The sequence below is a fragment of the Periplaneta americana genome, chromosome 5 (assembly GCF_040183065.1).
Source record: "Periplaneta americana isolate PAMFEO1 chromosome 5, P.americana_PAMFEO1_priV1, whole genome shotgun sequence".
NCBI classification, from domain to species: Eukaryota; Metazoa; Arthropoda; class Insecta; order Blattodea; family Blattidae; genus Periplaneta; species Periplaneta americana.
Genome location: NC_091121.1, coordinates 191,597,900 through 191,742,078, shown reverse-complemented (window position 1 = coordinate 191,742,078; position 144,179 = coordinate 191,597,900). Strand labels below are relative to the sequence as shown.

The 144,179-nt window shown below is 35.8% G+C and overlaps 3 protein-coding genes and 1 long non-coding RNA gene across 9 annotated transcripts; 1 reads left to right on the top strand and 3 right to left on the bottom strand.

Moving 5' to 3' along the window:
• Positions 1–4,279: 4,279 nt before the first annotated feature.
• On the bottom strand, positions 4,280–15,943 carry LOC138700370 (uncharacterized). Its single transcript, XM_069826957.1, has 3 exons — positions 15,800–15,943; positions 13,226–13,306; positions 4,280–7,017 (listed from the first exon to the last, which is right to left on the bottom strand). The coding sequence occupies exons 2-3, from the start codon at positions 13,235–13,237 to the stop codon at positions 5,716–5,718; spliced, it is 1,314 nt and encodes a 437-aa protein (XP_069683058.1). The 5' UTR covers positions 13,238–13,306; positions 15,800–15,943; the 3' UTR covers positions 4,280–5,715.
• A 3,851-nt stretch (positions 15,944–19,794) lies between these two features.
• LOC138700369 (uncharacterized) lies at positions 19,795–26,942 on the bottom strand. Its single transcript, XR_011332339.1, has 2 exons — positions 26,845–26,942; positions 19,795–22,514 (listed from the first exon to the last, which is right to left on the bottom strand). It is a non-coding gene; the product is annotated as an uncharacterized lncRNA (long non-coding RNA).
• A 9,078-nt stretch (positions 26,943–36,020) lies between these two features.
• On the bottom strand, positions 36,021–127,653 carry LOC138700368 (transient receptor potential channel pyrexia-like). Of its 6 annotated transcripts, none has more exons than XR_011332336.1 (2): positions 85,868–85,962; positions 36,021–40,967 (listed from the first exon to the last, which is right to left on the bottom strand). XR_011332336.1 is itself a non-coding variant. In XM_069826955.1 (2 exons), the coding sequence occupies exon 2, from the start codon at positions 80,215–80,217 to the stop codon at positions 78,244–78,246; it is 1,974 nt and encodes a 657-aa protein (XP_069683056.1). In that variant the 5' UTR covers positions 80,218–80,295; positions 127,473–127,653; the 3' UTR covers positions 77,461–78,243. The 6 variants fall into 6 exon arrangements, 3 of the variants coding, with proteins under 3 accessions (XP_069683056.1, XP_069683054.1, XP_069683057.1); XR_011332337.1 differs by lacking the exon at positions 85,868–85,962 and adding an exon at positions 50,117–50,176; XR_011332338.1 differs by lacking the exon at positions 85,868–85,962 and adding an exon at positions 49,795–49,894.
• Positions 94,061–111,806, top strand: LOC138700458 (gustatory and odorant receptor 24-like). The gene is made up of 6 exons (XM_069827070.1): positions 94,061–94,267; positions 96,279–96,536; positions 99,299–99,586; positions 101,336–101,407; positions 106,697–106,786; positions 111,299–111,806. Exons 1-6 carry the CDS (start codon positions 94,061–94,063, stop codon positions 111,416–111,418), a joined length of 1,035 nt encoding a protein of 344 aa, XP_069683171.1. The 3' UTR covers positions 111,419–111,806.
• Positions 127,654–144,179: the final 16,526 nt, after the last annotated feature.

Below are 144,179 nucleotides of genomic sequence, written 5' to 3'. Positions count from 1 at the left end.
TTGGAAGGTCAGGGGATATGGATATGCTAAGCCGAATTACCTAGAAAAATTGGTGTACGGAACGAAACATTGAACGTAACAAATATCATTTCACCTGAGAAGATAAGAAAGAAGACTGTGAAGGAGCTGGATGGATACGAAATCATGGAAGATGACTGTGTTTAATGAGGAAGGGCAACAGGATGAGGAAAATGTAACATATAGAAACAGCTAGGATGGTTAGTTAAGTTACATATGAAAATTAAAAAAAAAAAACATATTTCTTGTAGCAGTGTCCACTGCTGTGGAGTAACGGTCAGAATACAAATCTACAAATCAGGTATCGCTCCCTGTAAAGCTGACTTGATAATTTCAAGAGAAAAATTGTTCCAGGGCCTGATATTGAACCTGGGACCTTTCGGTGAGCGTGCCAACCCTCTACCGACTGAACTACCCAGGAATTGAGGCAGTGTGTGGTATATTTCCTGGGTAGCTCAGTCGGTAGAGCGTTGGCGCGCTCAGGCAAAGGTCCCAGGTTCCATACTCGGCCCTGTAACAATTTTTCTCTTGAAATTATACATAACTGTTAGCATCTTTGACTGTGAAACGTGCGGGGTCTGGTTCAAATCCTGGTTTGGACAAGTTACCTGGTTGAAGTTTTTCCCGAGCTTTTTTCCTCAACCAATTGCTGGGTAACTTTCAGACCTGAATCTCGGATTCATTTCGCCATCATAATTACTCTTCCCTCCATTTCAACATAATCTCCGTTTCTCTTCCCATATTTTGGGCTTACTCCGATATAGAGTCCACTGCGATCCGCGGGACAGCGGTGAGGCCTACGCGGAAAGGCAAAGGAATTCTGTGGGCTGTAGCGGAGTTCGAGGCTGCGCGGAGGCCTTAGATCAGTGATGTCAAAGCAAGCGCATTTTTCTGACCTTGACGTCGTGCGCGGGCAGCAAGCGCTAAGTATGGAAAGAGGAAGGGTTGTGTATATGAATAAGCAGCCTGTTGGATTAAGAAAACAGTGGTGCACAAACTTCAAACGGAACGTGAAATTTTATGTCGTTATTTTTATATGGCTTCTTTCTGTTTGATATTATCTATATTGTTTGTAAAACAAAAGTATTACCTAACACTGATTTCTTAATATTGCAGTTGTGTTTTAAATCTTAATAACATAATAGAGAGTTAAGAAGGAATATTCACTTAAATTCCATAGTAGTATAATATTATACTGTATTAAGTGGATGAAACACATCATTCATAAAGAAAGTGATATTCCAAAGAAAGAGATTGAGTATGACATGATAAGTTGGAATTTATATTGATGGTATCTTTAGCCTTACAAAAGTAATCAATAAACTAATCAAAACAATATTACAGTACAAAGCAAAGTTACCTAGGTACTGTATCGGTTTTAAGTGTAACTAATATTACATAACGAAACTCTTATCGCATTATGCTTTTAAGGTGATATTTGTGAGCAACTTCCTATCATCAGAATATTAAATTATTTTCTCGAAATCTGCTGAAGCTATAGAGCTGACATTTTTACAACACATGGGCACGTATCTTTTGCTTATGATGTAACAGTAGTTGCTTTGTTAATTCATTTCCTTACAAACAATTTCCATGCAAATATTTTCAAAATGTTCAATACATTATCTTCGGTAATACGTAAGCTTATATACGGTATATTAGATTTACGAAAACATTCTGTAAGGCTACTAAATAAATAGGCCTATACCTGAAAATTTCTATACGAAAATAAGTTCTCTTCCCTTTATCTATTGAATCAGTGCTGGCCATCCCTGAATATAGCTCGTCTGTCTCTTTCCTTTCCGCTGTAAAGCGCTCAGGCTCTCCTGGGCTCTAAAGCGCGCGCTTGCTCCTGTGGGCATCAATTGACATGCCTGCCTTAGGACATGCATATCATTCTACTCCAGGTAGTGAAGACCCAGAACCAAAATTTGGGCCATCTGAATTTTCCAAGTTCCAGTTTGTTTCTGTGTCTGTATAATGGGCCCTCCCACACGGCCTGCGTGCGAGGTCAGTCCCCCGACAGTTCCCTGCCTCAAGGGGGACTAACAGCTATAAGGTCGCAGTGCTGATTCGTAGTGCTTTCCTCCTGAAATTCAATATGGTACAATATGAATACTTATCTCCCACTTCAATGAGCTGATCCGCAGTGTGTGATTCACGCGTCATTCTCCTTATCTCATCTATTGTTTGGCGTCACTCAGACGCAGATGAGCTACCAGCATGTTTCACTATATACGTATTTGATAGATTAAACAATGGCATAAAGTTTCGGAATCGAAACCATGTTCATAAAAAAATTAATTGCATAGTTTCCCAATGAGAATAGTACATTATGCAACGAGCCTATAATGGTAATAATTAAGACGCGAGTATGTTTGTTTATGAAACAAGAGCAAGCGAGTTTCATAATTTTCATACGAGCGTCTTAATTACCATTATAGGCAAGTTTCGTACGACTTTTTATGCTCGATCATATTTCTAACTTGAAATTATTCATAAGTATTCATGTTATGGTTATCTAAGTGAAGAGCAGAACTGATCTTCTAAATTGTGAGATATGCGCAGACGCGAAAGTATTGATTTTTTCCGAAACACGAATGTCATTGACCTTGATATAATCTAGAGAATAACATGAACATTAGGCTTGATATAACCTGGAAATTGATTTAGAATTGAAAAACGAGATGACAAATTGAATTTATTTGAATATTATTTACAATTAACGCTAATTATTATAGTAACAGAACATAACCTTCTGCGACAGTATTGGATTTCCAGCCTCCGTGACTTTTCGCGAATTGTCTTTCGATTGCATATCCGAGAATAATCGATACTTGCGGTTTTATAATGGTACAATCAGTACAAAGGTGATTTGTCATTGGCTGAACAACTGAATTATAATGAATAGGTGTACTTTAATTTGGTGCATTAAAGGGCTACTACCAGGTGTATAATTACTACATTTCGGCATGGTCGAGCATAAATTCCATTATTATACGGATTTCTTAATAAAAATACTGATATTTCTTACGAGGAAATTACAGGAAATATAAAATGGAATTCATAGCAATCAACAAGTTGTTATTGGTGATTCTTATGGAATAAAGTGATGCATTATTTGAGTCGCCTAGAATCAAACTGCACGTTATCCAGAAAAGACGAAAAACCACTGCAGTTAGACTTCAAACGGTGATTTTACTACTGGCAGATAAATTCCAATTTCACTCGAAACGAGCAATTTATCAAAGTTCTGCACTGAAACATATCTTAATCCCATATTTCATAATTTGGAGAAAGTGCAGTTTGATTGTAAGCGACTCATTTGTAATAAAATTGTTTGAAATCGAAGCTTATTTTAATAAATTTTTCGTTTTAGATAGTCGTTTCATAATGACGACTTTTTGGTTCTCATTTAGTATCGAAATGTCACTAATTTCAACATCCATAAATTAGCGCGCTTAAAAATAAATTTACATGCCTAAAAAAAACTTTTAAGCACGCTAATTATAAATACTGAAAACATAAATTCCAACTATTCATTTATTATAAATATTCACAACACAATTATTTAAATTGGAAATTACAACGTTTGGAGATTTGATACATACATTATTTTCTTCTCGCAGGACACAGGTATGTTCATAGCAGAAAACTGACCTCATTATTGTCCTCAAATATATTTATCACTTTCGTTGTAATAATTGAGGGGTTTGCCGGAAAAAGGGCATATACGTCAATATGGTGAATTGAGATACATGCAATGTAAGATTTTAAAACGCACCTGAATAAAATGTTATACACGCACACAGCTCTGTCCTGCAGGTATGTACAGTACAATCAAAACAAAATTTCGCTACTATAATTATTCACTACAATTTAAACCGTTTTCCCGAAGAAGGGCGTATAGGTCTATCCGCCTTTCTTCCGGCAAAGCCCTCAATTGTATTCCAAAATTACATGACAAGTAGAATTCCATCTAAACAACTTCCTAACAACCAGCAAAACAAACACCATAACACAGTCTAGTATATATAGTCACGAAGCTCAATACGTAGGAAATATGCATCCATAGATAGTTGCTAACCACTAGGATCGCTACTATCGCCTCATTCACATACAATGTGGATTAATAACCGTTCATTCGATTCAGAATCGTAGACCACGAAACCCAAAAGACTTTTCTTCCTACTGTAATGACCCTGCCGTCCCTTGAATGAGTTGATATGTTTGACCACAATGTCTGCGACAACTTTTGTTGTTGTTTTTTTTTTGCAATGTTTGTGGTCATATTTTCCATGTTGTGAACAACATGGTAAACAGATGGCTTCATGCGAGTACTCTCAAATACTTCTATCAAATGTTCTGGTAATTCTGCTAGATATTTATGGTTTATGGTTTCCCCTGGAAAAATGTTTTCCCCCCAAATTTGGAGGGAAAACCCCCCAAGCTGGCAACACTGACTGTTAGTGATTCGTGACAAAAATCGCAATGACTATTTCGTTTATTTGACGTCATTCCATTTTCGACCAATGAAGTGTAATGACATTTTGAATTCCAATCAATCACAGTCATACATCGCGATAATTTCTGCAGCTCGATTTATTACTATCAATTTATCGCATGGTCGTTCTTTTGTTTAGTCAGTGTCGCCAACTGTTTCCACGTAAATCGATGTGTTAAATAAAGTTCGAAATCCTACTTCCACATCTACATCTTCATCTTCTAATTCCATGTCCATTGTATCTAAAGAAAATGACACTCCTTCATAACAACTGTTCATTTAATTAACGAATTAATCAGGTTATTTACAATTATACTATAAATTAAATTATGATTTCAGCAGATAATGAAAAATTTCTGTTATAATAACAAGAGAAAGTGCAGTACATGTAATTAAGATTTTTAAACCTGTATTTCACTTTTCTTAATTGGCATTACTTAATAACATTCAATTATTTCTTTATTACAGTAATCGTTATTCATCTATTTCGCCTTCACAATGTCTGAATAGGTTAAGAAGTATGCATAAATGTACAATTATTAACATTTTGTGAGCGAATTTTAGGGATATATTATTTACATTTTTATTTTATTGGCGAAATAGTCCTATGTCACTCGAGGTCTGAGATTTTCCAAATAAATCCACTCCCTTCGCTCGTGGATTTATCGGCAAATCTCAGACCTCTCGTAACATTACTACAGATAAATAGTATATTTTGTGTTTTCTCAAATTTTCTTGCATTCTTGCACAGATTTCTAGCATTGTTGTTATAAAAAGAATCTTGGAGAGTTTATTGCATTTTTTTTAATTTTATTGGGTTATTTTACGACGCTGTATCAACATCTAGGTTATTTAGCGTCTGAATGAAATGAAGGTGATAATGCCAGTGAAATGAGTCCGGGGTCCAGCACCGAAAGTTACCCAGTATTTGCTCATATTGGGTTGAGGGAAAACCAAGGAAAAAACCTCAACCAGGTAACTTGCCCCGACCGGGATTCGAACCCAGGCCACCTGGTTTCGCGGCCAGACGCGCTGACCGTTACTCCACAGGTGTGGACGAGTTTCTTGCATCCTGTGCCAAACATAAATAATAAAATATCCTTGTGTTAACAAATGGTGAACAATTTATAATTTCTTGATACCTCTAGCCCGGACACGGTGTACTTTTTGAAGAATCATTGTGAGGAGAGGTTTCATAATATAGTACATTTCCAGAAATGCTCTTCAAATGGCGGCCATACCATTTCAGGTTCTTCAATTTGATCGTCACCACCATCTGTCCAAGTCTTGCCGGCGGCCAGAACCTCTGCACGGAGAGCATCCTTTGATTGCACCACTCTCAGTACATGTGCCATTTTTATGTCCAATTTAACAGCCTTCAGATGTCTCAAAGCACCGAAGGCTGACTGCGTAGACACCACAGATCCAGTGAAGAAGAATATAGAGGACACCAACTGGAAAGCATCTAACGCGGTCACTTCCTCCTCATCCTCCAATTTCTTTCCTATTTCTGCAAAATGCTCCACAATCGTCAACCCTTTCACAGTTGAGGCACCAACTGACAAGGAAGCGGCACCAACGTTCAACCCCACCAATCTCCCCCCGTGTATAAGTCTTGCAGCTGCGACATGCACACCACTGAGCGCCATACCGACAGTATTACCAACCACACCAAGCCAATTGTTCCTAGCTTCTTCACTGTTGAGTCCAAGTGTCTGGCCATGTTTGTGTCTGTCTATCAAAGTCTTTGCACTTCGACTCAAACCAAAGACCCCTGAAGCAACTCCTCCTACAGCTGCTGCTATAGCTACAGGCATAGATACGGGCAATGCGAGGGCTGTGATAGCAAGGGCGGTAGCCACCAGAGAGGTAGTGATGTCAAGAGCGTTGAAAACTTGCAGAGGAAGGCTGTAAGCAGGAGATTCACCGAAGTCTACATCGACTTTCTTGTCAGTTGCTGTGTATTTCCCTTTTCTAGGATAACACATGAAACATCTGGGAAGTTTGTTATTCTTGAGGTAGTCATGCCAACCGCGGTAAATTCGTCGATTGTTGTCGACGTATATGTCAAGATCAGGAGCGTCAGAATTTTCTGTGGGGATGTTGAACACTGAAGTTACCAAGTGTTGTTCATGAACATTGATGCAGATAAAGAGGAATGATACAGAAGTGTTTGAATTTTTGCCGATTTTGAGTATTTTGCTGCAGAGTTTGCGCACTATTTTGAGTTGTTTCTTCATGTAGCCGGTTCCTGAGTTTAGTTTGGGATTGGGGAGTTCAGGAGGTGGTCCGTACATGGCGTATGCGATTTTCCTCTCCAGATCTGCCCGGTTATGGTTCCCGTATGTTCCAGGAGTCATCTGGTCGCCTCCCAACATTTCGTAGAAATTCTGCTGTTCTTCTCTGGCTTCCGTTTTCCATTTCTCTACTGTGGGTGAATTCCAATGAAGTTCCACTTTTTCTTCAACGCTTTTATGGGATATAGAAGCGTAATCCTGTAATGAAAAATGCATTTATCTAAACTGCAGAAGTGATTAAACCATTTCTTTGATGATAATAATAATAATAATAATAATAACAATAATAATAATAATAATAATAATAATAATAATAATAATAAGGAATGGTGAGCGAGAGAAAAGTTCGGGGCAGAAGAAGATATCAGATGATAGATATAGGCCTAAATGGTACATATGAGGAGACAAATAGGAAGAGAGAAAATAGGAAAGATTGGAGGAAACTGGGTTTGCAGTGAAAGACCTGCCCTTGGGCAGAACACTGAATGAATGAATGAAACTGCCGCTCGCAACTGCCGCTAAATCTAGTGACATGAGCCTGTCGCATTTAAGCACACTTAAATGCCATCGACATAAGCCGGGATCGAACCCGCAACCTCGGGCACAGAAGGCCAGCGCTTTACTAACCGTGCCACTCAGGGCGACTGAATGAATGAATGATGGTGATGATGATAATAATGATAATAATAATAATAATAATAATAATAATAATAATAATAATAATAATAATAATAATAATAATAATAATGTAGGTACAAATCTATAGTTCAGTTTCTGATAGAGAAATGTAGATGTATTCTCCCTCCACAAACCATAACCTACTTGCTATTTGATCTGTTTGTCTAAAACGGTATCTTCGGGCCGCGCAAATTACGTTTATTCTTAATTCTCATGAAAGTGAAGATAAAGCAAATCAAAGGGATCAGTACATTCTGATGATGATGATGATGATGATGATGTTGTTGATGATGATGGTAATAATAATAATAATAATAATAATAATAATAATAATAATAATAATAGACCACCTCTGTGGTGTAGGGGTCAGCATGCTGGTCTCTTACGCAGAGGGTCCGGGTTAGATTCCGGGTTGAATTTCCTGGTTCAGTTTTTCAGGGTTTTTCCTCAACCGTAAGACAAATGCCAGGAAATTCGGGCCACAACATCCCTGAATATCACCGGCCTCATTCATCACCGAAATCATATTCATAACAAATCAGTCATACATATACAGTCTCCATCTAGTTCACAACAATAGAACCAGTTTCAACAATAGTACACAGGCCTTCGGATTTCAACCAAAGATTAACTCACGATATGACCAGAGATGTTAAAACGAGTATAAATAACAGCGAGGAAAATAATAATAATAATAATAATAATAATAATAATAATAATCATCATCATCATCATCATCATCATGTCCTTCACGTGTCAGACCCTAGTGTATCTGTTACGGTCTCATACCAGCGTTTATATGGTCTTCTCAAATTTCTCCTTCCCCTTGGTACATAGGCAAAAATTTGTCTAGGCTATTTAGTGTGATCCATCCTTTTGACATGTTTCTTCCACTTAAGTCTATATTATTGAACAAAATGAACTATAACCTCCTGAGTCCTTAGAGTATAGTATACTATACTATACTTCATGCATGATTATGATGTAAGATGTATGTGCAGAGACCCGAAGTATAGTATAATATACCTGCATTTGTGCCCTAACTGTAACCTGCAGAATTTTTTCAGCATTTTTCCTCATGTCAGTGACTTTTTTGAAGTATAGAATTAAATTGAGCTTTAAAAATAAACCAACAAATGTTTCAGGACTCAGAAGGGTATGATATATTTTTAATTCTTTAACAATAATAATAATAATAATAATAATAATAATAATAATAATAATAATAATAATAATAATAATAATAAGTTTAATAATAATACTAATAATAATAATAACAATAAACATATATGTGTATGTGTATGTGTATGTGTATGTATTTATTAACACTACAATTGGGTATACACCCGGTGGCAGTATATATAATATACAATAATTACAATTACATAAAATAAAATAGAAGAAAATAAACGTAAATGAAATAAAATAAAATAAACGTAAATCTATAAATAGTAGATGCAATAAACCTAGGACTGTAATTAAAAACTATTCTATAATAACGCCTACGATAAGCAAAAGTAAATCTAAATTATAAGTACTTCTATTTCACCCAACTATTACCAATTTAAATAATTACATATCACCTTAATTAATTACATATTAACTTAATTACATATCATCTTAATTAATAACATATCACCTTAATTAATTACATATTAACTTAATTACATATCATCTTAATTAATAACATATCACCTTAATTTATTTACATATCAAATAAATTACATATCATCTTAATTAATTACATATCAACTTAATTATTTTACATATCAACTTAATAATTACATACAAACTTAATTAATTATATATCAATTTAGTTAAGTACATGACACAACTTAGATAATTACACTGCACCTCCAATTACATTTTCAGTCTAATCTTCTCAACCTTTCCTTAAATGTATTGATTTTAAGAGGACCACCCTGAAAGATTGCCGCAGGTAAGCTGTTCCAGTCTACTATTGTGCGGTTAACAAAAGAAAATTTTGCCACGTCCGTTCTTTGTTTTCTACATTTAAACTTCCTAACATGATCAGCCCTTCCTAAGTATGATGGAGTTGCTAATCTAGCATTGATGTCGGTCCATGCTTTGTGTCCCATTTGTGTCTTAAACAATGCGGTGAGTCTGGTTTTTCGTCGCCTTGATTTGAGAAGTTCCCAACCTAAGCCTTTTACTATCTCCTCACCATGTCCCTTCCCCATTTTGACATATTTTGCTGCCTTGCGTTGGACCTTTTCTATTGGATCGATTTGGTTTTGTCTGTACAGATCCCAACCTACTGCTCCATATTCCATAATTGGGCGAACAAGGATTTTGTACTCTAATAATAGGCATATTCATATTTAAGCACAATATTATTCTTTCTGAGCTTAGCCATAATTTGTAGGCCTTCATTTGTTTTTATATTCTTCTCAAAATTACACATGTTCTATCTTGTACAGAGGTATGAACCTGTATTGTTTTGTGGAAAGGCAGATTGATAGGCAGATTACCTCCTTTATACATTAAACTATATCTAAATAATTATCATACTAATATCCTGTTAATTTTTAAAAGTCGCGTAATTTAATGAACATTGTACTGTTTATCGCCGTGTTAGTGGATAAGTTATCAGAGCGATAATTCAACACCACGATTGCCTATTATTACTATGATTTCAAGTTACATGTCTGTTTCCTTAAAATGACATGCGGATATATTCATTGCCAAATCTACGAATATCTTGAATATTTAAAGTCGAAGTTATATGAACAATTTCCATTTTATATCAACCACTCTCTTTCAATTATATTTCCAAAATCCATATAAAAGTATCACTTTATGCATAACTGAAGACATAAATAAGGCTATAAGTGCCAAGAGACAAACCGTAGAAATCAGAGCTTTCTTGTGCAGCTAGTAATGTAATATTCATTTTGTGCGAGATCGTGCGTATTTGCTTGTTTTCCGCACAGAACCAATACGCGGTAAGTGTGAAATACCACATTCAGTATTCCCAACGTAACACACATAACAATTTCCCTCTTCTTACCGCTTAAGCGCGACATTCATTTTACTGCTTTAGGCTTTTAACATATTATTTTTAGAGACGTTTAACATAGTAACAATTATAAATTGGAAACTTACCACTGCAATTTCACCTAAATTGCAATGTTAATTATTGTTTTTAAATATTTGGAAAAATTAAGTAAAGTCTACTACTCCACGAAACTTATTGCATTCCTGATACAAGTAACATTAAGGAAGCCGTGAAAAAATCAACGAGATTCCAGATGCCGATGTTATTACTGCAATATGTTATATAAATAATATTGTTAAAATATTAAAATGAAAAATAAATCATTACATAACATTACCGTTTGTTTTAAGATCGCATTTATAGACTGGGGGGACGTATATCACGGCCTGCTGGAGTATAGTAAACACAGAAAACATTTTACAGCAACAATGTTGAAGAAAAATATTTTGGTGTTCCGAAGTTGGCGTCATTAAACAGAAACCAACATGGAGATTTCATTGCAACTAATTAGAAATTCGTCTTTCAGGTATGTAATAAACGATCTTCGCACAAAATAATGTACGATACACGAGCGGTATGTTTGTTTTCATGTTCTCGGAAATTAAAAAAGCTCAACTACGTTTCGCTTTTTCAATCTTTTCCTCGACCATGAAAACGTCAACATACCGCTCTTGTAACGTATATTACTATTGCACATACGAGTATATAGAGAGAAACTAGGGCCGAAATAAAATTACAATGGGACTTATCATTTTTCTTAGTGACTCTTTTTTTGAACTAATTTTCAACGATATTGGCACTTACAGCTTTTTATGTCCAATCTTCAAATTACTATCAATGTGCACAGAAAATATTCTCCTCACTACAAAATAAATGAAGGATTTTTTTGGAAAAGCAACCATAGTCCAAAAACATAAATTTTCAGAAGAAGCAAAAAACTGACATGGGTGTTGTTGACACTTCAAATATAAAATTCATCATGCCATTTCTGAAGGTATTGTAGAAACTTGGGAAAACTGAATCTACATTTATAACTTAAATTGCCTCATAGAAATACATGTGTAAGTGTAGGTTTGGACAAAGGTTGTTTTAAGAAAAAATACTCTGTTTTGGCTGAAGTGTTCCTGTCCTTTAACTTATTTTTCTTTATTATATCCTGTTTCTTCTCCTTTCGTTGCTTACGTTTCTTCCATGGGGTTAGTTCTGCACCTAAAGATGACTCCATAACTAATACAACAATTCACGTGCTAAAGTATTTTTCCCTGAGGTGGCTTTTTCCGCGTACATAAGAAGTAGTACTGCCAATCTACTACAGTTTGAAATTGTATGAATAAATGTTTAAAGGTGATATGAATGGAATTTTTGTAAGTGCTACCATAGTCCTGGACAATGACTGTTTTCACAAGAAACGTCTTTGGACTATGGTTGTTTTATGAAAATCACTGAAAATTTCCTCTCCTATAACAGAGGACTACGGTGTTTTTCCACTAACAACTAATTCAGTAGATGCCGGGTACGCTCACCACATGTTTAATATCTCAAATTTGCATTTTTTGGACTGTGGTTCTTTTTTTTAACTTCAATTATTAATCATAACGGCATAACCTACAATTCGAGTATATTTACTTTCTACCAAGTCTCCTAGAAGTGAATCATACAACATTTTCTATCAAGTTTTATCCTAATAATCTACTCGCACATACCTACATAATTAATATATTTTTTCAACCAAACATCATACTACTACTTCATACAAAATCTTGCACAAAGTCTTGTACGATTAATAGGCCTATAATATGTGTTTGTAAACAAATTTCCTATTGTCGTACAAAATCTGCTAACGAAGCCAACCAAGTATATGCTTCTTACGAAGTCTCCTACCACTAAATGATTATACAATCTTACCTATCTCTATGTATTATTCCCCATTTAGGGGAGAGCACGGACTGGGACTGTCCTCGCACGCAGGCCGTTCGGGTGGGCCCATTGCACTACCCAGGATGGAATGGTGTGCATGCCTATGGCCCCCTGTGCTACAGATCCCCCTGCTCGCCGCCTCCGAACTATTCTACAGCCTACAAGACCCTTTACCTTTTCGCGTAGGCCTCACCGCGGTCCTTCAACCCTCGTCTCACGAGTTACCATGAGCCCAGTTGAGAGCCCACGGTGCATAGCGCTACCACCAACAACGAATGACCACATATCCACGGGGTCGAAGTTTGGCGGCGTCCAACAGCCGACTCTACATCGGAGCAAAGAGGGAAGGTGTAATTACGATGGCGAAGTGAATCCGAGGTTCAAACCTCAGAAAAAATCTCAACAAGGCAACTTGTACAAACCAAGATTTGAAACCGGGCTCGTTCGTTTCACGATCAGACGTATTAATCGTTACTCCACACCGTTGTTTAAATGCTTAAACAGTTAGAAATGCTTTTGAATGCAAGGTGAACATGTAGTCTTCTTTCCAAATGAAATTATTGACTGCACAAAGTGTAAATAATGTAATGCAATGTAATGGAATGGAATTTACGGGAAGGGGCACTATGGCCAGCATTGTGATCTGTTAAATGCATACTGCCCTTACAAATAGTTCCATATTTATTGTATAAACTATGTAAACTATTTCTAGGCTATCACTGACAGTGTCAAATTCAAATATAATGCGATGGTTTACCACATATTTGAAACACTATTCTTGACAATACTTACATATGACAGCATCTTCAGTTTTCAAGGAAACAACGAAATGTAGATGACGATCTCGGTATTCTTACGAGTAAAGTCCTTAATCTGAAAAAAAAATAGATAAATAGCATTGACTTTATTATTATAATTTATTATTATTATTATTATTATTATTATTATTATTATTATTGTTCCAAAAAAACTTGAGTATTCACATTTTAAACATTTCATTGAAAAGTATAGGGCTACGTCTAGAAAATTGCCGACTCCAACAACCATGGGTACACAATACTTACCTTCGTGTTATTAAATAATTTTAAATTCTACAGGATGTTGTTAACAATAAAGGGGTTAAACTAAAACTGAAAAGTGTTCTTGAAAAAAATCTTGCTTATTCGAAACACTGTGAAGTATAATAGGGATTAAATAGTGAACAGACACAAGATAATACACGACAACATTATAATAAATATAAACTATTTCAAATTCACACCAATAATACCGTGTGATATCGAAGGAACATTTTCTTATTTGAGTGACAATCAAAACAGGTTTATATCTGGCAATTTACGACTGTATATAGTTGTACATTGCAACACTTTTAGTACACCATTCATTTTTATTTAAAATGTATCATCATTCCCCACAAAAGAAGAGAATGAGATAAGTCACTTTCCTAAATATGTGTTATACCCTATTAGTTGTAGTCACCTAACTGTACAGAACAATGTTTTGATTCAAGCATAGCCGTGCTCTATACAAGTTACTGTACACTGGACTACAAAAGAAATGCCGATACGAAATTACAGCGTTTTCCGAGAACTTTAGCAAACATGGCGAGATGGAAAGCTATTTTCCCAAGATTAGTTTTTAAAAACATGTAAATACGACTTATATAACACATTCACGTTATTATTTAATATGAATTGATTTTAAATTATTCACACACTTTTATTTTACAACATTAATAAGAATACTACACGAAAATGAAAATAGTGAAATTGCAGTTTACATGGTATTCCACAGCCTTCCTTATTATCCATGATTGCTGTCTTTGTTACAATCGATATATACGGCTAGTTACGTTTCATATTGTATTAACAAAAAATGTATCAATTTTATTTTAGATATAAATATAAAATTTTACTATAAATACAGATGCAGAACTGAAAATTGACTCTAATTGAAACATTTAATTACACATTTCTCCTTAGCATGAAATAAAACCCTTTAGAAAATTCACGCCAGTTCAGATGTTTTTGTATAATTATTTTATTGCAAAGCCTTCTGTGTATCTCTATTTTTATTGTTTCCTAAGCAAAGTCCTCGTAACACGATAACATTTCAAATCGATAGCGACTTCGACTCGGCATTTCTTTTGCAGTCCAGTGTGCCACCCTGAGTTGATGTAAACAACACGATTTGTACAAAATAACATGCGACGTAGTTAACTTCATGGCTTCGTATCCGAACTTCCATCCCTAGTCATAACACTCATAATATATTTTTAACAAAATGGTACCATTCATAAAACCTGAGTCACACGGGGATAGTTTACCAGGAGTCAAGTGCTTGAAGTCTCTGAACTTGATCCTATATTTGTGATCACACGGAGATATTAAACTTGAAACCATGCTTGAAAAAAAGCGCGCGCTGAATGTTGTAATCGTAGTGGTGTTCGAATTCTTGTATTCTGTTATAGTTAATAAAAATCAATAGTGAACTGGCATTTTTAGTTTGGTGAAACTGAAGATGCCGCCAGCACATATTAAAGCATGTGTGCAGCTAATTGGCGCCTTGTTATTGTATGAATTACAAAATATTCTTGAAGAAAAGGAAAAGAGAACATGGGTTAAGAAATGGATTCGTAGAAGAATTATGCACGGTGCATCTAATACCTTGTTGAAAGAATTAGCTGAAGAAGGTCCTGCAGAATACAGGAAGCATCTCAGAATGAGTCCTGTTTTAAGGGTTTTTAACTTTTTCGAACAACTTCTACGTCTATGTTTTCAAAACCTTGTTCCATGAGTTCACTGACTAGTTTCTGGAATAATAATTCCCGCTTGTTTTTATTGAGGTATTCTTTGTCACGTATATTCCATACAAGTTCATACTTCTCATACACTTCCAAAAACTTTATGATATCGTTGGAATTCCACTTAGGGGCGCTCATTATTAATAATTATTAATTTACTTGGACAATAGACCTAAAACTACAAACTGTCTACTTGCCAAGTTACTACAAGTTCGCATTCACACGCGGGAAGTGGTGAAGTCAAGTTGGTCACGTGACGGGAAAGTGGACACAAAAGTTGACGGATCGTCAACTCAAATTCTGCTTGACCGCCAAGTCACGACTTGACTGTCTCGACCATATCACACGGGGAAAGTTGAAGGAAAGTCGACTTGCTTCAAGCACTTGACTCCTGTAAACTATCCCCGTGTGAATTAGCCTTAACAGTACCTTAAAGTTCATTATAATATATTTTTATTATAAAAAAAAACACTACACATCACAAGCGCTTTACTTTTCAGTCTATTCTATGTAAGATCCGTTCATCTAGCTCGACTGTGTTGAATGTAAAATAATTAACTTACCTTTTATTCCAATAGCTCACCAGTGAGTGGCACACTTTATCGGTTGTCTGCAGCACAATATTCCAATTCGTGCACAGACACGCTACTGTTTATAATAACTGCGAGTGATTCACAGGAACTAATCCATTATTAGTTCAGTATCCTTTGTCAGAGCTGATTGAAGATAAGTCTTTATCAGTTGTGCTAACTCCAAACAATAACGTAGAGAGAAAGGCATATGCTCACAATGATATCTATAAAATTTTAATCGACCCATTTAAAAAAATGAAAGACGAAATAAAAATATTGTAAACAAATTGCGACATAGAGGGTCATTAACAAAGCTTACTATTCTTTGAAATTTCGACGCAAAATCTTGAAGCAAAGAAGTTGAATCACTTATTAAATTGTATTCTACGTGATATTTTAGTAATCGATTGTACAAAGTAGCCCTATAGGGTAATAAGAAAGTGGAACAAAGCCATTCTTAACAGTTTGACTATCAGACCTAAATTTTAAAAATATCTCCCTCACGCCAAAATCATTATTATGTTGTAAACTGGTTGTAAATGATTACGATAACTTATATAGTTTTTTTCAAAATAAAAATACGCATGCTAGTACTGACTGGTGAACGGAGATCCAACTTGAAACCACCATAATGCACCCTATCGGTCCCCAACATTACAAGTGGAGTAACGGTTAGCGCGTCTAGCCGCGAAACCAGGTGGCCCGGGTTCGATTCCCGGTCGGGGCAAGTTACCTGGTTGAGGTTTTTCCGGGGTTTTCCCTCAATCCAATATGAGCAAATGCCGGACTCATTTCACCGGCATTATCACCTTCATCTCATTCAGATGCTAAATAACCTAAGATGTTGATAAAGCGTCATAAAATAACCTACTAAAAACATTACAAGCCTAGTGATCAGGAACTGATTTGATTTGCATTTCTGTAACCGGGCCTTAGTCACTGCTAGTGATGGTAATTTATACAGGGTGATTCACGAAAATTTAGCATCACTTACGGATCTTATGTCCGAAGACATTTTGAGCAAAAAATGTCATATAAACATGTGTCCTAATCTCAATATTTCCAAAGTTACACTAATTTGAAGTTGCTTGTAAAATATCATTTTCTTTAGTTTTAATGACCTCAATAGAATAAACGATTGGGCAATAGCCAACAAAATGAAAATAAATTCTCTAAAGAGCAAAGCCATCAGCTTTACAAGGAAAAGAAATAAAATAGTCGCATTGTATACGTTAGGGGGTGAAACCATTCCGGAAGTTAACAAATGTAAATACCTCGGAATAACATTTAGCAGCGGTCTCGGCTGGGGGGAACACGTTACTGACACAACGGGAAAGGCATTGAGAGCGTTACACTTTGTGATGAGGGTACTAAGAAAAGGTTCTGACAAATCCAAAGAGATTGCATATAAATCACTAGTACGTCCAGTAATGGAATATGGTGCTGCATGTTGGGATCCTTACAGATTAGAACATATTAAGACACTGGAAAAGATTCAAAAACGGGCTCTTAAGTGTTGTAGGAAATGGGACACACTCACGGACAGGAGAACGCGAATTCGATTATGCGCACTGTTCAAAACATACAGAGGTGAGCCTGCCTGGAGAGAAATAAAAAATAGGTTGCAGCCGCCAAATTACTCTTCAAGGAACGACCACTCATATAAATTGAGGGAAAGAAGGCAGAGGACGGACGCTGGAAAGTTTTCTTTTCTCAATCGTACTATCAGGGACTGGAATGCTTTACCTGCAGACTTACTAAAGGCTTTACCAACAACCAAAAATGCATTTAAAAATAGGCTTAAGGACCTTACTAATAGACGGTAATTATACACAGTATGTAAAGGGTGTAAATGATATGTTGTTATTGAAGTGTTGTTTCAGTGAAGAATTATGTCGTGTCAGTGAAGTGTGTTGTATCAGTGAAGAAGTATGTCGTGTCAGTGAAGTGTGCTGTGTAAGTGAAACGTGTTCCTGTCAGTGAAGCTTTATAGTTTATAGTGGCAGTGCAAAGAATTTGAACAGTGAAATGTTTTTGAAGTGTTAGTGAAATCAGGATAGAATCAGTGAAATGTGTCGTAGTTCCAGTGCAGTGAATGAGTTGACAGCGAAATGAGTGTAATGTTGAAAGGTACTTGTGCAGATATATGAACATATACTCGTGGGTTTTAGTTCGATCTTAGTTTTAAGATACAAATTAGAATATTTCAAATGTTATTTTAAGTGATCTTTTCATTTAATTTAGTATATTCCCTGTTCTTGTTGTTGTTGTTACTATTATTAGTATTAATTGTTAGTATTATTATTAATTGTATTTTTAATTAATAAGTTTATTATTGTCATTATTGAGTGTAATTAGTTACCACTGCCACCGGGTATATACCCATTGCAGTGTGAATACATACATACATACATACATACATACATACATACATACATACATACATACATACATACATACATCGATCTTAGTTTTAAGATACAAATTAGAATATTTCAAATGTTATTTTAAGTGATCTTTTCATTTAATTTAGTATATTCCCTGTTGTTGTTGTTGTTGTTATTATTATTAGTATTAATTGTTAGTATTATTATTGATTTTATTTTTAATTAATAAGTTTATTATTGTCATTATTGAGTGTAATTAGTTACCACTGCCACCGGGTATATACCCATTGCAGTGTGAATACATACATACATACATACATACATACATACATACATACATACATACGTACAAAGATAAAAGAATATTACAGATAAAGAATGAACTATTCAGGAGTATCATTTCTTTAATTAGCTACTATTCTGAAGCTAAAAATGTGTTGTGAATTCTATAGTTGCTTCGTAAATATTTTTTTCTTTCGATTTTTAATAACAAAATTACATTTTCTTACGCATATATTATCACAACAATTGTTACAAATCACGGCACTCTTGTAAATTTTTCAAGACTGTACATTAGGATGCATAATTTAAACTGTAAAGAATCAAGTTCCTAAAGTCCTATGATTTGTAACAATTTTTGTGATAAGTGCGTAAGAATAATGTAAGTTTTGGTTAAAAATTGAAAACCAAAATGTGCACAAAGCAATTAACAATACATTTTTAGCTTCAGAACACTAGCCAATGAAAGAAATTATACTTCTGAATACAGTAGTTCATTCTCTAAAAATATTGAGATTGGGACAAATGTTTATATGACTTTTTTACTCGGAATGTCTTCGGAAATAAGCTCCGTAAGTGGCGGTAAATCCTCGTGAATCACCCTGTATACTATATTACATGCGTCAGGACAAATATTGTAGCTACGGAGAAGATGAGACGGTATGAACTATGTTGCGTGAAAAGCATTATAGTCAGTATATCTATCATACATTAAAGGAAATATTATTTTACTAAAAGAATTAGTATAAGTTGGTGTTCTAATAAAAGGTATACATAATAGCAGCTAAGATGTTTGGATATGATGATTCTAACATGTCCGTTTACCCTATATCAGAAGGGTGACACATTCTATCTTTCTGATTACAAATTTTCTGCATTTAGAAGAAATTTCCTCATGTTATCAGTGGCATTACACTCTATGCTACTTAACCATTCTCACATTATACTTCACAGTTGATCTTCGATATCTCACTCGATAGGCGCACGCACACACACACACACACACTGACATGAACGTAAGCTCAGACACACAAATTCACATGAAACAACCCTAGTGTATATTTATGTATTTCTTCTTCATTTTTTAATTACTTCTTCCTTCTTTCTATAAATAGTTGTTTCATACCAATTTTCTTTTTGGCTAACTTCCATTGTGCGTACTAGCCTAAAATAAAAAAATAAAGTAGCAATTAATCTACTTCAAAAAAGTAAAAGGAAAATATTCTTAATCTACCAAAAGTACAATAAGTTATTATTATTATTATTATTATTATTATTATTAATGTGATAACAACAAAAAAAATAAATTAAACTGTCCTATACTGCAACAATGTATAAAATATATTTTTAAGAAGTGCCCTTGTACATATAGTTATTTTGTCCAAAATTTAAACATAGGCTATACATTTAAGAAACATAATACATTTATGTCTTATTTTCCAATGCCTACATATTTTCTACTTTTAATCCTATTAAATTTAATTTAAAACATTCTTATTTTTTATATTTTCTCCCAATTTCCAAATTTCCTTTATAAATTTCCCACAAAATGGGAAAATTTCCACGAATTGGCAACACTGGTTGGAACCCTGAATTATCGGCAATTGGTTCAGCTATTATAGCCTACACTATTACTGTACATATGGGTAACCTAGTTACAAAGACAGCCATGTCCATTTGTCAACATTTTTCAGTAGAAGCCAAAAACTGTTTTAGTTTGTTTAAGCCAACTCAGGTAGTTCAATTTTTTTCTACAGTATGTTGGCAGCTTAGAATAAATAATTTACTTAATTTAAATATTTCATCTTCCATATATAATAAGATAATTGAAAAATAAAAATAGACTTGGCCAGCTTTTGTAACAAAGGATAAAAGATGGCTGTTTTTGTAACGTAAATGACAGCACACCCCTAGTGTTTTGAATAGGGAAACAGGGTGATTTAAAATTTTAAATATCTTCTATTTCTGGAAGAATAAACTGGAACATATTTATTTCAAGAAAAGTACATTATATTAGTGCACTCAGTTGGACAATGGAAGTTGGCCCCATGTTTCGGTGGCTACTATGCAGGTGGCATGTAGACAATAATGTTCACCGATTGGACTGGCCTGCACAGAGTCCTGATCTCAATCCCATTGGGCACCTTTGGGTCGAATTGGACCGGCGATTGAGGTCTCGGGAGATGCGGCCAACTTCCATTATCCAAGTGAGTGCCATGTTTCAGTGGATATCCTACACAAACTAGTGGAGAGCATGCCTGATATGGTGGCTGCTGTTATAGCAACAAGAGGTGGCACCACGAGGTTCTAAAGCGGCAAAAACAGTGTCCAATTACTTTTCGGTAGATAGTGTATAATGAGGAAGCAAAATATTATGTACTTGTAGATATTCATATCTGTCTGAAAATGAAGACTATTATTTCCGAACATCTGAAAGCACTGTGTAAAGATTTTAAGTACTAGTAAGGAAGGTAATGTTATCACGATGAGTATTCAGAACCAGTGTCTCGTTTCGTTAAAGCCAGACGTCTTAGTTCACTTCGTAGCGATGACGGCATATTTCTATCAATTTCATAGTCTCTATCACCTATGGCTTCATAACCGAAGTCTTGACCTTCAAAATACAGCAACACTTCTTCCCATTCATACATTAGCTGCACTTGGCACCGTAAATGATATACATCTCCGTAATTTCTCAGTTCTTCAGCACCTTTTATCGCCAGAGCTATCAACATATTGACCAAAGCGATAATCACAATAAGAACAAACAATAATGAAACTAAAACACTCGCAAACCGCATAGAAAATAAAGCTTCAGTCACATAATTCAAATGATCGACTACATCGCTGGTTGAGTTGGTAGTACTGTTCAAGCCAAATATGGGAAAGTCGCCAAAATTGTCTCCTTGTAGAAGGACAAGAGTTGTGTAAAGAAAAGCGTGCCAAAATGAGTCAAATTCACGACTGTCTTTGTCGTAGTATAACACAAAAAATGCCAGAGAAAATCCCACCAAGACAAATATTAAAACTAATGAATGCTTACATAGTTCCTTCGTTACATAAATAAACATCCCAGCTTGATTGCCGATTACATGTATGGCATTAGTGTAGAAAGGCAATGATAACCAGGAAAACAGAAACGAAATGCCGCACCATTCAGCATTGTATGGAAAGCTTATTGCTACTATTGAAAGAAGAGGTGGAAATAATGTGAATAAAGTCTTTATCAGTTTGAAAAGAGGTGAATACTGAACAGGGAAGGCGTAGAGTAATGAAAATAGCATGACATGCACTGAGAGAAGTCCTACCATGATTCTAGTGATCGTAGACAAAACACAAAGAGGATGTGTGGAAATATAGATTGTTAAAACAGTAAGATAAATCAAATATGTAGTGAATCGATACCATATGATATGCTTGCACTTTTCCCACTCCAAATAAATCAAAACCTTTAAGAGAGGATGTAGAAGCAAATTGTGCATTTCACTATGTCTGCTATACAACTGGTTTAAAACCGCCATGTTGTTCCCTTGATTGTTGGGGCATAGGATTTTCATATTAACTTTCAACGCTTCTCTTCCGGTTATAAGTCTCGTCATTTCAACACATTCGTCAAACAAGTCTTTGAGGAAAATCTCAGCATCTGGAACGGTTTCAAGAATGAGTCCTAGTGCTAAGAAATTGTCCTTATTTTTAGCCAGGAGATTTGCTCCTCTGTGTATAAGGTATTTTATACTGTCTCTCGATCCTGATAGGGCTGCGAGATGAAGAGGTGTGTCTTTGTTATTGTTGGTGATGTCTGTTACGGCATCTCTCTCAATAAGAAGCTGAATGCAACTGAGAGAGCCTGCTTGTGACGCCAGATGGAGTAAGGTGTTTCCATCGTCGTCGGTGAGGTTTATGTCTTCAGTGAAGTCCAACAGATGTCTCTCCAGTTCCACAGAATCGCCTCTGGTGCATGCCAGACGAAGAGGATTTATGTCGAATGAGCCACTTGACGAAGACGTCGAAATGTCCATTTTTACAACTACTCGATCTTTCTGAAATATGGACGTTTATTACAGTTAGGTAATTCTGTTACAGAACAATCAGGATGTACAAATGAAAAATTACATTGACCATGATGTACGAAACAATTAAATGCGCAACTTCAATGTTTCTTGAAAGCCACGTTTTTGAGTTCGAATTATGTAGCCCTTATTGAAGATCAGTGTTATCTTAGAGACTTGAAGTCGTGAGTGACTTTATACTTCCATCTAAAATGTGACAGATAAGCTTACAGACGTAAAATAATATTATATACCAGCGAACCCCAAACGCTTCCCTTAAGAGCTAATGACGTCACATTGTACCTTTGCCTCCCTCCGTTGTTTTAATGTCATGGCAGTGCATGAGCCTCTTTCTCTGCTATAACTCTGTGATGGTTGGTTACAGTGGAATGTGCCAAGAGATGCAAACATTAGGAAGAATATTTTTGTGTTGAAAAGGAAAACAAGATACTGTCTTATTTGCAACATATATATATATATATACATATATATATATATATATATATATATATATATATATATATATATATATATATATATATATACTAGTGGCTTGTGCAGCAAATGCTGCAAACTAAGTTCATTAGACGTTCAAATAAACATTTTTCAGATTTATTTTCAATGAAGAATACCAGACATTCTGAAAGCTATTTGCTTCCATAACAATGAAAGATACTCTCCCTCGAGCCAATACTGAAGAGAACCACGCATATAAATATATACACCACACCGCCATTAAATATATGAAAAAGACCCAACCACACTTGATTAATAACTATAAAAATATTTGATTTTTAATAATATTATTATCTTACGTAAGTTTTATAGCTTTCAGTAACATATACTACATATACTATATAGCCGCCACTCAGAAAAATATAGAAATCAAAATCTAATTTAAGTTATTCTGTACATCTACTTATATAACCCCAAAACTTTTCACTTTCATATCGTCAATATGGCATTAATATGTATAATTAATGAAAAATAGTCACATCATGGCATTAACTACAATAATATTTTATTTCTAATGGTAATAATGCCATCAAACCACCTCAAGTTTTGTAGATTTTAATATCCAATACACATCTGTACACAGAAAATTACACACCACAGATTCGTTAAGTTTATAATAACCAATTTAATTTGAGTTCTAAATATGTCAGCATTCTTGCAGATCATGGCCTTCGTGTAATATTGTTTATTGTAGTGTGTGTTTTGTTTTATTCTGAAATGCAATTAGCTAGTTCTCAAAACTGACGACAGATGGATTTTGGAGAACAGGAAAATTATGCTGAAAAATTGACATTTCACTGAAAACTACTATTTTTATGAAAAACTTTGAGTTGCAAGCTTCAAAATGAGAGGTCATTTGTTAAAATCCGTTCAGCCGTTTTCCCGTAATTTCCATTACCAGTTCAAATTATATATATATATATATATATATATATATATATATATATATATATATATATAAATTATCGTGGGTTTGCCGATATAATATTAAACGACACTTTGAACATCACTTGCTATTAGAATTTGAATAAGATATTAACTTAATTTTGAATTTATTATGCAAGTAAGCGATGCTGATTTAACCTCGGCAGTTGCGAGCGTTGTTAAATAAACCATAATTTAAATTATGCAAATCATAAACTTCATTTGCAGGTGAAGCTAGATTACAGAAACTGTAAAATATGAAAACACCAACTTCTTAAGGCTTTCGTACTAACAATGTTATTGAAGTTTCATATCGAATTGCCGAACAATTTATTATTTTTATTTTAGTAGGTTATTTTACGACGCTTTATCAACAGCTTAGGTCATTTAGCGTCTGAATGAGATGAAGGTGATAATGCCGGTGAAATGAGTCCGGGGTCCAGCATCGATAGTTACCCAGCATTTGCTCGTATTGGGTTGAGGGAAAACCCCGGAAAAAACCTCAACCAGGTAACTTGCCCCTACCGACCACTGTCACACATCTGCGACACAGTGCATGAGGGTTGGCCACAAAAGGGAAATTAACAGGTGGAACTTAAACTGAGAGGATTCAATCCGACATCGAAACAGGAGTCCGGTGTGACTTAGTGGATAAAGCGACAGCACGTAGAGCTGAAGACCCGGGTTCGAGTCCCGGTGCCGGAGAGAATTTTTCTCCGCTCCACCCATCCTTCATCATATGATAACACAGAATTCCTGCACGGAAATATCATATGTACTTCGTTACATCACTATACTAAATTATTTTAGTTTAGGAATTAGCCTACGAAGTTTATAATTACAAATTATTGTGGCTGGGACATAAGTAACCTTTACCGTTTTTTTTTATTATTCGTTTATTATTTTCTTGTTCTAAGGCTGTGGACGATTGAAGCACACGTTTGGTTACCATCCGGCTGTACATGTTTGTCGTTCTGGTTCACTGACATTGAGAGATGCTCTATTATTTTTCATTCGGTAGAGATATAGTCCAAGCTCACACAACTTAACAGTTTTGGTAACAATTTCCTAGCTCTGCTAATAATACTACTCCACAACGTATGTAATAATAATAATAATAATAATAATAATAATAATAATAATGTTTTATTTTCGCTGGCAGAGTTAAGGCCATAAGGCCTTCTCTTCCACTCAACCAGCCTTAATCAATACAATACATAAATTTAAATTACAACTATTTACACTACACTTAAAAGGTTCTCCAGCAATATTCTTCACTACACATTTATTTAAATTTAGATAAATTTATACGGTAAAGTAGTAACTTAATTTATGAGCTAATTTAATTCAATGAATTATAATTAATTTAATATTTGAGATAGCTAGTAAAATGATGAAATTAATTTAATATAAGCTTACTAGGACTATGTTACAGGGAGAATATATATATTTCTATTTCTATAATGAGAATATTAATGTAATTGCCATTAGAGGTTTTGTAAATCTATTTAGAAAAATTAATGGTAATAATAATAAGAATGGACAGATGTTAGTTTCATTATAAGTAACAAATATTAATCAGCAATTCATCTGTTAAGTAAGAATTTATGTAATTTTGACCTAAATGAAGTTATTGTCCAACAACCCCTTATATCACTCGGAAGCGAGTTCCAATTTCTAGCAACTGAAACGGTATAGGATGAAGAATATAAAGATGACTTGTGGTAGGGTATAATGAGTAAATTGTTATGATGAGATCTTGTACTTAGCTGATGATATGCGGATACATTTTGAAAACGAGAAGCCAAATAGTTTGGGGTAGCGGTGCGCAGAATTTGAAATAAGAGAACAAGAGAATGCAGGGCTCGTCGATCGCTTAGCCTTAGCCAAGACAGAGTTTGGAAAGACGGGGAAACATGATCATACTTACGAATATTACAAATATAATGGACGCACGCATTATGCACACGTTGTAGCCTGTTGCCATGTATGTATGTATGTATGTATGTATGTATGTATGTATGTATGTATGTATGTATGTATGTATGTATGTATGTATGTATGTATGTGTGTATGTGTGTATGTATGTATGCATGTATGTATGTATGTATGTATGTATGTATGTACAGTGTTCTGCCCAAGAGCAGATATTTAACTGCAAACCCAGCATTTCCCATTCTTCCCAGTTTCTTGCTTTCCTCTTAATCTCCCCATATAATACCTTAACGTTGTCTATCAGCTGATATCTTTTACCCCGAACTCTTCTCCCGTTCACCATTCCTTAAATATCACAAATCAACAAATTAGGCCTACACAAAATAAAAGGAATCAATCACTGCACTCACAGACCTACTGGCACTTATGCCAGAAATAGTGTCATATATGTAAATATATTTATATGGTTATTTATGTACAATGGCTGGATAGGGCGTCCTGAGCGTATAAGACCCTAAAACGGCCTCTGGCTCAAAGCCAGAAATGTCAATAAACAACAACAACAACGCCTACAGATCTTGAACACTTTTGTCCCAAATTCACATATGGACTTCTTTCTCGACAAAAATTTATATTAAAACATGGTGGAACTCATATGACGTAGGAAAAACGCCTTGTCTTCACTTGAGAAAGCACTGACGTCACATTGACAACGACAATCCACATCCTACACGGGATTAGAAATCACAACAAGGGCACCCACGCAGCGCTACAATTGCGCGTCATACTTGTTACGTACATCATAGCTTACATACTTAGCTAATTACACAGATAAACTGTCTTATAGTTATTATATTACTTTGGAGAAACATTTGATACCATATTAAATAGTACTCATTCTAAAATCAGCACTTCCGTTAAGTTTGTATAGTGAAATTGTACATACCTGTTTCAAATAAAATAATTTTAATACACAGAAAAGACTACAAATTGAACACTTCCATCTGCAGCAGTATTGTAAGTTCTCTGGCAGTTCGAATTTTATCAATACTTCTGCTGATAAAATTTCAGATACTGAATTTCCATTGCCTTTATCTTATCTCCGTGGAATTCTTCACAAATACATAAATCATAAAAAAATTCAGTGTCCTATATAAAAAAAACATCTAATAACAAATTTATTTTAACAATAAATAAGTTAAAAATAGCATATAACTTAACTGAATATATATGTCCTGGGTTGGAGTGGGGCAAGAACTTTGATATATGTTATACGGCGTTCAAATGTTATAAAAATTTAAGATATATACATCTTGATTACACAAATTTTAACACTGTATCACTTCGGAATATGTATGATAACACTTTCTTGTATTAAATTTTAACGTAACTTGTTTACATGTTTCGACCTATTTATGGGTCATCTTCAGAACTGGTCGTTGTTGGTCTTGGCGCCTCTTGTTGTTTCCTGTGAGGGTGCGTTCGTAGTGTTGAGTCAAAAAGTGTACGTGTTTTTAAATTGAGTTGTGTGTTGAGAATATCGTTGGGGTGTGTTTTCGTGTGTCTGTATATTTCATATTGTTCTAGTGTGTTGAGTTTCTGGCTTTTTGGTTGGATGTGTAGTATTTCCATGTCTGTGTTGATGTCTCTGTAGGTGTGGTTGGCATTTGTGATGTGTTCTGCATATGTGGAGGTGTTTTGTAATTTTGTTATGGCTGTGATGTGTTCTTTGTAACGTGTTTGAAATGATCTGCTTGTCTGTCCTATGTAGAAGTTGTTTCAGGTGTTACATTTGAGTTTGTATACGCCTGTGTGGTTCTATTTGTTTGTTTGTGTTGTTTGTGTGTTGAGATGTTTTTGGAGAGTGTTATTTGTTCTGTATGTGATGTTGTAATTTAATTTCTTGAATGAGGTTGCAATTTTATGTGTTTTTTGTTTTCGTATGTTAGTGTGATGTATTTTTTGTGTTCTTGTGTTTGTGTTGTATTATTCTGTTTTTTGTGGTTTTGTTTTGTCTTACGTATTATGTTGTCTATTATGTTAGGGTTGTATCCGTTTTCTTGTGCTAAGTATTTGATTGTGTTTAGTTCTTCGTTATAATCCTGTTGGTTCATTGGTATGTTGAGTAGTCTGTGTACCATTGTTCGGAATGCAGCTTGTTTGAGTTGTGTGGGGTGGTTGGATGTGTTGTGTATGTGTGTTGTTGTTGTTGTGGGTTTTCTGTATACTTTGAATGTGTGTTTGTTGTCTAATTTTGTTATTGTGATGTCTAGAAAATTTATGGATTTGTTGTTTTCAATTTCTAATGTGTAGTGTAGCTTTGGGTGTATTTTGTTTATGTGTTGATGTAGGTTCTGAATCTGTCTTTTGTTTCCTTTGTATAGTATTACTATGTCATATACCATCTGTGCCAATATATGATGTTGTCTGCGTGTTTGTTGTTGTCTTTGTTTAGTATGCATGTCTGTTCTATGTGGTGTAAGAATATTTCTGCCAATAAGAGCTTCTTTTGCAAGCTCGGGGTATTCAAAACTGGTCTATACTCTTCGAGAGAGCCTAGCTTCAACTTTCCGTCAGTAGGTACATACATATTTAAATTGGATCTAGTGTGCGTGGCGAAAATCTCTAGTAAGTATGGGCGGTAGGTGGTGGAAGCCAGTTTGAAGATGATTGGCGAATGGTCTGTGTTCAACTGGCTGTCTTAACGACAGAATTCAAATAACGAAAATTGAAAATTATTCAAGTGAACCTTTAATTATTAAGATAGGTGTTCCCCAAGGCACAGTTCTAGGCCCTATTCTATTTTTAATATATATTAATGACTTATTAAAAATTGACTTACAACAATGCAATGGTGTTCACTATTCTTATGCAGATGACACAGTTTTACTTTTTGGTGGAAAAACCTGGTATGATGCATATAATAATTCAAATAATGGACTTAAATTAATAAAAAAATGGTTTGACATAAATTATCTTTCTATCAACGAAAATAAAACCATAATTATTCCATTCTCATTATCTAAAAAATGTAACAAACCTCCTACATTTATATTAAGTATTAAATTACATAATTCTGATTGTTGTCTTATACAGTGTAAATGTCCGATTATTAAAGAGTCCTCTGAAGTTAAGTATTTAGGCATAATTTTCGATAATCATTTAAAATGGAACCAACACATTAATCACCTTTGTAATAAATTACGTAAAATAGTATATTATTTTATTTTATTGAGGAATTACTTGCCAATAAGTTTATTACGTACAATATATTTAACTTTATTTCCATCGGTAATTATGTATGGAATTATAGGATGGGGTAGCTCATTTAAATCCAATTTTAATCCACTTTATTTATTACAGAAGAAAATAATTAATATATGTCTTCATAAACCTACTGATTTTCCATCTCAAAATCTGTTTCTAGACTTTAATGTACTTAGCGTAAGACAAATTTATTATATTGTATTAATAAAATTCATACATAAAAATCGAAATAATTTTGAATTGTATTCTCATAGTTATGAAACAAACGGTATGAATTCTTTAAGATTGTTTGAACCAAAATGCAACACTGTTACAGTATTTAATCATAGTAGTAATTTGGCCCAAGAATATATAACAAATTTATATTTAAATATCATAATCTTGTCAATTCGAATAGTTCTATCTATTAAATTTAAAAAGTTATGTATGGATTTTATAAAAATTGTAAATTTAAATTTATATACTGTAATTGTAAATTGTATTGTATAATTATTAATTATAATTGTATTGTATAATTATTAATTTCAATTCAGGAATCCGCCCTTGAGCACGAGTTCTACTCTTTAAGGGGCGAGCTAAAGTTTCTCTGTATATTTCATATTTTATGTTACAATTATTAGCAAAATAACAAATAAATAAATAAATAAATAAATAAATAAATAAATAAATAAATAGATAGATAGATAGATAGATAGATAGATAGATAGATAGATAGATAGATAGATAGATAGATAGATAGATAGATAGAATATAGATAGATAGATAGAATATAGATAGATAGATAGATAGATAGATAGATAGATAGATAGATAGATAGATAGATAGATAGATAGATAGATAGATAGATAGATAGATAGATAGATAGATAGATAGGTAGGTAGGTAGGTAGGTAGGTAGGTAGGTAGGTAGGTAGGTAGGTAGGTAGGTAGATAGATAGATAGATAGATAGATAGATAGATAGATAGATAGATAGATAGATAGATAGATAGATAGATAGATAGATAGATAGATAGATAGATAGATAGATAGATAGATAGATAGATAGATAGATAGAATATAGATAGATAGATAGATAGATAGAATATAGATAGATAGATAGAATATAGATAGATAGATAGATAGATAGATAGATAGATAGATAGATAGATAGATAGATAGATAGATAGATAGATAGATAGATAGATAGGTAGGTAGGTAGGTAGGTAGGTAGGTAGGTAGGTAGGTAGGTAGGTAGGTAGATAGATAGATAGATAGATAGATAGATAGATAGATAGATAGATAGATAGATAGATAGATAGATAGATAGATAGATAGATAGATAGATAGATAGATAGATAGATAGATAGATAGATAGATAGATAGATAGATAGATAGATAGATAGATAGATAGATAGATAGATAGAATATAGATAGATAGATAGAATATAGATAGATAGATAGATAGATAGATAGATAGATAGATAGATAGATAGATAGATAGATAGATAGATAGATAGACAGACAGACAGACAGACAGACAGATAGACAGACAGACAGACAGACAGACAGACAGACAGACAGACAGACAGACAGATAGATAGATAGATAGATAGATAGATAGATAGATAGATAGATAGATAGATAGATAGATAGATAGATAGATAGATAGATAATTAAATAAATAAATAAACAATACAACTGTCTAAAAAATGGATTTAGTATCCACTTGCAACTCTCGTATTGTTTTGTGTGTCTTCCGGAAAATACTCAAAAAGCTGTTGTTTCGAATTGTGCGAACTTCATTGCATGTTCATAAAAACAAACCCAGTTTTGTCTTGTCATACGTTGCTAAATTTCCCAAGAGTCTTTAATGCACTGGAATGCATTACAACATTCCATTTTATCAAGTGCTATCAACTAGAAATCAAGTATATTTATGAATCATTTGATTTTATCCCTGTCCGTTATTGTGTTAACATCTTCACTTTGCAACTACTATCAAAGTGATTAAATGTTCGAAAATATCAGCAAAATAGGCTACTGGAAATCTGTGGCCAGGAGGAAAAAGATCTTAAGTAAAAATTTTATGCTTTTCAGGTAAGCAATAGAAAGATTGAAATTAGTGTCAATTATAGATATATTATTTTAATGTACCGAAGTACATATTATGATATTTCCATGCAGATATTCTGCGTCATCATACGATGAAAGAGTAATGGAACGGAGAAAAATTCTCTCCGTTCCATTACTCTTTCATTGTATGATGACGCAGAATATCTGCATGGAAATATCATATATACTTCGGTAAATTAAAATAATATATATGATATGCGTAAACCACTTCGGATCCCGGCCAAATAGTCACTCATAACGAGTGCACCTCAGCACATGTGTGGACTTCAGTCCTACGTTCATAGACATCTATGACGTAGTGCAGAGGGCGGCCACTAGAGGGAACCCAAGAGTTGGAACTTAAACTGAGACTATTCTGTCCGACGCCGGGGTGGGTATCCGGTGTGGCTTAGTGGATAAAGCATCAGCACGTAGAGCTGAAAACCCGGGTTCAAATCCCGGCGCCGGAGAGAATTTTTCTCCGTTCCATTACTCTTTCATCGTCAATTATAGAGTTTTTTAATTAAGAGGTTTTTCCTGGATATTATTTCTTTATATTTCTTCTAAAACAGGTAATGTTGGTCATTTAACAATTTTCTTGATTATTTCCAAAAATAGCCGCACTTAAGCCGTATTAAGGCTAGAAGCCAAACTGAGTAGAAGGGAGTATTAAACATAAGACTTTTTCATGTCAAAATAAATGAGAAATGTAAATTATTATGATTGCAAAATGGGTCTTAAACAATTATAGGACTGTTTACCTTGGTGCTTAAAGTTTTCAAAGGAAAGGGCATCAGTATGTGATAAAATGGCTAAAATACATTTTAGACCTTTTTAATAGGGAAGCATGGAAAGTAAACATGTGATGGTTTAAAGGAATAAAGTATTAAATATTCTTAAGCCCTTTATTCTGTGTGTGCTCGATTCAAAAAGTACTTAGGACATTTGGTAAAGCTGTATAAATCCAGTCAGGAGTCTTATTTGACTTTAACCGTTTTACCAGATTGTAGAGAATTGTTTCCGGTTTCAGAATATATAAAAATCTCATTTTCACAAACAATTGATTTAAGACCTTTTCCTTCCCGGCCACAGAAATGATGTTGAAGTAATATTTCGTGTTACTCTTGCACTATATTCTTCTATTTTGACCATTTTTGGTGATATCCACTATTTTTTAATAAAAACATATTTTTCAGTTTCATAGGGATTTATACCCTACCATTTCAGTAGTGGTGGTCGCATATAGAAATCTCGCCCAAAAGTGGGTCGTGCCTTAAAAAATTTTGAGTACCACTGCTCTATAGTATACTGTCCATTCGTGCATCCTTTATTTTTATTTTAGGGTTTTCCACAGACTATTACACTTTTACTACGTCACACTACTTTTGACCAATAAAACGGTACGAAAGGACGTCTTTCAACCAATCATGACTGCTTATCGCACAATTTTATTGCGTCCCTAGTATTTGTTTAATTTTATCGCGTCCCTAGCATTTGTTTATTTTTATCACTACCCTAGCATTTGTTTCTTTGTTTGCCAACATTTCAAATGCACTGGTCTGGACGTCAAAAAACAGAAAATTACAAACCACTCCAGTCGATGCACAGCACTTTCAAATATGACTCACATTGGCATTCAAGAACAAGAATTAATAAAGATCACTGGTCATAGCTATGCATCTTCCCTGAAACCCTATTTACAAATAAATGAAGACCACCATTCGGAAATCCTGAATAAGTTGAGGGATACACCATGTACATCACCGAGTTCACTTCTTTTACGCACACGTCCAATATAACATCAACTGAACCACCAACCACTAAAACATTCAAATTTGAAAATTGTACCTACTTTCAATAATAGTTTCTTTTAAAATTATTCATGTTTATTTTTTATTTCATCATCGTTAATTAAAATGTTTCTTGTTTATTTCATCATCCCTAATTAAAACTTTTCTAATACTCGTTTATATTATTTAGGTTATGTTATAGCTTCTGTTATTATGATATTATGAATAGTCACGTATCAGAGATTGTTTAATACTAAAATTTATTGAAAATCATCTGTCAAGTGATGTTGATTGCTGGGATCGGGATAATTGAAGTGGAATGCAACTGTTTTAATAAAAATGAAACTGAATCAACAAAGCTTTCTTGACCAGTAACCTTCCACAGAGTTCAATGAAGATTCCATAGTTGGCACAACTGATAAGAAAACAGCTATTCATAACACAGTACTGCCATCTACTAGCGTAATATTTATAATGTTGAGATGGTACAAATTTGAAGACAGTTTTGTATTTTCGTAAGTCAATTAATATTTTACTGTAATGGAGTACTTCGTTACTTCCAATTTTTATATACTTTCTTCTAATCTTGTAATAGTCAATTAAACCCCACTCGAGTTTTGATTTTCTCTAGATAAATCAAAACCTCTAGTGAGATTACTGTTGATAACAACCACACAGGTAAGGTCTTGTTTTAGTTAAAGTAATTGCAAGAAGAATGACAGAATCATATTTTTAGAACATTGTAAACAGAAAGGGGCACGCATTGAAATTCTCGCACCACAACAGACATAAGTAAAATTCTCAACAAAGATCTGCTACAGCAACATTCTACGGAATTCTTTGAATTCAATAAGAAATGTTTTCGATGACAGAATCATTACTAGAGAGTTAATGGCCAACATCATTTGCAACTATCACTTGTGGAGAATCCTAAGAAATAAAATTAATTCTTCAGGATTAACATGTATAACAGAGGGACTTAACCACTTCCCTGATTAACCCGAGTTAACTCGGGTTGCTAACTTCCGTCAAAATTTATTAACACGAGTTAACACGTGTGAGTCCCATTTTCGCTGCTAAGGATTATTATCCCGAATATATAGGGGAGAGTCGGGTAGTATCGGACATCGGGTAGTATCGGACAGTGCGTTTCTTTCATCTACCACCATATGGCAGTACCTGAATGACATGGTTAAGTTTCTCTATGCGACATCACAGAAACGTAACCATGTAAATCAGGTACTATCATCGTGTGGTAGATGAAAGAAACTCACTGTCCGATATTACCCGATGTCCGATACTACCCGACTCTCCCCTACGTTTCCATCATTTCATTAACCTTTTCCTGACTAGGTGGCTACAGAAGTTAGTGATATTGCTACATCTGGTGGTGGGATTCCTACGTTTGGTATACGATATCTGAAGGCAGGAAGACACCCTTTGACTATCGAATGGTGGTAATTCGTAAGATTTTCGAAAAATACACCCCGAATGTCCTATCACTCAAGGCAGGATGGCCAGGAAAATCGCCCAACCTACTTCGGCTTACAGGTAGACATTCTCCAGAAGTTATTCCGCGAACTCTGAAGAAGAACAACCAACCAGACAGGATTTCAGGTATAGTATTGCGAGAGACTCAAAATACAATCAAATTCGACACAAGAGCAGATACTACTGTCCGGAATGCAATGTGCCACTGTGCGTAATACCCTGCTTTCGAGTCTATCACACGACAAGCAACATTTAACGCCTTGATAACAGCACTGGTATTGTACCTCATAAATTAATACATAAAAAAACATGAGTTGGTAAATAGTTCAGGAGAAAATCAAAGTGGGAAAACTACCAGAGCTGGAATCAAGGTGCACGAGATAACTCGGGATAATAATTCAGGTATGAACGTATGTCTATTTTATAGTGATTTTTTAGGTATGTAAGAAAATTAGTGATGTACAGTCATTGTGTAATGTGAAATGACCTCTATACAAAAATAAAAAAATATGATTCTTTTTTTCACAAAATTGGTAAAATATACTGTATAGTAAGGGAAGAGGTTAAAGGAAATATCAGAACCGAAATTAGAATAATTGAGGACCGTTTTTGCAAACTTGCTAACTGCAAAATTTGCAAAATTGAGATTTTGATGGATTCGTTAACATAAGGCAGGCCTCTACATGATGTTCAAAGCGTCTTAGTAAAATCGGGTTATTTCTCTTCATTGTAGTGTGTCAAAACTTGCTTTCTGCTATAAGTGAGAGTTACAGCAAAACTTGCTTACTATAGTGTTTTGTCTCTCCTGTATAATTTAGTTTTTTCAGTTAGCAAGTTTTGCAAAAACGGTCCTCAATTATGGACGGAGACTTTTTACAAGCGAATGCAAATTTCATTGAAAGATATCAAGTATGTAATCATTATGAGAGAAAATAAAATAATGCGCATATTGCCACGGGTCCAAAAAAGGGAATTCCCCTTTTCCGTGTGTTCTTTGATGCTGGAGCCACTATGCTTGTCCGAAATGTTGGAGTCTCTTCATCTATGACCACTGAAAATAAGATACACAGCAAACCGCGGGAAAATATCCCTTTTAAATATGTCTCACAATGTTACATTCCACACATACATTTGCCATATGAGGGGTCCGGGTGTAATGAATGGATGAATGAATGACTGAAGTGTATTTATTGATACACAATTATACAAACTCATGTACACAAGATCCTTCGCACGAGCCTGTACGGCCATTCGTGCTGTAACTACGTATGCACAGTTTGAAACTTCAAAGAAAACAAAAATAATACTACTAATAATAAAATAGTGAAAACAATAATTGCTATTATTACTACTGTTATCATTAATTATCACAATTACAACTTATCTAACTTCATACCAAATTTCACAAAAATAGAATGAATGTAAGATATGAAAGAAAAAGAAACACATAGTGAAACATATATATATATATAATTATATATAGTCGACTAGCGCCTCTCTCGTTTCCCCGTTCCTTTGCTATACCAAGTCTTTCATCCAACCTCATAGACAGTAAATACTCTTCGATATGGTACCCTTCTGTTCGGAAAGCGTCGTTCATATTCAGCGACGGCACGCAAGGAACTTCCATCGCACAAACCATAAACATACACAATATCGGCGTATTCTGTAGTCGAAAATTTATAAGGCATCTTGGAAAACACAACTTAACACATTTCTGATAACTGTACCTGTATAACTACTGTACTGTAGGTAGCTGACTGAACTGCTATAAAATGATGAGTGATAGCGTATTTGTTGTGACATTTGTAATGATCCACCACCGGTTTGTTTCTCTTCTCTTATCTACATCGTTCAAAATGCAGATTCCAATGTTACGTCATTCATTGCGATCGGTGACCTTGTCTCACATCAGCAGCATATGGTAACGTCTGATTCACATTGGGGCGAGGCGTTTTACCAAAAAAATGCATCTACCTCCGCCTTCGTTCGAAAACGGACCTATGTTCATATGAACTTTTTCACTCAAAATGGTCTAAGATATCGTATCCTAAATGTTTTACCTTTCCTAGTGAATCACTCCGTATAGTCCAGATCAGCTTATTTCATACCCTAAAGGTGAAATATAACATATTTTCCCCTCATTACTATATAGAAAGAATCCAGTATTTCCTTAGAAAGAATCCAGTATAGGGCAGCGAAATTTGTTAAAGGTAAAAGAGAAGATGGAAACGATACGATAAAAGAACTTAAATAGGAAACTTTGGAAAACAGACGTAGGAAAACTAGAATAACATCATTGTATAGAGCACATCTAGGTCAGAAAGCATGGGTAGACATAACGGCTCGGTTAGAAAAGCCAACGTACTATGGTAGGAACGATCATGATTTTAAAATCAAATGTAGGAATGACCTACCTGCAGCGGTCTTTGAGGGCTGTCCTTCCTTAAGGAGATTCAAGAATAATTTAAAAAGTTGTATATAAAGTGAAAATTAAAATTAAGGTGACATTCAACATTTAATTTTTTTAAGGTGACATGTATTTATCTAGGCTGACGAGTTTACTTCCTTGGTTTGAATTGTAAATTATTTAAAACTAGCGTGTAAGAGGGCCTTAGACTAGAAATGTTTAGTTTAAATGTAGTTCTGTTTATAAGTATGCATAAGGATGTAATTATTTGACTTATTTGAACTGTTGTATCAGTGAAGCGAGGTGAGTCAGTGAAGTTATGGTTTTACAGTGCAGTGAACAGTTCCGATCAGTGATAATTTATAGCGGCAATGAAATGTGTTCTATAGTGTCAGTGAAATGAGTTACAGAGTGTCAGTGAAATGAGTGCTAAAGTGTCAGTGAAATGCGTCATAGTGCCACTACAGGGAATGAGATGAGAGTAAAGTGAAAGACTATTGAAACTTATGTAGGACCTATAGATAATTATGTAGGTTGTATTGTAAAATTAGGTATTTTATTTTATGTTTTATTATTATTGTGTTAAATTGTATTGTGTATTATTATTGTATTGTGTGTAAAATTGTATAGGTATGTGTTATAAAATTGTATTGTGTATTGTAAATTTTATTGTGTATTGTAAATTTTATTGTGTATTGGTTATCATTTTATTATCTATTGTTAATATTGTACCACTGCCACCGGGTGCTTGCCCACTTGCAGTGTAAATAAATACATACACACATATGCTAGTGGATTGTGGTGATTTTGTAGTTTCGAATTTCGACACTGACAAATACTACAAATGGTAGTGATTTTGTAACTGTTATGTTGGCAGCTGAGACAGACGTTGTCAGTACTGGAGTGCCATGAAATTAAAATTGTATTAGATTTCTGAGTCCGTTACTGGAAGCTAATGAAATTTGAACATACTAATAATTAATTAATACCAGTATTAATATTAATACATAATAGTTATTTCATGTGTTGCGTTGTGGTTACAATTCAAGATTATAGTCAGGTAAGTGTAAATAAATGTAACATAATTGAGTGTGATAATGCAGGTGTATAATCGATAGAAATACCATTTCACATTTTAATGAATTTCTTTCGAGTTTAGATTTTTATTACAATAATGTCAAAAAGAGGAAAAAGCATGGCAGCGACTCCACCAAGTCAGAGTAAAGCGTGCTGCGAGAGTGGGGATAACTTCCCCTACTGGCGTTCTGTTCTTCCAGATTTAACCGAAAGAAGATAATGAAGAAGGAATTATGCTCATGGAGACAGCAATTATAACTGGAATAGCAAAATTATTAGGAATAAGTATTCTTAAGCATACATTTCATGATGATATTCGGTTTTCGGAGTTAGTACTATTAATTTCATGTGGTCAAACAAAATACATATTTAGGTTAGGTCTCGTGAATCTATTGTTTAGTCAAACCAATGAATTTCATATTGCTACAAAAATACCTTTATAGTATAGTTTGCCTACGAAAATATGTTACAAATTATTGAACCATTTAGAATAACTTTCCAACATAAAAGTAAAGTACGGTAAGTAAATAAGTCATTCAGTGCATAGGATCATGATTCTACTTCATATGGTGATATCTGGTAACAGTTGGCAACAATGACAAGACGGCAAAATTTGCTGTTTAGGAACTATTCTTACGTAACCCTCACTATGAATTCTGGGTCTGATTTTGTTGTTGTTGATGTTGATGATGATGATGGTGATGACGATGTTGATCATCACAATAGTTATGATGACGGCGAGGAGAACTCTAACGAGAGAGATCTGATTTCGATCCTTGAAGTAACCTATATACGCTAAAAGATTTATGTCAACGTGACTGCAGGGCAAGTATTCGCTGAGTACATGGATTTCCTCTGTCATTTCTAATCATCCAACTGTCTCTGACTAACCTCTACATTTTTCAGAACTTCAAATAGTAGTGTCATTTCTTAAAGCAGTCTTTAAGCTTTCTTTTAAGGCTCTTATCTCATACAAAAGTGACATCTTATCTTCTCTCAGCACCTCTATCGCACTAATTTCAAGCTCATTTTCTCTCTTCTGATCTTTGTACTTCGCTACAACGCGAAGTTCATTCAATAATTTCGTAGGAATATCTTTATCACCGATGGTAATGTCCTTATAGTCAACCTGGTTGGAATGGATTCCTAACATTCTAATTTCACAAGGAATAAATCTCTTCACTTCATTCCACTCGTATAACAACTGCGCTTTACTCCATAGATGGTACACTTTTCCATAATCGAGGAGTTCATCTCCACCTCTAACAGCCAGAGCCACCAACATGTTTAATAAAGCTATTATCACCACCATCACAAACAAAACAGACGCAACTATGCTCGCAAACCTCATAGAAGAGAGAGCTTCCGTTACATAATTCAAATACCCATCGTCTGTGGAATTGGTAGTACTGTTTCCGCCAACAATTGGGAAAACTCCCAAATCGGAACCTTGGAGGAGAACCAAAATTGTGTATAAAAATGTATGCCAAAATTTGTTAAAACTTTCATTATCTTTGTCATAGTACAAAACGAAAAATGTTAAAGAAAATCCAACCAGAACAAACAGGAGAGTTAAAGAATGCGTAAAAATCTCTCTTGTGATGTATACAAACATTCCAGCTTGACGACTGATAAAAGAGATAGTGCTGGAATAGAAAGGCAGGGATAACCATGACAATAAGAAAGATATTCCACACCATTCTGGGTTATAAGGAATAGAGACGGCGACAAATGCTAGAAGAGGAGGAACAATAGTCCGTGTGATCTCAGTGATTCGCCGGAACTGGGAATACTGGCCAGGGATCAGATATGGGAAACAGAAGAGCATCACGTGTGCAGAGAAGATCCTTACAAACACACTTGTGACTGTTGAAAAGATGGTATCTGTTGGTGAAGATATGTACATGGTCAGCAACAACAGGTAGAGAAGGTACACGGTAAACCTGTAAAATATCATGTAACTACTTTTTTTCCATTCCAAATGGACAAGTGTCTTCAAGAGAGGATGTAAAAGCAATTTTCTCTTGTAACTGTGGCTTGAGTACAGTCTATTTGCAACAGCAATTGTGTTTCTCGATTTAGGACACAAGACTGACAAATTTATTTTCAATTTTCCTTTCTCGTTTGATAAACAAATACCTTCATTAAGGATATTTATTAAGAGATCTTCTCCATTTGGCATACTATCAACTATATAAGACAGTGCTGTGTATTTTGCCTTGTTAGCAGCTGCCAAATTTGCACCATTATCGATTAAGAATTTAACACAATCAGCTGAACCTGACATTGCTGCATAATGTAGGGCAGTATTGCCAACCTCGTCATCTAAAATTAAATTAGATTTATTTTCAAAGAGTAATTTCACACACTTCAAAGACCCAAATTGTGCTGCCAAGTGTAATGGTGATCTCTTATTATTATTTAGAGCATTAATCTCGTTTTCAAAGTTGCAGGAAGGATTGTCTCTTATGAAATCTATAAGTATCTGAAGAGCGTCTGTAGAACATTCTTCTGCAGCGTAATGAAGCGGAGTATTTCCTGTGGAGTTACACTCACAAGCTTTTGCACCGGCGTCTAGTAACAATTTCACACATTCTGAAGACGCTAACTGCGCTGCGAGATGAAGAGGAGTGTCGCCATTCCTATTCTTCAAGTCAGGATTGGCGTTTCGCTTCAGAAGTAACCTTACGCATTCTGAGGACCTTGATTTCACTGCTAAATGAAGTAGTGTATTGTCAAAATTATCTTTATCTTTGAGATTTATATCACCATGGAAATGTAACAATCGATCCTCAAAAGCAAGAGCATCTCGATCGTTACAAGCTGAACGTAGAAAGCGGTCGTCATCCGACGGAATGGAAGTCATCCTAGGGAAGTATGTTCTTAATGGCGTTCCGCAATGTTTTTCTTGCAGTGCAGCGAATGAATGTTGTCATGAGAGTACTGAAACCCATAAAAGATTATATTGGTATATTTTAAAATGGAATCACATTTTGTTTTATGTAAGCTTACAGAAGTTTTTGTTGCATAAATTCGTATCCTTTTTGGGGGTATTTAATTTGTAACTATTTTCTTAACTCCTAAGTCACATAGTAACTTTTTTATTATTATCACTATACTTAATGATGAATTATGTAGACAGGTTTTTATATTTATGTTATACATCGTGTTTTAAAATAATATTAGCACTTTTCATATCAATATTATTAAATAAGTATTAATGATACAAAAACTTGGTGTATATAATTTCTTTAAGAAACTCTCATAGTTTTTAATGGTACATTAAATGTAAACACTCAACGTGAAAATTCACTTTTACACGGCATAAGTCAACACGATGGTCAAATTCTCGTCACACACTCTCAAATTTACTCTTTCTGTTTATGGAGCAATGATGAGACGGGATGTCCATGCGCCCAGAATTGGATTTCTAGTCCAGGTTCTGGAAGTTATAGGCGATCGTCCATGTGCGGCCAGGGAAGTTTTTGGTAATCGTCCAGGTGCAGCCTGGGAGTACCTGGGTTATGATATGAATATAAATAATATTTACATTTCTGTTTTGCAGACTTAACACTGCCTATAATAATGTGTAAACAAATAATTATTAAATATGAGTATAGCTGTCGATACTATAGTGGGATACTGTACAATTATCTGTGTAAGATTTGTTACTGGTATGGTTAGAAACATTGTTTGTAAAGCTATAGACTTCGTCTTTTTTATTGAGCTTTTCATTGGACATAGTAAAAGACATGTTCTTGACCGGTAGGAACTTAAATGAAACTATGTTTACGAACTGTATTTTAGTATGAAGTTCTACTTCAGTGCCATCATTTGCATCCTTTAGAACTTTTCTTTTTCTTTCATTATTTTCTTTCATTTGCTTATTGGCTTCTACTACTTATGAAAAAATAGCGAAACGCATAAAATTAAATATATATATATATATATATATATATATATATATATATTATTTACATTTTATACCATAACCAGAATTAATTGTTAAAATCTATGTTTGGCCGCACATGGACTATGAAATAAAATATCCCGGGCCGCACTTGGACATGTCTGTCTCTCCAACTTTTCGTCTAGGCCGCACCTGGACGGTCCCCGTGACGCGATGTCTTACTTCTTCAAGGTCTTGGTGTACAGGTAGTACATAAACTATATCCTTTATATACCCTCAAAGAAAGAAGTCGCATGGTGTCAAGTCTGGTGACCTGGCAGGCCAAGGCAATAGGCAAGATCAGCGGTAATAGCACGTTCAGTTCAACGATGTGGTAGTTGCTCAATTCGGATATGTCTACGAAACAACTGAATTAATTTTTGCAAGATGCAGAACACAAACGATTTATTTCTGGAGTACAAGTAACCATTTTCCAACGTCTTCCATGGAAACAGAAATAATATATTCTCTGAAATATGTAACTTGAAACTTTAAGAATTTGGATATCACATAACGTGCACAATGATCATGTATCATTAATACTTAGTTAATAATAATTATATGGAAATGTTACTATGGTTTAGAAACACGATGTATTCTAGGGGTATTATACGAGGCGCATCCAGAAAGTAAGTTTCCCTATTTAAAAAAAAATAACACACACTTTCAGGAAAACATTTATTGGCAACAGGTACAGCTATGTTTCAGCTATTTTTCAACATAGCCAACATCGGAATTGAGACACTTGTATCATGGGATCAACTTTTGTATCCCTCTGTCATAGAACTCTGCCGCCTGTGAATGGAACCAGCGTGTGACAGACGTCTTCAGCTCTTCGTCGTTGCCAAAACGCTCACCGGAGGACAGGAATTTCTTGAGGTGCAAGAAAACGTGAAAATCGCTGGGAGCAAGATCAGGACTGTAGGGTGGATGATCGATCAACTCCCAGCCAAATTCCGTCAAAACAGCTGCTGCTCTGCGCCGAGCCGTATGTGGACGAGCATTGTCATGGAGGAGCACAACACCTGCAGTAAGCATTCCACGCCTCTTGTTTTGAATGGCAATTTTCGCAGTGTTTCACAATAACGGTCAGCGTTCACTCTTTCACCTCTTGGAAGGAAGTCAATGAGCAGAATGCCCTTCCTGTCCCAAAACATCGTGCACATCACTTTCCGTACCGACAGCGTTTGTTTGAATTTCGTCCTGACCGGAGATCCACTATGCCGCCAATGCATTGACTGCTGCTTGGTTTCCGGGGTGAAGTGCGAAATCCAAGTCTCATCGCCCGTGACGATCCTGTCGAGGAACTCGTCGCCGTCATCGTGATACCGTTGCAGAAATGTCAGTGCTGCTCCTAAACGTTGCATTTTGTGTTCGGGTGTCAGGTTTTTCGGCACCCACCTGGCACACACTTTTTTGAAAAGCAGGTGCTTAGTGACAATCTCATGCAACAAGGATCGCGATATCAGCGGAAAATGGCTGCTCAGCTCCGTAATAGTGAAGCGACGGTTCTCCATGATGCACTGCCGCACCAGCTCAACACGATCATCACTGATGAGGGACGGTCGCCCACTGCGCTCTTCATCATGGACACTTTGACGACCTTCGGAAAACTGCCTACACCAGCGACGCACCATCTGCTTACTCATGATGTTCGGCCCATAGACCTGACAGAGCAGCCGATGAATTTCAATTAGCGCAATGCTTTGTGCATTAAAGAACTTTGTCACCGACCGAACCTCGGAGGCGGCGGGAGAAGGAATAAGAGCTTCCATTTCGGGCCACTGCTGCCACGCTACTGGCACCAGGCGGGACCTGTCCGGCTGGCATATAATTGATACGTCATAGATCTGTTACGCATGCGCAATTGACACGGCTAATTACGTTTACTTTCAAGGGGAAAAAATCGGGAAACTTACTTTCTGGATGCGCCTCGTATTTTAACAATATTTTCTTAAATTCCGTCATAAACTTATCTTATATAATAATGTAATTCACAATTATGCAATAATTATTTGTACATGCCGTTTCATGATAGTTATTATGTAAAACGTCGTAAGAAAATAATTGTTTCATAGCTGAAAGGACTGTATATGCTGCAAAACAACCTTCATTTTAGAATAATTTATTTCAATATGTTTGTATTTTTAAATATGTATATTCATTAACGTTATCTCATATTTTATATTTTAATACAATATGGTTAATGTAACCCATTGCACATCAGTATAATAGTTCAATGGAGGTAACAGTGATCTGAAGATGGTTTACAAAACCGAAAACGTTCATCAAGTAGAATGAAATAAAAATATCACATTATTATATAAGATAAGTTTATGACGGACTTAAAGAAAATATTGTTAAATTAACAAAACTTATCGGAACAAAAAATAGGTATAAAATTCTAGGGGTATTATATTACACTATAAAGTCCGCCGAGTTAGTTCTGTGGTAATGTGTCTACCTCCAGACTAGCCGGCCCGAATTCGATTCCCGGCGAGGTCAGAAATTTTCATGTATAATTTCTACCTTGGAACTAGGAGAGATGGCGGTGCACAACTTCTAATCACTAGATTGTGCACCAATATGCCTGGGTTAAATCCCAAATCTGTCCGCAGTGCATATGAAGGGAAGGCATATGCCACTGTTGATAGTGATTCGTCCGTCGGATGGAAACGTTAAGCCTGGCGGCCCCCTTGGTGCTATTCGACAGGGAGTAGGCTACGTGCCGGCACGGGTTTTGCCTTCTCCCTTCCTCATCTTCATCATTATCATTCATTCCAGACACTACACTTACACTAACACTTACACATACACTCACCTTAGTAATAATAATAATAATAATAATAATAATAATAATAATAATAATCCGTGGCGCTACAGGGACTAGACCGACCAGCCGGCTGCTGGCCTCACGCCCACATTCCGAAGCAGAGGTGGACGATCATCCAACCAGAATGGAGGTATCGTGTGGTTAGCACGATGATCACCCCAGCCGTTATAGCTGGCATTCGCAACCGGATTTCGCTACCTATCGCAGCTCCCCAAGTGCATCACGATGCTGGGCGGGCACCGGTCCCAAATTTCATGGGAAAAAATTTCTTCTCTCATGAGGACTCGAACCAGCGCGCATTCCGTAACGCGAGTCCTAGGCAGGATGCCTTAGACCGCGACGCCACGGCGCGGGACACTCACCCTAGTACACGACATAAATCTCCACAGATATACATCATGTATATTGTGGCCAGCCGAAGTGGTGTACAACTAGAAAAATGGGTCACAGTCCTGCCACCTATCCGCAATATGCTGAACCCGAATCACGTAAAGTAAAGTGGGTAGGCATTGGATTTTTTTTTTCCAATGACTCTTTCTTCATAAATACCAGGTCGAATTTGACCCTTTCCTTTTGAAAGAATTGTAGGAGATCATATGATAAGTTATAACCTAAAATATTTCAAGGCAACGTTATCTACCAATGGTAGAGTGAGCAAATTGATAGGGTCATGTATGAGAAACCGGTATATTTTTACTTATTAGTGGATTTGGATGGTTGTGGAGGGATGCTAGAAATTTTGTACGAAGAGTTTTGATATAATCTGAAAAGTATAGTATCCCAAGATCATCATACAGTTGGCTATTTCGGATGAGATAGTCCGCTCCAGTGATGGTTCTACAGATGGCTCGTTGAAGTCCGTCTAGTCGTTTAAGATGTCGTGTATGTGCTTGAGCCCATATTTCACAGCAGTATGTCATGTAGGATCGAATTAATACTTTGTACAGCATTGTTTTGATATTTAAAGACGTATAACTCTTGAAAAATGAGTAGGCATTGGATACATACATATATTTTTTTTTCGTTGTTGGTAACTCTATAGCATCTATTAGATGCTTTATGGTTGTGCTAACAGATGGAGTTACTTGTCAACAATGTGACGCTGAAACGTGTGTTCAGGTTACTGCCCAGCGACAGTCCTGATGTATTTTATATTTTGATGATTGGTTAATTAATATTAACCCGGCACACTCACAATCACACTCACATCATACAAATTTCCAGACTCTAGACACCCAGGTTATCCTTCTTCTTCAAGAAGAGCCCGGGAATCGAACCCGGGACCTCCTGCTCTAGAAGCCAGCATGCTGACCAACAGACCACGGAGGCGGTCTATACGTACATATTACACACAGAATACTATGCTACAGTTATATAGTACGCTATATTATATTAAACAAACAAAAGAGGTATATACGTTTTTATCCCAATATTGCTCAAAATATAAAAAAAAATGAAAATTTAATATTTTGTACTTCCACTCACTTCCAAAAGAATTAATGTGCGCGTCTGGTGTAACCTAAAAGATTTAATCGCATTAAAGTTGTAATACAATGTAACTTCTTAATTTTGAACGATTTTAGAATGCTGTGCACTCTTGATTGTAGCGTGTTTAATCGTTGAGCAACTTCTTTCACTGCTCTTCGTGTTACTGAGAAAAAGAAAATCTTATCGTATTTCACCCACCTAAATCTTAAAGACAAGACATCCAGTGGACTTGTCTGCATCACGTTAGAAGACGCCTGAAGCATGGGAAAAAGAGGGAGGGTCAAAATGTTGTTGGCATTTCAGACACAGAAGAAAACTGGTACCGTATAAATGCTGCATACTTTCTTAATAAATATTATACGCAGTGGTAATAAAATTTTATATTTAAAGCAACATTTTATCAACAGTAATCTCACTAGACGTTTTGATTTATCTAGAGAAAATCAAAACTCGAGTGGGATTTAATTGACTATTACACGATTAGAAGAAAGTATATAAAGATTAGAAGTAACTAAGTACTCCAATACAATAAAATATTAATTGACTTACGAAAATACAACTGTCTTCAAATGTATTATTGTACCATCTCAACATTACAAATATTACGCTAGATGCATGCTAGATGGCAGTAGTGTCTTTATACAGACACTGTAATGATTACTATTCAATAAATCTTAATATTAAACAATCTCTGATACGTGACTATCCATAATATCATATAGCAGAAGTTCTTTTTATCCTCTCAGAGCAGAAGCTATAACATAACCTAACTAATATACACAAGTGTTAGAAAAGTTTTAATTAACGACGATGACATAAAAAATAAACATGAATAATTTTAAAAGGAATAATTATTGAATGTACAATTTTCAAATTTGAATGTGGTTGGTAGTTCAGTTGATGTTATTTTGGACGTGTGCATAATAGAAGTGGAACTCGTTGATTTAGACCTACATGGTGTATTCAACTTATTTAGGATTTCCGAATGGTGCTCTTCATTTATTTGTAAATCGGATTTCAGAAGATGCATAGGTATGATCAGTGATTTTTATTAATTCTTGTTCTTGAATGCCAATGCGAGTCATATTTGAAACTGCTGTGCATCGACTGGAGTGGTTTGTAATTTTATATATATTTTTGACGTCTAGACCAGCGCAGTTTCAAATGTTGGCAAACAAAGAAACAAATGCAAGGGACGCGATAAAATTAAACAAATGCTAGGGACGCAATAAAATTATGCGATAAGCAGCCATGATTGGTTGAAATACGTCCTTTCGTACCGTTATATTGGTCAAAAGTGGTATGACGTAGTAAGAGTGTAATAGTCAAAGGAATTTGTTAGAAACCAAAGTGTAACAGATTTATTTCTCTTCGTGAATTCACCCTTCTCTCGTCTTTTCAGCACAGTTACGTCAAAAATACAATTTCAGTTAAAATAAGTAAAAATACTTAAAACACTTTTCCTCTATAGCCTAATATTTATCTTTGGGGTGAAAAGCAATAACCCGAAACTGAATCCTGTTATATGTTGTGATAACTAAACTTATACATTATTTCGACGATTACAGAAGAACTTTCCCACTGCTGCTTAACCCAGACAAAAGATACAATACATTTTATGTAAACGGGCGCACCATTCGCCGAAAGACTATAGCGTCGGTTTCTATGCTGGTAAACCGAGTTCGAATCCCGGATGGTGCAACAAAAATTGTGGTGTACAAAGATGGGGTTTGGAGCTAGGTTTCCTCAAGGTATTCCCATACTCTTCTTGAAAACAACTAATGCTTGCTACATTCTGATATTCACTTTCTGTGAAAAAAATTTAATATATCTTCAGCTTACAAGCAAAACACATTAAGAAAAAATATTACATCTGATGTACTGTACCTTTTGTTTGTATTTCTAAATTGTTCCCATAACGAAGCTGTCACGACCAAAAGTGTATATGACAAAATATGTTTGTTTTGGTGTATAGAATACTCTGCAATACTTTATAGTACATAATTACCTTTCATCCTGTATAACATATCACAAAGTTCTTATATTTTGACTCCAATTCTTGTTTTTGAGCAATACTGAATTCAAATCGTATACACCTGTACACGCTATGTATTATTATAAGAAAACGTGATCAAACGAAATCTCCTCGTTTGTTAACTACGCTTGACAAAACTATTTGAATAGGGGAAGGTTGCCTATATTGGACCAGTTTTTTGTTTATTAATCCCATGTCTTTAATAATGATTAAATTAAATCAAAATATGTTCTAGTACATTCTACTTTCTATGTACTTTCATCCTATAGTGTTATATTTTAAATTACACAATTCCTAATAAATATAAAAAGGTAAAACCAAAATCATGGAAACGGTCCAAATTGGGAAACCGGTTGCCTAATTTGGACTCATAGTGTCCCAATTTGGACCTCGCAAAAATACATTACTAATAGTAAACAAATACGTAGAAGAAGGGTATTTATTATAAATATCTTTAATTCACCAAATTTTACGTTAAAAATGTATCAGATATTAACATTTGGTGAAAGAAGTTACACAATTTTCTGAACTTTGATGAAAAAATTAAAGAAAAACAAGATAAATTAATTACAGAAACACTATTGCATTCAAGCTGATTGTTACACTCAGAATATTTCTCTTTGAACTGAATTAGTTTTATATTAGTTGCTTGTCTCGGTTACATAGCCTAATTCAAAATTAGAGGAAGACTCATAGAAAAAAAAAATGCAAAAATGTTACATAGAATTGGAAAGTCCCTGTTTGGCTAGGAAACTCCTGTGAATAAGGAAACGTAGACATAAAAAATAAAAAGCTGACATGATTTCCTCTTGCGTTTGAAAGTTACCAGTGGCAGTATAAAGAACCCCGCCGCATTGACAACACAGACTACTGTGGTGTTTACACCTCTTTCACCACTTACGGCTCCAACTTGGTGTTTCTCTTTCTGAGCTATAACTTTCTGTTGCCTCTTTTGCACCGTTGTATATCCAGATTCGTCAACGTTGAACACAGTATTTGCTGTGATACCATTCTCATCGACAGTTTTTTTTTCAGCAGGTCGGAAAACTGGATAACACTGTCCCTATGGCACTCCATGTACACGAGCACGCTCGTTGAGTCCATAGTCACCATTTCTTCATGCTGCTACCGCCATCTTCAAAGTATCATTTCATTTCTGGAAGATTCCCCTTTTTGATATCTTGGAAACATAAAGACACAGAATCCCCCAATGTACTACTTTTTCTTAACGTTGACCATAATATAATGCTTTATATTCATGTTGAAAAAAAAATACTAACAGTTTTCTAAATTGGACCAGTCCAATCCAGGCAACGCGCAGAGGTCCAACCTAGGCAACTTGTTCACTTATGCAAACAGACGACACTAAACAAACACATGAAATTAAAAACTAGTTTTAAAACACGCAAATAGTAGCTAATATAAAATACTTGTAACGTATAGCATAGAAATTGTTATCACTTACTCCTACTGTATACAGAAGCTTAAGATCCGTAGCGTAAAAATTGTAAGCGAAAACGCCAAAACACATTAACGGCAATCCTATTCGCTAAGACGGCTGCAGCTCACTGAACTTCAAGATGAGAACCTTAGGCAGCGTCAGCAAGCAGTGGTGCCAACTGAAATGTTTGAAATACTTCTATATATGGAAATAGAACTAGGGTCCAATTTAGCCAACGGTCCAAATTCGGCAACTCTCCCCTGTAATTATATATTTCAAGCTATCACCTGAATAGCACCTGAAGTGAACATGTCTCTTTTGTAAGTTTAATAATAATTAAACATACCTTTAAGTGACATGTAGCACGCTGAAAAAAAACCTCTGTGCAAATTTCTCTGCAGGTAGTGACACTTTGACACTTAACGCGAAGATTTCTTCGATTACTTGTAGTTCCAACTCCAAGGTCAAGATAATTTTGTTTATTTTGTGTTATCTATTTATTATGCCAGAATCTGAAACCTACATCAATTTCTCCTCACCCATTGAACTTGTCTTAAATAACGCGTGAGCTCATTGTCGTACCTTGTAAACCACCCATGCTTTCCAAACATGCAGTAACAATGAAACAGTTTTACGAAAATTTGGGATAAAAAGTTAACACGTAACTTTGATGCTATATGTAGGACTACTGTAAATACTGTCATAGAATTAAATGCTATAACATAGAGATACATGTAGACCTATATATAAAATATTTTGTTCTATATTGTCTTAAGTGTAACTATCTTTATTTTGGGTTTAAGAATTCTCGTCACCGGAAGTATCGTCATTTTACTATTTCGTCACCGGACTTGTGGTCACCGATTAAATTTTCGTTACTGGACTTGTCGTCAGCGATTACGTTTTCGTCACCAGCCACAATAATCTTTACTATTATTTTAAGCGTAATAGAATTGTTAGGTTGTTTCCAAAGTTACGCAGTTAAATTTTTGGTTTAAAATTGAATGACTTATTTATTTTTGGCTGCAGCTAAATTATTTTAATGATGGAGCACATTCATGGAGAATTTCGATTCACAAGATGCATTAGGGGCCATGAGATACCAATAGATTAGGAGAACATTCCCCTCCGCGTAAAAAAAACGAAGAACGAGGATTTAGATAAAAGGATTTATTGTATTATTGAGCGATACCCAGCTTACAAACAAGGAGGAGACGTGCTGGCTTACCTAAGAGCCATCGGACATAATCTAATTTGCAAATAATGTTGTTTGTCAGATAAGTAAGATATTAGTATACCATCAATAATGTCTTAATGTTCAATACTATGACTTATCATGTTATAAGTAGCCTATTGACTTGTTTACACATAATTTTTATAAAACAAAATAATATGAATGTTTTCGCCTACTGCGGCATCATCAGATATGATTTGTACAGACAGACAGACAGACAGACAGAGACAGATAGATAGATAGATAGATAGATAGATAGATAGATAGATAGATAGATAGATAGATAGATAGATAGATAGATAGATAGATAGATAGATAGATAGATAGATAGATAGATAGATAGATAGATAGATAGATAGATAGATAGATAGATAGATAGATAGATAGATAGATAGATAGATAGATAGATAGATAGATAGATAGATAGATAGATAGATAGATAGATAGATAGATAGATAGATAGATAGATAGATAGATAGATAGATAGATAGATAGATAGATAGATAGATAGATAGATAGATAGATAGATAGATAGATAGATAGATAGATAGATAGATAGATAGATAGATAGATAGATAGATAGATAGATAGATAGATAGATAGATAGATAGATAGATAGATAGATAGATAGATAGATAGATAGATAGATAGATAGATAGATAGATAGATAGATAGATAGATAGATAGATAGATAGATAGATAGATAGATAGATAGATAGATAGATAGATAGATAGATAGATAGATAGATAGATAGATAGATAGATAGATAGATAGATAGATAGATAGATAGATAGATAGATAGATAGATAGATAGATAGATAGATAGATAGATAGATAGATAGATAGATAGATAGATAGATAGATAGATAGATAGATAGATAGATAGATAGATAGATAGATAGATAGATAGATAGATAGATAGATAGATAGATAGATAGATAGATAGATAGATAGATAGATATTCATGCTGGAGGCATTAAAAATGTATAGCAACGTCAAAACAAAATATACTACTAATTGATATTACATTATTCCTCAAGGTCATAGAGAAGATTTACCTTCAATTTAGTCTTGAACGATTTTTTAATATTTGAAAAGAAGACTCCTTTATATATGAAGATAATCTATTATAAACTCTTATTGCAACTGTATCAAAACTGTTTTGAGTGATACTAAATTATACTACTATGTCAAACTAGGTTATGTGATAGAATTATCATAATAATCAATTGTATAACAAGTCAATGGGTCACGAATTTTATGTATGCTATATTACGTGATATAATTGTAATATATGTTGAACAATCTAATTGAATTGTAATTCTAAGAATTTACACTGTTTAAAATGTATTTATACATAAAGTTCCTGATACAAAGTATGTTTCATGCATCAATTGATTATAATTGAGGGGCTTAGAACAAAAAGCAGGTAAGTGACATTGAAAAAAATAAGGTAAGTGCGTGTTGAGATAGCCCAAAAGGATGTTTCTTTGGGATAAAATCGGGTAAGAGATCACACTGTGCAGTGCTGCTATATGGGCATCATTTCACCAAACTAGTGTATAATATTTCATTGCATGTAGAACTTTAACTGCAATTTCCTCAAAACTAGGTTTCTGTCACTTACCTGCTTTTTGTTCTAAGCCGCTCAATTCTAAGTTAAGCTATTGTAAAAGTTGTAAAAACATCGACATTGGTGTATGATGGTGTTGTATATACTGTAGGAGTAAACAGTCTAAAAATACATATGTATGTTGTGTTATCACATCATTAAATGTATTGAAGTGGTGGGCGACTAATTTGTTGTGAAGAGAATGTGCTTCTTCATACGTTATCTTGTATCTTTCGTTCATAAAAAGCGTGTTAACACGTTGTTACTTATTACTTGTGGCTTTTAAGGTTCAATGCCACCCTCGCATAAGCACGCCATCGGTTCCTATCCTGAGCAAGATTAATCCAGTGTCTACAATCATAGGTTGTTACATCTGTAAATTGTATATGTTCTAATTATGCTCTAGTAAACTATTTATTTAAGGTTCAAAGATATTAATAATAATCTAAATAATAATAATAAACTAAATCTACAGTTCAAGAAAACAAACCTGAGACAAACATATGAAACGAAATAGGGACAATTTTTGATTCAAAATTATCTTGGAGAAATCATATTGAAGCAGTAGTAAACAAATCAACAAAAAGACTTCCAATTTTAAAGAGATTAGCTGGAGCAAAGTGGGATAGTAATCGGCAGACTTTGAACATCATGTACAAAACATTCATCAAGCCAATACTTCTCTACAATGCGGAGGTATTAATTACAGCAAATAATTTCAACCTGAATCGACTAGAAGCATGCCAAAATCAGGCCCTGCGACTAATAACTGGTGCAGCAAAATCAACCCCAGTCACGGCAATGCAAGCCCTAACCCAGAACCCTCCAATATATCTCACTCTAGAGGAGCAGGCACTAACACACCATGAAAAAATGCTACGGCTAACAACAACAAAATGGGAAAAAAAGACTGTTACAACCAACCAAGTTGAAAACACAAACAAGTTTCCTGTCCAAATTCACGGAAGTAAAAACAGAATTGAATCTCCCTAAATCTAAAGAAAACATTTTCAGCAGAGAAAACCCTCTAACCTTCGAACCAATTAACATTCAACTAGATTTAGAAGAACCAGTTACAAAATCTGAAACTTCCAAACCTGTACTAAAAGCACTGGCATTAGAAGCTGTGAACAATAGATACCCACCAGAAGAATGGTTACATATCTACACAGATGGGTCTACAACTCAGGATAACAACTCAGGATCAGGAATTACTTGGGCATTATTCTCATTTTATCAACCAGCAGGACATCACACAACAAATTTTGATGCGGAAATAATGGCTATTCAGATCTCTCTCCAACACCTACTGTACAGAATAGATAAATTTCAAAATGCTGTCATTCTCTCTGATTCTAAAGCAGCATTATATGCAATAAATTCATATAAAATGATGTCAATCCAAATTAAAGAATGTCACAAAATGATCCAACAACTTCAAACACTACAGAAAACAATTCAATTGCAATGGATACCTGCACATTGCGGAATTGCTGGAAATGAAACTGCTGACTTTCTTGCCAAAAAAGGATCCAATTTAATTCAGAATACAAATACAAGCCTACCTTTTACATCCATCAAAAGACTAATTAAAAATAAATATAAAATCAAGCTAAACCAAGCACTGTGTACCAAAGCCAAAGATAAAAAAAATGGAGCATTTTAATAAAAAAAAAACAGAAATTATTCCAGAAATCCCAAGTAAATCTGCAGTAGCAAAATTCAGACTGCTTACAGAACACGATTATTTGGCTAAACACTTGAATAAAATAGGAATTTACACAAATCCAAATTGCCTTCTATGCAACAAAGAAGAAGAAATTACTAAAGACCATCTACAAACCTGTGAAGTTCTACCTGATGGATACACTACAGAGAAATATTGGAGAGCAAGAACGCTAATGGCTTCGTTGCCAAAGCCCGGCATTAGATAACAACAACATAATAATCTAAAACACGAAGGCCGATATTCATAGTCGAGATACTTATATAGCCTATAAGGCGAACTTATATCTCGTCTCAATTGCAGATTTCGGTCCAAATAAGTCGTGATTATTTTATAAGCTTTACTTTACAAAGTCTGACTTCATGAAGTTGAACTTATTGCAATTCATAGAGACTCAAGTGCGACTTATGTTATGAAATAAGTTAAACTTTATCAAGTCAAGGGAACCCCTGACTTATGTCAGTTTTAACCTAAAAATTAATAACGTTTATAAAGAACTGGCCAAGGAAGTTTTTGAAATGCAGGGAATTTGCGCCCAAAAGCGTTACTTGCGAAACATCATGGATTGCTTTGAATTTTATAATGATCTTGAATTCAAAAGGAGGTTTCGTTTTTGCATAAGGTTTTGGAATCAATACTTCCGAAAGTGGAAAGAACTCTTGCAAAACCGAGATAGCGAGATTTCCCAGTTCTTCTAGATTACTACTTCTTGTTCGCTTGTGATTTTATGCCACGGAAAATTTTGAAATAAGTTTAATGTTCTTAAAATATAGCCATAACTGTAGTCTATAAATATATGAGGTATTTGTCGGCCTAGGTAGCGTAGTTGGAATAGCGCTGGCCTTCTGTGCTCGAGGTTGCGGGTTCGATCCCGGCCTAAGTCGATGGCATTTAAGTGTGTTTAAATGCGACAGGCTCATGTCAGTAGTTTTACTGGCATGTAAAAGAACTCCTGCGGGACAAAATTCCGGCACACCAGCGACTCTGCAGTTGTGAGCGTCGTTAAATAAACCATAATTTAATTTATATGAGGTATTCAATATATCGGTAAGGTTAGGTTTCTTTAATATACATGAAATTTCAGAATTTTTGTAAGATTAAACACCCTTATCCAGTCAATTTAAATTAAATTATTATGTGTTAATAAAATGAATTTAAAACAAAGCCTTCTTGCTGTCATACTTACTTACAATGTAACAGTTGAGGAACACTAGAGCATAATATACTGCAGTATAGACCATTCGTATCTCGTGAAACCAAACGCATGCATGCGCCGTAGCTTAAATTAAGAAACTTATGATGGGGGTAAGTGAGCTAACTAGCTGCAAGTGGAAGCATAGTGTGGGAAGGAAGTTTCCCAGTCCAAATTTTTCTTCCCTTGCAGGTAGGTTTCACGAGGTAACGAATGGTTTAATTATACATTTTATGTCACAATACACACAACCCTACGCTTTAAAAGCAACAAAACAACATGGCCGAAAATAGGGGCTCTGATTGATCGATCGTGGAGTCAACTACACTTTTTATATTGGACTTCAAAGGGTGATTTTGCTACTGAAGTTAAAGCAGATAAAGTGTAGTTCGCTTCCAAAAGAGCAGTTTATCATCTTCCCTGTTAAATTCTGCACAGAAAAATATCTTAATCATATTTTTCATAATTTTGGAGAAAGTGCAGTTCGATTGTAGATGATTCACTTTAAAGAATAACTCAAAAGACACTAAGCGTCTGATGCGTCTAAAACCTTTTTCTAACGGTACATTTGAATCTTCTTCAGCACATAGGCAAAACAAAAAGGCCATCGATAAATATATAATAGGATGCGAAACTTACTAAGTTTCCCGTAACACATGCTAGAGGCGCTAATGTAGATATTGATCTTGCTGCCACCTTTTGGGCTGTGGAGAACTTATTACATCTAGCAGCGCAACAAGTAGCGAAAATGAAAACTAAGGAGGAAGTATGGAAGACAACCATACGAGCCCCACGTATGACAACCAACGAGTTAGAAAGAGAAGGATATAGAGTGGTCATTGCGCCGCCATGTTTGAAGAAAATTGAACGACCGTCGGTAATGAACTTATGCGCCCAAAACAAAGTGGGCGTGGTGATAACTGACATTAGAATCGTCAGCTGTCTTAATTCCGTTTGCATAAATCAGTTAAACTGAAGTGGAAAAACCTAGTATTTCGTCAAATACGTGCTAGGAACTTAATCTAAACTTATGTACGCTAAATTTAAAACACTTGAGCTATTCCTAGAAGTAATGCTTAAAAGAATAACCTAAGCAAAATTGTCATGTAGTGACAAGAAGTCCTAGGAAATATACCGAAGAAAAGTTAATATTCCTAGGTTCTTTTAAATGCGACCTGCAAGATTGCCTATAAAATGAACGAGTATGATTCGGATGATTTTATTAAATTGTTTTCCCAGTCTCTACACGTTGCAAAACTATTTACTATACCATAAGATATAGAATGAAAGTAGGCCCTATCTGTAGTAAACAACCTTTACCTCCAAGCTTGTAACGTGGGTGAAACATGACAAAACACGCTTTCAGTTTTTTTGTTGCAGTAAAGTATAATTATTATCGAAATGTGAACGTGAGGCCAACAGCCGGCTGGTCTGTCTGAGCCTTTCAAGGGCTGTGGCACCACAGATAATTATTAGTGTATAATTGAGCACCCACGTACAATAATGGGGTAAGTAGTTACGAAATATATTCATACTTACCCCATTATTGCACGTGGGTGCTCAATTATGTTCTTTCATGTCCTTCCAGTCAAAATACTAACAACAATACGACCTACCCCAGAGTTTTGCGTTATTTTGGATGCGAGTGTCGAAATACAATTTTAATATTTGATTGCTATTACTAGGTTTGAAACGGAATTGTAGCAGTTTTATCCGTATTTAGTTTAACTTTATTACTAGTGAACCATTTATTTGATTAATCGTTTGTCTTCGAAATAGGCCTACTTCTTATAAGCTACAGCTCATCGTCTTCTTGTATAAGCAGTAAGGACAGAAGGAGCAGAAATAAAGGATGCCGGTGTCAAAATAGAGTTTTAATATTGTATTGCTATTTGTTTTTCACTGGGTCTGAAACGGAATTGTATTGGTTTTATCCGTATTTAGTTTAAGTACATTACCAGTGAACCATTTATTTTGTTTATGCCGGGCGTTGTTACACACTTATGCATGAAAAAAATGCTGCTAATTAACAAAACTATGGACTTAACTTCATAAAATTCACATGAAATATGATATATCAGTTGTCTTTTTCCTTTCGACATTGCAGTTATATGCAGCACACACAACAGGCATGTTTTTTCTTCGTTTTCTTGTGCTTCTTACCTCCGTTATACAACATTGTAAGCAGACGAATTTTTACAAAGGTGGGCGCTTAGCTCAGATCTGCCGTGTTTCGCGGTGGCACCGCAAAGAGCGCTGTACAGGACAACATGGCCACTCTATAGTCTTCTCTTTCTAACTCGTTGATGACAACGAACCAGGAGACGGGCCGCCAACAACAAGGAGCACCAACTGAAACAACACCCACCACCCTCACCCAAAGAAACACCCGAGACCAAGAGTCAAGCTCAGCATTCACAGACGACTCTCATAAGACAACAACGCAGAACACTGAAAACAATCACAGAAGAGACAAGGCAGAAGACTCTCAAACTACAACAGCAACAGAGAGAAAAGAAAATACCGAAAACGAGCTTAGAGAAACAGGACCGGACTTCAACGAATCGGAAAGTGGGGAACCATTTACAGAAGTCATTAGGAAAAGGAGGCAACACAGACCAAGAATTATTGGAACCATGACGGAAAGCTCCGACCTGAAGGCGGGAAATCGCAGAGCATGGATATATGTATACTGTTTTCGCTGTAAGAAAAATCCTAATTAAACACAAGCACGTGGCTGTCATACCCGTGATTGGCTCACAGTCGAAACACTCACATGACGCAGGAGAATATAGTCCGTATTTGGAAACTATCATCTTGTATTATTTGAAAATAAAAAATTGAATTCTAGTTGTTAAATACAATGAAACATATAACTTCACTCATATGTAAAACGATATGTAAAAGAAAAGCTACTTTTATATTTTGTTATGTACTATGAACGCGGATGAATACAAACAGTAATACCGAGGTAGTCTGTTCTTGTAACAAGCTGGCGTCACTTGAGCTTGTCGTTCACGTTAGCACGTGGTACTGAAGTATGGCTTCTGCATCCTCGGTGTGTGTGGTTATTAATCCTAAGAGTGGAAACCCTCTCAAAAGCGGAGAAAAACAAATAGTCTTAAATGTATATAATATGTTATGTGAATTTTAATTAGAGTAATTATAAAGTAAATGTTTCCTAAACAAATGAATGCATAGTAGTGAGGTTAGGCCTACTTGACGAGTAACGGGAAATGTTTAACATGAAACAGAATACGATGAAAGAGTAATGGAACGGAGAAAAATTCTCTCCGGCGCCGGGATTTGAACCCGGGTTTTCAGCTCTACGTGCTGATGCTTTATCCAGTAAGCCACACCGGATACAACCCCGGCGTCGGACAGAATTGTCTCTGATTGAGTTCCAACTCTTGGGTTCCCTCTAGTGGCCGCCCTCTGCACTACGTCATAGATGTCTATGAACATAGGACCGAAGTCCACACATGTGCTGAGGTGCACTCGTTATGAGTGACTAGTTGGCCGGGATCCGACGGAATAAGCGCCGTCTTAAATCACTTCGTGACATCTATGACGTAGTGCAGAGGGCGGCCACTAGAGGGAACCCAAGAGTTGGAACTCAATCAGAGACAATTCTGTCCGACGCCGGGGTTGTATCCGGTGTGGCTTACTGGATAAAGCATCAGCACGTAGAGCTGAAAACCCGGGTTCAAATCCCGGCGCCGGAGAGAATTTTTCTCCGTTCCATTACTCTTTCATCGTATGATGAAGCAGAATATCTGCATGGAAATATCATATGTACTTCGGTACATTGAAATAATATATGAAACAGAATGTACAACAGTAGGCGGGAACACGTACTGAGAATCTATGGCACCAAACAGCGGCCAATGAAGCCTCACTTCAGTCACGTGCTGTTGTTTATATTAGGATTTTTCTTACAGCGAAAAGATTATAGGAAAGCTACATGAAACAGCCACTACGGAAAAACTAAAAGCACACCTGCATAAGAAGGGAATCACCGGAGAGATTGAATGCGAAGAACTGAACACTCTCGGACACCTAAAAGCATTTAAAATAGGCATCCCTTTCGAATCTCTAGACGAAGCCAACAAAGCAGAATTCTGGCCTTCCGGAGTCCTAGTAAGGCAATATATTTTTCGACGAAAAAGGCAACAAGGAGCAACACTCTGACAAGAAAACGAGGGACATACTTCTACGGAATGTAGAAGGCCTTGAAAGAGTCAAAAGAAACATGCCAATAGAGATGTTGAACCAAGACGTGTTACTACTAACCGAAACGTTCACAACAAAAGAGAGCGACATGCAGGGCTACTACGGAACCCACGTCCTAGCTACACGCGGTGAAGCAGTGGTGGCATATCGTGCTACGTTAAGCCAGCCCTAACACCAGTACAAATAATAATAAGATCTCCAAAGCTCCTAGCAGTGAAAACGAAAATATTCACAATAATCGCCGGATACATCCAACCAGACCTCTCCGCAGAGATGGTGACCGAGAGCATAAGTGAAGCACTTGCAAGAACAGACAATGAGGCAATATTGATAGCAGGAGATTTCAACTGCCGCACAGGCGTCCCCTGTGCTAAAGCGAACTTGCTGCTGGAATTTCAGCATGAAGAAGGTTTCAAGATGATACAGTAGCGTGCAAATCAATCCGAACAACGTAATTACTTATGCAAAAACACTCAAACGGGATAAAAAAAAAAAGGATTTAAGACATACCTCAGTAATCTATGTGGCCTCCCTTGTCCTTAATAACAGCTCTGAGACGATTTGGCATGGATTCCACTAATTTCCCACAAATATTGTTCATTTCTTCATCGCGAAACCATACACCAATGAGGGCAGAAATCATCTTCTCCTTTGTAGAACAATCCATTTTTTGCATTCTTCCTCTGCAAATTGACCACAAGTTCTCAATGGAGTTGATGTCGGGTGAGTTGCCTGGCCAGGGGAGTACCTGAATATTCTTCTTGTTGAAGAATTCTGTAGTTTTTCGAGACGTATGGCATGGTGCCAGGTCTTGTTGGAACACACCTCTGCCATCCGGAAATGATTTTTGCAGCTGGGGTACGATTCTGGTTTCCAATAAGTGAATATATTTGTCAGAATTCATCATTCCTTTGATAGGTATTAATGCTCCAGGCCCTTCATGTGTAAAACAACCCCAAATCATTACTTTAGGGGGGTATTTGGGAGCTTGTTGGAGATGAGCTGCTGTTACTTTTTCGGATCCTTTCCGTACGTAAGAAACACGGTGGCCGTGGACCTCAAAATGAGACTCATCGGAAAGAAGTACATTCTTCCAGTCATTCACTGTCCAGTGTTGATGTAATTTGGCCCACATTAAGCGTTTTTTGCACATAACATGGGTTAGCAGTTGCTTCTTAATAGGTTTACGAGCCCTTCGTCCAGCTTCCAAAAGCCTACGCCGCACTGTTGTGACGTGAATATTCGCCCCAGTGGTAGCCATTAACTCGCGGGTTAAGTCGACATCAGTTAGTCTAGGATTTAATTAACTTTTCCTGACAATTAAACGATCATCTGCAGGTGAAGTCTTCCTTTTCCGGCCACAGTTTCCTTTTTTCAGGAGTGTGATGGATCCACTCTCCCTGTATCGTTTTACGATTGAATTAACAGTAGCCAAACCGATGTGACATTCTGCAGCAATTTGCCTCTGTGTCATAGAAGAATGCTCTGCTAATGTTATAATTTTAGACCGATTTCGTGGAGTTGTATCCATTTGTGAAGACGACAGAATGTACACAGGATTGCAGTATTAAGTCTGCAACCCAACTGAAATGCTTATAAGTACCAAACGACAGGCAAAATGTCACATACTATAAAAAAATAACTACAGACCTTCAACAATGGAATTACACGTACTACAGGTGTCAATTAAAGCGGTATGAGCAGCTGTGAGGCCAAAAATGACAGAAAATGTAAAAATATGTCGTGTTCGGATTAATTTGCACGCTACTGTAAATGACCCAGACAACCCTACCTACATATGCCACAATGGTAAAAGCACGATCGACCTAGTCTTCGTCAACTCCAAGGCAAAAGCGAAGTTCAAGGAGTTAATATCAAACACAACAGCCAACCCTTTCAGAAAACACCTTCCTGTTCTTACTACTATAGAGATTGGGAAAAGCAATGAAAGCAAACGCCAGCCACCAAGAAGAAATATACGAAGGCACTTGGACAAATCCAAGCTCGAAATGGAAGCCCCAGAGCTGGAGGAAATAAAGAAGAACATATTGGACGGAAATATTGAGGCGGCAGCCAGTCGCCTGGAATGCCTCCTAAAATTGGCCCAGATTCAAAACACTTCCCGAGAAAGAAAGTCAGGTAGTGTAAAAGACATGCACCGAGTAAAACATACAGGAACAACACTGAACATAGAAAGATATACTCAAGCAAGACGGAAATACAAAAAGCTTCTAAAAGAGAAACAGAACAAATATATAGAACAAGAGGGGCAAATGATCGTTGAGAAGGCTGTAGCGAACCCATTCACTGCACTACGACCAAGGAGGCCGAAATTCAAGCAATGCATAATAATAGAAGAATGGGAGACACATTTCAAGAATATCCTAAACAAAGAAAACGGGGACAAGGCGTACAACGTGGGAGAAGTGGCGATGCAGAACTTCAAAGCTTTCTCAAAAGAAGAATACAATACAAAAATTGAAACCGAAGAAAGCAGCGGGCCCGGACTCCATACCAAATGAACAACTGAAAGACTCGGCGCAAATACTAGCGGATATATGGACCAGCCTCTTCAATAAATGTATAGAAACAAACAGTATCCCCACGAGATGGAGATGCTCGACCGTCAAAGTCATCTACAAAGGGAAATGGGACACAGAAGCCCCGGACTCATACAGAGGCATGGCACTAGAAAATACAATTTTCAAGCTCTTTACAACGATGCTCACGGACCGACTCAATGAAGAAGCTGATAACCTCAACCTCATCCCGGAAGAACAGTTCGGTTTCCGGAAAGGCAGATCGACACTACAAGCTGTTGCGAACCTCAATGCGGACATCCAGAATGAACTAAGACACCCCAAGGGACAACTATATGCAGTCTTCATCGACTATAGCAAGGCCCTCGATTTAATAGATCGGAAGATTGTAAAAGACAAAATGGCAGAAATGATAGGGCCAAACAACTACCTCACGAGAATAATCACAAACATACTAGAATACAACAGAATCACAATAGATAACAATATAGAAATATCAGCCCCTATCACACAGACGAACGGCTTCCTCCAAGGAGACCCTCTTAGCCCCGAGCTCTTCAACCTTGCAACAGCGGATGTAATAAGAAACACCATAAGCCACAACAACTCCACCAGAATTTATATATATATATATATATGCAGATGATATGGTATTAGCCTCCGGCAAGCCAGAAGACGTACAGGAATGCCTACATAATCTACAAAAGTGGGCCGAGATAAATGGACTCCTCATCAACAAAGAAAAAAGCGCGCAGATGATATTAAGAAAAGGTGGCCCAGTATCAGAGAAAGACATAATGCAGATTGGAGACGGGAGGTTACAAGTCGTTAACTCGTACAAGTACCTTGGGGTGACTTTCCAAACTTCTGGAACAACGTTCAACATGCACGTCAAACAAAAGGCGATCTCGGCAATTAGAGCAATGAATGACGTAAACTACATACAGTCACTCACCCTTGACACGGTGATGAAAATATTTAAGGCAAAAATAGTCCCCATACTGACGTATGGAATACATATAATATGGGAGCGCCTGAAAAAGAGAGACCTCAAAATCTGGGAGAACGTCAAGGCAACCTACTTAAAGAAGGTGCTCGGTGTGTCGAAATACACACCATCCAGACTCACCAGGGAATCCTACCTGATTGAAGACATACGACACTCGCTGCTGCTGCCAACTACGGAGGCCTACGAGAATCTACTGATCGAGATCCTGCAGAAGAGGAGGGAAGTAGAAGAGGAATTTTACACCACCAGTGCCATCACCGAAAGAAGCTGGGAAGGAGCAAATCAGCAAATGAGGAACGTTGTTACCAGGCTGGCGGTACACGGATTCCACCATAAAGTGTGCGCCATAGATAGGTTCCATGAAGTATCTGAAAATTGCATATGCAAACTGTGTGGTGAAAAATGTGGCAAATACCACGTTCTGAACTGCAAGAATGCCAAAACCGTGACTGAACTCAGCATAGACTAACTACTCTGCACACTTGTGCGCATTTCCTATTATTATTATTATTATTATTATTATTATTATTATTATTATTATTATTATTATTATTATTATTATTATTATTATTATTAAAATGAAAACTAATTACTCCATGCATTTAGCAGAGCATCTGGTGACGAAAATGTTAAACTATGGAGAAAGTATTCCCTCCTCCCCTCCCCTCATCGATATTCCAAACTAACCCAATCTATACTAATAATAAATCTGTAGCCGAAATTTTTCTGGTAATTTTCGATTTTCCAAAAATAATTGGTCCTACCTTATATAATTAACCACCGTGAAACCGAAAATCGCTTTTTTGAAATTTTTGTTTGTATGTCTGTCTGTATGTTTGTGACCTTTTCACGCGATAATGGCTGAACGGATTTCGATGAAAATTGGAATATGAATTAAGTTCGTTGTAACTTAGATTTTAGGCTATATGGCATTCAAAATATTTTATTTAAAAGGGGGGTTATAAGGAGGCCAGAATTAAATAAATCGAAATATCTCGCTTATTATTGATTTTTGTGAAACATGTTACATAATAAAAGTTTCTTTAAAAATAATTTGCGATAAGTTTTATTCCTTGAAAAAATTTGATAGGACTGATAGTTAATGAGATTAATGAGTTTTAAAATTAAAATAACTGCCATCTAAGGCCGTGTAATGAATTAAAAAACAAATGACTTCGTCTATAAGGGGCCTTGGACAGCAACAATCGAAAACTATGAAAGATAGCCTACAGAGAATGTTTCTGTGTTTGTATGAAGTAATATCAGAAGCTAAATTAACCGATTTGTATAATTAATTATTATTTCACCATTGGAAAGTGTAGTTTCTCTAGATGGACATAATGCTATACTGTTATTACAGTAACTTCTGATATAATATAATATAATATAATATAATATAATATAATATAATATAATATAATATAATATAATATAATATAATATAATATAGTATAATATAATATAATATAGTATAATATAATATAATATAATATAATATAATATAATATAATATAATATAATATAATATAATATAATATAATATAATATAATATAATATAATATGATATGATATAATATAATATAATATAATATAATATAATATATGTAATATTATATAATATAATTTAAGTTATTTGAAGGTTCAGAACCATAGTGGGCTAAGCGCCATTTACTGAATATGTAGAAAACAAGGGTTAAAATTAAGTTATTAGCATAATTCAATGGAAACCTATAACAAGTAAAATAAAATATAGGCCTACACATTAAATCTAAATGATAGCAATCTTCATTAAACTATGGTTGCATGTAATAAAAATTAAGAAACGTGTTAAAGGAATTGTCATTGCACCAAATGAGTGTCTCTGGACCAAATTGATCGCATTTTAATTATTTGGATCCAATTTAAATTAAGTAATATATTAAACGATTTATCCTTCTATCAAACACGAATGTTCCCTGGATCAAATGTCCTATTTTAATTATGTAATTACTTTATATTTATTTCTAACGGGTGCAGAGGAGCGCACGGGTACGGCTAGTTTAAAATAAAACATTTACATTTTTATTTCTCACAGCACCTTCCACTGAAAATTCTTACCGGAGCCAACAGGAAGATAAAAGAGACGATCTATTTTACACTACCAAATTAAAATATAAGCAGACAGAGACAAAAAATAAAGCACAAGGTTAGATAATTGGGATTGTATTCTTTGGGTATTTATTGTACAGCGCAATGGAAAAGTCTGCAAGAACTACTTAGATAGTTCAATTTATTATATTACTATTACTTTACAATACATTCAACAACACTATTTTTACAACGTCCATAAACATCACTGTTTATCATACACTGTTTATGTCCACACCTGTAGAGTAACGGTTAGCGCGTCTAGCCGCGAAACCAGGTGGCCCGCGTTCGATTTCCGGTCGGGGAAAGTTACCTGGTTGATGATTTTTCTGGGGTTTTCCCTCATCCCAATAAGAGCAAATACTGGGTAACTTTCGGTGTTGGACCCCGGACTCATTTCACCGGCATAATCACCTTCATCTCATTCAGACGATAAATAACCTAAGCTGTTGATAAAGCGTCGTAAAATAACCTACTAAAAAAATTCACTGCTTATACACACACGTAGTATCACTTTATGTCCACTTATTAGCAAGATTCTGACTGCTATCTTGTCTTCTCGAGATCTTTTTTTTTTTAATTAAAAGTACCAGGTCTCTTGGACACTTGCCTTTTACAAAAATATGATTTTATAAATTGAAATGTAAATAGGAAAACTGAAATGTAAATATCTCGAACGGATAAATAGAGAACTCTGGGTAATCTACCTAACACGTAGTTCTAATGTTTACCACCTACGCCGTCGGGCGCTGGTCATCTTATTTGAGACCCCTACCGTCATATTGTGCTGACCGCAGTTTCGCATTCTATTATATATATATATATATATATATATATATATATATATATATATATATCCATGAAATGGTGTGATTTCTTTTGTCATAAGATGCTCTTCTAAGGCAGTGGTCTAGGCGAGGAAATACCGTTAGGAGGGCAGAGGTGAACAGCTTGTTCATTGAATTGGACTACGACAGGCATTTTCGGAGTTAAGTAAAGGAAAATCCAGAAATAATTTAGTGATACTCGTAATTTGATGAAGGGATATATTATTTTGCTTTTCATTCTAACAAAATTTTCGTAATACCGGGTTTCGTGGAAATTAAATCATTAAACATTGCGGCTTAAGGAGACATGGACGGAGCTTATGAATTCGTTGAACTGTAAAATTCATGACAGCAGTGTTCCTTATTCCGACACTCGATATCAGTTATAGTTATTTTCTTGAACTATCCGAAATGACATAATCTAATCCGTTTGGGGGTACAATATTAAATCACTATAAAAATTATATCAGAAGTTATACAATAGTATACTACGATAAAAGGCTGGGAAGTGCTTTTTACAAAATCGGGAGAAAGTTTGAAGAACGAGAAGAGCGTGTTTTCCAATTTCGGAGAATTTGTAATTCACTTCACCCTAGATCATATATGCAATAGACATTCAATTCAGTTCAATTCAATTCAATTTATTTGGCCATTAGACATAGAGTTTTAGGCTTCGTCAGAATACATTGAAAAAAAGACATATAAATACATTTATAAAAACACTAATAACAGAAAGAGTAAAATTTAGGTGATACAATGAAAACATGAAATAATTTTAAACTTTTAAATTGTAGAAAACTAACTAAATTGCAATTAAAACTTATTTATTAAAATACAATGTCATACAAATTTGTGTTGAAAAACTCAGCAACAGAATAAAAGGGATTATTTAATAACCAACTGTAAAATCTAGTTTTGAAACTATTGATTGGTAATTTATAATATTGACTTGGGAGCTTATTATATAATTTCATCCCCATAATTAAAAAGTTTGTATTGCTCTTGTGCAATCTACAATATGGAATATTAATTTGTTCAGTATTTCTAATTTCATGATCATGTATATTGGCCATTAATGAGTAATTGTCGATATTTTGTCTAGTGTAAAGTACTAGATCATATATATACAGATTTATGATTGTTAAAATCCGTGATTGTCTGAAAAGTGGCCGACAATGTTCCAGATAATTTGATTTACATAAAATTCTAATGGCCTTCTTTTGTAAAATCAAGACGCTTCCAATTTTGGTTCCATTTCCCCAGAAAATTAGGGCATATCGAATTATCGACTGAAAGAAAGAAAAGTAGGCACATCTTAAATAATTTTGAGAAATGCAAGTAGATAATTTCTTTAGCAAATATAAAACTCTTGATAGCTTTGTGCATATGTACTCGATGTGCTTATCCCATGTTAAACTGGAGTCTATAAATAGTCCCAGAAATTTTATGTAGTTGAGTTTGTTGTCCTTATTTATTAGATAGTTTAGGCTGAAAGTTAAGTTGATGGGTTTTTCTTGATTAAGCAAGAAGCCATTAGATTCCAACCATAAAGTCATCTGTGATAGAGTGTAGTTGTTGAGAGCATGTAATTGATTTAGAGCAGAGGAAGAACATAGGAAAGTAGTGTCATCTGCATACATAATTGTTATTGCTTTAATGAATTCAGGAAGATCATTTATTGCTATTAAAAATAATAGGGGACCAATTATTGACCCTTGAGGAACCCCATAATGTGTAGTAGTGAGACTTGACCAATTTTCACCTATAGCAACTAATTGACTTCTCCCATGAAGATAAGTTCTAAAAATATTTAGTGTGTTCCCTCGAATACCATAAAATTCTAATTTTGATAAAATTAAATTATGATCAACACAATCGAAAGCTTTAGTGGGATCGCAGAATGTAGCATTAACTGGTGACCTATTTTGTTGATTTACTTTTCCTAAAGCCAAACTGGTTAGTATTAAAGAGATTTGAATTTTCAAAATAATCATAAATTTGATTGAAAAGTACATATTCAAATACCTTAGATAACGCAGAAATGATAGAGATTGGCCTGTAGCTACTTGGACTTGTTCTATTGCCTTTTTTATATATTGGGATTACTTTCGAAATTTTTAGTTGATCGGGAAATATGCCTTGTTGTAGACAAATATTGATCATATGTGTAAGAGGAATATATATGGAATTTTTAACTTTTTTTTTTAAATCATTTGACATATCATAAACGTCTTTTGAATTTGATTTTTTCAAGGTATTTATTGTATCCCATACCTGCTCGGTGGTGACATCTTTCCATTTAAAAGTACAGGAGATTTTGTCATTTCTGTTTAGTATATCCATTGGAGATAGTTCATCGCTATGTTAAAATCGTTTGCACTTTGAAGAGAGCAACCGCCAGGATCGCCACCCGTCCGCCGTAAACGAACAAGAGATGGCAGTACAGTCGCTAATGCAATTCAAATGGGAATTATGACGTGACTCCTTATGTAACAACTAGATGGCAGCGTAGTAAACCTGACAAAAGTTGTTAACTTCAAAACCTATAAGGCCGACCTATCTATCTATATATGACCTAGGACTTCACCAACATGTATTGTACAGTATTTTTTGCACGATAGCATATTTTGAAAAAATATATATTTTTTTAAATCTTAACATACATTACGTAAATTTGAACTGCTGACTCATGTTAGCAGTCTGGTCAAGATATAAACTTCAACATCAGATTCAATGTGAAGGAGTAAAAATGATTCAGGTACTTGTAATATTTCGTGTTCAATTGGAGTAATTGGAGTAATCTTAAGTGAAGTTTGAATTGTTTAAATAAAGTTCAGTACATTTCAACTCAGTGATTTGTTTCGCATAATGTTTATTGCATATGAATTTTACATGCATTGTAGGATTGTAGTATACATAGAAGGCAGTGGTTTTCATTAAAACTCTAGAGCAGTTATTTGTAATACTTCAACGTACATATCTATGTTGGCAACTCTGATTTCAGTAAAATCAACTTTCAATCGTGGTGGCCGTTTGCTACAACGACGAAAAAAAAAATCTATTGTGCAAAAAATTATTTTACTTTCAACAGGGTGTCAAAACAAACAAATATTGTATCAGTGTTTTGCAGACAAAGAAATGAATAACTGAATAAACAAACTGCCGTTTACTGCAAGTGAAATGTATGTTATGGCTTACAGAATTTGAAAGCGTAGCATCAGTTCAACGTCGCTTTCGCCATGAATACGATGTTCGGAGAGCTCCGAATTATACTGCGATAACTGGCCACTCTATTCCATTATCTCCTGGCTTAGTTGCCTCATGAGTGATGGCTTGTTGGTACCACTTGTGAGGTTCAGACCTGCCTTCGGACAGTTGACTAAACAATATGTTATGATATCGCACGTTTCAAGAAAGTGAATCTGTTAACTTTCCATACACTCGTGGCCATATGCAGTTCTCGAAACCAAAGGTACCGGTACTGATCGCTGCCCATGAACATTGTTGTAAATTTTATTTACTTACTTAGTTACAAATGGCTTTTAAGGAACCCGGAGGTTCATTGCCGCCCTCACATAAGCCCGCCATCGGTCCCTATCCTGTGCAAGATTAATCCAGTCTCTATCATCATATCCCACCTCCCTCAAATCCATTTTAGTATTATCCTCCCATCTACGTCTCGGCCTCCCAACTAACATTCTATATACATTTCTCGATTCGTCCATACGTTCTACATGTACTGCCCATCTCAACCGTATGGATTTAATGTTCTAATTATGTCAGGTGAAGAATACAATGCGTGCAGTTCTGCTTTGTGTAACTTTCTCCGTTCTCCTGTAACTTCATCCCTTTTATGCCCAAATATTTTCCTAAGAACCTTGTTCTCAAATACTCTTAATTTCTGTTCCTCTCTTAAAGCGAGAGTCCAAGTTTCACAACCATACAGAACAACCGGTAATATAACTGTTTCATAAATTCTAACTTTCATATTTTTTGACAGCAGACTAGATGACAAAAGCTTCTCAACCGAATTATTATTATTATTATTATTATTATTATTATTATTATTATTATTAGTAGTAGTAGTAGTAGTAGTAGTAGTAGTAGTAGCAGCAGCAGCAGCAGTAGTAGTAGTAGTAGTAGTAGTAGTAGTAGTAGCAGTAGAAGTGTTGGTGTAAATTTTATTACAAAATTTAATTTGAAAATCCGCATGTTTATGTGGCTAAGGCGGTCAATCTACCAGGGGTTCATGTGTGGTGTGGACTATCATCTAGGGGCTTAGTAGGACCCTTTTTCTTTGATGGTACTATCACTGAAGAAGTGTACCTCGAAATGTTACGCACATCAATTTTACCAGGCGTAAGTGCGCCTCATGGAGCTGATGATGAGGTCTTCTACCAACAGGACTGGGCTCCACCACACTACCACCTAGCCGTACGAGCTTTCCTGGTTGACAATCTACAGGGACATTGGATTGGACGAAGAGGGCCCATTGAGTTACCCCCACGGTCACCAGATCTAACCCCTATGGATTTTTACTTGTGAGTAACCGTGAAAGATCAAGTCTATCGACATAAGCCGCGCAAGTTGTAGGACCTTCGCCAGCGGCATGTGTGGCGATCTCCATTGAAACATTGACCGACGTAGGTGCGGCGACTGCTCGTCGTTGTGTTATGTGCTTAACTGAAGACAGTACTCCATGTGTGATGAGTATTTAAATGTAAAACAAACGCATAATAAATAGTTTTCGTTCTTTAAAGAGTGCATACATTTTTTGGCGGACTCTGTATTTAAACGATTTTTTTTTTTTAATTTCAGTCAGTTGAATTCAACTGTCTAAAAAATGGAGTTAGTATTCATCTGTGACTCTCGCATTGCTTTGTGTGTCTTCCAGAAAATACTCAAAAAGCTGTTGTTTCGAATTGTGTTTCGTAAAAACAAATTCAGTTTTGTCATATCATAGCTAAATTTTCCACGAGTCCTTTAATTCACTAGAATGTATCACTTTCCATTTTATCAAGTGCTATCAACTAGAAATCAAGTTTATTTATACATTATTTGATTTTATTCCTGTCTGTTACTATGTTAACATCTCGGTTTTGCAAACTGTTATCAAAGTATTTAAATATTCGAAAATATCTGCAAAATAGGCTAGTAGAAATTAAAGGGTGCGGCAAAACATCTTCCCTAATTTAAAGTATAAATAAAAAACAGATGGATCAAAATAAGGAAACTTTATTAATATGAATGGTATCTTAAAAGTGGGAATTTTTCATTTTTTGAATAAGGTGTCTCTCAAGTGGTGTCCTTCACTATCAATGCATTGTTGAATGCGACTTAGGAAATTCTGCATCACTCTAACTAGCATTTCTTGAGGAATAACACCAATTTCTTCCTGTATTGCATTTCTTAGGTCTGGCAAAGTCCTCTGCCGATGTTTGAACACCTCAGCCTTAAGTTGCCCCCATAGAAAAAAATCGCAGGATGCAAGGTCTGGTGATCGTGCTGGCGAGCGGACGTCGCCACGTGAAGAAATTAAGCGTCCGGGAAACATGTCTCAGGACTTGGAGAGAAATCTGAGCTGTGTGAGAGGTGCTCCGTCTGCTGAAACCATATCTGGTCAATCTGCAGTGCATTGAGTCTTGGTGCCAAAAAATTGTTGATCATAAAAGTGTACCGCTGAGACTTTACTGTCACAGTGGCACCATCCACCCACACCTGTGGAGTAACGGTTAGCGGGTCTAGCCGCGAAACCAGGTGGCCCGGGTTCGATTCCCGGTCGGGGCAAGTTACCTGGTTGAGGGTTTTTCCGGGGTTTTCCCTCAACCCAATATGAGCAAATGAAGGGTAACTTTCGGTGTTGGACCCCGGACTCATTTCACCGGCATTATCACCTTCACCTCATTCAGAAGCTAAATAACCTAAGATGTTGATAAAGCGTCGTAAAATAACCTACTAAAAATATAAAAAGCACCATCCTCTTCAAAAAAGTAAGGACCAAGTACCCCGACTCTTGCAACAGCGCACCATACAGTAACATGGTCGTTATGTAGAGGTTTTCATGAAGTCCACGAAGGTTCTGTCCACTCCAATATCGGAAATATTGATGATTCTCGCATCCCGATAAGTGAAAATGTGCTTCATCACTAAAAAGAACCACAGCATCTTCAGACCAATTTTGAAGGATGTTTGCACATGACCTCACACGATTTTCATAATCACGTTCAAACAATTCTTGAACAGCGACCACGAGGGGGAATCTGGAAGCTCCTCCGAAAAGCACGCTGGGCAGCGACAACGGAATTACCACTTACCAGAAACGATACCACAGCGTAAGCACGTTCTTCACCCGTCCACGGCATAGTTAGAATTCGTTACAGATTACAATTTGCACTAATTGAATGTCAATTCCGTGTATTCAATGTCCTATTCAATTCTTGTTGTTTTGCGCATGTCATTTGATATCGCTATGGCAACACATGTAAACCTAAATTTCCCACTGTTAAGATACCATTTATAGATAATTTGTAGAAACAAAAGCCGCCCTAAATAAGGGTTCGAAAGATCGGCCTACTAATCAATTCGTAAAGAATAATAAGTAAACAAAACAATTTTGTGACACTTGGAAAGAAAAAGAAAAAACATTAAGATAAGAAAACGTAGGAAATCATTTACAATAAAAATTTTGTTGGGTACAAATGATTACTAATTATAGCTAAGGATGATTTTAACACGTGAGATCCTATGGCATCAATCGTTGCATCAGAAATTTTATATTGTTTAAGTTGATTTAAAGTTTCACGTGGGATCGTGCCACGGGCACCGAACATGAGCCCAAAAACTGTCCAATGTGTAATGTGGTATTGTGCTCCAAGATGCTGACAACAAGGCTCATATATGACTTGTTTTTCACGACACACCTCTTGTGGATGTTGCTCATGCATCTCAAAACGGATTGTGGGATCAAGAATGACACCCTTATCCTTCTGCCGATCAATTATGATGATATCAGCTCGTCTAGTAGAGCCATCAGAAGAGACGCAATCAACCTCCTCATAAACCTCAAAGGAAGCATTCTGACGGATTGAAGCTGCGATGAGAGAACGAACCGTATTATGTCTGTTGATTCGGAGCAATTCTCCATGACGGCAGAAACCCAAGACGTGAGGAAGCGTTTGTTGCTCGTCGCATCTTCTGCAACGGGTTGAGTCAAGAGTTCTACCAGGGAGAGTACGTGCAGGTATTGTATTACAGTTCATCTTAATGGCTTGCGTCCACTGACTGCTCGAAAGTCCCTTTTTGGTTGAGATCCACGAATTACCTTTCTTCCAGTGAGAATAGAAAACAACTCGCAAACCTTTACTTTTCAATTTGCTCCATTGATGAAAAGAATCTTCACGCAATGCTTTTCTTAGTTTTTGAGAAGAAATACGTTCAGAGCAATCGAAGGTAATTGGTAATTGTTTGATGCAATGTTCAATTTCGTTTGGAAGATTTCGAGTGGCTGCTACATGAGGGTTGTCAACGTGTAAAAGTCTTTGACAAATATTTAAGTGCTGAAGGTAAGCTTCCCACTGGGCTTTAAATACTCCTAAACCTCGCAATCATCTTGGTGCATACAACATAGCATCCGGGGTGTCAGTAGGAATGGTAATTATTTCCTTAACAGCGCTGCGAATTAATTTGTCAACATCAGATAGAAATTTCACTTTAAGATCTTTTAAAGGAGCACAATGGAAGGGGTAAACCAACTGAGGCCAAATATATTGATTTAATATATTTATCTTTTGGTCAGGCATGAGTAAGGGTGAAGTGACCAGCTGATTAAGATTTTTTGCCAGTTTTTCAATTAGTTGCGCCGCATTAAATTTTATTTCATCATTAAAAGTAATGCCAAGATATCTTATAACTTCATCCGATTTGATGCAAGATATTTCTTGTCCATCGATCAAGGTGAGGGAATCAGAGCAGAGACATCCTTTACGTAGGTGTATAACATTACTTTTATGCGGATTTACTTCAAGACCAATTCTAGCTAAGGAATTCATAGTCAGCGATGTTGAATATTGAGCGGCAGATTTATTTTTACACAATAATACTAGATCATCCGCAAATGCAAGAATGGAAAGATTATTTAACTGAGGTGATATATTGTATCCATATTCTCCAGAGATATTTAAGTAACATTTCATGTAGTCTTACACTATATTCTTCAATTTTGGTCTTTTTTTTTTAGTGGTATGCAATAATTTTGAATAACACAATTATTTTCGATTTGACAAGGATTTATATTTTTCGAATGGGATTAAGTATCCTACAAGTTCAGTAGTGGAGGTTTCATACTGAAGTCTCGCCCAAAAGTGAGTCGCGCCACCAAAAAATTTGGTTACCACTGCTCTATAGTACACTGGTTACCCCTGTATCCTTTATTCTTATTTTTAGGGCTTCCCACAGATAACAGCCACACATGGTAAGGTCTTGTATTAGTCACAGCACACAATGCACTGAATGAGTAACTGCAAGAAGAATGACAGGATTCATATTTTTAAAACATTGTAAATAGAGAGAAGTACGCACAGAAATACTCGCACCACAACAGACATATCTTCCACAAGATTGCGCCACAGCACACACTCTAAGGAATTCTTTAAATTTAATAAGGAGGGATTTTGATGAGAGAATCACTACTATAGAGTTAATGGCACGCACTTTCCTCAGAACATACCATTTATAACTTTAATCTGTTGGGAACCATAAGAAATGAATAATTAACTCTAAGGTACACGTACCAAACAACGCCACCTTAACACTTCAGTCACTTTTGCTCTGGAAATAAGTTATGTACAAACACGAAAATTATGAAATAGAAACTGTAATCTTATGTTTACAAAGAAGCACAATGGAAATGGATATATTATACACCGAACAACAATTAGAACTCAAATAGGAAAACTTTGTAAACTGGCGTTATTAGGAACAGGTTGTCCAATTAACGCCACCTATTTTCTAGTAACCTATACACTTATAATTATTAATGAATTATTTTTCCTAAGCAACACAAATTGAACTAAGCGACTAAATTTGAGTTTCTGTTAATAAAAGATACAAAATCACTCAATACTAATGAAAGATTCTTGATCTGAAACTGAAACACCAGATGGATTAGGAAAATATGTTTTCCAGTGACTCCTTACTTTAAAAAAAGAGACAATGTGACTCAGTAGAAAGTTATTAAACACAAAAGCATTTACCTTAGTTTAATATGAATGTTTTCCAATAAGTAAAACACAAAAATTAAGTTATGTAAAATAAAAAAAAAAATTAAGAGTTCGTTAAGCAATTGAACCAATATCATCACTGCACATTTCGAACATTTGTAAGTTGAAAGCTTAATGATTTTCCTGATGTTTTCACACTGATGCTGTATTGTCAGCCTTAGTACTAACATAACCTAAAATTTTGTCTGTAGATGTTAAAGCGCTGCTGAGTACTTGATAACATGACATGCCTGTTTCTCTAACATTTTCAAATTTCATAGATAGCAAATACTTTCTATACATAGAAGAATGTTTAAGGATCACGAAAATATATAGTTTAATATAGTTATTATTTGCTCAACACACAATATAAAATATTGCCTCTTACCTTGATATAAGAACAGCCATTCATTATCAACACACAACAGGAAATTGACGGAATATAATGTCACTCGTAAATGTCAGCGAACAGCTAGTAACTCATTTCATCACTAGATTGCAAGCGAATGCAGGCTACAGTAGTGCACTGCCGAAAACTTGTGTCGTTAACAAATTTTAATAGTGTGGCGTTATTTGGCTCAGGGACCTTATAAGATTAGCATATATTAAAGAGGGGCTTAAAGGAAATATCAGAACCGAAATTAGAAGAATTGAAGGTTCAGAACCATAGTGGGCCAAGCGCCATTTACTAAAACCGTAGGAAACAAGGGTTAAAATGAAGTTATTACCATAATTAAATGGAAATATATATGAAGTAATATAAAGTACACTGTACACATTAAAATTAAATGATATGTCAATCTTCATTAAACTATGGTATTCACTTAACTTTAACCCTTGCTTTCTCCGTTTTTAATAAATGGCGCTTGGCCCACTATGGCTCTGAACCCTTCAATTATGGACGGAGAATTTTTGCAAATGAATGCAAATTTCTACTCAACAAATGGATTTCCCCCTTTTCCTTGTGTTCTTTGATAATGGAGCCACTATATCTCCGAAACGCTGGACGTCTCTTTAACTATGACACAATGCGAATATTGTAAACAGCGGGCAAATATTCCTTTTATACAGGGTGGATGTGAAATAACCTTGCAGATTGAAATGAACGATAGGATACACGTATATTACATTTTGTGATTAAATGCACGGTTAATTAGGAAATTAAATTTGAAGTTTCAGTAGTCTGACAACATCGCCGCTAACACACTCTACTCGTGATACAGATGTAAGAGGTCAACGAACTCGGTGTGTCTAGGTAGTTGAGTTGCTCCTACCCGTAATAGTTACCAAATAAGAGATTGTTAAACATTTTCGGGGGGGGGGGAACTATAAACTTTCCAACAATATAATATTATAGCATTTTGTTACATACAACATGAGCTATTCCCTCTGGATATCTGCAAGACTATTTCACTTCCACCCTCTATATATCCCATAATATTACATTGCACATAAATATTTGTCATATTCATTTTGGGTCTAATGATAATGATGATGATGATGATGATGGTGATGATGATGATGACGACGACGATGACCATCATAAGACATGATGAGGAACGAGAACTCTAGCTAAAGAAACCACATTTCGATCCTTGAAGTAGGCCTATCTAGGCTATAAGTTTTGTGTCAAAGTGATTGTGAGGCAAGTATTCTCTGAGTACATGATTTCCTCCGTCATTTCTAATTTCAAAATTACTCCATTGTTGCCATATTATCCCACTGTCTTTGACTAGCTTCTACATTTTTACAACTTCTAATAACATTTTAATAAATAATTAATTTCGGAATATGTATGATATGAACTTTCTGTGTTAAATTTTAACGTATCTTGTTAACATGTTTCGACCTATTTTCGGTCATCTTCGGAACTGGTCGTTGTTGGTCTTGGCGCCTCTTCTTTCCTGTGTGGATGCGTTCGTAGTGTAAAGTCAAAGAGTGTATGTGTTTTGAAATTGAGTTGTGTGTTGGGAATATCGTTGGGGTGTGTTTTCGTGTGTCTGTATATTTCATATTGTTCTAGTGTGTTGAGTTTCTGGCTTTTTGGTTGGATGTGCAGTATTTCCATGTCTGTGTGGATGTCTCTGTAGGTGTGGTTGGCATTTGTGATGTGTTCTGCATATGTGGAGGTGTTTTGTAATTTTGTTACGGCTGTGATGTGTTCTTTGTAACGTGTTTGAAATGATCTGCCTGTCTGTTCTATGTAGAAGTTGTTGCAGGTGTTACAGACAGATCATTTGAAACACGTTACAAAGAACACATCACAGCCATAACAAAATTACAAAACACCTCCACATATGCAGAACACGTCACAAATGTCAACCACACCTACAGAGACATCAACACAGACATGGAAATACTGCACATCCAACCAAAAAGCCAGAAACTCAACACACTAGAACAATATGAAACATACAGATACACGAAAACACACCCCAACGATATTCTCAACACACAACTCAATTTCAAAACACATACACTCTTTGACTCTACACTACGAACGCACCCATACAGCAAAAAAGAGGCGCCAAGACCAACAACGACCAGTTCCGAAGATGACCGAAAATAGGTCGAAACATGTTAACAAGGTACGTTAAAATTTAACACAAGAAAGTTCATATCATGCATATTCCGAAGTGATACAGTGTTAAAAGTTGTGTAATGAAGATGTAAAATAATTGATAACAATGAATACAATATTAAATATTTTACCATCATATTTCTTGCCTAGTGTCATTTCTTAAAGCAGTCATTAAATTGTCTTTTAAGTCTTTTATCTCATACAGAAATGACGACAATTTATCTTCTATCAACGTCTCTATCGCACTAATATTAAGTTTATTTTTTCTCTTCTGGTCTTTGTACTTCGCAACAACACTAAGTTCGTGTCTTAATGTGGTAGGAACATCTTTATCACCGATGGTAATGTACCCATTGCGATCCAAGTAGAAATACGTTTCTATACTTCTGCTTTTCATGCGCAAAAATCTCTTCACTTCATTCCACTCGTATAACAACTGCGCTTGACTCCACAGATGGTACACTTTTCCATAATCGAGGAGTTCATCTCCACCTCTAACAGCTAGAGCCACCAACATGTTTAATAAAGCTATTATCACTACCATCACAAACAAAACAGACGCAACTATGCTCGCAAACCTCATAGAAGAGAGAGCTTCCGTTACATAAGTCAAATACCCATCGTCTGTGGAATTGGCAGTACTGTTCCCGCCAAAAATTGGGAAATCTCCCAAATCGGAACCTTGGAGGAGAACCAGAATTGTGTATAAAAATGTATGCCAAAAGTTGTTAAAACTTTCATTATCTTTGTCATAGTACAAAACGAAAAATGTTAAAGCAAATCCAACCAGAACAAACAAGAGAGTTAAAGAATGTGTAAAAATCTCCTTTGTGACGTACACAAACATTCCAGCTTGATGGCTGATAAAAGAGATAGCGCTGGAGTAAAAAGGCAGGGATAACCATGACAATAAGAAAGATATTCCACACCATTCTCGGTTATAAGGAATACAGATGGTGACAAATGCTAGAAGAGGAGGAACAATTGTCAATATGGTCTTGGTGATTCGTCGGAACCAAGAATATTGGCCAGGGACCAGATATGGAAAACAGAAGAGCATCACGTGTGCAGAGAGGAAACCTACTGACACACGTGTGACTGCTGAAAAGATGGTATCTGTTGGTGAAGATATGTACATGGTCAGCAACAACAGATAGAGAAGGTACATGGTAAACCGGTAAAATATGATGTAACTACTTTTTTTCCATTCCAAATGGACAAGTGTCTTCAAGAGAGGATGTAGAAGCAATTTTCTCTTATACCTATGGCTCGAGTACAGTCTATTTGCAACAGCAATTCTGTTTCTCGATTCAGGACACAAGACTGACAAATTTATTTTCAATTTTTCTTTCTCGTTGTCCAATTTTGATAAACAGATACCTTCATTAAGGATATTTATTAAGAGATCTTCTCCATTTGGCATGCTATCAACTATATAAGACAATGCTGTGTATTTTGCATTGTTAACAGCTAACAAATCTGCACCATTATCGATTAAGAATTTAACACAATCAGCTGAACCTGACATTGCTGCATAATGTAGGGCAGTATTGTCAATCTCGTCAACTAAAGTCAAATTAGATTTATTTTCAAAGAGTAATTTCACACAACTCAAAGACCCAGACTGGGCCGCCAAGTGTAATGGTGATCTCTTGTTATCATTTAGAGCATTAATCTCGAATTCCAAGTTGTAGAAAGGATTGTCTCTTATGTAATCTATAAGTATGTGAAGAGTGTCAGTAGAACATTCTTCTGCAGCGTAATGAAGCGGAGTATTTCCTGTGGAGTTACACTCACAAGCTCTTGCACCAGCGTCTAGTAACAATCTCACACATTCTGAAGACTCCAACTGCGCTGCGAGATGAAGAGGAGTGTCCATATCCACATTCTTCACGTCAGGATTGGCGTTTCGCTTCAGAAGTAAACTTACACATTCTGAGGAACTTGATTTCACTGCTAAATGAAGTAGTGTATTGCCATAACTGTCTCCAGCTGTGAGATTTATATCACCATGGAAATGTAACAATCGACTCTCGAAAGCAAGAGCATCTCCTTTCTTACAAGCTGAACGTAGAGAGCCGACGTCATCCTTCAGAGTGGAAGGCATCCCAAGGAAGTATGATTCTTAATGGCGTTCCGCAATGTTTTTCTTGCAGTTCAGCGAATGAATGTTGTCATGAAAGTACTGAAACCCATAGAACATTATATTGGTATATTTTAAAATGGAATCAAATTGTTGTTTTATGTAAACTTATTGGAGTTTTTCTTGGATAACTTCATATCCACTCTTGGAGATATTTAATTCATAACTATTTTCTTATGGGGTTAGGTACAGCTTACACAGTAAAATTTTGGAAATATTCAACATTTTTTCCTCCATTACTGTATCTTGTACAATAATGAAAATTAGTATGTGTAAAACACTGTCCTTCTGCTATATGAAAAAATATATTTTTACGATTTAAAAAAAATTATTTAATTTTTTTTTTTCAAAATTCAGTTCACTATGCAGTGATGAAGCGTTTCCCACATAATTAAAAAAATTATCCAACATTCTGTGACGAAATTTTTTGTGTGTATTTATGCATGTCATATCTATAATATGATGCAAAATCACTTCTCTGTCTTTGATAGACTGTCTAATAAAAAATAGATTCATTTAAAAATGGTCAAATATCGGTATTTTCTTCTAACACAAAATAAAAAAAAATATTATTTATTAAGGAATATAGTTGAAAGAGCACGATATTGTAAACATGAGTTTCAGCAATAAAATAAAAGAGAGAGAACATGAAAATTTTAACAAGTTTATGAGTTATGAGGGAAATGCTTCATCACTGCACATTATGAATTTTGAAAAAAAAAAATATATATATATATTATATATTTAAATCGTAAAAATATTTTTTTCACATAGCACAAGGACAGTGTTTTACACATACCCATTTTCATTATTATACAAGATACAGTATAGGAGGAAAAAAATGTTGAATATTTCCAAAAATTTTACTGCTATGAGCTGTACCTAACCCCTTAAGGGGGCACATATAATTTTTAAAACTTCCACAATTTTAATCCAAAATTTGTGAAATTTAAACTACATAAACAAGCCTACAATACTATCATCTGTACAAAATCTGATCCATTAGGGCTGATAGTTTTGAAATTATATTTTTTTTAAATATAATTTAATTGATGTCACTAAAACGCTCCTTGCGTCAAAAATTTAAAAATGTTTAGTTCATATTTGCTCAAAAGCTTGAAAATAGACATGAGAATAAAAATTAGAGCTCAGTCTAAATAGAGAGTCAAGTAAATTTTTAAGAGTTCCAGTACTTCTGGCAGCATACTACTATTAATTAATTTGGGAGAAGATTCCAGAAACCAGACCACGTTTGTTTACGGATATTTGAAAATTGAATTAATATAGAAATGAGATATTGTCACTGTTTATACCTGTTTTAGCAATATTATATATCTTTTCCATTGATTAGCAAGGACGAAAGAGCAAAAAGGCACTTTCACTTCGATTTGAAACATATACTAAAGTTCTTATTATAGTCAGAAAAAAAGATTGTGGGGACGAATAAAAAGGGCGAAATAGGTTACTTCAATTGCGTTTAACCTATTCGAATACTTCTAATAACGTTTCGGAACTCCACAGTTCTCGCAATCATTGTCAGAAATCAAACTGATAATAGAATTAATAATTGCTCCGTACTCATCAACAAGTTCAATCCAAGAGAGTAATAGAAGGTACAGTAAGTACATTATGGGGATTCTTGTTTTCTTTAGGCGGTGGAAGGCAACTCAGATTTATTCTGCCATAAGAATCGAAGAGTAAAAATAAGTCTGTAGATAATAATTTTCCTATAATATGAATTATTATTTAATATGTTACTTTATTCCGCGTGAAACAAAATACGAGGAAATCACAATTTTATGTTGCTGATTTCAAATTAAGATCCATTAATTTTTTACTAGAATTATTATATTTTCTGTGCAACATTCCCCGATATATTGGCTCATAGATAATAATCAATAAGAACAAAATCTGTTCAATAGTTCAGAATAAATTCTTGTACACAAACAGACACAGTGGCAGACAGAATAGCAAAAACCACTTATTTGGTGTCAGGAATGTTGAAAATGTGTATTTTTATTATATCGAAATTGAACTCCTGCAGCTTCGGAATACTTTGTTATTATACTACATAAAATGAAAACGTATAACGGAGAAAATAAATTTATTGACTTCGTTGAAAAGCTTTCGTTCTTTCAACGTTGCATATAATGCGCTATTTCTGCATAAAGAATCTATAGCGAGAGTATCAATTTTGTACTCTTCTTGAGAACAACTAGTGCCTGCTACATTATGATATTCAATTTCTGTGACGAAATTTAATATATTATGATATTAAAAGAATTCAATACAGTATTTGTAATTTAACAGAATCAAAACACAATTATTATGCATTATTTTATATCAGCGAAGTAAATACAAATGAAACAAACAAGTAATTCATACGACATCATATGACTATAGAAGAAAAAAAAAACTTTCTGGATTTCCCAACATAATATATAAAATAAATCAACTGAAACCATATTAAGATTGACTTTTTCTTGGTGTATCCTACTGAACATCTTTGAGAAATCTTCATTGTAATGCTATTGTAAATTGTGACTGCACCTTTTCCAGATGATTTCAGACAGTATCATTTGTATTTCAGAAAGCATAATTTGTATATCAGATTCGTTAATTGTATTTCAGAAAACACCATTTGTATTTCAGATTAATCAAATGTATTTCAGAAAACACCATTTGTATTTCAGATTCATCAATTGTATTTTAGATTCGTCAATTGTATTTCAGAAAGCACCATTTGTATTTCAGATTAATCAAATGTATTTCAGAAAACACCATTTGTATTTCAGATTCGTCAATTGTATTTTAGATTCGTCAATTGTATTTCAGAAAGCACCATTTGTATTTCAGATTAATCAAATGTATTTCAGAAAACACCATTTGTATTTCAGATTCGTCAATTGTATTTTAGATTCGTCAATGGTATTTCAGAAAGCACCATTTGTATTTCAGATTAATCAAATGTATTTCAGAAAACACCATTTGTATTTCAGATTCGTCAATTGTATTTTAGATTCGTCAATTGTATTTCAGAAAGCACCATTTGTATTTCAGATTAATCAAATGTATTTCAGAAAACACCATTTGTATTTCAGATTCGTCAATTGTATTTTAGATTCGTCAATTGTATTTCAGAAAGCACCATTTGTATTTCAGATTAATCAAATGTATTTCAGAAAACACCATTTGTATTTCAGATTCGTCAATTGTATTTTAGATTCGTCAATTGTATTTCAGAAAGCACCATTTGTATTTCAGATTAATCAAATGTATTTCAGAAAACACCATTTGTATTTCAGATTCGTCAATTGTTTTCAGAACCCGTGATAATTGAATCATATATTTTTGTTGTCATGGAAACTATGTAATTGTTAGAGATAATAAATTTTACAGGAGAAAAAGTTCGTCAAAAGGGCTGGACTCTGGAAGAGTACCCAAAACGCTCATTGCATTTCCGCGTTGAATAGCAATACTTGAGCGTTGACGCAAATAAGTAGTGCAACGGCGATCACCAGTAATGGAGATCAAAATTTGGCCGTTTTGGGTACTCTTCCAGAGTCCAGCCCTTTGGACGAACTTTTTCTCCTGTAAAATTTATTATTTCTATGTAAATTTTTATTTAGTTTTTATATACAGGGACATCACTTTATTTTTACCAACATTTTTAATATTAACCTGGCTATACTCGGAAACACTGTTGCCCCCTTCCATTACAAGAGTTTGATGTTACTAGTGAAATATGTAAACATATCATTTTACTAGGTATAGAAGGAGAGAAAAGTAGTGTATCCATTTATGTTGTAGGGAAATACGATATTACGATTTTCAGTTTGATCATCACTTTTACGGAATTTATCAAAATACAGTAGAGTAGTAACATTTTTTTTTTCAAAAACTCAACTTTTCAGGCGGCTATGTTCGTTATGTAATGTCTACTTTATTCAGCACATTAATTATTGGTGTTAACATACAATATAGAGAGTGCATTTAAATTGAGGGGTCATAAGTAAAGGGCTGTAAGTGCACTTAAGTTACTTTTAAGAAAATGGGGTTTAAATATTTAAGCTTTCGTAAAATCGGTGAAATTTTTATTTAAATTTTAATGTGTGATCCGATTAAAATATCCCTAGCACATTAATTATTGGTGTTAACATACAATATAGAGAGTGCATTTAAATTGAGGGGTCATAAGTAAAGGGCTGTAAGTGCACTTAAGTTACTTTTAAGAAAATGGGGTTTAAATATTTAAGCTTTCGTAAAATCGGTGAAATTTTTATTTAAATTTTAATGAGTGATGCGATTAAAATATCCCTTTGCCACTAAAATTTTAGATACTTTAGCTTACACTGGATGCACTTAACTCATGTTATTACAAATGTCACTAGCATTCCTTTGCTTCTAGCCACCTCAATTCAAAAATAGCTAATCTGAATTTTTAAACAAGTTGCTGGAAATGGTTGCCGTTCATTACAATGCAGGCTTCAATTCAGTACGCATGTTATTAAAAACATTTTGAAGCATATTCTCTGAAATTGAATTTATCGTTTCTTGAATATAATTTTTAGTATGATATTATTAATATAGGTTCTTTCTTCTATAGAAAACGCAATCATACTTATGAAACACACTATACACTGCAGTGTTTACTTCACTGCTTTAAGACTTCGAATGCAACAGCGGCCGTAAGTTTGTGTGTCTGACGGGAGCAAGGACATTAGTGAAGGGGTGAGAGTGAAGTACATTCAGAAATGCAGGTACAATAAAAATGCAAGTAAAAATAAAATGATGTCCCTGTATATGTATATTGTAATTGTTTATAATGAGTTTGTAATAACCAGTTTATTAGGCTTCATTTTGTCTTTGAGTTTCCTAAATTTTATAATTTATTTTGTCAATATAAATAAATATATACCATTGAAAGACAGTGAATTACAAACTACTATATTTGTATTGTAATTTTTAAAGTAAGGTACTTACAGTAGTTGAAAAGAATTGTTCATAATTTTATGAATGTTAGAATTATGAATATAGAAAATTATTGGCTCATGCTATTCTCAAATACAATTAACACTTTCTGAAATACAATTGATAACTTCTGAAATACAAATCACTAATCTGAAATACAATTGACGGGTTCTGATGTACAATTGACGAATCTGAAATACAAATAATGTTTTCTGAAATACAATTGATTAATCTGAAATACAAATGACGCTTTCTGAAATTAAATTGACCAATTCTGAAATACATATGGAAAAGGTGTAGTGAAATCAAACAGAGTATTTGTTTTCTGAAGTTGAACCACCATTTTGTCGAACATGATATTTGGACCATTGTGAATAACAAAATTATTAAAATTTTAATAATATATAATCACAGATTTCTTATATTTTGACTCCAATTCTTGTGTCTGAGCATTACTAAATTCAAATCGTATACACCTGTACGCACTACTGTATGTATCATAAGAAAACAAGATCAAACGAAGTCTCGTCGTTTTAACTAAGCTTGAAAAATATACCTGAATATGATATGTTTCAAGCTGTTATTTGGATAGCACCTGATGTAAACATGTCTCATTTGTAAGTTAAATAATCAAAAAACATACCTTTAAGTGAAATGCAGTACACTGAAAAAATCCGTGCAAATTTCTCAGCAGATAGAAACACTTTATGCGAAGGTTTCTTCGATTACTTATCGTCCCAACTCCAAGGTGAAGAAAATTATGTTGATTTTATCTTATCTATTATACCACAATCTTAAGAAAATACAATGAACCAATTTATTGTACACACCTACATAAATGTAGGATATTTCTCAACACTCATTGCATTAGTTTTCAATAACGCGTGAGCTCATTGTCGTACCTTGTAAACCACCCATGCTTTCCAAACATGCAGTAACAATGAAACGGTTTTACGAAAATTTGGGATAAAACAGTTAACACGTGGCTTTGACAATAGATGTAGGCCTACGGTAAATACTGTCAGAGAATTAAATTCTGTAAGATAAAGATACATAGAGATCTATATATAAAACATGGTGTTTTGTATTGTCTTAAGTTTAACTATCTGTATTTTGGGATTAGGAATTCTTGTCACCGGAAAGGTCGTCATTTTACTATTTCGTCACCGATTAAATTTTCACCACCGGACTTGTGGTCATCGATTAAATTTTCGTCACCGGCCACAATAATGCTTTTTTATTTTAATTTTAAGCGTAATATAATTGTTAGGTTGTTTACAAAGTTACGGAGTTAATTTTTTATTTAAAGTTGAATGCCTTATTTATTTTCGGCTGTAACTAAATTATTGTACTGATGGAGGACCCTTATGGAGAGTTTCGTTTCACAAGAAGCATTATTGCCCATGAGATACTAATAGACTAGAACAATGGCGGGAATTACTGCTATTGGGAATTTAAATCAATGGCTTTCCCGAAACACGCGATGAAATATTTCATATAAAATAATTTTTATCTGGAAAAGGAAGCAAAAAACAAACTAATTTTTTGTTTGAAATATCTCAAAGAATAACCCCCTAAATTAATAACTAGGCTTAGTATTCCAGCTACCTAAAGACACGTTGGGTATATAGTACGCCGAACACAGGTAATGCAACGGATAAGGATATAAACAAACACGTTGTCGCTGCGTGTTCGTGGAGTACAGTCAACTGCCGACATTCTGAAGCTATACTAGTAAACACATGCTTGAGCCGTGATGTTCATTTTCGTCGTAATCTCTGCAGTGAATACAGTAATAATGTTTATTCGTAAGTTACGAAACTTGAATATATGCTGATGTCACTAGAAATGATTTTATACTGCAAGAAATTCTTTCAATAGCACATGACGTTATTTTTTTTAGTAGGTTATTTTACGACGCTTTATCAACATCTTAGGTTATTTAGCGTCTGAATGAGATGAAGGTGATAATGCCGGTGAAATGAGTCCGGGGTCCAGCACCGAAAGTTACCCAGCATTTGCTCATATTGGGTTGAGGGAAAACCCCGGAAAAAAACTCAACCAGGTAACTTGCCCCGACCGGGAATCGAACCCGGGCCACCTGGTTTCGCAGCCAGACGCGCTGACCGATGACGTTATTGGTGCATGATGTAGTACAAGATATTCCTACTTTCTGATATTTTTTTCGTGTTTCATTAGGATATTGCATGTCGTTCATCACTGAAAACCCACTAATTTTATATGTACTTTTCTAGAAATTTCCTACAATGTAGATTATTATTTAACTCATTAATTGGAATGTTGGCGCTGAACAATATGGTAGGATACATAAATCCATGCTAAACGTCGAGTTAATGTTATCAACAGTAATCTCACTAGAGGTTTTGATTTATCTAGTGAAAATCAAAACTCGAGTGGGATTTAATTGACTATTACACGATTAGAAGAAAGTATATAAAGATTAGAAGTAACGAAGTACTCCAATACAATAAAATATTAATTGACTTGCGAAAATACAACTGTCTTCAAATGTATTATTGTACCATCTCAACATTACAAATATTACGCTAGATGCACGCTAGATGGCAGTGGTGTGTTATGATTAGCTGTTGTCCTGTTATCAGGTGTGCCAACTATGGAATCTTCATTGAACTCTGTAGACGGTTACTAGTCAAGAAGGCTTTTTATTAAAACAGTTGCATTCCACTTCAATTATCCGGATCCCAGTAATCAACGTCACTTTACAGATGATTTTCAATAAATCTCAGTACTAAACAATCTCTGATACGTGACTATTCATAATATCATATAGCAGAAGCTATAATATAACCTAAATAATATAAACAAGTGTTAGAAACGTTTTAATTAGGGATAATGAAATAAACAAGAAAAGTTTTAATTAACGATGATGACATAAAAAATAAACATGAATAATTTTAAAAGAAACAATTATTGAAAGTACAATTTTCAAATTTGAATGATTTAGTTGGTGTTAGAGTTTTATATTAGATGTGTGCGTAAAAGAAGTGGAACTCGTTGATGTACATGGTGTTTTCCTCAACTTATTCAGGATCTCCGAATGGTGCTCTTCATTTATTTGTAAATAGGATTTCAGGGAAGATGCATAGGTATGACCAGTGATCTTTATTAATTCTTGTTCTTGAATGCCAATGCGAGTCATATTTGAAACTGCTGTGCATCGACTGGAATGGTTTTTATTTATTTATTTTTTTTTTTTTTGACGTCCAGACCAGTGCAGTTTGAAATGTTGGCAAACAAAGAAACAAATGTTAGGGACGCGATAAAATTGTGCGATAAGCAGCCATGATTGGTTGAAATACCGTACCGTTTTATTGGTCAAAAGTAGTATGACGTAGTAAATTGTAATAGTCTCCATAATTTTCAGATTCTGATGGTACTGGTTCTTTTTTAATACGTTCAACACACTTTCTGTGGCTTTTAGTATTGCAGTGTCCTTCAGTGCACTGTTTTTGTCACAATTTACATGTAATGTTGTCTATATTTACAGTTAAAATATTAGTTCAAAATTCCTCAACTATGCCCTGCAATATTACACGCTTGAGCGTCTTACCTAAGGCATTTTACCTCTGCAATGAACCTTCAATCAGCCACAAAGATGTAGTTATTTAAATAATACGACTAGCATATAAGAGCAGTGATCGATAAGACTACTCACTATGACTGCGTCCCGATTTTGACTTTCTAGAGCAGGTACGCTCATTCTCTGACTCCCGATTACGTTCTGTAATCACAACCTTCCAATGTAGAGCGTGCTATTCCTCGTTCGAAGCTCGACAGATGACTGCGGAAGGCAGTTCAAGTACTTAGTAAACGCACGAACAATGCGGGACAATGACAGAGTCAAAACCTTCTGTAAGCAAACGATCATTCCGTACAGTGTGGGAGGAAGACTATTTTTGTTGTGCGTTCGGTGAAAACGTAAACTATTTACTATTTTGTAAGGTACTGTCAGGAATACTACTGAGCAACATAAAATTACATTATACGCTCTGCTACCCAGAAGATGCCGATGTAACAGGGAAGCTGTTTTCTATAATATGTATTCATATACCAACGTTATTATTATTATTATTATTATTATTATTATTATTATCATTATTATCATTGTTATTGTAGTGATTTTATTCCAACAGAAATACATGTTATGACAAAATAATTTTTCATGGGTGCAACGTGCACTACAGCTTCAAGAATTGAAAGCACTTCATGAAAGGCCAAACATTGAAGAGAGTCGAACAATTCAGACTCTATGTTTAGGAGCAAGTTATGTAGTATGTTGGGAATTAGCTAAGGCACTAAAACCCTTCACTGATGGTGAACTTGTAAAGAGATATATGGTGCATGAACAAAATATAGTTAATTGTATCTCTGTTCTGGAACAGCTCGAATGTGAATTCAGAGAACATAGATTTAGTGATTTTAGACGTATGGAGAGTGATATTAATCTTTTTGTTAATCCTTTCATAGTAAATTTGGTACAATCTGTGAGAGTGCAGTTCTAGGACGAGTTAATTGATTTACAAATTCAGAACTAAATGCGGAGAATATGACTTCACAAGCACAGAAGTATTAAATTATGAACAAAACGAAATACACCAAGATGAGCTTATTCGCTGCCACTATGTTAGCTATCTTTGCCTCAACATATTTTCGAGAATGAAGGTTGCTAAATCCAAAAATCCGAACATAGATCCCGATTAACAGATGAGCATCTTTTGCGCATTGCAGTAAATTCGTTCGAAATAGGTTTTCCGATTACTTGCAGAAAAGAATGCACATGTTGAATAGACTGCAATGCATGGTGGAATATGAAAATACCATTATCTATGACATAATAGTATCATAACTACATAAAATATAATAAATAATGTAATAACTGAATATTACAGTATATACTCTTTCCTTTTTCAAATTCAGTTTATTATCCCTATTTGTAAGAGAGTGAGAGCTATGGCATGGGCTGTGCTGTAATGTACAAGGACATCACTTTATTTTTACCAACATTTTTAACATTAACCTGGCTATACTCGGAAACACTGTTGCCCCCTTCCATTACAGGAGTTCGATGTTACTAGTGCAATATGTAAACAAATCATTTTACTAGGTATAGGAGGAGAGAAAAGTAGTGTATCCATTTATGTTGTAGGGAAATACGATATTACGATTTTCAGTTTGATGATCACTTTTACGGAATTTATCAAAATACAGTAGAATAGTAACGTTTTTTTTTTCAAAAACAAAAATTTTCAGGCGGCTATGTTCGTTATGTAATGTCTACTTTATTTAGCATATTAATTATTGATGTTAACATACAATATAGAGAGTGCATTTAAATTGAGGGGCTCATAAGTAAAGGATTGTAAGTGCACTTAAGTTACTTTTGAGAAAATGGGTTTTAAATATTTAAGCTTTCGTAAAATCGGTGAAATTTTAATTTAAATTTTAATGAGTGATGCGATTAAAATATCCCTTTGCCACTAAAATTTTATATACTTTTGCTTACACTGGATGCACTTAACTCATGTTATTACAAATGTCACTAGCATTCCTTTGCTTCTATCCACCTCAATTCAAAATAAGCTAATCTGAATTTTTAAACAAGTTGCTGAAAATGGTTGCCGTTCATTACAATGCAGGCTTCAATTCTTTACGCATATTATTAAAAACATTTTGAAGCATATTCTCTGAAATTGAATTGATCGTTTCTTGAATATAATTTTTTAGTAAGATATTATTAATATAGGTTCTTTCTTCTATAGAAAACGCAACCATATTTCTGAAACACACTATACACTGCAGTGTTTACTTCACTGCTTGAAGACTTCGAATGCAACAGCGGCCGTAAGTTTGTGTGTCTGACGGGAGCAAGGACATTAGTGAAGGGGTGGGAGTGAAGTACATTCAGAAATGCAGGTACAATAAAAGTGCAAGTAAAAATAAAATGATGTCCCTGTAGTTGCGGAGCCCAGTCCGTACACTGTGTGTGTTATGCAGTGCAGCATCATCCGTGTAATCGGAGCTTTTACAATTTTGAGCATACCTGTTCTAGAGGAAGAGGACAGAAGATGCGTAACTATTTTGTATACGAACGTACCTGTACCTGCGCTGTGACGTCATATATACTTCGAATCAGGTAACTTTATTCCAGTTTATAGATAGCTGGAATATGGACCCTAATTATTAGATTAGATTAGATTAGATTTATTTATTTAACCTGGTAGAGATAAGGCCGTAAGGCCTTCTCTGCCCCTCTACCAGGGGATTACAACTATAACATGAACAATAAGATTACAATTAATATTAAATTTACAATGACAATTACAATAAAAATTAAAGTACGACAAGAATACCTGATTAATGAAAGCTAGACATTTTATCATAGAAGTTAAGAACAAAGAATATTTTTGTATTTACTAAATTACAAATTAAACCTACAATAACAAAATTCTATAGTGATGAAATTACCGGATATTGAGATATTTTGTGGTAGATTAAAAGAACTATTTACAAGAAACCATGTCTGAACGAGTCTCAATTACTGACCAAGTGCCTAGTAAGTTTGCGTTTGAATTGAATTTTATTTCGACAGTCCCTGATGCTAGCAGGTAACGAATTCCAGAGTCTTGGCAGGGCTATTGTGAAAGAGGATGAGTATGAGGAGGTGCGATGGGATGGTATTGTTAGTATTGTTTCATGGCGAGAGCGTGTGTTCAGATTGTGGTGGGAAGAAAGGTAAGTGAAGCGAGACGACAGGTACGAAGGAATAGAAGAGTTCAAGATTTCGAAGATTAGTATAGATTATCTCCGACTATGAAGAGCCATCAGTTATGTCTGCAATTCGCAGGATTTACAAGTGTCTCGGTCAGCCTTAATCACGGACCTGGTCACGAAAACAAACGTTTTGTCTCCTGAGAGATGATTGATGCTCTGGCCGGCTATGTCAACAACATAAATATTGAATAACCTCGATTTCTATTGCTAACACGGTTGCAAGTTTTACTGTTTACCGTTTGACTAGTTGCGCACCTTCCATTGATAACTGTGTCCAGCAGATCGGCTGGGAACGTGACGATTAAAATGTTTCCTTTCAGACGGAAAATTTCCCGATTCTATCGAGGTTCAAATATCGATTAACAAAGCAGCTACATAATTAACTACAGCATAAATTTTCTGTAACAGTCTCCTCTTCTCTGTTTCAGTCACTTCACGCGTGCTTGCAGGTAATAGTAATATGCGTTACAAGAGCGGTATGTTGAAGTTTTGATGTTCGAGGAAAAGTTTGAAAAAGCGAAACGTAGTTGAGCTTTTTTAATTTCCGACAATTGAAAGAAAACATACCGCTCGTGTATCGTACATTATTTTGTGCGAAGATCGTTTATTACATACCTGAAAGAGGCATTTCTAATTAGTTGCAATGAAATCTCCATCTTGGTTTCTGTTCAATGACGGCAAATTTGCAAAACAAAAAAATCTATCTTCAACATTGTTGCTTTAAAATGTTTTCTGTGTTTACTATACTCCAGCAGGCCGTGATATACGTCTGTCTTTTTTTTTCCCCGGTCTATAAATGCGAACTTAAAACAAACGGCTTCCTTAATGTTACATGCAGCACGAATGCAGTAACTTTAGTGGAGTTGTAGAGTTTACTTAATTTTTGCAAATATTTAAAAACAATAATTAACAGTGCAATTTAGGTGAAATTGCAGTGGTAAGTTTCCAATATATAATTATTACTATATTGAACGTCTCTAAAAATAATATGTTAAAAGCCTAAAGCAGTAAAATCAATATGTCACTTAAGCGGTAAGAAGAGGGAAATTGTTATGTGTGTTAGGTTGGGAATAGGCTATTTGAATGTGGAATTTTAGACTTTCCGCGGATTGGTTTTGTGCGGAAACCAAGCAAATACGCACGATCTCGCACAAAATAAGTTTGGAGTTCAGTTGAACCAAATTTGATTCAGCGTTCTGCTCGTCAACGTTTTTAAAATAATTATATATCTTAAACACTATTTTCCGCGCCTGCCTGTGCAATACTTCTCCTTTTACAGTCTCTTCTTCCATTTATTTACCTTACACACACAGTATATGTTAGTTTTACTTAGTCAATGTATTGAAACACTTACACGTAAACAAACGAACTCGGGTAGTACTTGTTATAGACTGATTCCGATTGGTTCTACTGTACAAGCTTATGACGTCACATACCAGAAATGCTACGGCGCATATAGCAGCTGACCGCCTTCCGAAATGCCGTCTAGTTTAATAAAACTATAACCTGAATATTTCAGGTAACAAGTGCAACGCAGCGCACGGGTATGGCTAGTTGTTAATAAATTTATACAGTTCAATTGTGTGATTTTTTTAAGCAAGGGAAGTGAAATGTTGTTACTCTTGGAAGAATAATGTGTTAGTGAATGTGAACTATGTCTTTACACCAAGAAAAGAGTCTTAGACTGTCTAAGAGAAACAAACAAAGAAATGTATTCTCTGTAAGTGGCGGTTTGGAACATTACAGCCATGAAGGTAACTTATTCAGGAGACTTTCTCATCTTAACCTCGCTGGAAATAATTACAATGATGGCGGTAGTGGAGTGTTTTACGAAGATTTTAAACCAATTTTCAATTTGCTAAGACTCATGGGAGTTTTACCGCTACAGAAAAATAAATCAGGTAAGTCATCTCTGTTACTCTAATTTTGTATATCTGTGAATGATCATTTATGATTTTGATAAACAAACTTCCGCTCGGTGTCGCATGGAGGTGAGCTGCAGTACCGACCCGTCTCCCTGGTGATGCTGTACTCCGTGGCTGTCTACGCCGCCATGCTCTGGGCTCTATGGGTCGCCCACGGTCACGAAGTCAACAGTAATCAGTATGACGACTCCATCGTGGCTCTGTACCACCTGATGTTCCTCCTGCTTGTAGTCGTAGTGCCCTTCACCAACTGGAAGGATGCCCCAGTTTTGGCGCAGTATGTCTCCAGTTGGCTCCGGTTCCAGGTATGACTCAGATTCTCTACAATTCCAGATAAAATTAAGTACGACTTGAAACTTTCATGATGTACAAAGTTGTACGGGATAAGCGAGATTTTAGATCTCGTCATACATCTTCTCTTCATAGGAGGTTCTTTTTTGGATATTAATGTCTTGATCCTTGTTTTGAAACTACCTTCCAAGTATGTGCTCCATTGCTTTTACTATGGGTAACTGTAGTCCTTTGATATTTTGGGATCGCTCTTCTACAAACAGTTGCACCATTTGTCTTAATTCCTAAAGATATATCTTTCTGGGGTTGGATTTATTTTTTTTTTTTTGTGCGTGACCACATTCTGAGTGAAGAGAGTGTATGCATTGATGGGACATGTGTCAATAAGTGTGTAAAAGACTGACATTGGCCACCTTCTTGTAGTGTAGTTATTTATTTATTCAAACACTTCTCTCATCGGCGCAAATTTGCCTGTACTGCATCTTTCAGGCTTGGTATCCTTGTCATCGAATAGAAGAATAGGTAAAAGTAGACATATCCTTGCTTTACTCATTTCTCTAAAGTATATATCTGTTCCAAACAAGTTTGGCGACAAATCATGTATTGAAATAGCTTGATTATTATTCACGCCAATTAAAATGAAAATACCAATAAAATGATTGAATTAAGCTTCATTTGTAAGAGTAATTCCTTCCTAGTTGCCTCTTCATTGTAATGCTTGACAACTATACTAACTATCTCTGGTGTAAAATGACTTCAGAAAGCAGTCTGAGATACATACTGATTTCCTTTCCGATGTTACTCGCTGTGGGTATCGGACTATATTGATAAAGTCTCTTTTGGACTGTCTAGGTACCTGAGAAAGATATACTCTGACAGAACTCATGTAGAAGCAGCACCATCATCAGCAACTCCATTTTCCATCGGTTCGTTTTCGTCATTATAACTTGATTCACCTTCAACTTCACTTCTGTATTATCTTCCTCACTGCCACTTTCTTTCTCCAACTCCGCCGGTAAATCAGTTTCCAATAGCACTATAATCTCACTTTCACCCAAAACATTAGGCCTACTATTACCCACAAGACAACTAATGTTTAATATTCTGTATCCTTGAATAGAACTAGATTTGAATAAACATCAATAAAGAAAGTATCAATTTACTAACTCAAGCTTCCACACTGCAAGAAAATGATAAAGTGAAAATTTGAAACAATCAACGACTTTAACGGCAATGAAAACAGTTATAACAATGGACAAAAATCACCGAATTCAAACTTGGAAATGTTTAAAAATTTAGGTCCTATGAAATACCGAGGGTGGGTAAAATCTGCTCATCAAAAAATACTTCAGTTATTATTAACTTGTTTCAAATCTAAAACGAAGAAATGTGTACACTTTATACTTTATCAAGTTAGAAACAAATAGAGGGAGGGTGAAAACTGTCAGATTTAATTGACTGCAAAAAGTTTTAGATAATAAAAAGGGTGAGCATTTTTCCCAACCTTGGTTGGTTGGTAGAGTTAAAGGCAATTTAGACAATTCAGGACAAAGTGTAAACAGGAGACTAAAGCCTACCTGGACTGGAACCTGGGTCATCTATATTTGTAACCAGATATGACACCACTTGAACGTCGGCACATTAAGATGTCAATATAATACTTACTTACAAATGGCTTTTAAGGAACCCGAAGGTTCATTGCCGCCCTCACATAAGCCCGCCATCGGTCCCTATCCTGTGCAAGATTAATCCAGTCTCTATCATCATACCCCACCTCCCTGAAATCCATTTTAATATTATCCTCCCATCTACGTCTCGGCCTCCCTAAAGGTCTTTTTCCCTCCGGTCTCCCAACTAACACTCTATATACATTTCTGGATTCGCCCATACGTGCTACATGCCCTGCCCATAATAATAATAATAATAATAATAATAATAATAATAATAATAATAATAATAATAATAATATGTTCCAATTAAAGGGAAAGAGTTTTTGGAACTTGAGGAATCTGTGATTGTTTGCAGACTGAATTTCGGCGAGTGACTGCACAGACACTTAGCCTTTCCCTGAGGAAGCGCGCATGGTGCCTGGCCCTGCTGGTCCCTGCGGCCTCCCTCTCCTTGGAGTGTTGCTACCAGCTGCTGGACACGTCCATTAACTTGGTGCAGCTTGTCACAGACGTGTACTTGCTGGTGCTGCGCGTCTTGCTGACGGTCGTCTGGCACTTCTGTTGCCGTGCACTCTGCAAGGCAGCCGAGGACACCCTGCACAGCTTCCGTAAGGTAAGGACACAGAACTGCGGTCAATTCAACACGTGGTTCAGGTCTGAGCTCATAAACTGGGTGCCAAACACAGATTAATATCAATTTCCATAACTGACCTTATTTTCCGTTTCGTCCTCATAATTGGGAAGATACTGAATCAACTTTTGACTCCCACAAGTAGCTGGTAGACTGTCTAGTCATATCGCAACATATCAGTACAACCAAACACAAAAATGCACTTTCCAAGCCTACTGGGAAGAAGATGTCTTTGCTTCCAACAGTAATTGCAACATCGAGTCGAAAATCTCAATGTGCATTCGACTTATGTAAAGCTTTTCTTGCTGCCGAAATCCCTTTGTGGAAAGTGCAAGGTTGTGGGTCTAGTGGAATTTATTTATTTATTTATTTATTTATTTATTTATTTATTCACTCACTCACTCACTCACTTTATTTATTTATTTATTTACTTATTTATTTAACCTGGTAGAGATAAGGCCATCAGGCCTTCTCTTCCCCTCTACCAGGGGATTACAACTACAATATTAAGAATACAAATACAATTATAAGTACAATTAATATTAAATTTACAAATACAATAAAAATCAAAGTACTAAAAGATTAACTGACTAATAAAAGCTAGACAGTTTATTGTAAAAATTAGGAAGAGAGAATTTTTTTTTTTTTTTTGATTAACTAAGTTAAAATTAAACCTACTCTACGCAGTAAGAAAATGCTTAATAAGTTTGCTTTAGAACGCTACTAAATTCCGACGGTCTCTGATGTCACTGGTCCACAAGCGCGAGAGCGAGATTGTGTATGATGATGAATACGATGATGTCTTATGTGTTGGTATGGCTAGTATCCGGCTATTTTGCGCGCATGTGAAGAGATTATGATAATTAATTAATTAATTAATTAATTAATTAATTAATTAATAATTCTTTATTTATACTGGCAGAGTTAAGGCCATAGGGCCTTCTCTTACACTCTACCAGGTCACAGAGTATTCAAGCAGTTAAAATTTAACAAAAAAGTTACAGAACAGAATACTAACATATTACAAAGAGAAAATAATAATAGCATAATAAAATCGACACTAAAAAACATGAAAATAATACCATAATAGAAAAAAAAAAAAAAGAAGCAACTCATTTAGCACAAATGGTTAATATGGAAAACGTAAGGAAGAATATGATGACAGGTAACTGAAACGGGAGGCAAGGTAGGTAGGTGTAGAAGTGTGAAGGACTTGGAAAAGGAGAACAAGAGAATGAAAATTTCTACGTTCGTTAAGCCGTAGCCAGTTTAGAGTTTGGAAGGATAGGGTAATGTTGTCAGCGCGACGGACATCGCAGGCGAAGGGAACACAAGCATTATAAACACGTTGTAATATTTGCGACTGGTTGACATTGAGGTCAGTCAGTAGAAAATCACAATAATCGAAGTGGGGCATTACTAGTGTTTCCACTAGTATTTTCTTGAGTGATAGCGGAAGGAATTTTCGAATGCTGTTTAAGGAATGTAGTATGGAAAGCACTCTTTTGGTAATATGGGTTACTTGGTTATTCCAGTTTAAATGCGTATCAAAGTAAACTCCAAGGTTTTTAACACAGGAAGCAAAAGGGATTATTGTGTCGTTTAACTTGACTGGAAGAGCAGGAGTAATATTGCATAATAGACGTTGATGTCCCACTAGGATTGCTTGTGATTTTCTTGCATTGAGAGTCAAACCAAACTTTCTGGCCTATGCAGATATAGATTCAAGGTCCTCGTTAAGATTTTGTATTGCGTCATTGAGTGAGTCAGGGGTTGTATGGATATAGATTTGTAAATCGTCAGCGTAGAGGTGACGCTTACAGTGCAGTAGAGTCGAGGGGATGTCATTTACGTAAATACTGGGTGTTCAGTTCAAAGTGTGTCATGGCTCGCTGTATGCCGTCATGTGGCTAGTCGATGAGCCTAGAGAATTCAATCTTCCTACACTTCCGCAGAGGTGTATTACTTATCTGCCAGAGAAGTTGCCTAGCAAGTACGGCGTTCATTCAGAAGAGTACTTATCGATACGTACGGTAACGTCGGTAGTGGCAGGAATGTGAACTGTTTCGAAACATGTACTGAGGTGAGTTTTTTCTTACTGTCGGGATATGGGGAGAGGGTTAAGACGATTACTTACGTATTTGTTGACATTAACTTCGAGGGTCAACATGGACACGGAGCATTTGATTTGTACTGTGGAATGTTGTCGTACGCAACCGATGATAACAAATACCCTGCGTACGACTTGCCCGCAAAAAACACAGTTCGAAAGAGGTTATGGTAGCACACAGACCGTACAGACCGCCATCTATTGCTACGACGTTCAAGTTATACCGTACACGTTTTCAAGTTCAGATTGAACGCCTTGATTAATAGGCAACTTCTCTGACACAAAAGCTGAAACTCGCTTCAAATCGCTGACTCTTCAACAGTGACGTCATGACACACTTTGAAATGAACACCCAGTAGTGAATAGTAGTAGTGATAGAACAGATCTCTGTGGGATTTCAGAATCAACGATACGCCATGATACGATATTGCGTATTTTAGCTATTTATGATGCCTTTTTGCCTGCCTATTTTAATGATTCATAATGCCTAAACTTCCGGTCTCTGATAATCAATAATGAGTATGTATTCAAATGTTTTTATTCTTACTAACAAGAGTATTTACTAAAAAAAAAAAAGCCCAGAATATACTATATAGTCATTTTATTCTTATCACCCAATGAGATTATTTTGCAGGAGTTGGTGTCTGTAACGGTGTCTCACGCAGTGTGGGCAGAGTACAGAATCCTGTGGCTCAGTCTGGCGAAACTGACGCGTCAGACCGGCGTGGCCACGTGCTTCACGTTCGGATTCTTCATACTGTACATGTTCACGAAGCTGACGCTCAACGTCTACTGGACCATTAATGCCCTCCTGTTCGCCCCCACCCGTTTCTTCGTCGTCGCATACATCTGTATCACCATCGTCAATGACATGATACTCATGTACGTCATCTGCGACAACGCTCAGACTGTGCAAAGCAGGGTGAGTACCAACACTATGTTGTGCACCTCAAACTATTTTGTGAAGTCCACCGCTGTGGATTAAAGCGACATGGTTGCTGTTGGCTGAAGCGCTAGTAAAGTGCACGGCAGCCGTACATAAAAAGTAAACAAAGAACAAGGGTTCGATCCTCGCTTGGGCTAATTACCTGGTTGGGTTTTCTTCGAGGTTTTCCCCAACCGTAAGGTGAATGTCAGGTAATCTATAGCGAATCCTCGGCCTCATCTCGCTGTCACCAATCCCATCGACGCTAAATCTGTGGTGTTCGGGTAAAGGGGTACAAGTCATTTTTTTGTCCAGGTGGAATTTTGTTCCCCAGATGAACACACAAGTTAAATTATACAAGCGTGTGCGCAAAAATCAAAGAATACTAGCAGTTGATGTGTTTTATTTGTGTAGAAAATTATTTGCAATAAGGGTTCCAAGTTTAATTTTCTTTTTTCCCTGAAATCATTTTTATGACTTATCTCCCTTTACCGAAACACCACAGAAATAATCTATACCTTGACCAAAACTACTTCCTACTTGACAGTTTACAGAGAAGGGGGAGCAGTGTTGTCATGTTGCCCATCTTTCGAGTAAGCGAGCGCGCTGCCGATAGAGTGCAGTAATGAACGGCTGACATGAACACATACATTTCTAACCAATTTGTTCAACACTAGGCATTAAAATTTATGTAGGCTACATTATTATTTTTATTAGTCTATAATAATAATATTAATAATAATAATAATAATAATAATAATAATAATAACTATTATTTTTATTATTATTATTATTATTATTATTATTATTATTATTATTATTATCATCATCATCATCATCACTAGTAGTAGCATACCGTACCGGTATTCTTCAATGTAATTCCGCTAGAAAAGCGTCGTCAAAAGGACTGTAAACTATAAAAGCAGGTTTAAATTTAATATGAAGCCTTTACTTTTATGAGTCCCGGTATTCTTCAAAGTAATATTGTTAGAAAGACGTTGAAAAAATTGTAAACTAAAAAATATTTATGATTAAAAATCTGCACGGCCTTTTTCTTTTCCAATATCGATAACAGTGCTCTTATTAATTTTAACACAAGCAGCAGTTCTCATTACGACTTGCGCCAAAGGTAAAAGAGGCCCGCCATTATCTTTTCCGTCTCAAAATACTCTCTTACATAACCCACCATCTCTCGCGCTTGACTCTTTAACGGGGCCACCTGTTTAGAAACTCTCGCAGAAACTAGAAAACACACACTAGCCACACCCTCCACCAATGAGAATGAAGATAATACGTGTAATATAATTTAAACACAATAATTATCGATACACTAATACAACAATACAACTAAATATTTTTAATTCACGCAAAGCACGCGCTAACCAGCCAACTCAAAGTCATTCCGGGCACTGTATTCACCATTAGGCCGTGGTATTCACGTGCTACTTGTAAACATAGACACGGCAACACCGTCCCGCTACCATGGTTACGGGTCTCTCGTGATTGGTTGATTTGAATGGTTGCCATGGTAACATGCTAAAGGCGCCATTTGTCAGGTCGGAAGTTGTTTTGGACAGACCATAGTAGTTGACACAGCGTCGTTAAATAACTAAGTAAAAAAAAAACAAACAAAGAACACAGAACACATTGCTTGTGTTGATGCATCCTCCGATAAAAGGAATTGCCGGTTAGTGTTACACAGAATATTTGTTCCCTTTGCCCATAATTAATGCTCCTTTGTTTCAGGTCGGTGATGCATTTAAGGACACTCTGATGGACTACAGAACTCATGGTATCAAGGACTCTGTTCAAGATGAGGTGAGGAACAAGTATCTTCCGTTGTCGATAAATAATTTCATACTCCACTGATCACACTTACTTACTGTTCTTGTCATTGGGTTCCGATAGCGGTTCAGATAACATATTATATTTTTAGATGCGATAAAAATTTACAGCCTATGTATGGTCTTCTTCAGTAGAGATACAGGGACATCATTTTATTTTTACTAACATTTCTAATATTCACCTGGCTATACCTTTGGATCGGCTGAGAACCGGAAACACCGTTCGCTACCCCCTTCCATGACTGGAGTTCGATGATACTGGCGTAATATACAAACAAATCACTTTACTAGGTACAGGAGGGAAGAAAAGTAGTTCATCCATTTACGTAAACTAGGAAATATCGCGATTTTGAGTTTGATAATTTTCATTAAGTTTTTGTTTAATCAAAATACAGTACAGTATTAACAATGAGTGTTTTTACTTACGAACTGAGCTGTCCATGCGGACGTATTCATTATGTAGTGTATATTATACTGTCTACAGCACATTAGCGTACACTATAGAGAATGAAGCTTAATTGAAAAATAATCATAATATGGATATTTAAACACAATTTTGAAAATGGTGGCAGTTCATTTCAATACAGATTTCAATTCTAATGTGCATATTATCGCATTATAGACGATTGCACCTAATTCCAATTACCAGTTTCGTCCTTCCTAGTAACTCATGTTGAAATAATTCTGTACCTACTCTATAAAAGAGTACCTTACGTACTGCAAATTCAATCTGCCCGATCCGAAAAGATAAAATTACTCAGACATACTATCTACTGTCCGTCCAAATGGTCACGTCGGAGGGTCGTACAAAGGGTGAAATCACATGACAGTTAATTACTTAACGAGGTCCTTTTATTTAAGTTATTTTAAACAGTTTTATAATATTACTTAGACGTCTAATTTCTAACAGAAATTAATGTTGTCAGAAAACTGCTAAGATAGCCCAGCCACTAGCCTTTACAGAGAGGCGAATAGAAGCTGGTGGGGGAAACCCGGATGTGACGTAGGCAAATGGACGACAATATCTGTGCGAAAATGATTCAATAATGAAAGCTCTTTCGTTACTGGAAAACGTGAACATATTTTTGGAACGTACTGTTTACTATGACCGTAAGACTACTATGACTGTATATGCGGCCTTGGTTCTGTGGGGAGAACGGTTGAACTTCATTAGTAGAAGGGGTGGGAGTGAAGTACATAAAAAAACTCAGGTACAGTAAAAATTGAAGTAAAAATAAAATGATGTCCCTGTATAAGAAGATACAGTGGAACTCCACAAATAGACACAGCAATAGTCCGTGTGCGAGACGAGGTACGAACGCTGTCTTTCTACGGAGTACTGCGGACATTGGTAAACATAAGGGCTGTACAATGTTTTTTATGGCGTGCGGGCCGAAACATAAATAAATAATTAACGTATATAATTTTAAATAATATATTGTAGTATATGCAAAATATATAACAAAACAAATCCGTGATTAAATATAATACATACGTGATGCATCTGAAACATAAAACAAACTTCTAGAGGAAAAACTCTCTAAATATATCTACATACGGGGCTTTCATTTCAAAACTTCCCACTCTAAATAACTAGTTCATTAATTGAATTCAATTTAAACCAAAAAAAAAAAACACGTAAATTTAGATATCAATGGGGAAGTCTTAAACAAGGCTTAATTGCATTTTATATTTCATCTCCCATCCCCAGCCACTCCCACTTTGAAATTTCAAATGGAACCCCTATATTTTTATACTTAAATATGAAAGAGCATTCAATTGTTTATACTCCACATTCATTTGTTTTCGCATCTTTTGTTTTCTATCGTCGCCTGGCAACCTGCATTTTTGTTATTGTTGATTAGAGCCGAAGAGAATAAAGCTACAAAAACGTATTGAGCATTTTATGTAATAGTTGTGTTCGTGTATTAAATTATTTTAAAATGGTGTATACCCTTCAAGAGAGAACGTAAATCATCCCTATTGATTAAAATTAGGAAATACACAAAATAAGCTGTTTTTTTCATCCTACAATCAACTGATAATAACAAAGCTTCTTATAATCACTATAGAATGCCTCGTAATTAGATGAATTTTGTTTTATCCCATGCACTGTTCTGATCGGAATGTCAAATTCTTGAGGGATGGCTCTGATTGATTCACCTTTTTTAAACCGTTCCAATATTTGTAACTTCTGCTTCAACATAAGCACATTTTTGTTCCCTGCCTTGCTGTCAACGTGTACGAGTATCTGCACACTACTGCACTGGTTCAACCGGTTAGCCCTGTGCAGCACGGGACAGGATGCGTTGACTTACCTTGTATCGTGAAGTATACGAGAGCGAGCGTCTATTTCTGGAGTTCCACTGTATTATTTGGTTTGAGATTTATTGACATCTTCAGTTAACTAATATCATCATCATCATCATCATCATCATCATCATCATCATCATCATCATCATCATCATCAGGCTTCGAGACTTCGGACCCAATAGAGAAGTTCAGTGGGAAATCCGCATAACGGCGTACTGAGAATAGTGGTAAAGCGTACAGTGGGTGGGGGTACTGTAGAATGAATGCCAACAAATACGCAAAGGAAAACGTCTGGATTTGAAGGTTCTGACGAATAATTTGGTTTTCATACAAACTGTGTCTGAAACTATTACACGGTTAGAAAAGTCAGAGCAGAGATGCCGGAAGCCCTCAAATTAATTTAGAAAATGATGCAGAGAATTAATGAGACATCAAGTACACCGGTTACTGAACGTGTAAAACAGAAGTGGAAATCAATTTTATGTAAAAATAACGGATATGGAACATTGTGTAATATAAACAGCAAATTAGTGGACATAGAGTCTCCCGAGAATAAAGGACTGTCTCTTAGAGACTGCAATGATGTTAGGTTTTTTTTCGTTTTGCTCCTATCACGTCATGCGACGTAGAGTGCAGCTTTTCACAGTACAAACTTTTGCAGATAACCGAAAAAGATTTACGTTTGAGACACTGAGAATGTATCTTGTAGTACATTGAAATTCGGTACTGTAACTGCACTTCCTAAAGACGACCAATAGGATAAATGTAGAAATTAAAATTGCTACATGCTTATTTCCACCATTAACACTGTGTGTAATTAAACACAAATGATTATAAAAGACAGGAGAATAAATGCTTTTCACATTCTTTTGACATTGTCATTGTGTAATGTATATTTACTTTCAGAATGTACAATGTGTGTTTCCCCATACTACCGTACTCTACTCTAAATAGCAACATTGTTACCTCAACACATCTCTGCAGCGAGTCAACAACCTATAGTGTATGCACAGTAAACTTATTGTATCGGGTCCAAAGTCTCGAAACCTGATCATCATCATCATCATCATCATCATCATCATCATCATCATCATCATCATCATCATCATCATCATCATCATCATCATCAATAACTTCAATGTTTAGGCCGATGGCCTGTTTCGCCTCCAGAGTTTTATCCGTCAAACTGGTCTCTTCAACGTCTCTTTGGTCTTCCCACCCGTCTTCTTCGTGTAGGTCTGTAACACCATGTTCTAAAAGGTATCCTATCGTTGGACATTCTAGTTATATGGTCGTACCAATTATTTCTATATTTTTCAATTATCGTTGTTATACTCTCGATATTCAGTTCTTGACGTATATCTTCATTTCTCTCATGGTCCTGTAGTCTAAATCCTGCTAGTGGCCTTAAGAGTCTCATCTCAGCGGCCTCAATTCTTTTCTGTTGGGCTCTAGACAGAATCCACGTTTCTGAACCATGTCGGAATTGCCAGCGCCTTGTAAAATTTGAGCACAGTTTGTCTGTCAACTTTTTAACTAAGTTATGTTAACCACGGAGAAAGAAAGAAAAAAGCTGAAGTGGGATTCGAATCCATGTCCCAGCGTCACTGGTAGCAAAACAAATGTAGAAGACAGAGTGGCAAAATGTTTTAACTTAAAGATTCCCTATTTCCAAGCAAGAGCACTTAAATGTCAGTCAACTTTGGGAATTCTCTAGACGGTGCTTCAGGTCTATAAGAGATTTTGTAATATTTACCCTTAAATTGGCAAAGCTTCATTTCTCACACTAGTTTATTAAACTGTGTCGGACCATAAAGAAAACAACTATCGCAATGTCCATATTTTACATGTACAATATTATGGTATTGTGTAATTTTGGTTATTTAATTTTGCTACCAATTTTTTTTTATTCTATTAAAATTATAGCATATATATTAACCTGTTCAAGGTTGTGGCCTCTCTCCTTTGCTTTTTAACGTTTATATGAATGCCATTGTGAAAGATTTTAGAGAAACAAAACACGGATATAGGCTATCACTATTAACAGAAATTTAAAATTAGATGTAATAACGTTTGCAGATGATCTTGTTTTACTAGCAACATCAGAAGATGATTTGCAATGGTCAGTATACAATTTAAATTTAATAGCTCAAAAATATTCAATGGAAATATCCATTAACCAAACAAAAATAATGGTCTTTTGTAGTAAATACCCAATACCAAGCAAAATTTGTTTAAATAACACAATTTTGGAAAGAGTTAATGAGTTTAATTATTTAGGATATAAACTTTCTTTTGTTGAAAATTTGAATTTATCAGAGAAAATTGTACAATTCAGTAAATCAGTGGGCATCATTAATAGAGTTTTAAAACCTTAATTAGTACAAAAATCAACTCGTACTCTTCTTTATCAAATAATAGCTCGACCAGTCCTATGTTATGGGAGTGAAGCATGGACTATAAGGACAAAAGATGAAAGCAGACTAACAGCTTGCGAGATGAGATTCATGCGCCGAACAGCTGGCTACACTAAATGGGATCGGAAGAAAAATGAAGATATCCTTCAAGAACTTAATGTGTCATCAATACTGGACTATATCTTCAGATATCATTTGAAAAAAAATTGAAAGATATCAGTTAAACTGGAGGGAACACGTCTCAAGAATGGTTTCATCCAGGATCTCTAAGGCAATAATGAAGTACCGTCCAAATGGGAAACGATCACTTGGTCGACCTATGAAAAGATGGCAAGAAAATCCCTTTTTCAGGTCGTAATAGTTCTTTTGGGACTAGTTCATGACAGGATGATGATGATGATGATGATGATGATGTTGATGATATTAACCTGCTGTATACTATAGGATACTTTGTGAATTTAAGAATCAACATCTGATATTTGGAAATTGTTAGTGACAAATATGTATGCCAATGTTTGTTTTGTTTATTGCAGGTACTCGCGTTCCTGCAGGTGATCGATTCTTGTCCCCCGGTTCTCAATCTGGGGAATTTCGTCATTGTCAGTCGGAGGCTACTCATTTCGGTAAAGTCAAAGAAAATGTTTTGTTAATTTTTCTAAGGACTATGTTAAAACGAACAATATACCGCTGATTTTATGACATTGTTACACACTTTTAGAGGTGGTAGAGGTGATCAATATGAACAATTTTCATGTATGAACCCATTTCTGAAAACATTCCCTTTCGTAGTTACAAGCCTTGGTATGTGTAGTGTAGCCAGCTAGCAAATATTTCCTACTTCGAAGTCCAACTCACTGCTTTATATCATTTGTGTCATCAAGGGCATATTCAGCCATCTATACCAAATGATGTTACGAAATTTGAATTTTCTATCACAGTTCTCTCTACGAGTCTCAAAAATTACGATCAGATCCAAAGTTAAAAAATTCTAGGTTAGGGTTAGGGTTAGGAAACGGTGGTTAGGGGCAGGTTAGAGACGACCTTTCAGCACAGTAGCCTACTGTGCACCCCGAATTATGGGATGAATGCGGATGAGGTATACTAGCCCATCGGCCGCATGAGACCGCTCACCCAATCGGCTCCCTACACCCTCGTCCTAAGTTAATATCGCCAAGGTAACCAAGCAGCACAGGATCAATCCCAACGGCCTTCCAAGGTGTCGAAGAACCCTTGGAAGTGCTCTTAAGGAATGAATCCTGGCAGAGATATTGCGAAGGGCTCAGAACCCAGAGGCGGTTTCGGAGAGGACACCCCTCCTGCATGAGGACGAAGACAAGCGTGTTGACCTGAACATACATATGGAATATATTGGGTTATTTTACGACGCTGTATCAACATCTAGGTTATTTAGCGTCTGAATGAAATGAAGGTGATAATGCCGGTGAAATGAATCCGGGGTCCAGCACAGAAAGTTACCCAGCATTTGCTCGTATTGGGTTGAGGGAAAACCCCGGAAAAACCTCAACCAGGTAACTTGCCCCGACCGGGATTCGAACCCGAGCCACCTGGTTTCGCGGCCAGACGCGCTGACCGTTACTCCACAGGTGTGGACCATATGGAATATATGATGAAGATGAATGATATATGTAATCTAAATTATTTTCTACAGGGAAGAGGAAGAGAAGTGGACAGTGGCAATGAAAATTCCAACCTAGCATTTGCCTAAGTAACTGTTGAAAACCACGAAAAATCCACAGTCAGGTAGGTCGGTCCTGGGATTTGAATCGCGGACCCCTCGAATGCGAGTCCCGTGCGGAACGCATGAGCCAGCTAGCTCGGGGAAAAAATGTAAGCTCTAGTTTTTTTACGTTTTTTATTTGGTTATTTAACGACGCTGTATCAAATACGAGGTTATTTAGCATCGGTGGGTTTAGTGATAGCGAGATGATATTTGGCGAGATGAAGCCGAGGATTCCCCATAGATTACCTGACATTTGCCTTATGATTGGGAAAAACCTCGGGGAGAAACCCAACCACGTAATCAGCACAAGCGGAATCAAACTCGAGCCCGAGCGCAACTCCGGATCGGAAGGCAAGGCCTTAGCCGACTGAGATATGCCGGTAGTCCCTCTAAGTTATTAATTTTAAAGTAAATCTAGGTTTAATGAGTCCATCTGATTGCTTATCATGTAATGTGTAGTCTTATATTAACTAAGCCACATTTATTGATAGGATTAACGTTTTCGGCAACTGTTTGCCATCATCAGATCATCATAAGTACCATATTATACACATATTCCATAAGTTAAAACAAGCAGGTTACGAACGTACGTACTTAATGCAAAATAATAGCTGTGTTTGAAAATTATGCTGTTGAAATTACATTTGCATATGTCAAGTAATCAACCATGGTAGCATGACACGAGATTAAAATATTAAATAAATTATTAAAAAATTACAGCTGAAGGTGAGTTAAATGTGGTACAATTTTGGCTGTCACATCTCGAAGATCAGTCAGCTGATTTCGCTGTAAACACGCGAAGTTTGAAGTTAAATCAATGTTCAAAATTAGTTTTAATTGATCTCTTGATTGCTTATCGGTCTACACCACCTCTTCAAAATGAAAATATTAATTTTAAGTTAAAGCATATTTTCCTTCACATGGTATTAAGTCCAAGATGGAGAATAATTAAATGTACTACTAGACCTAGTAATGGCAACCTTTCACTTTTTTCTACCATCTTGACAACATTAGATTAAATTTGTTATTTTAAGCTTCTGCTACTCTTCACACACTCCACTTACAGTCATGTTATTATCTCAATGACACTGAATAATTTTCACAGAAACTAAGAAACGTCAGATATTTATCTGAATTCATAGGAAGTACCTAACACATAATTTCATTTAATCTAATCTAATCAGCAGCCAAGCAGTACAGTAGATCTGCATTCAATTCCAAATGAACAAAACACTGTTGGGGCAGGTGGCTATTATGGGGCGCTCTAGTTTTCTCTGCCGCAGTTCTATCATCATCATTAGAGCCCGGATGTTTAGGAATTTATAACAGTTAAAATAGGCAGGCAAAAAGGCAATAAAAACGTAAAAAAGGTACAATAATCTTTTAAAAAGGCATTATAAATTTCAAAAAGGCATAATATATTTTAGCAATACATTTAAATTATATCGACATAACTCACATATTTACTTCGTAGGTGACACAGTCATGCTGACTTATACTTACTTACAAATGGCTTTTAAGGAACCCGGAGGTTCATTGCCGCCCTCACATAAGCCCGCCAGCGGTCCCTATCCTGTGCAAGATTAATCCAGTCTCTATCATCATACCCCACCTCCCTCAAATCCATTTTAATATTATCCTCCCATCATGTTGACCTATAAAATACTTTTTTTTTTGTGATTAACTGTCTTTTCACGAACCTTATGATGAAGTTATACGAGACTGGATAAAGTTACACAAATTAGAACTGCACGCATTGCATTCTTCATCTAACATAGTTAGGAATATTAAATCAGCAACCGGCATAGCTCAGTCGGCTAAGGCTCTTGCCTGTCGATCCGATGTTCCTCTCGGGCGCGGGTTCGATTGCCGCTTGGATTGATTACCAGGTTGGGTTTTTTCCGAGGTTTTCCACAACCGTAAGGCAAATGTCAGGTAATCTATGGCAAATCCTCGGCCTCATCTCGCCAAATAGGCTATCACCAATTCCATCGACGCTAAATAATCTCGTAGTTGATAAAGTGTCGTTAAATAACCAAGTAAAAAAATAAATCCAGACGTTTGAAATGGGCAGAGCGTGTAGCATATAGAGTGTTAGCTGGAAGACCTGAAGGAAAAATACCGTTGGGAAGGTCGAGACGTAGATGGGAGGATAGTATTAAAAGGGATTTGAGGAAGGTGGGATATGACGCTAGGGACTGGATTAATCTTATTCAGGATGCGGACCGATGGCGGGCTTATGTATTTGTAAGTTAAGTAAGAGACGTCATTATGTTCCCGGGCTTTTAATAATAATAATAATAATAATAATAATAATAATAATAATAATAATAATAATGATTTATTTTAACTGGCAGAGTTAAGGCCATTCGGCCTTCTCTTCCACTCAACCACTATGATAGAAAATTACTACAATGCTATGAATATAACATAAGTAATACAATACAATACAATACAATATAATACAATACAATTCAAAGCAATACAATACTACAATACAAGACAATACAATACATAATTAATATAATACAATGACAATTCTTTTCATCTTCACAACACCAATGAAATAATTATGTAATAATAATAATAATAATAATAATAATAATAATAATAATAATAATAATAATAATAATAATAATAATAATAATAGTTATACCTAAATTAAATTAAATTATTAAACTCGATCACAATTATAACTTCAATTTGACTGCGCCCGTAAGAAATCGTTTAGCCTTTTCTTGAAAGTGGTTATTGTCTGGCAGCCCCTAATCTTCTGAGGTAGAGAATTCCATTCACGGGGGACTGAGACAGTAAAAGAGGATGAATAGTGGGATGTTCTGTGGGCAGGAATTGCTAGGATTTGGCTCTCCTGTGACCTGGTGTTTAGATTGTGATTGGAGGATAAGTAGTTAAACCGGGAACGAAGATAATTTGGAGTAGAAGTGTGGAGAACTCGAAACAGAAGAGAGAGCGAATGAAGTGTTCTACGGTTACTAAGTTGCAGCCAGGATAAAGATTTGAACGAGGGTGTAATGTTTACCACCAAGGAAATGTTCCTGGTACGTATTTTTGCTAGAAACTGAATAATCTACAGGACCATAGTACGACTGGAAGGGTTCGATCAATGGAGAGTGTTCAAGACCTCATCGGGAATCGACCCCGGCACCTTTCCGACTTCGCAGCGCTGCACCTTAACCACGACGCTACCTCGCGCCCCCCCTGACGTTCAATAATGACCCTAAAATAACATAACGGACATCTGACTTCTATAATTCAACTAAAACTATAAACAAACAGAAAATATGGGCGTTATCTTTGTTACAGTGTTGATTTTTATTGTATGCTAATTCGTACGGTATTGACTCGGAGTAACGAATTGTCTGTGTTGTTCCAGCTGGGCTCCGTAATGGTGACGTACCTTGTGGTGCTCCTACAGTTCAAGGTATCACACTTGTCTACGGGAAAAGTCAACAATTCGACATCCTCTCACAACTACACTAACAAATATGGGTGATTCCACATGAATAGAATTTCTGCTTTAAGGAGAAATACAAACTACACTAAAAGAAAAAAAAATATATTCCAGTTTATCAGTTTGTTAATCGTCTGACAATTCGTTTGTAACTTGAAAGAAGCTGTGTATTCTCCTTGGCAGGTTTCTGTCTGCCGCTGAATATTTCAGTGGTGGGGTTGCCACTTTGAAGGCTTTTATTATTATAGTTATAGTTGGGATGTAATATTAACGCAAGTGCGACCAGCGTCTAATTGTCTCATTACACTAGTTTACAAAATCACACTTTTTTAAATCACTACACTGATTTTGAAAGTGTTCTTAGTTTTTCTGTGTCAGGTATAGTTTTTAGTACACTGTATAACAAAAGTTAAAAAAAAATTAGTAAATTGCTTGGACTGGAAATTTCTTTTAAGACATAAAAGAATATTTTTATCAGCCTAATGATAAATACTAACATAATTAGAGTTAATCACAGTATATCACACATTCACTTGTTAAGCGGTTAGGTACAGCTTACAGTAGTAAAATTTTTGAAAATATTCAACATTTTTTTCCTCCATTACTGTATCTTGTACAATAATGAAAATTGGTATGTGTAAAACACTGTCCTTCAGCTATAAGAAAAAATAAATATATTTTAACGATTTAAAAAAATTATTTATATACTTTTTTTTTTTTTTTTCAAAATTCATAGAGGTCGTAGTTCACTGTGCAGTAATGAAGCGTTTCCCTCATAACTCATAAACTTTGTTAATTTTTTCATGTTCTCTCTCTTTTATTTTATTGCTGAAACTCATGTTTACAATATCATGCTCTTTCAACTACATTCCTTAATAAATAATATTTTTATATTTTGTATTAGAAGAAAATATTGATATTTGACCATTTTTAAAATGATTTTATTTTTATCAGTCAATATATCAAAGGTAGAAAAGTGATCTTACATCATATTGTAGATATGACATGCATAAATACATAAAAAAATTTCATCGCAGAATGTTGGATAGTTTTTTACCTGTGTGGGAAACGCTCCATCATTGCACAGTAAACTGAATTTTGAAAAAAAAAAAAAAAAAAAGTAAATATTTTTTTTAAATCATGTATATATATATATATATATATATATATATATCTTTTTTTCGTATAGCAGAAGGACAGTGTTTTACACATACTAATTTTCATTATTGTAGAAGATACAGTAATGAAGGAAAAAAATATTGAATATTTCCAAAATTTTACTGCTGCAACCTGTACCTAACCCCTTAAAAATGAGATGAATTTGCACTCTGCAGTGTTCCTGGCTTCGATCTTCTTGGTACAGCATCCAGCAAAAGTCTGCCATCATGGAGTCATTCCAAAATTCCTGATATTCCTGGAGATTTATCATTCGAAGAGGTGGAAAAATTCAAATATCTTGGAGTAACAGTAACAAATATAAAAAACACTCGGGAGAAAATTAAACACAGAATAAATATGGGAAATGCCTGTTATTATTCGGTTGAGAAGCTTTTATCATCTAGTCTGCTGACAAAAAATCTTGAAGTTAGAATTTATAAAACAGTTACATTACCGGTTGTTCTGCATGGTTGTTAAACTTGTACTCTCACTTTGAGAGAGGAACAGACATTAAGGGTGTTTGAGAATAAGGTCCTTAGGAAAATATTTGCGGCTAAAGGGATGAAGTTACAGGAGAATGGAGAAAGTTACACAACACAGAACTGCACGCATTGTATTCTTCACCTGACATTATTAGGAACATTAAATCCAGACGTTTGAGATGGGCAGGGCATGTAGCACGTATGGACGAATCCAGAAATGCATATAGAATGTTAGTTGGGTGACCGGAAGCAAAAAGATCTTTGTGGAGGCCGAGACGTAGATGGGAGGATAATATTAAAATGGATTTGAGGGAGGTGGGATATGATGATAAAGACTGAATTAATCTTGCACAGGATAGGGACCGATGGCGTGCTTATGTGAGGACGGCAATGAACCTTTGGGTTCCTTAAAAGCCATTTGTAAGTAATGTTCCCTCTAATCTTTGCATTGCCTTGAACGTTTCACTATTCCATATCAGTATATCCCAAAGAATATATCAATATTTATGAACTAACATATTTCAAATTTTAAAAAAATGTATAAAAGAACTGTAAATCTGAAAAAAAAATCAAGGCAATTGAATTAGCACAAATGAACAGAAAGGAGTTCTTTAGAAAATAAAACATTTATTTTTTAAATATGCATACATAGTCATTATAAAATAATGTTAACCGAACAAAGTTCGCGGGTATCTCTCATGGATCTTCTGATCCATGGATCCAATACAGTGGCAGAACGACTCTGCTCCACTCTTCCATTTAATGAGTGCTAGTACATATATATATATATATATATATATATATATATATATATATAGTTGGTTATTTAACGACGCTGTATCAACTACATGGTTATTTAGCGTCAATGAGATTGGTGATAGTGAGATGGTATTTGGCGAGATGAGGCCGAGGATTCGCCACAGATTACCTGGCATTCACCTTACAGTTGGGGAAAACCTCGGAAAAAAACCCAACCAGGTAATCAGCCCAAGCGAGGATCGAACCGGCGCCCGAGCGCAACTTCAGACCGGCATGCAAGCGCCTTAACCGATTCAGCCACGCCGGTGGCTAACACTAACGTATCTGCCTCCATGATAGCACAAGACCCAATGACAGATCATCTCAATAAAATAATTAATTTCTGTTCAGTTTTAGTAGTTCCTACGCATTCCCTAAGTCAAATTAGGGAGTTCTGAATAAACCCTTTCTAGAAAACGAGCTGTCAGCTAAAGTAAATAATTATCAATTTCTCTAACATTTAAGAACTACTTACAGATCCTATCGTCATGATCAAGGGCCAGTTATTTTCTCAAGTTAGTTATGTTTGATTCAGTGATGTGAGACAATCAATCGTAAGTTCATAACAAGGAAAACAGTATAGACAACCTTTATATTTTGGAAGACATGATTCTGGGGATTAAATCTGCAAAACAGTGCTATAACGACGGGGAAATTAAACAACAACGCACTATTAAAAACCCAAAATAGTTACATTTTAGTCGTAGTGGAATCTCATAAGGTTAAATTGTCTTAAATCATATAATTGAGGATCTAATATTCTAAATGTGCTAAGTACCAAAAACGACTTTCTGAGATAGTGATGAAAAACGTACTGCGTAATGCATGTTGAGATACCTACAACACCGTCTTTTGATGCACGAATGAGTCACTTACAGTTGAGCTACGACAGAGACAATTTAGTATGGCTTCCAAGACGTTAAGTCCATTGAAAGCATGTCCATGTGACTTATGCCCTCTAATATTTTATCCACTTTCATTTATGTCCATATTTTATGTGCGTCCATTTTTTTGGGGCCTTGACTGTGGTGTCCACTTTTATTTATGTCCACTTTTCTTTAAGTCCACTTTTATTTATGTTCACTTTTTTAATGTCCACTTTTATTTGAGCCCGTTCAGAGCAAAAGTGGTGTAAGCCAAAACTGGGTAATGAGGTTTAAAGTAAAAATTCTGTAAAATACAGCGCAAAATAGCAATTAATATGTCCTTCTTGTTATCCACTGACTACTAATAGTTTAAATAAATTGAATATTAATTGCTACTTTGCGCTGTATTTTATAGAATGTTTACTTTAACTCTCATTACCCAGTTTTGGCTTACACCACTTTTGCTCTGAACGGCTCAAATAAAAGTGGACATTAAAAAAAGTGAACATAAATAAAAGTGGACTTTTGACTTACACCACTTCTGCTCTGAATGGTTCAACTAATGTCAATTCCTTTTGTACCGCTGGAAGATGTTCGGGCTGTTTTTGATAGACATTGAGCCTGATGTAATGGATATAGCATTGTACATGGAAAGAACTTACATCCGAGGAACACCTGCTCGAGGAAGAAGAAGAGCAATGCCACCTAGATTCGCACCTGAAATATGGAACACTTATATTCAGGTTCTGGCAGGACAACATCGAACAACTAACGTAGTCGAGGGCTGGCGCAACCGCTTTCAGAAACACATCGTCACACATCACGCATTGATCTGGAAATTCATAGTATTTATCAAGAAAAACCAAAGGAATAATGAAATTATAATAATCCAATTGCTTGGCGGGCATTTGAATGTGCGACACCCTATTAATTATCGTACCTACAAAATTTAAGTCGAGTAGAAGAGATTATTTGGAATTACAACCACTACAACGAAGAACGACACATCAGAACTTACCTCAAAGCTATTCGTTATCATCTGAAGCTGTATGAAGATGAACAGGCAGAAGAGATTGAGTAGGGAATTGAAGTCAATTTGTAGATGGACGTAATGTATTGTACAATCATGTAGTGGACGTAAAAAATGTGGACATAAAATTTGTGCAATTGGACTAAAATAAAGTGGACATATACTTTATTGGACATATATTTATGGACATAGTGTAATGGACTTCTATGTAATGGACATAATAAAATGGACATTAAAATTGTGGACATTATAAAAGGACCTAATATCTGTGTTTCTTAGTATGATTTTCTCATAGACTATGGATATTTCTTACCAAGATTGAATAAAATTAAATTTAAAAAATTGGTACTTAGCACATTTAGAATATTACGTCTTCAACTGAAGAGTGCAAACAATAAAGATTCGAAGAGCTATTTTTGTCATTTTAAGAGGTTGACAAAACAAGTTATAATGTGTGAAGATCGAATCTACAAAAGTCATATGTTGAAATTTTATTCGAAGTTGAAGTAGGCCCTAGGTAATGTATGCAATCACAGTTATCACCACTGTATGATTTTGATGGAGAAAAATATCTCTCCTGAAAAATTTTGTCCTATGCACTTATAAACTTAGTTCTTTACACTCTTGAATTATATATTGAGTCATTCCATACAAAATTTTAAGAATATGCCAGTGACGTTATGAATTTTTTTGGGCTTTTAATATAACAATGCTATTATTAAAATAAATTAAACTGCCAAGTATGACCGCCATATCATTAATATTTCAATCATACGGATGACTGAAAAAATGGGTGGCAGTTACATGCTATCCATAATTTGAAATATTCTAGACACGCTATATGAAGTGTCATCGAAACTAAAGAGACGCCATTATAAACCTGAACAACCATATTTTAATACTAACTCGAATAATATTAAGGGATGTTCATAAAAACACCTCATTGAAAAAAAAAATAGTTTTATATTAGAATGTACCAATTTAAATTAATGCGAATTTCATTCGTATTAAAGAAAATCTTATTCTTAATCCATCTCTAAAATTTTGTGACGCTATCTCAAAAAACCTATGAATAATTAAATTAATAAAATTATTAATTTTTGTTCCGACGGTTGAAAATCGCTTGCTCTGTGTGACGGTCGCAGCGTTCGCGAGACTTCGTAACGGTGAGTAATCTCAAACGTCCGTCTCTCTGACCTTGATCGCGCAACATTCTGTACGACGGGAAAGCCTACCTGCTGAGCTCCTTTGTTCCGTTGAGTTATTTTTAATAAAAACTGACATGATATTTAAGTCACCATTCTGACATTTTCACAGTGGAATCAATATACCCTAAAGAATTAAACACATGTTTTTTCGTCTGTAAAAATGAATTCCATTTTGTGTTCTATATTATTTTAAATTATTTTACGGCGTGTAACTATTTAAAAAATTATACTTTTTTTTTCGTTTTGAGGGAATTTATAAACAAGGCTCTCGTATTTCGAATTGCATTGAAATCGCTTTTCCATCTTCTTTTACATAGTAAGAAAACTTCAATGAATGAAACCGTGTTCTTTGTTAAACCAATATTTTAAATTGTGATTGCTGCCAAACTATGAAAGATATAAATATACATAGGTTGGATAAAAAGTAATGGCAACACTGCTGTCACGTGACGATGATGCATTCGAGAGCTGCCAGCTGTGTGGACATGAACAAGGACTGTTAGATGAGTTAGTGCAGCCAGCGGCGACAGTACTCCATCAATCTACTGCAGTGTGTAGAACGTTCACTTTCATAGGGATAGTGCGAGCGCCCTAAGACCATCCTTACAAAACTAGAGCAACGTTCCTGGATCAAAATTGAAATGGCACGAGGTCATAGTGCACAAGAATGTTTTCAGGGACTGCGTGAAGCATGTGGTGATGCAGTGTTGCAATATCGCACAGTTGCACGATGGGTTAAAGCGTTCCGGGAAGGCCTTGTTGCACCGGTACCAAAGGGAAGGTGACGACTTTCTTGGACGAATCGTCGCTATGGACGAAACCTGGACTCGCTCGTATGAACCAAACTTGAAACGCCAATCAAATGAATGGAAGCATCCCATTGTGGCGTATGACATTGATGGGGTAATACTGCACCACGCTGTACCTCCAAGGCAGAAGGAAAACGCGGACTACTGGCACATCCACCGTACTCACCCGATATGATCCATGCGATTACGATCTTTTCACCAAAGTCAAAGAACCACTGCGAGGGATCCGGTACAATACCAGAGATGAAGTTATCCGTGCTTTAGGGCGGTCAATACGGAACATCAACAAAGATGGACGCGCTGATGGTGTACGACGCCTTCCAAACATTTGGCAAAAGTAATAAATAAGGGGGGCGACTATATAGAAGGTACGTAAATGTTGTACCCCTGTGAATAAAGCCATGTCAGAAATATCGAACTGTTGCCATTACTTTTTATCCAACCCAAGTAGTATTGCTTGAAATTCATATTTAGAACTTACAAAATAACCTACTACAATATTTTTAACTTTTGAGACATCTTGGTTCAAAAGCATACTTTTTTTGCATGGAATGACCCTATTACATAACTTTTTTTTTTAATTTCTCAGAAAAAATTGTAAACTTTCATGTTTCATATCGGTCCTCATCCTGAAGTTCCGCGATCGTTCTTCTGAGTTCCTTTATCTCATGAAGTAGTTCTTCCATATTTTGTTTCATAATTTCTTTCGCTTCTTTGACTGTAAGTACATTGTCTTCCTCTTTATCTTTCGCTGCTGCATATAACTCATGCCTGAGTGACATAGAAATCTGATTTTCCTTGATGGTGATGCATTCATAGTCGTGCGACTGTTCCGAATTCTTCTTGCATTTCCTCAATATCCTCTTCACTTCATTCCATTCATAGAGCAGTTGGGCTTGACCCCAGAGATGATACACCAAGCCGTAACTCTGCAGTTCATCGCCTCCTCTGACAGCGAGGGCTACCAACATATTCAACAAAGCAATAATTACAACAAAAACAAACAGTAGCGAAACGAGAATACTTGCGAATCTCATGTTCGACAATGCTTCTGTCACGTAAGTAAAATTTCTCCTTTTTAAAAATGTAGAATTATTAGTTTCTCCAAATATAGGATAATCACCAAGACTTTCACCTTGAAGAAGTACTAAACACGTGAAAAGAAACGCTTGCCAAGATGTTCTGAAACCTTCAGCACTTTTCTCATGATACAATACGAAAAACGCAATTGAAAAACCTAAAATTACAAATATAAATATCAAAGAATGCTTCGCAATCTCTCTTATAACATACCTAAACATTCCAGCCTGCTCACTGATCACTGCAATAGCATTTGTGTACAATGGAATAGATAACCAGGACAAAAGAAATGCTATTCCACACCATTCTGCATTGTATGACACTGATATTGTAACCAGTGAAAGTATAGGCGGTACTATCGTCAGAAGAGTTTTTGTTATTCGTCTAGTCCAGGAATATTGGCCAGGGAATAGATAAGGAAAACAGAACAAAATCACATGACCTGAAAGAAACCCGACAACTATTCTTGCGACCAAAGAAAAAACACTACTTGGAGGAAGACAGACATAAAGTGTCAAGGCAAGTAAATAGAAAATATATGATGTGAAACGGTACCAGATTATGTGTCTGGTTTTATTCCACTCCAAACGGATGAGTGTCTTCAGCAATGGATGCAATAGAAGTTTACTCTTTCGCCAGTGGCTGCTGTATAACCTATTAGCCACTGCCATCTTGTTGTCTTCGGCAACTGGACAAAGAACTGTGAGATCTAGTTTCAATTCTTCATTACTGTAATCGATGTGAATGCAACTGTCTAATACCTTTATTAACAGATCCTCTCCATCTCGCATTTTATCAACAATCAAACTCAGTGCTGTATTCCTGTCCTTGTTCACAGAAACAAGATTGGCGCCACTTTTAATTAATAATTTGACACATTCCGATGATTTTGACATTGCTGCGTAGTGAAGTGGGACGTTGCCAACATCGTCTTTCAACCACAATACAGATTTGTTCTCTACAAGCAGTTTAACGCATTCTGCAGATCCTATCTGTGCAGCAAAATGAAGTGGAGTTCTCTTATTTAAATTTTTTGTATTCACTTCAGCTTCTAAATTATAAGCCAGATTTCTTGATATATTGTCCACTAACAGCTTCACTGACTGAAAGGAACCTTCTTTGACAGCTACATGTAAAGGTTTATTCAGAAACCTGTTCATCTCGCAGGGCTTTGCCCCAGCTGCTAATAGAATTTGTACACATTCGCTTGATGACTTGGCTGCTAAGTGAAGTGGCGTGTCCCAATCCACGTTCTTAACATTTATTTCAGCTTGTCTGTTTAGAAGTAATGTAACGCATTCTGGTGACCCTGCCTTGCAGGCCAAATGAAGAAGTGTGTCCATACATCTCTCATCTAATATTAGATTTATATCTCCTTCGTAACGTAACAGACATAAATCCAGTTCTTCAAACTCCCCGTTTTCACACGCTAACTGCATTTCTTTCCAGGCCTTCGGAACCCAGGTTGAATTTTTAGCAGTGGATAACATCATGTAGGTGAATTAGAAGTATCTGAAAAATAAAGTACATGAGGTAAGTAAGTTTACAAGAAAGCTTCGCCAAGTGATAATGGACTTTCACAACGATTGTTCCCCTACACGTTTCATTTGAAATAAGAAACCTCCCTATAAATTTCCACATCCGAAAAGGGCTTAGTTTTTGAGAAACGATTTTTTCAAAGTCTCCAATCCACAGCTATAACAGCTAATGCAAACAGTGCTATATGCTAGACATACTTACAACTTACAAATGGCTTTTAAGGGACCCGGAGGTTCATTGCCGCCCTCACATAAGCCCGCCATCGGTCCCTATCCTGTGCAAGATTAACCCAGTCTCTATCATCATATCCCACCTCCCTAAAATCCATTTTAATATTATCTTCCCATCTACGTCTCGGCCTCCCCAAAGGTCATTTTTGCTCCGGTCTCCCAACTAACACTCTATATGCATTTCTGGATTCGCTCATACGTGCTACATGCACTGCCCATCTCAAAACGTCTGGATTTAATGTTCCTAATTATGTCAGGTGAAGAATACAATGCGTGCAGTTCTGCATTGTGTAACTTTCTCCATTCTCCTGTAATTTCATCCCTCTTAGCCCCAGATATTTTCCTAAGAACCTTATTCTCAAACACCCTTAACCTCTGTTCCTTTTTTCTAAGTCAGAGTCCAAGTTTCACAACCATACAGAACAACCGGTAATATAACTGTTTTATAAATTCTAACTTTCAGATTTTTTGACAGCGGACTAGATGACAAAAATTCCTCAACCGAATAATAACAGGCATTTCCCGTATTTATTCTGCGTTTAATTTCCTCCCGAGTATCATTTATATTTATTACTGTTGCTTCAAGATATCATAATATCAGACAATAAATCTCATCTAGCTGCATACCTTACTGTCGGTATGTCCTTAAACAACATAAATTATGGAAATGACATATCAGATACATAATATTCATGAAATTTACTATAGAATAGCCTATGAAGAAATGATAAGGAAATGTAAGTATACCTGAAATTACTCACTGTACTGATCACAGTAGTGGAAATCGTTGTAAAAAAGCTCAAAACATAGTGGAACCACAGTCTAGTATATACAGTCACGAATAGACTTCGTTGAATTGCCACACGCAGCATGCAATCAGGTTGCCGATGTACGGTAGTATAGAAGAGGTGGGCGACCTCCCGGTCTCGTAGTATAAGCAGTTCATGTAAAGAGTTGTGACTGGTCCAAATAGATACAGTAGAGCAGCTACAGCTAATGTATACCTATGTAAGCACTTGTTTTTGCATTACTGTGGTTGGAATAGCCAAAGCTTAACATTTGTTCAGTGCAGACAAGAATTCAATCAAACATACTACAATGACATTGTTGCTGTTCCAAACAATTGACCCTGGAATACCCTTACCCCCGCAGCCAGTCTTGACCCGTTGAAAAACGTGGTTGGATGCTGTTAATTATTACGCAGAATATTACGTCAAAATAATGGAGATAATTTATGTATTGGATAGCACAGACAGTTCCGCTGTTGCAGCTGTAAAATCATTGCCTTCTGAACAGCTATTGGAAGATATTCTGTTCATTAATTCTAATTTTAAAATCGTGTCCAAAGCATCACCCTGTTAGAATCGTCTAAACTACAACTCTCAGAAGCCCTTAATATAGTGTATGAAGTATCACAAACCGTTATCCAAAATAACAATTCACTAATTTCAGAAAAAGTAAAATGTAAGTTGAGAAACATTATTGCTAAAAATTCTGCCTCTTCACAACTTCGTATTATAAATGGTGTATTATCAGGTCACGACAAGACGTCTGAAGTTGGTGTACTAAAAAGTAGTGACTTTCCGTTCTTCAAATATGCACCTATTACATGGTGTGATGTTGAACGTACATTTTCCCAATATAAAAACGGCTTGAGTGACCATCGGAGGAGATTACTTTGCAGTCGCTCAAAATGTACGTAACTCTTTACTGCAATGCACATTTTCAAAGATGATGTGAGTATCTTACATTAAATTTTAAGAGTTAATATATCTCACTACAAAATAATTGTTTATTTACATGTTTAACACATTTCGTACTTCAATGATAATTCCTTATATTTCTCGAATGCAGGATACAGGTTTTATTGTAACAGCAGTATACTGCTCATTGTTTACATCAGAGGCATACTCCATCCGTTGCACGTTCCCTTCTCATACAGTCTATACCGCGTGCGCAGTAAACCTTACGATTCTCGTGGCAATTCCGCGAAGTCTAGTCATGAAGCTTGAGTTTATGAGGGTATTAGGAACAATAGACTGTGCAGGTACTATTTTGCATTGTCTATGATGAGGCGATAGTAGCAATCCTAGTGGTTAGCAACTATCTGTAGATGCATATTTAATACGTATTGACCTTCGCGACTGTATATACTAGACTTTGGTGGAACTTTGTATCACGAACATTTCAGAAAAATAAGTTTCTCACAGTCAGCTTTAAATCAACGTGAAAACAGAATTCTACAGAAGTAACGAATTTTTCAGGTTTGTTGTCAAGGTAACCGGCTCTATGCCAGCCATATTTAAACATATTCACATAGCACATGAAAACTGATTGTGTTAAGGACTGCAATTTTATCACATTATTACTCTGATGCAATATAATATTCGTGCCAAGTAACAAAACGACTATCAGAGAACTTCCGAATGAAATTTTGCCAAGGTGTAAATCCATAAATATCAAGAGGCTGAACAATCGGAGTTGTAAACACTTCCATCGTTTTACCTTCTGCAGTTATTTTTTTTATTGCCTATCTACCTCGGTAACGAATCCACGAGTCTACAAAAAGAATGCAGTGTTCATTGACAGATGGAAAGTATATACTTCTTGAAACAACTTAAGGAGGGGAATTTTCATAATCTTCCCTAATTTTGAGGGCAATGCATAAGCATCTGAAGCCTTAAACATTTTCTTCTTCACGATAGCAATGGAGATATGACACTTATATGAGTATAAAGAAATTATTTTGAAATATCATATCTCGAAGGATAGGCCTTCTTCGGATGTATAAATTTATAGGGAAGTTTCTTATTTGAAATAGAACGTATGGGAGGGAAAACCGTTGTGAAACTCCATTACCGCTTAGTGAGCTTTTCTTGTTAGATATATTCACCAGAGAGCCAGCATTTCGATTTCTCGTTTATTCTTTCAAATGTGTAACGAATATAGGACCATTTTCTGTTAGTACTCCTATATCCCTTACCATCCTCATTCCGCCACACTTCCATTATTTCAATTTAATAAATTTGTTATTTTTAATAATCGCAAGCAACATAGAAGCCTCTTTAAATAAAAAGTTAGATGATTGTGTGTTATTTTTCCACTAATAAGTCTTTGAAGAATAGCCTGTCAACATTATTACGAATCTACAATTTAATGATCCTACTTCGCCGTATATGTACATTATGTTAAGGGCTTTGTTGTATACTTATTTCTTTGGTTATTTAACGACGGTGTATCAACTACGAGGTTATTTAGCGTCGATGGAATTGGTCATAGCGAGATGATATTTGGCGAGATGAGGCCAAGGATTCGCCATAGATTACCTGACATTAGTCTTACGGTTTGGGGGAAACCTCGGAAAACCCAACCAGGTAATCAGCCCAAGCGGGGATCGAACCTGCGCCCGAGCGCAACTTCAGACCGGCAGGCAAGTGGCTAAACCAACTGAGTCACGCCGGTGGTAGGCACCTACGTGGTACAGTCATTAAGTTCTGACACTGACGCCTGAAGGGTAGGCACCCACAAGAATCTGGATGTCTCAGAAGATGCCGCGTGATACGGCGTACACTTAAACAGATCGACATCCTCCCTCAATATAGTCACCGTTGGCCGCTATGCACGTCTACCAACGTTGGTGTAGCTGTTGGAAGCACCGCTGAAAGATGTTGGCAGGAAGATGCCGTACGGCTTCTCTTGTGGCAGTCATGACCTTTTCGGCCGCATAAAAATGACGCCCACGTAGGAGGGGAAAGAGAAAAAAAATCGCATGGTGCGAGATCAGGTGAGTACGGAGGGTGTGGCAAAACAGCGACCTGTTGCCTTGCAAGTTCCTCTTGGACAAGGATGGAGCGATGTGCAGGGGCGTTGTCGTGTAGCAACAGCCAATTCTTCCTATGCCAAAGCTCAGGACGCTTACGACGAATTGAATTGCGTAAACGGCCAAGAATCTCTTTGTAGAGGATCTTGTCTGCAGTTGCACCTTGTGGGATGAATTCTATGTGAACAATTTCATTTGAATAAAAAAAACTGTTAAAGGATCACCTTGCCTTTTGACCTGTCTTGTTGCGGATTTTTCTGTCGTGGAAATAATGGCGTTTTCCAGGTGGCGGATTGTCGCTTCAGTTGCGGATCGTAAAGGAAACACCATGTTTCGTCTCCAGTTATGATCGGTTATAGCAGTTTCGCCTAATTTCTGACAGAACGTGACGTTTGCCCGTTGCTCAAACTGCAACATACTCTAGTTCCGACGCGCGCATTCAAATCACCGTCACAACAAAGACCGTAGTTCTGCTTACACTATATGCACGTAACTGTATGATGCTGGGACGAGAGACTAACTGACAAGGTACCATATCACGGCGCCACCTATCCGTTCTAGTGCACCACACCGCCACTATGCCCTCAGTCTCAGAACTTAATGAATGTACCACGTATATGTCGGAGTCCTTACCAAGAGATATTTAAGAGGGTACAATCCCGGAGAGTAGCTCTTGGTATAAGATTCCACAGATGCTGTTTTCTTTTCCCTACCCTTCCTGTTGATGAAGCTCAGAAATGTTGGATTTATTTTTATTTTCGTAGGTAATTTTACGACGCTTTATCAACATCTCAGGTTATTTAGCGTCTGAATGAGATGAAGGTGATAATGCCGGTGAAATGAGTCCGAAAGTTACCCTGCATTTGAGGGAAAAAGCCCGAGCCACCTGGTTTCGCAGCCAGACGAGCTAACCGTTACACCACAAGTGTGGACAAAATGTTGGATTCTCTACGTACATATATGACACAGTGAAACGCATAAAAAGAAAGTACCGTAGACAGTCTTATACAGAGTGCACCATAAGTAATATAATTAATTTCAGAGAATTATTCTTTGAGATAATTCAAACAAAATAGTTTAATACAATCTTGCTCGTTTTTGCTTCCTTTCGAGATAAAAACTATTTTACATGAAACATTGTATAGGGCGTTTTGGGAAAGCCATTCATTTAATTCCCACTATGCTCAGTCAATTTAACAGAACAGTGTATTATGGCAACAAATGGTTGAAAGGATTTTAGTTTTGTCCTTTAAATGTGCTGAAATTTGATTCAAATAAATTTAACACATTAAAAATTCCTTTCAGAACGAAGAGTTACATTTGTTCAGATGAAATTTCTGCACATTTTAAGGACAAAACTAAAATTCTTTCAATCACTTATTATCATAATATACTGCTCTCTTAAATTGAGTGATCATATTGGGAATTAATTCAGTATTTTTCCCAAAATACAATGTGAAATGTTCCATATAAAGTAATTTTTATCTTGAAAATGAAGCAAAAAAGAGCAATATTGTGTTAACATTTTTGTTTGAAATATTTCAAAGAATAACGCCTTCAAATTGATTACATTTCTTACGGTTAACTCTATGTATCAGATTACTATCGTCATGACAACGTCACGGAGTGTACATTGTGTTTAAATAAAAATGTGGCATATTTGCACACAAGGGAATAACTTAGTATTGATCAAAGTAGAAAAATTTTCCCATAAATAAATGTCCGGAAACAAATTATACATGTTGAGATGTGGGCCATATGGTATTGTGGCCTGTTATCCTATCTGTCTGTTGAGTAGTTACTATAGGAGGCGCTATACTGTATGTGGTTGCCACGCATTGTCACATATTCAGCCTTACTTATGAGAGAATCACGTACACACCTGGATTTTCTGGCATGCAATGTACATACGCTCCTGTTATATTTGCACTTTGTGGATGGGTTTGGCACATAACATTTTTAAGTGTCCATATAGCCAAAAATTTCAAAGATTAAAGTCAGGTGATCGGGGAGGTTATTGTTATTGGACCTAATGATTAATCGGCCATTAAGTGTCTTAATTAGGGTTAGAAAATGTGTAGAAAATGGAATGGTGCAAAATAGTGCATGAACCACATTCATTAGCACACTGTAGATAGCCTATACCACTGAATACTCTACACAAGTGAGATGTCTAGGGAGATATTGTATTAAATTTAGGACCCATGTTTACTAGGCTGTACACTTAAGTTGAGAAATGCTTCCACTCTCAGAACGTACCAATATTTGTTTTGTGTTTTTAAACGATTGCTTGTATACTGTGTGTCCTGGTAGAGTGTAAGAGAAGGCCCTATGGCCTTAACTCTGCCAGTATAAATAAACAAATAAAATTAAATAATGATCTATGTGTCAACAGATATTTGTTTCCGGATATATGTTCATGGGAACTTTTTGTCTTATTTAGGTCAATATTACCTGCTGTGAAAATATGTCATAATTTTATTTGAACACCCGGTATTCATCTAAAATACTCGTGGAATAATCTATCATGTCTAATTTGTTCACCGAAAACCTCCGACGAATAACAAGGAAGAAGTCCACCGCTTGTGGAGTAAAGGTTAGCATTCCTGACCGTGGAAAGAGCGGGGCCCGGGTTCAAATCCTGGTTGGGACAAGTTAACTGATTGAGGTTTTTTGTGGGGGTTTCCCTCAACCCATTAAGAGCAAATGCTGGGCAACTTTCGGCGCTGGACCCTGGACTCATTTCGCTGGTATTATCACCTTCATCTCATTCAGACGCTAGATGATCATAGTGATTGATAAAGTGTCGTAAAATAACCAATTAATAAAACAAGGGAGAATTATAACCAGAAGAAAATATCCGGCAGGCCTATATTTTGTATCACGTCCTTCTTTCAAAAAGAGGATACCTTTACGTGACATAATCTAAGGCAAAAGATCACCTAATTCACATCCTTTCCGAAAAATACGTTAATGTTAATTGTTTCGTTCTTCATTTATTTGAACCCTCAAATCCGGATCTAATGATAAATAAAATAAGCATTAAAACAGCAGCATAACTGAAAGGTTGACTTACCTTCGGAATTATTACGTTGTCTTCTTATAGTGCTACAGGTTCTTCACAGAGATTTCAGTAATTCGAGGTGCATTTTTCGTCTCATCTGGATGCATCGGAAGACTGCGACCCTTACAACCGAAGCTGCAGGGACTAATAATTGAATGAGCCATTATCTAATCGCATGACACACGATTCTCAACGTTGACTTTGTGATAACTGCAATCTTACATACTGAGTTTCGTAAACAATTGATAACTTCAATTTGCAACAGCCCTCCTGTCGGATTATCAGGACATCCATTACCTACATTCAGAGAGCAGCTAATTTTAACTGGCATAAACAAAATTAATTGCTCTTAGGATAGGTCAAGGATAATATTGTTATTTTAAGCTAATTTTTTTAAGTATACAGTAGTAATGTTATGATGTGGTCTGACGTATCTTGGCTTTTCGAGAGCCGGACTCGAACGGATCCTTGCATTTGTCTTGCTTTTGCCCAGTATGCCCTATACATGCAATGATTGTTCAGTTTTGACAGGTAGGTCATCCTGCCTCAGCCCTGACAGAGCTAGATCTCCAGCGTTGCCAACCCCATGCGTTAGAATTTCCCTAGACATTGTCTGCTTTCTCCCTAGAAAATAATTAAATTTTCCTAAATCTTCAAAATATATTATTAACGAAAAAAGCAATTATTGCAATTCTACAAGTATTTATAGTATTTATTGAACATTGGGTGTATGTTTTATATAAAAATCAGAAACTTTTGCAAGAAACAATAGAGTATCATCCTACAATAATAGAATATCAAATTATATCTAAACATACATACTTAATTACTTCCGGTTTTTAGAGAACCTGGAGGTTCATTGCCGCCCTCACGTAAGCCCGCCATCAGTCCCTATCCTGAGCAAGATTAATCCAGTCTCTACAATCATATTCCACTTCCTTCAAACCCTTTTAATATTATCCTCCCATCAACATTTCGGCCTCCCCAAAGGTCTTTTTCCCTCCGACCTCTAAACTAACACACACTATATGCATTTCTGGATTCGCCCATACGTGTCACATGCCCTGTCCATCTCAAACGTCTGGATTTAATGTTCCTAATTATGTCAGGTGAAGAATAAAATGTGTGCAGTTCTGCATTCTGTAAGTTTCTTCATTCTCCTATAACTTCATCCCTCTTAGTCCCAAATATTTTCCTAAGAACCTTATTACCAAACACCCTTAATCTCTGTTCCTCTCTCAAAGTGAGAGTCCAAGTTTCATAACCATACAGAACAGCCGGTAATATAACTTCTAACTTTCAGATTTTTTAACAGCAGATTAGATGACAAAAGCTTCTTAACCGAATAATAACAAGCTTTTGCCACATTTATTCTGTGTTTAATTTCCTCCCGAGTGTCATTTATATTTGTTACTGTTGCTCCAAGATATTTGAATTTTTCCATCTCTTCGAAGGATAAATCTCCAATTTTTAAAATTCCATTTCGTACAATATTCTCGTCACGAGACATAATCATATACTTAGTCTTTTCGGGATTTACTTCCAAACCTATCGCTTTACTTGCTTCAAGTAAAATTTCCGTGTTTTCCCTAATCGTTTGTGAATTTTCTCCTAACATATTCAAGTCATCCGCATAGACAAGAAGCTGATGTAACCCGTTCAATTCCAAACCCTCCCTGTTATCCTGAAATTTCCTAATGGCATACTCTAGAGCAAAGTTAAAAAGTAAAGGTGATAGTGCATCTCCTTGCTTTAGCCCGCAGTGAATTGGAAAAGCACCAGACAGAAAGCTGGCCTATACGGACTCTGCTGTAAGTTTGACTGAGACACATTTTAATTAATCGAACTAGTTTCTTGGGAATACTAAATTCAATAAGAATAATTTAAACACACACAACAATCACAAATGTCTAGCACCACACACAATAAATCTTTATAAGTTACTGGAAAGTAAAAAATATGCATACAAAAATTTAAGAATTAAAAAAAATCAATCGATCAGCATTTCTCTGTTCAAAAGTAGTTCAAAATTAAGAATAAACACATTAAGATACTCGAAATTGGGCACACTCAAAAATTTTTTTGTGATGTGGTTCCTATCCTGAATGTGAAATCATTCACACGCTGTCAAAAAGATGATCTTATTTCCTTTTAAAATCACTTCTGGCAGTGTGGAAGAGAAGGCCTCATGGCCTTAACTCTACCAGGATGAATGAATGAATGAATAAATAAATGGATAAATAGATAGACAGACAGACAGACAGACGGACGGACGGACGGACGGGCGGGCGGGCGGGCGGGCGGGCAGGCAGGCAGGCAGGCAGGCAGGCAGGCAGACAGACAGACAGACAGACAGACAGACAGACAGACAGACAGACAGACAGACAGACAGACAGACAGACAGACAGACAGACAGACAGACAGACAGACAGACAGACAGACAGACAGACAGACAGACAGACAGATAGATAGATAGATAGATAGATAGATAGATAGATAGATAGATAGATAGATAGATAGATAGATAGATAGATAGATAGATAGATAGATAGATAGATAGATAGATAGATAGATAGATAGATAGATAGATACGTAAAGAAATACCTAAATAAATACATAAATAAATGAATGAATAAATAAATAAATAAATAAATATTTCCTAACATAGATCCAGATCTGAATTTTGATTTCATGCTGTTTTTTATGTAAAGCCAGTTAACAAAGACCCTTTCTACGAGTATTATTCTCATACTTGGCAAAAGGATTGAAATTATGTTTAGCTGGCAAGTCAGCTGTGACGACTACAATTTATATCAAGATCAGACGGCGGATCGAACTCGAGCCGCCTGGATGGAAGACCAGGACGCATGCGCTGAAAATAAGAGCATTGTGGTAGTAACAATACCTTTTCCTTATTGTGTTATTATTGCATATATAAATATGGTCACAAGACCGCTGAAAATTAAGTAATTTACTTACAGAGAAATTACATAAAATTTTATCAGAAATGTGACATTTCACAAACGGTTCATGAAATAACCTCATCATTACGTCACGAAACAAATTATGACGTCACTGTCCGTAACCAAGAGTTACGTTTTATGTAGTTATAGACGCGGCAACAGGGACAAAGTAGTCAATAACACTTGAACTATAAAATAATGTAGGGGCATGTTGTTTAAAAATATCCAATTCAAACCGTTGAAGAACGACTAAAGCGACGGCTTTTCTCGGCGAATATAGGGGTTCACATTCCGATAAGTTTAACTAAACTTTGTGCTAATAAAATTGGTCTTCGGAGAACATTTTCGCGGGGTACTCCCGTTCCTCTGTCAGCATACCAATACTTCTTCTTTAATAATTAGGCCTATCGTTATAATCATTACAACTTATTTCTAAGCTGAAAACCTCTGCAGTTAAACAAAGTAGAAAAAAGTTTTACAGAGGCTGACAGACGGATAAACGCACATCAAACTCCAATCAGATATCATGGACACACGTACTCTGTAATAAATGTCGAAAACAAGATTCGTAATTTTAGAGAGCAGTGGATTGAACATCTAGAGAGAATGGATAGCAACTGAATTTCAAGACGAATATTAACATATACACCAGAAGGAAAAAGAGACCAAGGAATACCAAGGAAACGTTGGAAGGAGTCACTGTGAAACCGGAACAGGCTTTAAGCCTAATCCCTGAAGTGAAGAAGAAGGAGAAGAAGAACAATTTTTGCAGCACCATCCAATTTTCTTTTCTCTTCGCATTAATGAGAGAGTATGAACACAGGTTACTGAAGTGTTAATTTTCGTACAGGATATTTCATGCATGAAAATTAGTCATTCTCAATCGTCTACTTATTACCATCTTTCTCTTTAAATTCGATATTCGCTAGTTCGAACATATCCGAATGAGATACCGTAATGTTTCGTCATTAACTTCAACTTCAGCCAATGAATTGTTACTACGATAGTGCTTAAAGTTGCATTTTACCCACTGTTAAGTGAACCTTTAAAACATTAATGCGTAAAAAAGTAAGTCATCACTTTAAACACTGCCAAAGAAAACGCAATATTCAATGTACAAATTTAATTCGAAAGACATTAATCTACTACCTGAATAGATTATACGTAACACAAATAAATGACAAATTTAACATTCATATTTACATTTTAACTCGCATTATTCTGAAGTTATATCTGTAGTACCCATTGCAACAAGATGTAGCTTACAGACTTTCTTGATTATATGGCCGCTTTAGATGACCATGAAATCGTTATCCTGGATAAAATAGGCTGTAATTTCATGGATACCGGTACTTATTTTTAAAAGTTCCTGAGATTATACGGCCGTGAAATTGTGAATAGCCTCTCCAACTTGAAATATTTATTTTGTGCGAGATCGTGCGTATTTGCTTGTTTTCCGCACAGAACCAATACGCGGTAAGTGTGAAATACCACATTCAATATTCCCAACTTAACACACACAACAATTTCCCTCTTCTTACCGCTTAAGCGCGACATTCATTTTACTGCTTTAGGCTTTTATCATATTATTTTTAGAGACGTTTAACATAGTAATAATTATAAATTGGAAACTCACCACTGCAATTTCACCTAAATTGCAATGTTAATTATTGTTTTTAAATATTTGCAAAAATTAAGTAAAGTCTACTACTCCACGAAACTTATTGCATTCCTGATACAAGTAACATTAAGGAAACCGTGAAAAAATCAACAAGATTCCAGATGCCGATGTTATTACTGCAGTATGTTATATAGTTACTATTATTTTATATCATCAGCATTATTATTTGAACCCTGTAAAATTTATGTAGACTACTGGACTGTACCCGAGCACGAGCATATGCTCATTTCGGGTATCTATCCAAATGTAAATTCAAATGTAAATTTTAAATAAATTTGAATTTGAATTTGAAAAAAAAAATAATAATACTTACTTACAAATGGCTTTTAAGGAACCCGAAGATTCATTGCCGCCCTCACATAAGCCCTCCATCGGTCCCTATCCTGTGCAAGATTAATCCAGTCTCTATCATCATACCCCACCTCCCTCAAATCCATTTTAATATTATCCTCCCATCTACGTCTCAAATAATATTATTAAAATATTAAAATGAAAAATAAATCATTACATAACCTTACCGTTTGTTTTAAGTTCGCATTTATAGACTGGGGGAAAAAAAGACAGACGTATATCACGGCCTGCTAGAGTATAGTAAACACAGAAAACATTTTATAGCAACAATGTAGAAGAAAGATATTTTGGTGTTCCGATGTTGCCGTCATTAAACAGAAACCAACATGGAGATTCCATTGCAACTAATTAGAAACTCGTATTTCAGGAATGTAATAAACGATCTTCGCAGAAAATAATGTACGATACACGAGCGGTATGTTTGTTTTCATGTTCTCGGAAATTAAAAAAGCTCAACTATGTTTCCCTTTTTCAATCTTTTCCTCGACCATGAAAACGTCAACATACCGCTCTTGTAACGTATATTACTATAATGTACATCTGTGCTATCGTGGAAAACATTGTATGATACACATTCGTAAAGTTATGAATACGGACTTATATCATAAATAACTAATTACATACATTTCACACCAAACAAGAATTTACGAGTATCTTTTCCGCGTTCGCAAGGATGTCCAGCATCTGCATTGCGATTGGTTTGTAGGCTCTTTGAGCAGTTCTACTACGTTCGATTGGTAAAGTATATTGTCAACCTGGCAGAATTCGGAAAGTTCTAAGTTCTCATATCTAAGACAAAAAAATTTCAAAGAGGTATATCAGTGCTTATAGGCAGGCAAATGGATCATTCTTAAGTAATTCAGCCCAAAGAGGCCTTTTTTGCACTTTTGAAGGAATGAGTTGTATGTTAACTGTGCTGCACGGCTAAACCGGTCTTATCATCCGCCACACCACGCATTCCTCTCAAGCACCCGTGGCGAAAATGTGATCGTGCGCCGAGCCACTGTGTAACGTGCATAGCACCTATGGAGGGAGGCGGACACCCGAAGGGGAAGTGAAGCAACTGTCTGACTTATTAACGGATTTTCATTTTCCTTACGTCAAGCACTCAAATATACTTTTATACAGTACAAGGGTACAAACTAATGTTTAGTACGTGTAACGAATAAAGAAATGAATAAGAAAACAAAGGACACTTTATCACAACCTAAAATTAACTGTCTTCAGAATGTCTCTACGACAGAGTTTCAAAATCAGGAATTATGTCACTTACTGCCAGTCGTAGTTGATCACGAAGATATTTGTCTGTCAGTCGTGATCTACATTTGGTTTTCACTATTTTCATTGTTGAAAATAATTTTTCATAAACGTAAATTGTAGCGAACATGGTTTCAACAGAGCAAGCGAAAGAACGAAGCTTCGGATATTTATTTTTTGGCAAAGATTTGAAAAGTTGAACATTTGTCAAGTCCTTACATCTAGCTTTCATTTGACATCACATAGTAAATCTGTGAGTTTAAATTGAAGATCTAACCGCATTATTCGTACATCTGCTGAAAAAGGATCGACGTACAGAGATAATAATAATAATAATAATAATAATAATAATAATAATAATAATAATAATAATAATTCACCTTTTAATGTTTCATGAGTAACATGTAGTATAATACCGTTTTATGTTATACAATCGTTTCCTCGTAATACTTGTGAACAAATCATACATTTAATATTCTCATCATATTGACAGCAAAAAAAAAAAAAAAAAAAAAAAAAAAAAAAATGCGTCCTCCCAACCTACTTAGAACTTTCGTTTTTGTAGAGGTACATGGTTTCGAGAGAGACATTGGACGATACGCCACTCGCAGGTCAGAGACAAATACAAATGGAACGGAGTTTGACTCCAGTGAATGAGAGGGTGGGGGTTGGGGAAGGTAAGAAGTAAGAGAAATGCATAGCTATCATTGCGAGTCACAAAGTGCTCGTGAGTCACATTTTCGCCACGGCTGCTCTGAAGTCATCGAATCCATTTATCATATCTCTGCTAGTGATCTTCCGTATCTCTTAGATCTACATTAGCCGTCATGTCTCACTTACAGGTGAAATTCCGGGTGCCTTCGATGAAGGGATGTGATTAGAGTCTCATTGTAAACCACTAAAATATTAAATAGCTAGTCGACCTGGTTGGCGAGTTGGTATAGCGCTGGCCTTCTATGCCCAAGGTTGCGGGTTCGATCCCAAGCCAGGTCGATGGCATTTAAGTGTGCTTAAATGCGACAGGCTCATGTCAGTAGATTTACTGGCATGTAAAAGAACTCCTGCGGGACAAAATTCCGGCACATGGCGACGCTGATATAACCTCTGTAGTTGCGAGCGTCGTTAAATAAAACATAACATTAACATAACATTGAATAGCTATGGTACATCACTTTTTGCAGACTTTCGTTTGTAGAAAAATATTATTGGTAGAAATTAATACTTGTAGGGATTAAAGTACCGTGTTCGACCCAGTGCAATTCTTTATTTATCTAACATTAAATAGGTCCACTGCTGTGGAGTAAGAGGTTAGCATGTCTGACCGTGAAACAAGCGGGCTCGGGTTCAAATCCTGGTTGCGACAAGTTACCTGATTGATACTATTTTTCTGAGATTTTCCCTCAACCCATTAAGAGCAAATGTTGGATAACTTTAGGCGCTGGATCCTGGATTCATTTCGCTGGCATTATTACCTTCATGTCCGACGCTAGATTATCATCGCGGTTGTTGTACAATAGTGAAATTGAAAACATTGAATAAGAATAATAGACAGTGGCGGCTCATGGGTATTGAATTAAGGGGGGCTGCATACAAAAATAAACCAAGCAACTTACTTTATTTAAAGATTAGTTCCATGCGCCTTATCTTGTAAGTTGTGTTTAAATGAGACAGGCTCATGTTAGTAGATTTACTGGCATGTAAAAGAATCCTGCGGACAACATTCCGGCACACCGGCGACGCTGATATAACCCCTGCAGTTGCGAGTGCCGTTAAATAAACCATAATTTAATTTTTTATATGCAGGTTTGAACCTTAGAAATATCTAACTGGCGATGTTGTAGTTGGTTGTATATCAATAAATGAAAAAAAAACTGAGCCAGAAATTAAATTCAGGATATTCAAGAGTACGCACCAGGGCGCTTGCCTCATTTATTGTGATGTTAGATGTTTCAGATTCCATTATGGTTTGAAAACATTCTAGCAATGGCTCCTTCTTCTCATGGACAACATTTACTGTTCTTATTTTAAAACTCCATCTTGTTGCCCCAGCTGATGGAATTGTCTTTGAAACACATTAATGTAATACAGACTGTATGGAGATCGAGAGAAGAAAGCAGGAATATTGGATAAATTAACAAAAAATATGCGAGCCTTTGTATTTTTTAGCGGCTCTTTCCATTATGAGATTCAACTGATGGGCACTCAATTTCACATTTCTCCTGAATTGTTAAGGTACTGAACTGAATAGACTGTAAATATTGTACAGAATTAAACATTGTTGAACTTGTTATACTCACAACATTAAAGAAAATGTATTTAAAACTGCGCGCTACTGACAAACTGCTGCAAATTTTGCAGCGCCTGGAAACTCTGGATTCATGGCAAGGGGCAGCAGGGAGGAGGGGTAAAACTAACGCGCAAAGCATCCGAGACTAGACTGGCAGCTCCAGTGGAGGAAGTGGCTTCACCCTATAGTCCTTGTCTCTGGTTTCGCCACAGTCTAATAGATACAGTCACGCAACTCATACGTATAAAATATGCCAACATTTGACAGCTGGCGCGACAGTAGCCCTCTAGCGGCAGGCAAGTTAAAAGTGTGCACACTGCATATGACAACACATCAGAAAACGGGTTTTGCGTAATTTATTTTATATTTTTATGCTATACAATAAGTGTACATGATTCTTACTAATTCTACTTTAGAATCCAGGAAGAATTTCACACGCAGTTAATCTACAAGTTTCAGAAGCTGGGAATAAACGTAATTCTTTCTGCTCCTTACAACTGAATCATGGCCCTGATCACGTATCATGGTTTGAAATAATATAATTGTTTGTACGTGGACGGTTAATTCAATTCATTCCTAAATATATTTATAAACCATTGGAACTCTATATTTCCTGTGAGAAGAGTCAAAATTGTAGGGCATATCTCGTAGGGTACATCGCGTGGTGAACTCCTCTCCCTATTTCCTGAGAAATTAACTATTTTTCCATATCGCAAATTGGGGTAAACTCGGCCGCTGAGGTAAACTTAAAAATAAAGAAGGGGAAGATTTAAACCTTAATTTGACAGACATTGATTTATGAGGTTCTCTGAGAAGTGTGGGGTGACAATCCAACCATAACAGTACTTTTTACCCTGCAGAATTCATATGCCTCTAAGGTGCAATGTGAGTAATGGTTGTCAAGGATCAGAAGGTTAGGGTTTTCTGAAGTAGGACGGGAGTGATGGGCAAAATGTTCCAACCACTTCAAGAAAAGTTCATTGGACCATCCATTTTTGGAACAGCTGTACAGTGCATCAGGAGGTCCGCCTTTTTCTAGAGTCGGACACATTCCTTTCCGACCAAATATAAACATCGGGCAAATATAGTTCCCAGCAGCACTCATGGCACACATCGCAGTGGTGTGTGTGCCACGATCTGCACTTGTAGCTGCTCCTACTCGTTCTTGGCCCTTGGGTGCCAAAATAGTTTCAGGTTCCAATCCCTCTTTCGTCTACATTGTAGACATGTGATGCCGAGAATCCATATTTTAGAAAAACATCCTCAAGATTAGTCTAAAACTTTGAACTTCTTCCTTATTGAAACCTTTAATGCGGTTAATACTTACTGCCTCTGATTTTCTCAAAGACAAAGAAAGGTTTCGCTTCAGGAAACCTTCAAGCCAATAACGTCGTGCCATTTTTGTTTCTTTGGAGAATGTATGTTCATGTTCTATTTTATTTGCTTAGCAAACTCAAAGGCTGCACGCTTTACATCGTTTGGCATAAGACCATAGAAGGAATTTTCCAAAACTTTTAACTGGTAGCACATCTCTGCTTCTTGGTCAGGAGTAAAAATTCACTTTTTTTCCTAATTTAGGATCATTATAGTTCTGTTTACTTATCCTCTCCTAAAGTGTGCTGAAGGAGATTCCAGTAGACTTCGACACTGACCTGATGGACTTTCCAGCCTGTATATCTCTTAGGGCTCTCTGAAGATCTGCTGTCAAGCTGCCTCTGTTTGTCTTACGCCTGTATTTGCTAACCATCTCAAGGAAATGCAAAAATAAATAAATAGACGACTAGATACACACATACATAATTAATTAATTAATTAATTAACTAATGAATAAACAATTAATAAAAATAAATGAGTAATATTAAACGCGTGAACTATTAAGATTGAAACTATATCACTTGACGCAATGCATGAGATGCTTTTCGAAATGTTATATTCACGCGAAGGTAATGCCGGTATAGTGAAGGTAATGGCGGTCAGTTGACCGGTACTGCCTTCATTGCAGACAGTTTGTAAAAATGCAACCATAAATTAATGAATGTAGGTACCAATATCAAACTGCTACTCATTGACTAGCAACATGTATGGGTATATTCCTAGTGTCAAAGTATTAAATAAAACAAGATTAATTACTTACAGCAGCAGCCTGAAGTTATTTTTTATTTATAAGAATATCAATGAAAACATACAAATACTCCTAGTAACAGCTAGGCTTCAACTACTACAAAAAGAGTTTTGCACATAGTTAATGTCATCCTTCCAAAAGTGCAGCACCAGTCGGAAGACAAAATCGAATTATTGTTTTGGAGATAAAGAGGCGACCGGCATTCCCAACTGACCGGGCTTACCTGCAGCTCCCCTACGCAACTTTGTTGAAAAAATTATAACTTCAATTAACTCAGAAAATGTAGGCCTAATTTTATTTTCAGAGCAGAAGTGGTGTAAGTCAAAAATGGGTAATGAGGATTAAAGTAAACATTCTGTAAAATACAGCGCAAAGTAGCAATTAATATTGAATTTATTTAAACTATTAGTAGTCAGTGAATAGCACGAAGGATATATTAATTGCTACTTTGCGCTGTATTTTACAGAATTTTTACTTTAAACCTCATTACCTAATTTTGACTTATACCACTTATGCTCTGAACGGCTCAAATAATCACTGGTAATGTAAAATCAACACCAATAACAGTCATGCAAATTATTACAGAAGAGATTGCTTTTTATATTACATTTAAAAATGCTCTTTTATTTCTTGAGAACTTAATAGGCCTACGTCTGCCACAGGAATCTACACCAACACATCAGAAATTTATCGACACAGTCTGGATTTATTCAAGAAGTGAATATTTTGCAAAAGGATTATAATACGCCATGAATTCTTGAAAAAATTAACACCATAATCCCTACTTGAATGCAATATAACATTCAACTTTTGAAAAATATAAAGAAAAAAACACGAATACAAAAATTATGGAATTACTTGCATTAAAAACTGTAGATGCATTATCCAAAATCGGAATGGTTACACATTTACACATGATTCTGCAAAACAATAACATACTTAACAGGTATTTACTTTGTTTTTATTTAAACTCTCCTTCCTGACATACAAATAGGTAACTGATAACTAATAAATGTTTTATAGAACACAATACGTAGGCTACCTACAGCGTGGATTATAGGTTATGACTGAGTTATGATTTTCTCTTGGTCTTTAGGGAATCTGAAGAACGACAAATTCGGAGATTTAAACTTGTTGTTACTGCAATTTTCGTCATTGCACACATTGCCTTTATTCCGACGCATGATTAAAACGTTATTATAACATCTCGCATACCTTTAAAGCAAGTGCTGGCTGTATCAACCCTATGACCAGTGCCTTGCCTGCCGCTTGAGCGCTAGTGTCGTGAATGTTGGCAAAAAAAGTGTTGAAGTTGCGCGACTGTATATATTAGACTGTGGTTTCGCTCTGGCAGCACCAGGGGAGGAAGTGACTTCACTAACGATTGCGTGCATGTCATTGAGAGCGAATTTTTTTCTTCCACAACATAAAACGAGACAAGAGCCACAAATGTCTGGGGGTGCTGCAGCTCCGCAGCCCCCCTTCGAAAGCCGCCCCTGATAATAGAGGATACCAAAGTAGTCTGAGAAAATTTTCATTACAATCGCCTTCATTGTTACATATCTTAGATTTAGAGGAATCTAGTCTGCCTAGCTGCTGGTTGACACATCTACGGTTAGGACACTAAAGACGAGAACAACTTCCGAACGTAGCTGTTCTCTCTACCTACACAGCGAAGAATATTCGTGACCGGCATACACTCTATTGGAGTAATTGCGAATTATCTTGAGTAAAGTTTCTATGTTCACGTCGGTAAATAGCCTATGACGAATACTTCCGTCTTCTTTGTATTTCCACAGACAGGAGTGGTTAGATTGTAATAAGAGCTGTAATTGTTAGTTCTTCGGCTGATCATTCTATCAATTCAGCGTCTTGACACTCACGTACATGTTGATCAACTTTAGACACACCAATTAGCCATTTATAATGACAATGATGATGGTAGTATTTAAAAAGGAGGGAGTAAAAGATCTGACGCGTACCTCTTCCAATACAAGCGATCCGTGATTCGATTCTCGGCGTAGACAGTGGAGGTCCACGGCAGTGGGTGGTTGTACCCTGTCGTGTGCTGTTCTGTGTTTTCTCCGCGGTTGCCCTACGCCATGCTCACCACAATGTCAAGGAGTCCCGTATAATGCATGTCTAGTGTTGCTATACCTTTCCCTACACGCACTGACTTGTAAATCGGTACCAAAGGAGGAGGTAAAACAAGACAAATAAATAAAAAAAGAAGTGAAAGAAGGTGAGAAAGAAAAGAGAATAATAATGTAACAATGGAGGATAGGGAAGGGGTAGAAGATGGATATAATGACGAAAATATTTGACGACGATGATCATGATGATGACCAAGGAGGGAAAGAAAAAAAATTAAGAAAAACGGGGAAAAAAAATTGGGAAGAAGAAGAGAATAATAGAGTACAGAGGGAAAATAAAAGTATTAGATGAAAACTATATTGTAGATGGTGGCGATAAGAGAAAGGAAGAAACAGCAGAGGAAAAGAAGAAAATTAACAGGAGAAAGTGGTACAGAATTTGTTTACTTGATTATTTAACGACGCTGTATCAACTACTAGGTTATTTAGCGTCGATGATATTGATGATAGCGAGATGGTATTTGGCGAGATGAGGCCGAGGATTCGCCATAGATTATCTGACATTCACCTTACGGTCGAGGAAAACCTCGGAAAAAACCCAACCACGTAATTCAGCCCAAGCGAGAATCGAACCCGCGCACGAGCACAACTCCGGATCAGCAGGCAAGCGACTTAGCCGATTGAGCTACGTCGGTGGCTAAAAATGGTGCAAATTAAAAGTAAAAGTATAGAGAAGGAGGTGGAGAAGAAGAAGAAGAAGAAGAAGAAGAAGAAGAAGAAGAAGAAGACTATGATTATGCTAAGGCTGCTACTGCTGCTGCTGCTGATGATGATGATGATGATAATGATCATGAAGGAGAAGAAGAAGAAGAAGAAGATAATGACGAAGACGAACGAGAGATGGTGGAAGAACATGAAAAGGAAAACGAGAGGAGGAAGAAGGAAGAATAAAGAAGTGAATAAATAAGAAAGAAGGATGAAAAAGAATGTTATGGATTTTGTGAGAATGACGAAAGAAAAGGGAAGCAGTAAAGAAGTGGAAAGGAAGAAGACGAAGAGAGTTAAGTAGGCCTAAATTTGAAAGGGGAAGAGAGAAGTAATTATTATTATTATTATTATTATTATTATTATTATTATTAGTAGTAGTAGTAGTAGTAGTAGTAGTAGTAGTAGTAGTAGTAGTAGTAGTAGTAGTAGTAGTAGCATTAGAGAGATGAAGTTACAGGAGAATGGAGAAAGTTACACGACACAGAATTACAAGTATTGTATTCTTCACCTGACATAATTAGGAACATTAAATCCAGGTGCAGTACATGACAAGACATGTAGTAGCTACGTATGGGCGAATCCAGAAATACATAGAAAGTGTTAGTTGGAAGACCTGAGAGAAAAAGACCTTTGGGGAGGCCGAGACTTAGATGGAAGGATAATATTAAAATGGATTTGAGGGAGGTGGGATATGATGGTAGGGATTGGATTAATCTTGCTCAGGATAGGGACCGATGGTGGGGTTATGAGAGAGCGGCAATGCATCTCCGGGTTCTTTAAAAAGTAATTGGTAAGCACGTATTAATAGTGCTTTAATGCTCATTAAAGTTGATTGTGTAGATAAAGAAGAAGAAAAGCAGAAGAAGCTCAAGAATGGATGGGAAGGAATAGGAGAGATGAAGAAGATGAAGAGGAGGAAGTGTAGAAGAGAAAGGAGGCAGATCTTTTGTTATATCTCTGCCTCTGCGCAGAGTTACAGTTTGCGGTGAGAGGAAAGGGAGATAGAAAATTGTGATGCTTTTCATTGCTCTGACGTTCATGACCAAGATAAGCCACTTGAAATTGACGGTCACTCTCCGGCAGAGATATAATAAAAGATCTGTAGAAGATGGACTTTACTATTGTGACGTACCGTAATTCTTAAATTCACGACCCTACAGACACTGATTAGATTATATATATAAGAAGTTACTGGAACAGCCGGGAAACGAGACTATAAAAGGAAACCGAAGTTATCAAAGAAAATCTACTTCGCTATCTGCATAAAAAAAACTCTTATGGCCAGCTTCTCCAAGTAATGTTGAATTTGGCTTAACAAATGTTAAATTAACAGCTAGTTTATTTTTAAAGTTTTGTTAATATGTTTTCCGTTTCTTCAACATAATTTCATTTAAAATAACCAACACATAACTTTAACTGGCGTTAATAATATTCTAACTATTCAACAGCAGTTGGTAATGATTTTGCATATGTAAGGCAATTTCTTATTGGTTGAAATTATTATTTAAATTCTGTACTGTAGAGTAAGCATGAAACATGTATAAAATCATAACCTGTTAAAGTAGGCCATGATCCATATGATATAGAGAGTTGATAAATGAAAGTTGTATTGACTACTATTAAATATTATTATAATAAGGTTATAGTTGTAATGCTAAATATGAATTTCTGTTTAGAAAAATCTCAGCATTATGACCACCAGGTGACAATAATACAGGAATGTGTGTAGGCAACTATACACAAAATCCCGAGGAGAATAATTCCGTACCATATAAAATTCTCTAATCACTCTCTCTGCTTCAGGTCCATGTAGAAATTACATGTAATTTCGTCTTAACCCCTACTGCATAAGTTATTTCTTTCTCAAATAACGGTCAGCTGTTTTAACTGCGCAATACACTCAGAGATACCAACTTCTTAACTTTTCTTCGACTCTGTCTTCGTTGCTAACTTCAGAGCGTTGCCTCAGAGCAACAGAATACATATAAACATCACACAGAAGAAATAAAAAAGTAAAAAGTAGTGCGTTGCTTTGAGGCAACACTATGCAGTAGAAGCAATTGCTGCTGAAACATTTTATTATTTACTCACTGCGTAATTTGAAGCACTATTGACATTGGCTATAGTAGAAAAGAGCCAGTAGCATAGAATCTAGAGTTAATAGTAAGCAAGTGGCCTATTTCTGTTTGTAGGATATTCAAATCTGACTTCAATTCCTTACCACGTTGAGATCGCACATTTTTTAAATATTAAATGGATAACAGCTCAGCATTTAAATAAGCGACAGTATGATAATCAGTTGACTTATAAAGATTATCTTCCCTATATTAATATTCCAAAATATCTTTTATCAGTCTTACTCTAAACATTCCTTAAAGAGAGACATAACATATGATATTATTTCCACAACTTTTGTCTCAACAGCTGTGGTGTCATCCGCAATGTTTAACTGTTTGTTAAATGAGTTAACTGCCTGAAATCCTACATTTATGGCCGGTTTTTCCAAGTATTGTTAGAAAATTTAACGACTGTTAAACTCTAAACAGTTTGTTAATTAATAAAATTGTATGTTTTCAACACCAGTTTGGTTTAACAGATTGTTAGCAGTTTGTTAATTTTAAATGTAGGATTTCGGGCAGTTAACTCGTTTAACAGTTAGTTAAATATGGCCGATGTCTCCACAGCTGTTCGAACAGAAGTTGCGAAATTAATATTTTGTGTCTCTCTGTAGGGAATGTTTAGCTTATGACTGGTAATATAACATTTAAAAAATACTTTGGACTGTTTAAATACATCAGTGTTATTTTATTTCTTTCGTATTTCGTATCCATAATAAATATAACCTTACATTGTAATTATTATTCAGCACGTCACCTACAACTTTCATTTCTCAACTGTTTGTTTATGGAGTGTGGCCTACCATAACTGATTGTCATTTTATGCAAGTTTCATGACTCACTCTATAATATAGAATTTAAAGATTAATTTTAGCCAATCAAAAATTGTCTTACATGTGTAGAATCATTACCAACTGCTGTTGAGCAGTTAAAATAGTGCTAACAGACGTTATAGTTAAGTGCTGGTTACCTTAAACAAAATTATGTTGAACAAATGGAAAATACATTAACAAAGCGTTAAAAATAAAGAGACTGTTAATTTAACATTCGTTAAGCAAAATTAAACATTACTTGGATAAA

What these genes read in the sequence shown, in the direction of transcription:
- LOC138700368 (XM_069826955.1), bottom strand. Translation starts at nt 80,217, where the DNA reads ATGCCTTCCACTCTGAAGGATGACGTCGGCTCTCTACGTTCAGCTTGT.
- LOC138700458 (XM_069827070.1), top strand. Translation starts at nt 94,061, where the DNA reads ATGCTGTACTCCGTGGCTGTCTACGCCGCCATGCTCTGGGCTCTATGG. An exon ending in AGGACTCTGTTCAAGATGAG is followed by an intron (nt 101,408 to 106,696) that starts GTGAGGAACAAG and finishes TGTTTATTGCAG; the next exon opens with GTACTCGCGTTCCTGCAGGT. An exon ending in GTCGGAGGCTACTCATTTCG is followed by an intron (nt 106,787 to 111,298) that starts GTAAAGTCAAAG and finishes GTGTTGTTCCAG; the next exon opens with CTGGGCTCCGTAATGGTGAC.